The 121,896-nt window shown below is 42.6% G+C and overlaps 1 protein-coding gene across 4 annotated transcripts; it reads left to right on the forward strand.

Annotated features, from left to right (window-relative positions):
• The first annotated feature begins 34,222 nt into the window (after window positions 1-34,222).
• Window positions 34,223-104,358, forward strand: SIPA1 (signal-induced proliferation-associated 1). 4 transcript variants are annotated; one of them, XM_075281586.1, is made up of 15 exons: window positions 34,223-34,371; window positions 77,654-78,889; window positions 78,975-79,099; window positions 79,263-79,451; window positions 84,923-85,097; window positions 85,178-85,281; window positions 86,002-86,799; window positions 91,291-91,565; window positions 91,652-91,819; window positions 92,440-92,506; window positions 92,706-92,817; window positions 98,386-98,484; window positions 101,265-101,325; window positions 101,423-101,489; window positions 103,617-104,358. In XM_075281586.1, the coding sequence occupies exons 2-15, from the start codon at window positions 78,151-78,153 to the stop codon at window positions 103,764-103,766; spliced, it is 3,129 nt and encodes a 1,042-aa protein (XP_075137687.1). In that variant the 5' UTR covers window positions 34,223-34,371; window positions 77,654-78,150; the 3' UTR covers window positions 103,767-104,358. The 4 variants fall into 4 exon arrangements, with proteins under 4 accessions (XP_075137687.1, XP_075137690.1, XP_075137688.1 ...); XM_075281587.1 differs by lacking the exon at window positions 34,223-34,371 and adding an exon at window positions 48,387-48,508; XM_075281588.1 differs by lacking the exon at window positions 34,223-34,371 and adding an exon at window positions 68,741-68,764.
• Window positions 104,359-121,896: the final 17,538 nt, after the last annotated feature.

Consider the following 121,896-nt stretch of genomic DNA (forward strand, 5'->3'; position numbering starts at 1 on the left):
GAAGGCGGAAAAGCACCTGTGGACATTAGGAGAAGATAGTGAAATAATAAGCAGTCACAAGTATGTTTCAAAAGTCTATAGACAAGTTTCATTTGATCCTTTTTCATATTTGACATAGTTTACCTAGCGAAATATAAAGTAGTGGGTTGAGTATCCTTGGAGAAACGTGTATCTGACTGTGATGGAATGCAACCATTATATACACAGCCATATTCAACCTAAGATGTGATTTCTGTCACTGTCACTCTCTGCAGCCAAATGGCGGGTAAATAGCACAGATAAGCTTCACAGTAAAGCAACATCAGAAACCCTTCTCCCTGCATGTGTGGATTGCCCAGCTGGAGTCACTAAGCTGCTGGGCATCGCAGATGTGGTCTAGAAGGAGGACTAGGAGAGGTACCAGCAGTGACCGAAAAGGTGTCTGCCATAAGAACTCAGCACATCCACCCAGTCCTAAAGACAGATAGGTTAGGATCTCGGGATCAAACTGTATTTTCCCCTTGTGAATTGGGGCCTCTGTTGTCAAGCTGGTTTTGATAATAAACAAACAAGGTCTTTGGAGCAACAAGTGGGGCTGCAAGTGCAACTCTTCTCTTTGGAGCAGTGAGGGGGTTGTTTTTTCTTCGAAGAGCTCACTTACATATTGACAGCGATATGTCAGAAGCAACAGATGCACCAATGCACAAGGGCAAAATCCAGTTTTATTCAGGTGATCCTACTATCTGCAGGGGTGGGTTCTGGTTAGAGAATCTTTGCGAGAACACATTATGGTGCTTATATTCCCGCAGATTGTTGTATGATCTATGTGGCCTTTACTTGGTGGTATAATTTGGCTCACACATATTGGGGCAGATTTATTAAGACTGACGTTTTGTACACCCCTCTTACTAAGGGCCCTGACAGGCGCAGGAGATGACAGTTTAGGGAGAGGCTCAGGCCTCTTTATAAATCAGGCACGCATCCAGCATCAGGATGGAGATTTATGCCAGCTCCTAACTAGCGTGAGTTATAATAAATATGTCCCACTCCACCCGCATTCGCAAAATGTGGCAAGCGAGGCGTAGAATGGGGGCTGTGGTGTACATTAGACTAAACTGGCATAGAGGGGTTGATAAATTCCTTCCATTGTTTCTGTTACCAGTCACTTGTAACACCAAGGCTCAAAAGACTTTGTTGTTGCTTATGTGTAAATTTGTGTTGTACTGACATCTAGTGGTCAAAGTTAAAACTGCATCCTTAATGATTTCTCGGTTCATTTTACTTTATTATATGGCAGCTTATTGCTACTGAACAATTGTTACTTGTTTAAAGGGCTCTATCATTGGGAAAAATTTTAATTAAGCACATACTTGCATAGCCTTTAGAAAGGCTATTCCACATGTACCTTTTATATGTTAATCTCCCTCAGTAGTTTATGAATGAGACCATTTTTATTCATATGCTAATTAGAATGCAGCTTGCACCGGAAGTCTCAGCAAGCACTGTCTCTCTCCTTTGTATACAGTACAGGCTGCTGCTGCTGATGACTCCTCTCCTTGCTCTCACACACAGCACACAGCAGAGAGAGGAGTGCTCACTGGGAACTTCCGATGCTTGCTGGAGGCTAATTAGCATACAAATAAAAACAGTCTCATTCAAAAACTACTGAGGGGATTAGCATACAAAAGGTATGTGTGGAAAAGCCCTTCTAATGGCTATACAAGTATGTGCTTAGTTAAAAATGACTTTTCCCAATGATAGAGCCCCTTTAAATGACATGAATCTAATTTAAAAAGTGAATCCCTGAATGCAGGTAATAGACTGTCATTGTGTTTTCCTTATTACCTCATTGCATGCAGTCACGGCAGCTGCAGCGAGTGTCAGAACTTGGCTGCTTTGCACCTCCTCTTCAGGGATTTCTGCATAGGACATCATCACTACCCCGGCCATGCAACAGATTACAGCGACAATCTGTAGGGTGCATTGTGTAACTATTAACAAATTGCATGGAAAGAAAAATGCAGAGCTGCAAACTGTATAGTGCTACAGAATCCCTTGTGTCACATGTATGTATAATAGTTGGCTTGGCGTTTCGCTTGGAAGCAGTTATACAAATGTTTCCTACACCTTACTGCACTAGTGATCACTGGTGGTAGACAGCAATGTGTAAATGTAGACTAAACCTATGGTGACAAATCCAACATTTCTTGGAGAACCTTCTAGAGTAAGTGTACATACATTTATATGACAATATGGCACTGATATTTCACTAGTACCTCTCTTATTAGTCAAATATCTGCTAATACTCTCTGATAATATGAGAGGATATTGTTTGATAACAACAGTAAATATGTGCGATTACTTTGTATTACTCACTCTGGTTCCCAAAAATTGGTCCCTTAGTATGGTCCAAGAGAGAAGATAACTGAAAGCCTTGTTACAGGAATAAAGAGCAGCGACTTCTGAGGTGCATTGGCTGCGTAAAGCAAGAAAGTAAAGGGAATGGGATAGAAGAGACAAACTACAGATCGGAAGGATTCTTTTTATGACCAATGTAGGAGCAACAGCATGAGGACCAAGCTTACACCTAGAGGAATGGTGGGGAAAGGAAAGGAGAACAGACAAAAGAGAGACAACAAGTGGCACGGTTATCTTACATAGATAGGTATAATATACTGTGTATATATATATATATATATATATATATATATATATATAGGTAATGCAGTAATATAATAATAACATTAATAATAATAATAATAATAATAATAATAATAATATACTGTAAGTATAATGCAATCATGTGAAATTGTGCTATTTAGTGGTAAATACCCGAGGAGGAGCTTTTGTGCTTTGAAAGCTTGCATACAACATAAAACATTTGTGCCTTTATGGTAAAAAAAAAATAAGTACAAGAAATATTCATTAAAAAAAGCTAATTAAATTTAAATAAATACATATATCCTACTAGTTTGTGTGTTTGGATGTTTGTGTGTTTGTTCCTCAATCACGCAAAAACGGCTGAACGGATTTTAATGAAATTTGGCAGATAGATAGTTTGTAACCTCGATTAAAACATAGGCTACTTTTTATCTCAATATATAACATGGCTTCATTACTGTTATGAATTTATGTTCACATACTATATTACCCTGCTCTTGACAGCAGCTTATCTCAGGTAAAGCCAGGTCTGTTATCTCTGTGTAAACACTCAGCTAACCCTCAGTGGATTGTGTACACCCACTGGCATATTGTCTGATCTGTTCCAGGCAACATACTGATACACTGACATGGGAGTACACCAGTGGCGTAACTAGGAATGGCGGGGCCCCGTGGCGAACCTTTGACATGCCCCCCCCCCCCCCCCCTCCCGACCACCAGAATCCTAAAACAGAACTGTAGTATTCAAGATGGATATAAACTTTGAAAATATGAATTTATAGATAAGAGGTCAAACATTCTATAAGCTAAAACTAGGTGGATATCAGCTATAGCTGATATCACTATCCCACTTATACCTTAGGCCAAATGCGCACGAACATGCTATTGATTGGCAATTACAAATCAAAGTACACACACACATTTCAATAGGCCCAGACACACGGCCGTAGATTTTGCAGCTATGTGTTCTATACCTGTCCGTAATTGTGGCCCTGTCAATTCATTTGATTGTATAGGCCAATGAAAACCACAGATAACACACAGATTCCAATCCGTTTGTTGTCTGTGCCATTTTTACTGACCCGGAGGCTCCACACAGTCGTGTGCAGGAGGACTTAGATTGGGTTTACACATACCTAACTTTCAAAAGATAGAAAGAGGGACAGAATAAGTTGCACGCTGTGGCAAATTTACCCATAGTGGCCCCTGCACTCAGTATTATGCCGCATAGTGGCCCCTGCACACATTATTATGCACCATAGTGGCCCCTGCACACAGTATTATGCCGCATACTGGCCCCTACACACAATATTATGCCCCACAGTGGCCCCTGCACACAGTATTATGTCCCATAGTGGCCCCTGCACACAGTATTATGTCCCATAGTAGCCCCTACACACAGTATTATGCCGCATAGTGGCCCCTGCACACATTATTATGCCCCATAGTGGCCCCTGCACACAGTATTATGCCGCATACTGGCCCCTACACACAGTATTATGCCCCACAGTGGCCCCTGCACACAGTATTATGTCCCATAGTGGCCCCTGCACACAGTATTATGTCCCATAGTGGCCCCTGCACACAGTATTATTGCCCCATAGTTGTCCCTGAACACTCGATTATTTGCCCATAGTGGCCCCTGCGCACACTTTTATTGCCCCATTGTGGGCAAACATGTACAATTATTATACTCTGGGGTCTTTTCAGACCCCAGAATATAATAATCGGGGACCCAGGGGAGGATGCAAACAAAAAACACTGTTACTTACCTATCCATGGCTCCGATGAGATCCCTATTGATATTGGCCATCTTCAATGACGTATGGCACGTAACGTCACATCCGTCCTTCTGACAGTGGAGAGTTATCGGTTCCAGGGCACATACTAGAAAAGCTGAATTCAGCACACTGTTGGTTTTCTAGTGGCATGTAATACCGCACATCTATGAGGACATGAAAGGTCCTCTTTAAAAAGCAGTGGGGGACACTGAGGCTGAGGCCTCACGTTGCAGAAAGTCAGCTTTTTTTTGTTGCAGATTTTGCTGAGTGTTTTTGAGACAAAGCCAAGAATGGCTACAAAGGAATAAGAAATATATAGAAAGTACTTACACTTCTACCTTCCGCTCAATCCACTGCTGGCTTTGGCTAAAAAAAAAAAACGCAGCAAAATCTGCAACAAAAAAAGCAGCTTTTCCGCTATGTGGGGGCTCAGCCTTACACCTTCTAGTAGCAAGGCCCAGTGTCTATTCAGACCACACCATTTTTTTTTTTTGCTGTAGATTAAGACATTAAAAATGTTATCACCTGTTTCTCTGCTCCCCACGTCCCCACATAATGATGCAGCAGAAAATAGAGGCCAAGACTGAAGTCACACTGCAGAGCCAAGCCAGGAACACAGGACTCCAGCCATACTGTACAGCAAAAGATGCGGTGTGGGTACCACAACCCCATAATGGGGCAGAGATGATAACTGAAAGCAGGAAACGACCACAGCCTTGCCAGTGAATTGCTGGTTGTTCTGGAAAGGAAGTCAGGACCAAGCAACAAATTAAAAATAAATACCCATTGGGCTAAGACCCTACGTAATGATCCACAACAAAAACACTGAGAAAAAATGCGGCGGCAACACATCACAAGTCTGCAGGGGTCTCCTCTGCGGACTTTCTGTTTCAATTATACCTATAAGGAAACTGCTGGCATTTCCGTAAGTATAATTGGCATGCTGCGATTTCCAAAACCGCAAGGGTGTTGCAAGCGTGTTTGTGTTGCGTATTTTCCCACAGCAAATTGCAGGGATTGCAAGGACTATAAAATATTTGCTTTTTTTGCTTGTTTGCACCATGTGGGTCCATAAAGAGATTATCCTGTTACTAGTATTGATGGCCTGTCATTAGGATGGGTCATCAATATTAGATCTGTGGGAATCCGACAACAGGGACAACCCCACAGATCGCCTATTGACCCCGGCAGATCTGATATTGATGACAATCATTACTAGTAACCACATAACCCCTTTAAGACAAATCTAGGACAATAAGAGGTTGTAGCTGTACCCGGGCCGCTGCTATATAAATTTTATATATTTTTATGCTGACATTGAAAAAAGTCTTGACGCGTCCACTCAGGTAGGCCAGTCACGCTGTACTTGATATTAAGTACAATTAGAATTCCTACCATGGATTCAGTATTATTTTTGCAATGCTAAAATGTAACATAAGTAAAAGGCATAGAGGACATATTACTGCTAATCCACTTATGCCTAATTTTAGTCATTACAGCAGTGCCTTGATGCTCTGCACAGACAATGAAGCAGTATAATGGTTTGCAGAAAGATCATGTGATAGACTGCAGGGAAAAGACAACGTGACATTGCTGAAAATAAAGCAATCTGCAGAGAGAGAAGTATTCATTCTCTGATAATTCAGTGGAAACTGGAAAGTCACGCACACACAAACACTGACATACAGTATGCTGTATATGGCAGACTGCAGAACTGAAAAGGAGATCATCACAGGGATGATCCAAGGTCTAGTTAATAATATCCCTATACAAAGAAGACAATAGCAAAAGAAATGGGAAAAAAAAGGCTGCGCCCGGTTTCCGTTCGGGGATTCCGTTCCCCGTTCCATTTGAAAAATGCTGAGAGACATATCCATAGTAGATGAGGTTGGATAAAGACATGAGTCCATCAAGTCCAACCTATAACCCTACAATCCCTACAGTGTTGATCTAGGGGAAGGCAAACAACCCCGTGAGGCTCATGCCAATTGCCCTATTTCAGGGGAAAAAATTCCTTCCCGACTCCAAATCTGGCAGTCAGTATAAAACCCTGGATCAACGTGTCCTTAAAATCTAGAGATCCTTCAATAAGAACTTGACAGATCCCATTATAGTCTTTAATAATAGTCATTAAGCGGATTGGGTTTTCATTTTTCGGGTCCCCAAGAAGACCTGAAGAACGGAAACCAAAATAGAGGTGTGAACCTAGTGTTAGATTGACATAGGTGGGATCTGCATCATAAAGAATAAAACTGCACCTTTCAAATAAGACTGCTGAGTTCCTAAGTCTGATCATGGCCACAATAATGGCTCCCACAAAAAAGATGACTTAATTCTTATTGTGGAGACCTAGTTGTTAGATGCCCTTATATGCATTTTATGACTTGTCTGACATGTGAAAGAAAAGTCACCATAGAAGACAGCTGGAAAGTTACAGACTAACTGTAGAAAAAGACCCAACGTGTCTATGAAGACATCCATTGTACAATGAAGCATTGCTATTGGATGGCGTGATGTCTGTTAGTGCTGCGACCACTCACCTGTATTGTCTTCTTCATTGATAGAAGATGGAGGACTTCCTGGTGAGACTTTTGCTGACAATATCTTCACACTTTCTCTTTCCATACTTTACATTACAGGTTTCCCGTCATCCTTTAGAGTCCACAGCTTCACTACCTTGTCTTTCTGCTGCCTCCACCAGCGAAGGATCAGTTACAGATTAGTGGATTAATTCTTAGATCTTCTCAACAAACAGATTGCAGATTGTGGGAATAAAGCTTGAAAGGTATTTTATGTCTCAACAACATGAGACATGGATGCAGTGGCGTAACTAGGAATGGCGGGGCCCCGTGGCGAACTTTTGACATGGGGCCCCCCCGACACCGAAGATCTCGACCGAGTCCCTCCTACGCATTCCTGCGCGCTCTATTATGTCCCATAGTGGCCCCTGCACACAGTATTATGTCCCTTAGTGGCCCCTGCACTCAGTATTATGTCCCATAGTGACCCCTGCACACAGTATTATGTCCCTTAGTGGCCCCTGCACTCAGTATTATGTCCCTTAGTGGCCCCTGCACTCAGTATTATACCCAATAGTGGCCCCTGCACACAGTATTATGTCCCTTAGTGGCCCCTGCACTCAGTATTATGTCCCTTAGTGGCCCCTGCACACAGTATTATGTCCCTTAGTGGCCCCTGCACACAGTATTATGTCCCTTAGTGGCCCCTGCACTCAGTATTATGTCCCTTAGTGGCCCCTGCACTCAGTATTATACCCAATAGTGGCCCCTGCACACAGTATTATGTCCCTTAGTGGCCCCTGCACTCAGTATTATGTCCCTTAGTGGCCCCTGCACACAGTATTATGTCCCTTAGTGGCCCCTGCACACAGTATTATGTCCCTTAGTGGCCCCTGCACACAGTATTATGTCCCTTAGTGGCCCCTGCACTCAGTATTATGTCCCTTAGTTGCCCCTGCACACAGTATTATACCCAATAGTGGCCCCCTGCACACAGTATTATGTCCCTTAGTGGCCCCTACAGGACTAAATACTGTCACCGCTGACCGCTATACCAGGACAAATTGTGGATAAAAAAAAATCTGGTCCTGTGCATTACAATTTAGTAACTCCATGTGCCTCATATTAATAGAAGTTAACCCCATCATCTCCCTCACATTAAGCCCTGTCTGCCTCACCATAAGAGTTACTGATATGTGAGAGACATGGAGGTAATAATAAAGTATCTTCATTACTATTACCCCCAAATGTCTCACATATCAGTAACTCTTATGGTGAGGCAAACAGGGGTTAATGTGAGGGAGATGATGGGGTTAACTGCTATTACTATGAGGCACATGGAGTTACTAAAACACAAGTAATCCCCCCAAATGCCTGATAGTAATAAGTATAGTAACCCCAGTACGTACCTGTGTAGCTTCAGTTTTATTTTCCTGGAGCAGCTTCTTCCTCTTCTCTTCTGTGCTGGACGGCAGGGATAAGCCCCGCCTCCTCCTCTCATTGGTGGGCAGAGGACAGCAGAGAAAGGGAGGGGGGAGAGAGGGGGAACGTCCTGCAGCGCTGACAGGAGCCAGACCTGCAGCTCCTGTGTCTCAGCCGTTGCTGCAGCTTCGGGGCCCCCTGTTGGTGGAAAGTATTCCACCAACAGGGGGCCCCGATCATTATACTCGGGGGTCCGAAAAGACCTCCGAGCATAATGACAGCAGCAGTAGCAGCTGTCACCGGGCCCCTAATGCCCCGGGCCCTGTGGCAGCTGCTACCGCTGCTATGGTGGTAGTTACGCCACTGCATGGATGACATCATTCATGAGTCTCCAAAAAATCTCTGAACACTATACCAACTCTCAGGTAGCACTTTACATGTAATCTAATAGACAGTATTAGATAGAGGATAGAAGTGGCCTGTAGGGTAGCAGCCCCTGTGCAGGAAGAATAGATGTCAAGTCCATCCCTGAAGATACAAGTTATTGTCGCAATATACAGAGCCACAGGTCTGATTTAGAATAACAGTAATAATAGTGTAGTTTTTAGGCAAGTAATTGGTGTGGGACCTTGCCTTACATACTCACATATGCGTGCACATCTAGGGGAAATCATGTCGATTTTGAGCACTAAGCCCTTCACAAGTACATTTGGTCCTGCGACTGCATTAACCAGAACACCAGGAGTACAGCCACTTGGTTAATCTAGACAAATTGCATTATAACATGGTTATTTTGGACACTAAAACACGGATCCATAAAAAACTGGCCACGGGTTTAGTTACTAAATCATATTGTCATAAAATATAACATACATACCTCAATACTGCACATATACATAACATAGCTATTCCACGGACATTCATAGTACTGCTGTACCACACATATAGTACCAATCTAACACAGGCACATAAAAAACACTGCTGTATGTTAATCACGTTACAAACACATATTTACACAATATTCATGTATACATTGTGGGGGAGGTAGTTCAGTAGCAGCAATGGTGTGGACCCAAACAGTCAAAGACAGGGATACAAAATATGCAGCAAACAGGTTTATTTAGAAAAAACAGGAAAATAAATAAACCTTGACTTCAGGCACAAAATGAGCAAAATAAAATACAGCCTTAATGTCAGACAAAAACAAAACAGAATCCTGCTCGTCTGAGCAACTAACTAAACAGAAATCTAACTATACGTGTGGCTTACTACCAGCCACACAAACAAAGCAAGCACAATATTGTATCACCGGACTCAGGGTTACAGGACAGACCCAGCCGCCTCCGCTCACTCCCTGGATCTGCACTGAACTGCAGGAGCTGCAGCCTTTTTCTGGCCCAGTAATGAAACAAGGACCTACAGTTGGAGCTGAGGACTACTCATAAGTTAAAAATCTGGGGGAGATATAGCGCGATTCCAGCACCCTGCCTGTCATCACCTTTTCACAACATACACATACAACACAACATACATTCATACACTATATATACATCTTTACACATACTACACATACAGTACTTCTGTGTTCTATATATATTTGCTATAGCCAAACAGTAGAGAAGGAAATGTGATGAGCAGAAGACAAAGCATTTCTGTGGTCTCCCCACTCTATGTAAGGGGAAGATAGGATATACAGGGACCCTCACCCTGTTCCCTCTCCACCTCTGTAGCTCAGTGGAACTTAGACAAGTGGCTCACGTGACTCTGAATTAGACTGTGGGAACATAGCTAACCTCCTGGCTTGGGCTAATATCAAAGCAATAACAAACTCCAGAATACATCTCTTCTGTGCTAACCAGGGGTTGGCCACAGCTTTATTCAGATAGAAAAAAAAGAAGGGATAAATAAACAGGGAATAAGTATAGGATAGAGCCAACTTGCATGCTGACCTACAGTAGTCAAAAGGACATGTGCTCTGCTTGTCTTTAAGTTGGAAAATAATAGGAACATCCTGCAATCCCCTGCAGACCTGCTACATTGTACTGGCCATTTTACTACTGTACAATGGTTGGCCTAGTGCAAAATTTTAATAAGTGGGTCCTCCCATCACCACCGCTTAGGAGCTGTTCACACTTTGGAAATTTTTATTGCTGACAAAATTCAGCTTCAGGAGTTTGAACAAGAATTTTTCACTTGTTCAAATTTCGTGTCAAATTCTGCACCTGTCAGGCAGTATTTTCCACCTCCCATTCACTTCAGTTGGAGTTATGAGATAGAATCTGCCGGAAGATTGGGACAACACGGTGGTTCAGTGGTTAGCACTACAGCCTTGGAGCGCTCGGGTCCTGGGTTCAAATCTCACCAGGAGCAACAGCTGCAAGGAGTTTGTGGGGTCTCCCCATGTTTGAGTGGTTTTCCTACCCTTCTACAAAAGACGTACTGATAGAAAAAAAGTACATTATGATCCCTATATGGTGCTCACAATCTACAAAAAAAGAATCTGCCTGAAGTTCGGGTATGGCGCTTATTTTTCCACTAGCTGAAAAAATTAACTAGAGGAAAAAATTCAGCAACTGACCCCATTGAAATCAATGGAGGCTGTTTCAGGTGGAATTTGGAGCTGATTTTGTGGCAGAATGCATCTCAAATTCAGTACCCAGTTCCTCCATGTGAACATACCCTTATACATACCTGATTTCCACAAATAATAATGCCTCTTCAGTGGCCCACACAAAGTATAATGGCCTTAGTGGCCTTAACACATTAATCCGTCCCCCAATCATTAACCTGTCCCCTACAGTGGCCCTCAGACATTTTATAATAGTGTCGCCCTCACAGTATAATGTCTCTCTCCTGGTGTGCCGATTGTATAATGTCCTCCTCCTAGTTGTCCCCCACAGTTTCATGTCCTTCCAGGTTGCCCCCATACAGTATAAAGTCCCATAGTGACCGTCTGTTCCATAGTGGCCCCTCCTCACAATATAATGTCTAACAGTAGCCCCTCCATAGAGTATAGTATCCCATAGTGAACCTTTCACACAGTGTAACGTCCCATTAATGTCCTTACAAATCTTACAAAAGTTTCAGGTTTCTTTGAACCTGACATTTTTGAGGTTCACCACTCACGAGCTATCATTATACTTTGGAGTCCATTCAGACCCCAGAGTATAATGAGTGAAGGTCTCAGTGGTCACTTGGGTTACTTCAGTGTCATTCTGCGTCATGAAGCCGATGTCATCCGCATGACCGGTGAAACAGATGTGGCCCTGGGTCTGTCCCAAGGAGCCCCCTGCTACTAAAGAGCCCAGTGCAAGTGCACCATTTGCCCTATGGTTAAAGCGGTCCTGGTAGTCCAAAAAGCTTATCAATGTAGGGAGACAAGAGGAACAAGAAGCTCACCAATCTAACACTACTGGTCTATTCTAAGGATAGCTAATCCAAATAGGGAGAGCTGGAGTCTAACAAAACTAGGATAAGAACAGATTAAAATTTTGTAAAACAGACCCCATTGAATTCAATGGAGGCTGTTTCAGGTGGAGCTGATTTTGTGACAGAATGCACTTCAAATTCACTAGATACATAAATGTTTGAAAAAGTCACAATAAAATATATATGTGTTACTACCAAGAGTAGGATGGAGTAGGGTATATGCTGTGTAATGAAGAGAAAATTAAGCAGTTATATCTTGGGCATTATAAAATATAGAAACTTACCGTATTTTTCGGACTATAAGACGCACTTTTTTTCCCCAAAATTTTTGGGGAAAAGAAGGGTGCGTCTTATAGTCTGAAGGTGGCGCCTGGCATCCGCTGTAATAGAGAGGCGGAAGCCGGCAAGTGATGGACGCCATTACAGGTGCCGGGGCCTGAGACATCGCTGCGCTCCTCTGCCCTGCATGAAGCCAGCAGCGGCAGGGGCTCCTCCGTCCCCCCGCCGCTGGCTTCATGAAGGGCAGAGGATCGTAGCGATGTCTCAGGCCCCGGCGTCTATCCCTCCCCGGCATCCGCCTCTCTAGTACAGCGGATGCCGGGTCAGTATCGGTGGCCCCTTCTCCCCCGGGGCCGGTCCCCACCGGCCCCGTACCTGTAAAGTTGCAGGCCGGCCCCTGCGCGGCGATATCGCAGGAGCCGACCTGTCCGGGTGACAGCCGGGAGCCTAATGAGGCTCCCCGGCCTGTCACTGCTGTATTAGTATTGCGGCTGGTCTCTATGACCAGCCGCCGTAATACTAATATACAGAATGTCCCATAGACGGCAATACAGTTGTATTGCCGTCTATGGGACTTGCGATCAAGTGACCGCAGGATCAAGCCCCCGGGGGGGAATAAAATAGTAAAAAAAAAAAAAAAAACTTTAAAAATATGAAATAAATAAAAGTTCTAAATCACCTCCTGTTTTTTTTTTCAATACAAGGTGATCTAAGCAATAGATATCCCCCAAAATGGTATAACTAAAAAGTACAGCTGGCCCCACAAAAAAAAACGCTCTATGCATCCCCGTACAGCTGCAGGGTCACCTGTCAATGTGGCCTTGCAGCTGTTGCAAAACTACAACTCCCATATATTAAATATTTTACCAGTTTTTGCTTCAAAATTTTTTTTCCCTATTTTCCTCCTCTAAAACCTCTTCGTCTTATAGTCCAGTGCGTCTTATAGTCCGAAAAATACGGTACTTCTTGTGCCGTATGAAAGAAAAAAATTTCATCTTTCATGCAACATCTTTCAACTCCCAATTCCATTTTCAACCTGTGACTTCTCTGGAAATAATCTAGGTAGAAGAGCAAGCTTGGTGTCATATGCAGGTTGAAATCCTCCTCTTTATTTCAACACTAGAAGCAGTGGCGTAACTACCGGGTAGTAGGCAGGGCCACCGATAGGCCAGTACTACTGCTACTGGCGTCAGGGGCCCGGCCAAATTTTAAAATGGGGGGGGCCCAGGCCCCCTGGCGCCGGCAGCAGTCATTGTATGTCCTGTTTCAACTCAGATCTGCGTCCAGAGGACGCAGATCTGAGTTGAGCACATACACGGCTGAAGCGAGGAGCTGACCTGTGTCAGCTCCTCGCTTCGCTGCTGCCGCCTGTCTCGCTGACACATATGCGGCTGAAGCGAGGAGCTGACCTGTGTCAGCCGCATATGTGTCAGCGAGAGAGCCGGCAGCGGCGAAGTGAGGAGCTGACACAGGTCAGCTCCTCGCTTCAGCCGCATACATGTCAGCGTCAGCAAGAGAGGCGGCAGCGGCGAAGCGAGGAGCTGACACAGGTCAGCTCCTCGCTTCAGCCGCATATGTGTCAGCGAGAGAGACACCCAGCGGCGAAGCGTGGAGCTGACCTGTGTCAGCTCCTTCCTTCAGCCGCATGTGTCAGCGAGAGAGACGCGCAGAGAGCGGCGAGGGAGCGGAGGAGAAGGTAAGTTTAATGTGGAGGTGGAACGTGAATCTGGGGGCAGATGAAAGAGAGGACGGAATGACACTGGGGCAGATGAAGGAGGGGACGGCATGACACTGTGGGGACATGAATCTGGGGGCAGAGATGGGGGACATGAATCTGGGGGCAGAGATGGAGGGGGGACATGAATCTGGGGGCAGAGATGGAGGGACATGAATCTGGGGGCAGAGATGGGGGACATGAATCTGGGGGCAGAGATGGAGGGACATGAATCTGGGGGCAGAGATGGAGGGGGGACATGAATCTGGGGGGACATGAATCTGGGGGCAGAGATGGAGGGGACATGAAACGGGGCAGAGATGTGGGGACATGAATCTGGGGGCAGAGATGGAAGGGGGACATGAAACTGGAGGCAGATGAAGGGTGTATATGAAACTGGGGGAGAGATAGAGGGGGGACATATAATTTACGGGTGACTGTAGGAGGATTATACTGTGTGCGGGCACATGAAAAATTAACAAGTGGGCGGAGTCAACACAAAAGTGGGTGGGGCTAAATTTGCTGCGGCGCGCTAAGCGCGCCACACATTTTGTCCCTCTTTTAGTTCTTCAAAAGTTGGGAGGTATGGAGATGGGGGGACATGAATCTGTGGGCAGAAATGTGGGGACATGAATCTGGGGGCAGAGATGGAGGGGACATGAATCTGGGGGCAGATGAAGGGTGTATATGAAGCTAGGGGAGAGACGGAGGGGGACATATAATTTACGGGTGACTGTAGGAGGATTATACAGTGTGCGGGCAAATGGAAAATTAATGAGTGGGCGGAGTCAACATAACAGTGGGTGGGGCTAAATTTCCCGCGGCGCGCAAAGCAAAAATGGCAGGGGGGGGGGGCCCAGACACTTAGGCTGTATGGGGCCCCAAAATTCCTGATGGCGGCCCTGGTAGTAGGGGTAATGGCTGCCACAGGGTTCGGGACGCAGCCCGGCAACAGCCGCTGCGTTTTTTTTCTTTTCTTAATAGGCCATTAGCGGGCGGAGTTATTCGAGCTGGTAAAGGCCCTATTTACTTACCGATCCTGGTAGTGGCCGGGATGGGTAAGTGATGCCACGGGCCCCACAAACATCATTATTACATTCAGGGGTCTTTTCAGACCCTCGAGTATAATGATCGGAGGTCCAGGGCAGGTAAGATAACATAAAAAACCGTGTTACTTACCTCTCTGGGCAGGTTCGGGCCTACTTCTGTGACTCTCCCTGACATCACATGACCAGGGCCTGCATCCTGGAGATAGGTAAGTAACATTGTTTGTTATGTTGGTACCCCCCTTCGGTCTCTGATTATTATACTCTGGGGTCTGAAAAGACCCCAGAGTATAATAATTGTTCATGGGTGTCCACAGTGGGGCATAATACTGTGTGTAGGGGTCACTATGGGGAATAATACTGTGTGTAGGGGTCACTATGGGGAATAATACTGTGTGTAGGGGCCACTATAAGGGACATAATACTGTGTGCAGGGGCCATTATGGGGAATAATACTGTGTGTAGGGGTCACTATGGGGCATAATACTGTGTGTAGGGGACACTATGGGGCATAATACTGTGTGTAGGGGTTACTATGTGACATAATACTGTGTGCAGGTGCCACCATGGGGCATAATAGTGTGCACAGGGGCCACTATGGGGCATAATAGTGTGTGCAGGGGCCACTATGGGGGATAATACTTTGTGCAGGGGTCACTATGGGGGATAATACTGTGTGTAGGGGCCACTATAAGGGACATAATACTGTGTGCAGGGGCCACTATGGGGAATAATACTGTGTGTAGGGGTCACTATGGGGCATAATACTGTGTGTAGGGGTCACTATGGGGCATAATACTGTGTGTAGGTGCCACCATGGGGCATAATAGTGTGCACAGGGGCCACTATGGGGCATAATAGTGTGTGCACGGGCCACTATGGGGCATAATAGAGAGCGCAAGAATGCAGGGGAGGGAATCGGTTGGGGTCTTCGGTGGGCGTCGGTCGGGGGGGACCATGTCAAAAGTTCGCCATGGGGACCCGCCGTTCCTAGTTATGCCATTGACTAGAAGCAAGTTCCATAATACCTGAGATATAACAGATTGAAGTGACCCTCCACATCCTCTTTTTCTCTGCATTAAATACATAAACTGATACACTGTACATATTGAGAAGCAGGGTACAGCTCACAATAGAAACACAAGGGTAAGCATACAGAAATCCAGGATTTCATAGAAAGTAGACAATATTCTTTAATAAAGTATATTACAAAGTTTAAAAATGAGACATAGGCAGCCATAAAATAAAAAGTAACTTGATAGTTTAGTCAAACTTTAGTTAAACCTGAGGGAGGCTGTAGTCAGGATTTGTGAGAGATCAAAGAGAATCGGTCAGACAGATGAGACATGGCCTTTTGGTGCAATTATGAAAAAAAGCTTTTTTATTTTTCCATTCACAGAGTCATATGAGGACTTAATATTCGCGGGAAAAATGTATTTATTATTCTCTACAATGTACTGGGAATCTGGGAAAAATTCAGACTGGGACAGAACTGGATAACAAGTACATGCGTGCGACTTTCTTACCGTCTTCGTTTTTACAGCGTTCACTCTGAATCCAAAATGACAAGTCACTTGTGTTCTGTAGTCTATGTGCAGAATCAGCTTTTGATGCCCGTCACCTGTCATAAGAAAATCAGTTACGGTAGTATCATGCCCACACCAGAACCGAGCTGATAACAAAAAATACAGTGCCAGAATAAAAGTTATGCACCCTAAGGGTGCATGCACACTACGTAACGCCGGGCGTGTATGAGAGCCGTACACGCCGGCATTACGGCAGACTGCCGAACACTTCCCATTCACTTCAATGGGAGCGCTCGTAACAGCGGCGTTTACGAGCGCTCCCATTGAAGTGAATGGGAAGTGTTCGGCAGCCCTGCTGTAACGCCGGCGTGTACGGCTCTCATACACGCCCGGCGTTACTCAGTGTGCATGCACCCTAAGGGTGCATTCACACTACTGATACGCTGCCTGATTCTGAACGTTAAAACACGGTCAGAATCAGCACGTATAAAGCAGTTCCCATTCATTTCAATGGGAGCCGGCATACGAGCGCTCCCCATTGAAATGAATGGGCTGCTTTTTTCACTACGAGCGCTCCCATTGAAGTGAATGGGAAGTGCCCGTGTGTACGGCTAGCTCTGCTCATTCCGAGCCGTACACGCGAGCACTTCCCATTCATTTCAATGAGGAGCGCTCGTATGCCGGCTCCCATTGAAATGAATGGGAACTGCTTTATACGCGCTGATTCTGAACATGTTTTAATGTTCAGAATCAGGCAGCGTATCAGTAGTGTGAATGCACCCTAAATATGAAAAAAATGCCCCCACTGTGTCTGCTGATTAATCTGCTCACATTATGCCCACACAATTATGCCTAATTATAAGGCCCACACTGTGCCCACTAATTATAAGGCCCACACTGTGCCCACTAATTATAAGGCCCACACTATGCCCACTAATTATAAGGCCCACACTGTTTCCACTAATTACAAGGCCCACACTGTGCCCACTAATTATAAGACCTACACTGTGCCCACTAATTGTAATGCCCACACTGTGCCCACTAATTGTAAGGCCCACACTGTGCCCACTAATTGTATGTAAGGATTGGAGTCAGGGTCAGGCAGTGCAAAGTGACACAGCTGGAAAGCAACACTGTGCAACTAATGACAAAAGGGGTCGCAGGCCCTGCAGCTATAACTATGCTGTAATATCTGAGATGAGGCAGACCAATGCACTTCCTAATTGAAGTGCGCCTACCACGACTCCTTACGCTTCTATCCGGCGGCTAGGATAAGGGGAGAGGAGGCCCTGAAAGTGCTAGGGACTGGAGTCACGGGGTCACACCTAAACAGAAAGCACAGTGTAACTGCAATGCAAAACAAAAGACTAAACAGCATGGAACCAGGGAGGACACAGAAGAGAAGGCGAGGTCAGACGAGCAAGAGGTCAAGCCAGGAGATATAATAAAGGTACCAAATCAAAAGACAAGGGATAGTCAAAAATACAAGCCGGGTAAATAAACCAAGAGAACAGACCGAATACAAACAGACAGGGAATCAGACTGAGCAGAGGAACCAGGAACCACAAAGTGAATGGCTGGCAAGGATCCATGCCTGGGTGGGGTTTAAATAGCAGCAGAGAACACACCTGATGGCTAACGGCATGGAGACTGAAGGCAAGGAAAAGATTAACCCTTAATGACCTAAGCACACCCAATAGAACTCCTAACACGCAGCAAGGAGACCACGGCGACTCCGTATCCTAACATTGTAATGCCCACACTGTGCCCACTAATTGTAAGGCCCACACTGTGCCCACTAATTGTAATGCCCACACTGTGCCCACTAATTGTTAAGCTCACACTGTGCCCACTAATTGTAAAGACTAGAAAAAAACACAAACAACACTGTGCTGTACCTAGCGCATTATCCCTTTTATCGATAATTCAACCAATACTAGGGTAATAGAAAATCACCTTGTGATAGATATTATTATGCCAAACATATATCACCTCCAAAAAGGGGGGGCCTTTAAAGCAGCAAGGATCACCATAATAGTTCAATCCAAATAAGACCAATCATCCAGATTATGCATACAAGATGAAAAAAAGCAATGGATCCGCGCTTACCCTCCAATCGATTTTATTCAGCTTTCAAGAGACAACACACAACGCGTTTCGGGACAGTAACAATCCCTTTTTCAAGTGTCCATTTAGTCCTTCAGAGTCATAAACACAATGAGCCGTTTATATAGAAACTGACAGGAAAGCGGTATAGCCTTCCCACTTCCGGTAGTGGTTATATCTGAAGTATAAAATACTATCTGTCTTAAAGGGGTCTGTCAGAAGTTCGCTACGAGGTCCTGCCACAGAGCATTTTTAGGGGCCGTTCACACAGAGTAACGTGCCGCGCATTCAGACACGTATACACGTGTCAGAGCGCGGCGCTTCAAAACAGATCCCATTCCTTTCAATGTGTGCCAGCATAAGCGCGATACACATTGAAATCAATGGGTTACAAAGCCTCCCATTCTGAGTTAAAAAAAAAAAGAGATTAGATTTTAATTTGTGAGGTCCCCAAGTGGACCCCACGAACGGAAATCCGAGCACAAGTGTGATCCTAGCAATAGCTTTAGGATATAATACCAGTGTGATAAATTCCACAGTAATATACTTCACTCTTCTGCAATGGATAAAGAACTGGCGCCATCTTGTGGTCTGTTGCATAAAGTGGAGAAAAATATTCCTGTGCAAAATACTAAGGTCACTTTCACACAGCAACATTTTGACAAATAAGCCCAAAACATAGAAATGGCAGAAATATTTTCATCATACTTAGTCTGTCTAGGTTCAGTGGAAGTATACTGACCAAAATATTACTGGGTAAACATTATTATAATCATTATTATTAATCATTTTCTGTGGTGCTGTACATTGTGATATAAAACAGGGACAAATGCAAATAATCTAAATATATTGGACCCCACCAATGACAAAGGATAGGGGGTAATTTGCTTTGACAAGAATACCCCTTTAACCCCTTCCCGCCGATGGCATTTTTTGATTTTTGTTTTTCGTTTTTGACTCCCCTCCTTCTAAACCCCATAACTTTTTTATTTCTCCGCTCCCAGAGCCAAATGAGGTCTTAATTTTTGCGGGACAAATTTTTCTTCATGATGCCACCATTAATTATTCTATATAATGTACTGGGAAGCAGGAAAAAAAATCAGAATGGGATGGATTTGAAGAAAAAATGCATTTCTGCGACTTTCTTACGGACTTTGGTTTTACGGCGTTCACTGTGCAGCGAAAATGACATGTCCCCTGTATTCTGTGTTTCGGTACGGTTCCAGGGATACCAAATTTATATGATTTTATTTACATTTTGACCCCTTAAAAAAAATTCAAAACTGAGTTAAATTTTTTTTTTCTAAAAGTCGCCATATTCCGACGGCCATAACTTTTTTATACGTAAGTGTACGGGGATGCATAGGGCGTCTTTTTTTGTGGGGCCGGGTGTACTTTTTAGTTCTACCATTTTCGGGAAATGTTATTGCTTTGATCACTTTTTATTCAAATTTTTATCAGAATCAAAACAGTGAAAAAACGGCGGTTTGGCACTTTTGACTATTTTTCCCGCTACGGTGTTTACCGAACAGGAAAAATATTTTTATAGATTTGTAGAGCGGGCGATTTCGGACGCGGGGATACCTAACATGTATATGTTTCACAGTTTTTAACTACTTTTATATGTGTTCTAGGGAAAGGGGGGTGATTTGAACTTTTAATACTTTTTATATTTTTATTTTATTTTATTTATTTTTTTTGCATTTATTAGACCCCCTAGGGGTGTTGAACCCCAGGGAGTCTGATCACTAATGCAATGCATTACAATGCTAATGCATTGCAATGCATTGCAAAAAATCATCCTTTCTTTTGCAGACTGCATAGACCAGCCTGCAAAAGAGAGAATTTGCAGACAAGCCTGGGAGCCTGTACAAGGCTCCCGGCTGTCATGGCAACATGACGTCGGCCCTGGAGCATTGCTCCATTTGGCAGTTTTTTTAAAGGGGTTGTGTAGGATTAGAAAACATGTCAGTTTTCTTCTTCTCAGTAAGAGACCTCACAAACAGCAGGTAACTCCAGTCTCCTACACCTGGTGATGCAGCTTGTCTGTGACCACAACCATTACTACAGCTGCTGTCCTCGGAGGCTGAACATTCCTGCTTAGTAGAAGGCAGCAGTCACACTATCTGTCAACAGCAGACCTGGCTGACACATACGACAAGTTCTGATGCCTCTAACAAAGCAGGGACCGCAGTGGACCACAGCTGTAACTGTCAGAAATAAGATCCTGGTCATACAGGCATGACCGGAAGGAGTAGGCCAGCTACAGACACAGGCCCCCATACTATCCTCACAAACCATTTTGTGGCAACGTGGCCAGTGGCCAGCTGCTGCAGCTTTTATGTACTCTCAATGAAGCATTTAAGATTACAGACAGTTTGGGTTGTCTTGGGCCCCAGAGGCCCATCTATCTGCCTATATTATGATTTACCATTGTTACCTAGCTATGCTATCAAACTGCTTGTGTAAGGGCAGGGCAAACACACCTTTACACCGGGCCTTATGGTTTGGGGCCCTGGCCCTGGATCTGAGCAACAGACCTTATGCCCAGGAGACCTCCACTTATAACTGTATCAGCGTGCTATACTTGCCAATACAGTTAAAGCCTATGACAGAGCAGGGAGCCGTAAAGTCCTTGCTCTGCCATAGAAGGAGGGCCAGGGTTACCAAGGTCAGACCGGGTAATTGCGCAAAGGAGCCCCCAGGGGATTCGGGGCACCAGACTTTTCATCTACTGTCTCCGATCGGGGCAGTGCCACTTTCTACACTATCAGAGTTCTCAGGACTCATACAGTAGAAACCAACCTGTATAACAGAGAAGAGAGGTATAGTCTCCATCCTCTGCTTTTTTTTTTATGTAGATTGTGATAGGGATCACAATGAACATTTTTTTCCTATCAGTATGTCTTTGTAGAATGGGAGGAAATCCACACAAACACAGGAGAACACACAAACTCTTTGCTGATGTTGTTCCTGGAGGGATTCAAACCCAGGACTCCAGCACTACAAGGCTGCAGTGCTGACCACTGAGCCACCACGTTGCCCCCATCCTCTGCCATTCTGTAGGCTACAGGATCATTACATTTACCATCTGGCAACATGATGACGTCATCGTGCTGTCTGTGCCAGACGTCTGACTTCAGAAGTAGGGTTTGCAGCTCCACTTGGCAATGGATCCGGGTAAGGTGAGTAGAAGATTTGTTGTTTTCTACAGAACTAGAATGGAGGGAACACTATATGTAACAAGGGGCACTACATGTAATAAGGAGAATTATAAGTAATAGAGAGGCACTATAAATAATAAGTAATATGGGATATTAACTAATAAAAAGGCACTATAAGTAATAAGTAGGTACTGTATGTAATGGGAGGTTATAAGCGATGAGGAGGCATTATATGCAATAAGGGGGAACTAAGTAATAAAGAAGAACTATATGTAATAAGGGTGTCTATAAGTAATAAGGCAGCTCTATATGTAATATGGGGGGCTATAGCTATTAAAGAGGCACTATAAGAAATAAGGGGGGCTCTATGTCTATAAGGGGTACTATAATTTATAAGTTGCCACTGTAACCTGTGAGGTGCCATTATTACATATTAGGTGGAACAAAGATTATTTTTACTGTATAGAGGAAGAAATGGGGTTGTTACTGTTCAGGAGGTAAAAATGGAGTAATAATAATAATAATAATAATAATAATAATAATGTCCCTTTTATGGCCATAAATAGTAATAACAACCTTCTTTTTGCCTCCACACAATGAAAACCCTTATTATTGTGTAACAAGCATAAAGATGGGCATGTTTGCTGTGTAGTGAGAATAGAGGGGGAATTTTTACCTTGTAGTGGCATAATGGTGAGCATTATTACTATGTGGAGGTATAGAGGTGGGCAGTACCATGTGACACGTTTTGGTCACTTGGGATGTGGGATGTAAAAGGTGTCACTATTATTGCAGGACAAGTAATGTTTTGCGCACGATATATGGCACTATAGGGACAATAAAGAAGAAGTATCTTTCACTGTATGGTGGTAATTAATATTGGTCTTTGCAGTAACAGTATGGTGGTATTATTAAACGAATTGTCCATGCTTAAAGCTATTTACAATCTTTTCTCAGGTTAGACCATAAATCATCTGATTGGTGAGGACCGACAGCTGACCTCCCCCCTTTCCGCAAACCGTTTCCAGTGCCTGTACTATATACAGGGCCAGAAACAGAGAGCTATATCCCCTATATAGCACATGGAAGTCAGTGGGCACTGAAGTGAAGGTGCCTATTAGTTATAATGGAAGGCTATTAGTCATAAATAAATTATTTATAAGCAGAAACTATTGATTAGAAGGGGGCATTATTATTTATAAAGAAGGAATGTTACTGATAGGGACTGTAGATTGTGAGCCCTATGTGGGACAGTGACTGTCAATATCTGTAAAGCGCTGTGGAATATGATGGCGCTATATAAGTAAGCATAATAAATAAATAAATAATCTTACCCCCCCCCCTTATAATTAATAGTCCCAGCTTATAAATAATGACTGCCTTAAAACTATTATTAATAAGGGTGCAGTTATCTGTGAGCTCGTATTTATAAGGAGGGACTGCTATTTATAAGTGCAGGGGAATGGCCACTAAGGGGCCACTAAGAAGGAATTATACTATGTGGGGGGCCATTATAATTTGGGTGGGTCAGGTATGTCTAAGTAGTGATGATGCAGGAGGGGGCCCATTATGAAATCTTTGCACTGGGCCCATCAATGTGTTAATGGCCTTGTGTGTAACCATAATTATGAAACTTTTTTTATTTGCTACTTATATCCTTTACTCATTTCCTGTTTTGTTATAGTGGCATCTGTGAAATGACATCATTGTTCTTTCTGTTGAGGCTGCAATTTAGAGAGCTTGGAAGTTAGACACTAATAGATAGCAATAATGATTTATTTACCGAGTTGGGTGTGCAACTCTAAAAAAAACTGGCAGGGAAGTGTTTACATGGATTGTAGATGGCGTAGATGAGGAGTGTCCAATATAATGGGACAAAAAGGTAAATTAAAAAATAAAAATGAACAAAAACAAACCAAACACATATAATTATTATACATCCAAAATAATGTATTTGTACTAGTGACAACAATAATCATTTAATGGGCTCAATTAACTTTTCACCTAATTTACTTTACCAACATAATCAATGACTTCATTGCTTTCTTATTACTTGCTGCAGGGGGTGATGCCAAACAGTGTTCTGGACAGAGTCATGACTGCATTGAGTACTGGGGCTACATGTGCTTTCACTGTTAAAGGTGCTGACATGCGGGTACCAGGATAAAGCTATGGCCATTGGTTTTGCAGTTTTATTGTTTGGGGACATAGGTAATTGTAATGGTGACTATGCTTGTGTAAGATTGTAAATATTTTTGTAGCTTATATGCTTTAATGAAGATGATACATGATTTTGTTACTTTGTTCTGTGGTTTTATTTTTGGCGGTTTGCATTACATTGATATACAGGAGATAAGTAATAATTATAAGCCCTAAGGGTCCATTCACATGGAGTAAAATGGCGCTGAATTTGATGCTCCCATTGACTTTCAGCACCAAACTCAGCGCCATTTTCCTCCATGTGAATAGACCCTAAGGCCCCATGTGGCAGGCCGCAGCGAAAAAAAGAAAGCCTCCAGAGTTTTCCTCTGCGGACTTTCTGATTCAGAGCCAGGAGTGGATTGAGCAAAACGGCGAAGAAGTACTTCCAATATATTTCACATTTCTTTTATAGCCCCTGTTGGTTTTGATGCAAAAGAAAAACGTAACGAAAACTGCAACACAAAAAAGCTGCGTTATCACAACATGGAGTCTCAGCCTTCAAAAAAAAACAAAAAAAAAAACTGCAGCAATCCATTGTGTTATCAAACAGGCTGTTGGTTACCACCAATGACCATCCATTAACCTACAGCTAAATCTGTCATTCTCACTTTGATATAACTGATGATCATTTAAATGGGTTTTCCAGGTAAAAATGGACAACCCATTTAAAGTTTAAATAAGCTGGGGCATTGAACATTTTTTTTTTTTTTTTTAAAAGGCGTACTCACCTGTCCCTCCGGTGACTTCCTGGCTCATTTGCTCTGGCAGTTCTCCTCCAGCTTTGTGCTGAAACTGCTGATTGGCCACGTGACTGCTGAAGCCAGGCAGCAAATGGTGTGAATGTCACCACCTGTGACATCAAAGATCCTTTTCCTGAGGCCACTGATTGGTTTCAGTGGTCACTATATACAGTCCTATGAAAAAGTTTGGGCACCCCTATTAATCTTAATCATTTTTAGTTCTAAATATTTTGGTGTTTGCAACAGCCATTTCAGTTTGATATATCTAATAACTGATGGACACAGTAATATTTCAGGATTGAAATGAGGTTTATTGTACTAACAGAAAATGCGCAATATGCATTAAACCAAAATTTGACCGGTGCAAAAATATGGGCACCTCAACAGAAAAGTGACATTAATATTTAGTACATCCTCCTTTTGCAAAGATAACAGCCTCTAGTTTCTTCCTGTAGCTTTTAATCAGTTCCTGGATCCTGGATGAAGGTATTTTGGACCATTTCTTTCTACAAAACAATTCAAGTTCAGTTAAGTTTGATGGTCGCCGAACATGGACAGCCCGCTCTCAAATGATCTGAAAACAAAGATTGTTCAACATAGTTGTTCAGGGGAAGGATACAAAACGTTGTCTCAGAGATTTAACCTGTCAGTTTCCACTGTGAGGAACATAGTAAGGAAATGGAAGACCACAGGGACAGTTCTTGTTAAGCCCAGAAGTGGCAGGCCTAGAAAAATATCAGAAAGGCAGAGAAGAAGAATGGTGAGAACAGTCAAGGACAATCCACAGACCACCTCCAAACAGCTGCAGCATCATCTTGCTGCAGATGGTGTCACTGTGCATCGGTCAACTATACAGCGCACTTTGCACAAATAGAAGCTGTATGGGAGAGTGATGAGAAAGAAGCCGTTTCTGCACGTACGCCACAAATAGAGTTGCCTGAGGTATGAAAAAGCACATTTGGACAAGGCAGCTTCATTTTGGAAACAAAAATTGAGTTGTTTGGTTATAAAAAAAGGCGTTATGCATGGCGTCCAAAAAGAAACAGCATTCCAAGAAAAACACATGCTACCCACTGTAAAATTTGGTGGAGGTTCCATCATGCTTTGGGGCTGTGTGGCCAATGCCGGCACCGGGAATCTTGTTAAAGTTGAGAGTCGCATGGATTCCACTCAGTATCAGCAGATTCTTGAGAATAATGTTCAAGAATCAGTGACGAAGTTGAAGTTACGCCGGGGATGGATATTTCAGCAAGACAATGATCCAAAACACCGCTCCAAATCCTCAGGCATTCATGCAGAGGAACAATTACAATGTTCTGGAATAGCCATCCCAGTCCCCAGACCTGAATATCATTGAACATCTGTGGGATGATTTGAAGCGGGCTGTCCATGCTCGGCGACCATCTAACTTAACTGAACTTGAATTGTTTGTCCAAAATACCTTTATCCAGGATCCAGGAACTGATTAAAAGCTACAGGAAGCGACTAGAGGCTGTTATCTTTGCAAAAGGAGGATCTACTAAATATTAATGTCACTTTTCTGTTGAGGTGCCCATACTTTTGCACCGGTCAAATTTTGGTTTAATGCATATTGCACATTTTCTGTTAGTACAATAAACCTCATTTCAATCCTGAAATATTACTGTGTCCATCAGTTATTAGATATATCAAACTGAAATGGCTGTTGCAAATACCAAAATATTTAGAACTAAAAATGATTAAGATTAATAGGGGTGCCCAAACTTTTTCATAGGACTGTATGTCTTTGGAGAATGGGAGGAAATCCAAACAACCACAGGAAGAACATACAAACTTGTTGCAGATGTTGACCTTGGCCGGATTCAAACCCAGGACTCTAGTGCTGCAAGGCTGTAGTGCTAACCACTGAGCCACCATGTTGCCCTGGAAATACAGATTTTTTTTTTCTGGTGGCCAGGGAAGGTGAAAAATATATTTAAATATAAATAAATAAAAAAATTCTGCCACTCTGGCGTCCCATGCTTCTTGTTCCAGCAGAAGTCCTCATTGCACGTGACCACTGAGGTCAATCATATCCAGTCATATACTTCCCTTGTTATGTCCTGGTTCAGTTCCTTAGGCCGCTGATTACCCTTAGCGGTCACAAGCGGCAAGGATCTCCGCCAGAACAAACCCCAGGGTGGTGCTTGGACCAGACAACGGCCTGGGACTTTCCTCAGCCTCCTGGTAAGCCCTTTTAGTACTTAGAAAAACTGACATAAAGGGAGTCTTCTACCACCACCAATGTGGCTTCTAAACTTTATATGCTGTTGAAGCGCTGTTAGCAGTGAACAAACGTTTTTTTGTCTCAAAGCGCAGCCTTGATGTCTTGCTGTGAAATTTTAATCCACATGCAAATGTTCTGTTTGGTGCATCTGGGGCATTGCTGAGTCTCCCTGAGCAGACTGTGATCGAAGTGTATGCCCCTACAATAAAACTATTTTGTGTTGGTATATTCTCTTTAACCCTTTATGGATGCAGGATACATTGAGCATTAGTGTTCATAGTTTCAATCTCGACCTTCCAAAATTCATAACTTTTTATTTTTCTGTCAACATAGCTATGTGAGGGTTTATTCTTTCCATGAGGAGTTGTACTTTCATTTGGCATTACTTTAACAATAACAATACTGTGCAAGCGGCCATTTTACAGTGGCCTGTGCGCCTGCGCAGTCTGCTCTGCTCTGCTAGAAGTTATGAGCCTGCGCCGGAAGACATTTAAGATGACGCGGCGGACGAAGAAGGAGGCGGCGCTTGGAGACACTTCTCTAGCAGCGCTGTTTGAGTGCTGGGGCCCGCCCCCATCGCTGCGAGAGAACTCATTTGCATAGCGGTAAAAACCGGTATTTCTGAGGAACGGCGCAGTGGAGACCACGTCTAAAGGTAAGAGACGAATAGCCTTTCTAAAGGCTATTCCGACATCTTATCCACACAAAAAAAAGTTTTAATGGTAGAATCCCTTTAACCAAATGAGCATACGTTATCAGCAGACACCCAACACTAATGCCCATGATCAGTGTTGACATTGTGAGCATTATCCCCCAACCCGAACCCTCGGTCGCCATTTTGCCTGCGGCGCATGTTCAACACCATTTTGCTGGGGATCGTCCGCACCCAAAGCAAGCTTCAGGGCTGGTGTCCCATTGCTTTGACAGGCCTTTCTTTTATTAGTTTCTATTGCAGGCTGCTATATGCAATTGTACCAAAACATAGAATACAGGTGACCTGTCATTGTGGCTCCAGAATAAAGGTTGCAAAAACAAAGCCCACAAGAAAGTGGCACAAATGCACTTTATCTCCAATTCCGCCAAACTGAATTTTTTTACAATTTCCCAGTACATTGCACAGAATACTAAATGGTACTATTATGAAGAACAATTTGTCCCACAAACATTAAGCTCTCATATGACTCTGTGAAAGGTAAAATTATAAAGTTATGGGGTTTGGGAAGCAGGAAGTCAAAAACGAAAATAGAAAAATGTCACCGGCAGCAAGGAGGTTAAGGTACATATTATTAATGTTTTTGAAGGGGGTCTATCATTATTTTTTGTATTTTGTCTCTACGTGTTCACTCTGCATTAGAAGTGACAAGGCAACTTTTAGCGGGGGGGGGGGGGGTCATTATGATTATAGCAATACCATATTTATATTTGTTCTATTATGTTTATGTACCACTTTTACTATATAAAACCACATTTTCAAAAATGAACAATTTGGCCTGTAGGGAAAAAATGCAAATAATTGTGTCTCCCAGACTGATGGTCAATTCTAGTTGTATAGCAAATAATTACTTGCTATTGACTACTACTATATCTGATACTCTGTTGTACTTTGTGCCATTAAAGGGGATCTTTCATTTGGCATTATCTTAACCAAAAGAGCGTCCGTCTTTATCCACCTCCACCAACTCCAGTTCTTAGAATATTTTAATAAGCATTGCTCCACTTATTCTGGCTCAATTGAAATTTTTTCTCTAGTCCCCATCAGACCCAAATAATAGGTGCTGTTACTTATGGTGCCTAATATGCTAGTTAGGCTCTGTACTGTTAGGATGACAGTGTCAGACAGGAGCAAACAAGGGGGCGTGATCAGTGCTCCATAGACTATATATAGGGAACATGTGGATAGGAAAGTAGTTCACAATCTGCTTTCGTGTCTACATAATTTGTGCGGGCAGTGCACGGCAAGCACACGGACCCCATTATAGTCTATGCAGTCTGTGTGCTTTCACTGCACACTGCTTGCAAATGCGTTCGGTAGTCCGTTCCTGGGACTACCCCCCATGCAGACTCTCCCGAACGGATTACCAAACCAGATGTGAACGAGGGGTTACAGCCAGGGGTGAACCTGCCCTTTTCGCCGCCCGAGGCGAACGACAGAAAGCCGCCCCCCCCCCCGGGAGGAGGGGGCGGAGCAGAGGGGGCGTGGCGGTGTGAAGTGGGCGGTGTGAAGCAAAAGTGGGTGGGGCTTAGCGGCATTCGCAGGGAGAGAGCAGGCAGGGAGAGGACCTGCTCTCTGCCTGAGCATGAGGGGAGGCCGCTGGAGCAGCGCTGCTCCAGCGGCCTCCCCAATCCACCGCTCGGTGCTAAGCCAGTCCAGGACAGCTTGTCCTGGACTGGCTTAGGTAAGCAAAAATGCCGCCCTCCCTGGGGCCCTGGCATAGCGCCGTCTGAAGTGGTCGCTTCAGGTCGCCTCATGGGAGGTGCAGCGCTGGACTTAGAGCTCAGAATCACACCCCTTGCCTGCTCCTGCCTGACAGCATATGAAGCTCAACAGCACAATATCATAGATTGTAAGCTCTTGCGAGCAGGGCCCTCAGTCCCATTGTGTGAAACGACTTTTTTTTTTTATGCATATTTCTGTCTGTATTTGAACCCTACAAATTGTACAGCGCTGCGGAATATGTTGGCGCTATATAAATAAAAAAATTTATTATTATTATTATTATTATTATTATTATTATTATATGAGGCACCAAAAGTGCCATTGGGAGCTAGAAAAAAAAAAACTTTGAACTGTGCTAGAATCAATGGAGCAGCTCCTATTGAATGATGCAAAATGGAGGGGCCCCCAATTATCATGTGCTATCTATAATACTGATGTCTTTTTATGTTGCTCAGAAGACTTTGGGCCACCTAAGGCTCCAGGTCTAAGTAACAATGGCTACCTCTACACCACCAATAGATATGCCCCTGATTGAAAAAGCTGTATTTCATGTAAGAGGTGAAAAGGCCTCTTTAACATTGATTGCAATGTATCGTATAGTTTCTGCATTTATATCAATGATACATGAGATGCTTTTGCACTTATGCTTAATAACTGTGACTTTAAGACTTGGCCAGTTACACAGAAATATAATCCTCTTGCACTTGCACTTGCATATATGTGCATATATGATTTTTTTGCATGCAACTTTTTTTCATACCTTTTTACTCTTAAAGCCTGAGAAAGAATGTAGCATTGTCGTTTCCTAGATTGAACAATATGTGAACATTGTTTTAGAATAAAGGACTTTTCTTCGCTATTTACAGCTAACATCACATGAATAGATTTCATTTGTTACAGTGGTCGGTGGTCAAATTGTGAAACTCTAAAAAATAATTTCTGCTGTGTTCCTTCCTATACCGAGTTCCCTTCCTGCATAAAAAGCTCTTTGAAAAAGTCCCCAGTGATCTGGGTTCCTCTAGACGTGTTGTTTACCCCCTCCCCATTGACAGGGTATTGTTCAGGGGTTACTGTTCCTGAGCACTGTTCAGAAAGGTTTCTTTGTTTTCTAACTATTCTGAGTATTAGCCTAAAATTATGCTAGGCCGTGACTTGTAGCTGACCCGACTGCATACACGCATCAATGTCATCATTTAGTCTCATGTTAGGTCACCTAACTGATTAATATGTAGAAGTGTAATAGACAATGATGTAATGAGATAATAAGATACCAAGAGCAGACACAATGCCAGAAATATGTTACAGTGCTGTCAGAGGGTGGACATTGCACACAGCAAGGCACAGAACTAAAGGGGAGCTATTTGGTTTTTAGAATGCAGATTTAGATGATGGATGTCATGTCATGTTTGCCGAGCTTTAAAGTACCAGTAAGGCTGGGGCCCCACATAGCGGACTGCAGCAAAAAAGCGCTGTGGAAAAACTGCAGCGGCAATGCATTGCAGTTTTCTCCACAATATGTAACACTCAGGCGGGCCAGGGCTGGTATCACAGGTAATATATCAGATGTGGCCGGCTTTTAGGGTATCCCTGGGTCCCAAATGTGCACAAAATCTCCTTTTTGATGTCCCCGACTACCCACCCCCACATGATATCTGACAATGACAACAGACAACCAGGTCTCGGGGGTAGTCGCTTTGGATAGTTTAATTAGTAGTTGCTCGGGTAGTTAAACTTGTATATACTTGTAAAGATGGCCTGTATCCAGGGGGTTAGTCCTCAACAAACTGGGTACACGTATGTAGAAGAGCAACTAGAATTGTCAGCAGCGGGAGACCCTCAAATTCTGCCAGACTAGCTATGGGCTTCTTAAATATAGATTTGTCCCAAAGACTTACTTGAATAGAGAGATACATGTGAAGTCCCAGATGAGATGGATAAAACAGGTCCGTAAACTTTAGTGCTTGTAGGCTTGGAGCTTCAGAGGAAAGTGTTCTCTAAGGAGAATCTTGAGTACAGAGGAAAAGACATCTCTGGAGTGCTCTGAGACTTGGCTGCCATTTTCAGCTCCACATGTCTGTGTCTAGATGTCTTCACACAAAAGGACCCAGACAAAAGGTCCCCAACCCCCCTCGAGGGGGCTGTAATTCCTCCTCCTCCAGGCCAGTCAAGGGAGCTTGATTGGTCCTGAAGGTCACCTGACCATACTGGACATTCCTGTACACTGGCAACTCAAATTACAATGGCAAGTATAGGCAGGTGTAGTTCACAAAAACATCCACAAGATGGCGCATTAATAGACCCCCCTGTGTGCTGGCTCTGGTAAAATAGAAACACTGGTAAATATATAGAAGGAATGAAGGGGGAGGAATCTCTTTACCTTATATGCAAATGTCCATACCATCTCGGTCTGCAAGGACTATTAAAGGGAATGGGACGAGCAGTACCAGGACATTACAAATACGAATCACAGAGTGTCCACAACGCATATTTACCAACAATGTGTGGATTCACTTAGCAGGGACTGTAAAAAGTCATAGTGTTTTCTAGTGTTTATACCACATGGTGCCCTGGCTTAAGGTGTAATTTCCTGGGAAGTACCACCTTATGAAAACTATACCCCTCAAGAAATGTGTCAAGTGGTGTAGTACTAGTAATCATTTTTACACCATAGGCAATCTATTAATTTGTTACGGATCAGCAAAAAGACCTGTATGATCCTTTACACTTGTCTGTGCTGCAAATACACCACCTCCTAGGTCACCCACAGTTTAATGTTACCCTCCAGCTGCCCCATAGTTTAATGTCGACCTTCACTTGCCCCCAATTTAATGTCCCCCTCTAGTTACCCCCAATTTAATATCCCCCTCCAGCTACCTTCACAGTTTATTAACCCCTCCAATTGCCCCAGTTTAATGTTCCCCTCCAGCTGCCACCAGTTTAATGTCCCCTCTAGCTACCCCCACAGTTAAATGTCCTATTCCAGTTGCCACCAGTTTAATGCCCCTGTCCAGCGACCCTCACATTTTAACATAAAAAACACTGATACTCACCTCTCCTCGCTCCCCTGCTGCTCTGTCTGAAGGTTTCAGGAAGCTGCAGCCACGATGTGAAGTATACAGGGGCAGAATGGTGAAGCAGGGAACCAACACAGATGAGTTGAAGCAAGGACATACCTCCCGCCGACCGGGACAGGACCCAAAATCTGGGACTGTCCTGCTGAATCCTCGATTGATGAGAGGTATTCATGTGTCCATACTTTGATCTCCAATTGTGGATCCGCAATTGTGGATTAAAAGTACTGTCGTGTGCAGGCCTTAATATATTTGCATACCAAAAATATGTTTAGAAAGATCTGTATTTATTCTTGTGTTTTCATATTCTGAGAGCTATAACTTATTATTTATACATTGTCAGACCTATGTGAGGACTTCACAATAAGCTGAAGTTTTTATTGTTACCATTTTGTACATACAACTTTTTGATCATTTTTCATTCTTTTATTGGAAGGTAGAATGAACAAAAAACTATTTTCCTTTTTTTATACTCAACATCAGTTAAAGAATGTGATATTATAGTTTGAGACATCATAGATGCAAAGATACCAATTATGTGTCCCTTTATTCATTTTATTTCTCTATATAATCAAGCATAAGTAATCGATTAAAATTAGATGTACTGTGTTTTTTCTACAATTAACATTTTTAATGACTTATTAACTAATAGAAAACACAGTAATACTTCTGTACTGTAGTGTCTTACGCCTGCCAGTGTAGTGATGAAAGGCGTCATATAAGGCTCAGGCTGGAGGCAGGACCTATTAGGAGTTTAATTGTTCAGGTGAATGTAGGAAATTTTGGATTATATATTATCAAATAAATTACCTTTATTTCTTTTCTCAGACTCCTATCCACTAAACTGCTCATTTCACTGCTCATACCTGTGTTCATGTAGACAGGCTTCGTTTCGTAGAAGTCTATGGAACTCGTAGTTTTATCTGAAGCAGCATGTATCTGTGTCTGTTTCTCAATTACTCGGTTTCTCCCCCTCCCATCTCCATAGCTCTAAACTATCTTCACTCAATATGGGTCTGAGCAGTAAACTGAAAAGTTTAGTAGTCAGGAGAGAACTGATAAAAAAAAACATTGTTGTCTGATAAGATATGCTGCAAAGTTTCTTACATTCACCCAAACTATTGTTATTGTTTAATGGAAATTTATCATCAGAAATTGAAACGTTGTTACAGTTATTATATTTTTTTTCCATTTATGATGTGTTCCTTTCAAATGACATAAAAAAAAATGTTAGAGAGTCGGAGGCAGTTGGCTCCATCCCTGTATAGTGGCCGGGCCCCTGTACTGCAACTCCCATTAACGTCAATTAGCCAGTTCCCTATTAGCCAGAGCAGAGAACCTCTACCATAGCCAGCTCTCTATCTAGGGGACAGCCATGTATCATATGGTCGCTCACTGATTTATAGGATGCCTGTATGGGTACATTTTGCTGTAGCGCATTAATTATATCTGATTACCGGGGAAGAATAGTGTAACATGGATTCATATCATTAAGATTAATGGCTATATAAAATACAATGATCCAAAGTGATCAATAATTCTCAAAAATATCAATAAAAATATCAACTTACTAAAACGTAACCATAACATGTGCACAGCAAATGCTTATTAATAGGGCTGTCACTGAAGAAATGCTTTTAGTTTGAGATAATGCTTATTTGGCTGGATGAAGCGGTTATTATTAAACTACTCCAGTCACTACAGCAGCTGCTGAGCAATGTCCCCCCAGAGAGCATCTACTGGGAATTGCACTGCTGGGAAGACATCGCCATGTGATGAATTAGAATTAGTATTAATGGTGGGGGCTGGATCATATTGGGGTAAATGCAGGATGTTTGTCCCACTGACACACTGTGCGGCTGCTCCCCTCCTTTCTCTGTTTCTCATTGTTTCAAGCTTCCTGGCACTCTCAGGATGTCATTGTTGCAGACACAGGGGGTGGGTTACCGGTACGAAATAGAGGAAGCTGTGGTCACTAACAGAGAGCAAGGCCATGCAAGAGAGACATGCAAGTGGTGATGAGAACAGACAGAATCAGGGTTTTTGCAAGGTAAATTGGTCACCGAGGTTTTATCGCTAAAATGAAAAATTCAGCTTAGGTCACAGTTGATATGTTTTGCGTCACCCATGTAACCAGTGAATGCGCTTGTGGCTTCCTGCTGTTCAGTTTATTACGCAGGTGCAATATTAGCTTCCATTTCTGCCTTGACTTTGTTTAGCTTTTGATGTAATAGGGCCGAGCACAGATGGTCAAGCATCTCCTTCGATGTGTGTGACTGTGTCATTAAGCAGAGAAAAATGCTCAATTATCTTGGTGTCACCTTGTGAAGAGAGTGCGGTCTCCTTGTGACTTAATCTTCTATTTGTCACTGTCTCAAACTCTGGGACAGGACGAATCCACAGCTTGTGTAATTCTCAAAGGGGAAGCACAAGCTCACAATGTAGGTTCTTTGTTTCATCTTGTCACACTAATGGGTAAGTGAAAGACTGATGGCTTCATCTTTAATTATTGCTATCAGTACATGCTGGAAGACTACAAATGACCCAGAAAGTTTTGGTATGTTACATTCCTCATAGTTATTGACCACGTGTCATCTCTTCAGTATATGTAGCTATCATTAGGCCCCGCTTTTATATATTATGTAAAATAATAATTCATATAGGGACAGATAGAAGGACAACATGCTCAGCACTCGGAGGCAAACTTTCCCGGCTTTGCTTCTGCTATAGTAATGCCGCTGAATAGGTAACAGTTCACAACCACTATAGCTAATAGACATAGTTCTCATAAAACAGCACAAGTTATTGTGTGAATTTAATATTATCAGATTTCCCACGCTACTACAATATAGCTGACTAAGTGACTTTTCACATCACATTTTTGCTATCTGTCTATGTGAGGTTAAACTTATCCAGGGTGTTACAAATCAAAGCTGTTTAAGGAGAGTCTGTCACCTGGGGGAAGCATATATTATATAGGTCAGGCCCACCTAAGTATAATATTTTTTTCCCATTGAAAATTTGTGCCTCCATTGCTGACATATTCATTTATTACAATATGTAAATGAGCAGTCTGGAGCATTGTGGGCAGCTCTGTTGCTCCAAACTGCTAAGCTCTGCTCTGCTCTAATACATCCTTCTACTTTCCTCCATTCTTTGAAAGGCAGGGTCAAGCAGCTATGCCGAAAACTTCTCTGGCCCTGTGCTAACGCGTTTGTGTCAGCTTGCTAGAGCAGTGTGGGGCATAGGAGTTTGGAGCAGGGAAACCGTCCTCAGTGCTCCAGACTGTTCATCTACATATTGTCATAATAATGTAATATCTCCACAACCGAGGCACAAATTGTCTATAACATCTCTGCCTGTTGGATCTCTGCGCCACCCTCTGCTCGCGTGCTGCGGCGCAGGAGGCGTGTGCAGGTTGGTTCTTGGCTTAAAGTTTTTGGTCGCACTGTGTGAACTCGGCTCTAGTTCTGTGATTGTATTTGCACCACACCCGTCTTCTGCCGTCTTGTTGCCTCTGTCCATTAAGTGGTTAATTTGTCTTGCCTGTGATTGACAGCCTGCCTCCAGGGGCGGGTTCTTCCTCCCCTATTTTATCTTAGCTATCATTCACACCAGTGCTTGCTATTGCCATGTGCATACTTGCTCCTTACTGTCCCTATTTTTGCTTGCATTCTTATCCTTGACCTTTGGCTTTCCTTACGGACTATTCTTTGGACTCCGATTTGGCACTGCATCGCTCGACTGTTACTGACCCTTGGCTAGCTGACCTCTCTTTGTTGTTGTCCGTTTTGTGTCTCACCTATACAGGAAGGGACTGTCTTCATGGTTGCCACCTATTACGTAGGATAGGGCCTGGCAATAGGAAGGGAAAGTTGGGGGCTTCAGCTTAGGGCTCACTGTCTCTTGTGTCCCGTCCCAGGGTTCAAACAGTTACTGGGGAATTGCTGTCCTAGCAATTCCCTAACATTGCCATGGAGAAAAAGCCTGACCTGCAGATCAGCCTGACCTACTGGTTTTGATTTTCATTGCACACTGTGATGCAGATGTGAATGTAACCTAAGAAAGAAGTTAAAAGAGTATTCCGATTTCAAGGATACTATATAAACTGCTATCTTATGTAACACTGCTTTAGAAATGATGCTTTGTTTACTTGTTATGTGAAATTATTCCTCCGATTGTTTACACCAATGTTACCAAGGAGACCGGCCCTCAAAATTTACAGACTGGGTTGTCCTTGAAGACTTTCCCAGCTCATCCAACAAGACATCTTGATTTTTGACTGTGACTTCAGGATGGAGGGGAAGTAGAAGAGGGAGGTGTAATATTCCTGAAAAATATTTGAAACTTTCATAATGGCTTGTAATGTCTGCTTTATCTTTAATGTCATCAGGTGTAGCTATAGAGGTGCGGTGGTAGCAATTGCTAAGGCCACCTTATGAGACCATAGTACTGACTCTGATGGTTTTATTTTTCTGTGCAATTCATCATATGTAGGAAGGTTAGAAACATTAGCTATCCTTAGGATAGGCCATCAATATGTCATCAGTGGAGACCCCTGGGACCCCTGCCGATAAACTGTGTGAAGAGGTCACAACATGGTGATTGGTATTCAATCGTATGGGGGTAGATGGGTGATTAGAGGGGGCAATTAGTGGCAGGTGGACACATATTGGGCAGCGATCTCCACAGTGGACTCCTCTTCTCCCAGTAGGATGTAGAGTCTTTTCTTCTCGTCTGCAAATGTGAAGTCTGGGATGTGGACAGAGAGTTTTTGGAAGTAGACGGCCCTCACAGCTGAGTATTTGGTGCAGTGTAGTAGGAAATGGGCCTCTTCTTCTAGGGCCCCCTGGTCACAGTGCTGGCACAGTCTGTTCTCCCGTGGCTTGTACGTCTGCCTGTGCCACCCCTTCTATATCTGCAGGCTGTGGGCGCTCAGTCTGTACAGGCTCAGGGTCTGTCTGTGTTTGGGGTTGGGTATTTTCTCCAGGTAGGTGGAGTTATTTATTGCGCTTCTCCATTCCTCGATGTAGCGCTCTTTGTTGCTCTCAACAACCCCTTTTATTTGAGCCGTGTTCAGAGCATGTTGGAGGTTTTGTCTTGGCAGGCGGCTGTTGCTTGGTTGGGGAGCACCAGGTTTGCTCTGGGCTCTGTGGCTTAGATAGGCTTGGTGGTGGTAGGAGCCGGGGCTGCTGCCCTGTATGTGTGGTCCAGGTGTGATAGCACCCTCTTCTGCATGGTAAGCCTCTTCAACCAGTTTATCTATGGGGACCCCATTGTCAGACTCCCATCTATAACGTAATGATGACCTATCCTACCTTCTTGACAGGTGGCATACCTATAGGAGGTGCAGAGGTAGTTGGACCTGAGGCCTGGTGCCTAGGGGCACAGGTCCTTCTGTCACATAGGATGACACCAGTGTTATAAAGTTGTTACAGGCTGAGCACTTTTCTAATTGCTAACAGAGAAACCTCTTAGTATTTAATGAAACAACTCTTTTTACATAGAAAAGTGAAGTGTTGGACTCCTGCTGTGGCAGTAGAGAGGCTTTAGGTTTGATGGAGCCCAGGTGTCTCCCTAAGGGTTCACGCTTGATGTAGACTGATTAATATTCACTGATAGTAGTATTACAGCCATGACGATCCCTTCTGCAGCTCATTGAATTTTGTAGCTATTTTGAGGAGCAGAAATATTTCTGTACATATTCCTGCTAAGCTCTGAACCTTTCTACTTGTAATACTGACAAATAACAATATGACCTATCTCTTGTGTGAAAGAAGATGGTGGGGGTATCATTCTGTATTAAAAGTCAATTAAAAAGCAAAGTTTTAAATACACAAAACCCAATGGTCTTGCTTTTTAATAAGATTTCCAGGGCATAACTAGAACTGGAGCATGTATGTATAATTAGTTTTTGTCAATTTAATGAATGTGGATATATAGCAAATTGAGGAAAGTACGTGTTCTCTTGACTGAACCATATGGCACAATGCTGGTGTATAATCCTTAACATCTATAAGCAAATCTGAAAATAAATTAATCACTTATTCACTATCAACTAGGTAGAGGATATGTTGTATATAGGTGTTACAATGGGGTACAACTGCCTACTGATCATGCAAACAGGAAAGCATTGTACCCGTCTTAATGGACTATTGGTCATGCAAGTACACAGATGCTCTCGCGACCATCACTCCATTCAGACGGGGGTACAAAGGACCCTGTCCTTGTGACTGGTTAGCGAACCAACAGTCACATCTCACAAATCTCAAATATATCCCCTAAATTACGTTTGATGGGCAAGCGCCCTTAAGAGAAACGCAGAAAAAAAAACAGAGGAAACACATTGTGTTTTTTTCTGTAGCGTTTTTCATTGTGCTTTTCCTGAGTTTTTCTCTGCACATTTTCTTCCCTTATTAAAGCTATAAGAAAAATTCCGGCATTTCTACTGTTATAATTGACATGTCGGGATTTTCAAAAATGTGGCTTTTCTGCAGCGTTTTTTTTTTCCTGCAATATGTAGAGGGGATTAGCCAGAAACTCATTCACTCTGCATATACTGTAAAACGCTACCTTTTTTTCCCACTGTGTTTCTGTCATGGCCAAAATACTGCCTTTCCGGAGCGTGGTGCTTTAGCCTAAGACTAAGGCCCTACATTACAATAGCGCAGCGGTTTTTGTTGTAGATATTGCTGCCGTCTTTCGAGCCAAAGCCAAGAATGGCTACAAAAGGAATGGAAAATATATAAAAAGTTCTTATACTTCTCCCTTCTGCTCAATCTACTTCTAGCTTTGGCTCAAGAAAACGCTGCAAAATCTGCAACAAAAAAAGCTGCATTTCTGCAATGTGAGACCCCACGGGACAACACGCAGCTATAAAGCTCTGCGGGAAAAATTGCGGCAGGGACACATGGCAGTTCTTCCCGCAGCGCTTTAAACAGAAACTTTGCGTTTTTTAGCGCATAGTGGGTGTGGGATTCACAAGAATCCTATCCACTTTGCAGTTACTGTAAAACACTGCAATTTTTCATGCGTCGTTTCGCCTCAGGCAAATCATGCCGTTTCCGGCCTGTGTGGCCCTGGCCTAAAGGAGTTGTCCTGATAAATAGCTGCTCACAGGGTGTCACACTGTTGTAACCCACAAAAGTCAGCTGTAATCTGCAAAGAAATCTGATAACAAGCTTTAATCCCCCTGCAGCTCCATTACAAGGAACTTCCTTTGAAATGTATAGACTGGTTGGGTCCTCCAGAGCATGAGACACCCAGAGTTAGGAATGGAGTTCATAGTGTACAATATAAGGTATATCTTACAGTATGTGCCTATATTAGATCTGATCTGCTCTTAATGTGGTCACCAGAGGCCGCTAGTATTGGACAGAAGCAAATCTTTATAATACAAGGGCTAGCTAAAAGCAAGGAAAAAAGGTAAAAGTGAGTATGAGAAGGGTGTGACAATGGGACATATATTTTGTGCATTGTTTGTCTACCTGCTAATTCGTAGCTTCTCATATATCTAATGTATTTATATGTAATCTATATACTGATACAGAGTGTCCCGAAAGTAAGTACACAAAATGAAAGGGTGGACTTTACCCGGTATATGAAGCCTTTTTTATTAGTGAACATGTGACCAGAAATTCACTGTAGCGGAGCTGCAGGTAGACAGACACAGTGAATGTAAGCGTATTCGCTTTCAGGCATTTTGTTGACATAAGCCATGCATCGATTCACATGGGTGGAGTGAGCAGACATGCATCTGGCCTACAATGCCGTAGAAGGAAACACTAAAGCGGCAAGGAGGATTTACGCAGTGAGTTTCCCTAACCGTAGTCTTTTTCGGAATCAACGTACATTCGTTGCCACTGACCGCCAGCTTCGCAAGCGTGTAATGTTTGAAGCACCTAATGACATGGGCTGTCCTCGTTCTGTGCGGACCCTGGAGTTTGTCCTCCAGAGGTCTCTTCTTCGCTTCTCCTTTTACATGGCACAGCGAGGGATAGAAAACCGATATCTCGGTCTACCTGCAGCGCCACAATGGTGCGTTTCCGGTCACATGTTCATTAATAAAAAACACTTCATATACCGGCTAAAGTTCACCCTTTCATTTTGTATAATACTGTTTATCAAGGCGACTACCACAGCATCCGTGGTGGCAGAATTGTTTTCTTAGATATTCACTATAACATTTTCTAGTATTCTCTTTAGAATTCTTGCACGTTTTATCTGTTCTGATTCTACTTTGTAAAATAGGTATGGGGGGAGGGGTCAGGGACCGCAATTCTTGAGACAGATACAGGTTCCAGAGGTGGGATTGGTATTTATTGCATACTGTATTCATACTGTATTCATGGCATAATCTGTAGATCTTCCATAATTGTATAAGATTAGCCATACTCATTAGATAGAAGTAGGTTGATGGCCATTGAATGAATAAACATTCACCAGACTCATTCATAAGTCATTCCACCATCAACCTACTTTGATCACAGATACAGCCTTACACATTTTAGTAAGTATGGGTCATTACAATTGTTGAAATTTTCAATGTCACTTTAAAGAGTCTACCAGCCCAAAAATCACATCTAAACCACTTACTTTCTGTTGCCAAAGTTTTTAGTGGCATAATGAACAAAAATTATTTGTGTCAAAGTGTAATGTTTCTGCCGAAAAAATCAACTCTTAATTATTACAGTAATGTTGTTCGTTACACCAATGGCCACATCTGTTGCAGCACAGGCTTTTGCCCATGAAAGCCTCACATTGGGACCTTTATATTAGGGAGCTACACCCATGCCTCTTCTTTCTGCCCCAAACACCTCATCTGCATACAAATTTAGTTTGGGGCCCCACATGGCGTAAACGTTGCAAATCCCATCTAGCAAATCCCATTCACACGTTACAGAAAGATACCTGCAGCATTGCGTTTTTGGAAATCGTAGCATGTCAATTACACCTACGACTGGCGGTTTCCGTATGGTTATAATTTGAAGCAGAAAGTCCGCAGAGTTAACCTCTGCACCTTGATACTAAAAATGTATATTCACTTTGCCACTAACTGCCCCTACAACACTACAGTCCTATGAAAAAGTTTGGGCACCCCTATTAATCTTAATCATTTTTAGTTCTAAATATTTTGGTGTTTGCAACAGCCATTTCAGTTTGATATATCTAATAACTGATGGACACAGTAATATTTCAGGATTGAAATGAGGTTTATTGTACTAACAGAAAATGCGCAATATGCATTAAACCAAAATTTGACCGGTGCAAAAATATGGGCACCTCAACAGAAAAGTGACATTAATATTTAGTACATCCTCCTTTTGCAAAGATAACAGCCTCTAGTCGCTTCCTGTAGCTTTTAATCAGTTCCTGGATCCTGGATGAAGGTATTTTGGACCATTTCTTTCTACAAAACAATTCAAGTTCAGTTAAGTTTGATGGTCGCCGAACATGGACAGCCCGCTCTCAAATGATCTGAAAACAAAGATTGTTCAACATAGTTGTTCAGGGGAAGGATACAAAACGTTGTCTCAGAGATTTAACCTGTCAGTTTCCACTGTGAGGAACATAGTAAGGAAATGGAAGACCACAGGGACAGTTCTTGTTAAGCCCAGAAGTGGCAGGCCAAGAAAAATATCAGAAAGGCAGAGAAGAAGAATGGTGAGAACAGTCAAGGACAATCCACAGACCACCTCCAAAGAGCTGCAGCATCATCTTGCTGCAGATGGTGTCACTGTGCATCGGTCAACTATACAGCGCACTTTGCACAAATAGAAGCTGTATGGGAGAGTGATGAGAAAGAAGCCGTTTCTGCACGTACGCCACAAATAGAGTTGCCTGAGGTATGAAAAAGCACATTTGGACAAGGCAGCTTCATTTTGGAAACAAAAATTGAGTTGTTTGGTTATAAAAAAAGGCGTTATGCATGGCGTCCAAAAAGAAACAGCATTCCAAGAAAAACACTTGCTACCCACTGTAAAATTTGGTGGAGGTTCCATCATGCTTTGGGGCTGTGTGGCCAATGCCGGCATCGGGAATCTTGTTAAAGTTGAGGGTCGCATGGATTCCACTCAGTATCAGCAGATTCTTGAGAATAATGTTCAAGAATCAGTGACGAAGTTGAAGTTACGCCGGGGATGGATATTTCAGCAAGACAATGATCCAAAACACCGCTCCAAATCCTCAGGCATTCATGCAGAGGAACAATTACAATGTTCTGGAATGGCCATCCCAGTCCCCAGACCTGAATATCATTGAACATCTGTGGGATGATTTGAAGCGGGCTGTCCATGCTCGGCCACCATCTAACTTAACTGAACTTGAATTGTTTGTCCAAAATACCTTTATCCAGGATCCAGGAACTGATTAAAAGCTACAGGAAGCGACTAGAGGCTGTTATCTTTGCAAAAGGAGGATGTACTAAATATTAATGTCACTTTTCTGTTGAGGTGCCCACACTTTTGCACCGGTCAAATTTTGGTTTAATGCATATTGCACATTTTCTGTTAGTACAATAAACCTCATTTCAATCCTGAAATATTACTGTGTCCATCAGTTATTAGATATATCAAACTGAAATGGCTGTTGCAAATACCAAAATATTTAGAACTAAAAATGATTAAGATTAATAGGGGTGCCCAAACTTTTTCATAGGACTGTATATGTAGTATGGAAGCTATTTTGATGTTGGTATGTTCCCTTTAAATTTGCTTTTATACCACTTGTATGATGTTGTAGTGGGCATACCATTCATATATTATTCCATATACAAATGAGCTCCTCACTCAAGGAAAGACCAAACCTGCTGGAGCACCAATGGAAATAGATCGTACATTACTGAATCTGCAGAACATCTCAGCTGAATATTGAATAAAAGTTGAATTTCTCAGCAGTAAGATTGTACTTTGACACAAGAAAGATATGTTCACTATGTAACAGCTTCTGAGTGGTTTGGAAGTTATTATGGTGGTGATAGACTTCCTTTAAGGGATGATCATTCATTGAGAAGATATTTGAAGATCTTTTATCTGACCATTGGACAAAACTTCTTTCCAGACAATCTATGTCATTGGTCATCGAAAATGGTCATTTCATACCTCCAACATTTGTTAGGGCTGAGATCATCCACTTTTATAAGTTTTAGTCCAATCTACCTTCTCACAAGGGTTTTTGGAACAATAATTGCCTGATGTACTAAGACTCTACATGTGATTCACTGATGTCTTTATCGATCAGTGGTGTATGTGAAGTCTTCAGACGCCCCTGTGTATGTGCAGAGCATCACAGCCCCACTAATAAGGTGGAAGGAGAAGTCCTCATGAATAGAACAATTTATCTCTAGTCAACAATTACTTAGCATTCCTTCTTTTTAAATTGGACTTTAGTCCTAAAAAAACTGAGGTCATTGTTCTCAACCAAGGCAGCATATTCATTGATTTAGTGTGTACTCCCTCTGGGCACTAAACTCCAAAAACATACTCAAAGGTCAATTGACTTTTGACCATACCAGCCTTAAAGGAAATCTCCAGTGAAAGCTAGAGTTTCCCATGCTAATTATTGGTTAAGGAAGCCATCAGAGGTTTCAAATGGATAACCCGGCATATAAGGAAGCACCTAAAGAAAGTATAATATTACTGAAGTGCTGGTATGGTGTATTGCTCATAGGCTTATAACCCCTCTGCCCCTTGCATTTACAGTCCATAGCGATTAGGCGTATAGGCGATTAGGCGAATAGGTCATTAATATCAGATCAGTGAGTGGTCACCCCCACAGTCACCCGGTATCAGCAGAACTGCACAGTGTGTAGTGCAGGAAGCAGACAGTCCCATACACCGTGCAGTGGCCACAATGGGCTCATACATGAGAGTTGAACTGTAAGGCTGGGTTCACCCGGGGATTTTTGGACCGGATTTTGACGCGGAGGCCGCCTCAGAATCCGGTCCAAATAATGGCTAGCTGGATGCCGGTGCAGTGCATGGGCACTCCATTCCGGATTAGGCCCAAATGAATGGGCCTAGTCGGGAGGGAGGTGTCGACCTGAAGAAATGGTATGTCACTTCTTCTTTCCCCGAGCGAAAAACATTGTGGAAAAAGGAAACCATTGAATTCAATGGGAGGCAGTTTATTTAGCTGCATTTTGACGCGGTTTCCACATCAAAATCCGGACCAAAAACCCAGTGTGATCCTGGCATAAGTGCCCAGCATAGCCATTACACAGTGTCTGGAGCTGTCTGCTTACAGCTTTTTACACTGTGCAGTCCATTTGGCTGTTGTAATCATTTGGGGTGCCAGTTATCAGACTCTCACCAAAATAATACTGATGACCTATTCTATCAATTTTTTTCTTCTGAAGGCTGCTGCATTGGTAGAGGAACGCATGCAGTCTGCTTCTATTCAAGTAAGAGAAGTGGTGATGTAATTCCCTGGAACCACCTCTATATAGCGGATGGAGCTGATGCTGCACTCCTCATCCTCAGCAGCCTCTTCTAGCACCTGGAAACTACTGGAACAGCAGATAATCCAGCCTCCGTGTTGGACTTCCCCAGATAAGATAATGTTGACTCATCCTTTGGATAGTAGTTAAAATCTACACAAACAATATGCTATTTAAAGGGGACCTTTTACATCTACTCCTCTGATATTCCAGCACAGTTGGATTTTCTCTGTAGCCTTCACCATTCCTGGGCAAGTTAATTTCGATGCCTCATGAATATCTAGACTCTCCAATGTCAAGTGGATGGTCAGGCAGAAAGTTGCAAGGGGGCATGACCAATCAAAGGAAGATGTGTCAGAATCTTGCCCCCCCTCCCACCCATTGCCTGCTCCTACCTGACAGCACCCCTAGTCTAGTTAGCATATCAGGCACCAAAGCTAAGTGCATTGATTACATGAGAACACTGGGGGCTAGAGAAAAATTTACAACTGCACTATCTGCATCAGTGGAGCAGCAGCTATGAAAGGTTGAAAAGAGCTCATCTGGGTCGAGGTGGTGAAAGGCTCTCTTTACCCCTTTAAAATAGAGATATCAAATATCATAGCTAAAATTTTTGAGGGTGTGGATTCAATAGATACTGGCACTGAGCAAAGTGGAATGGATCACAGGACTTTGAAGAGAAAGGAAGTTTATGGAGAAATATAGATTCATTCAGTGACTGTTTTTGTTTTTTCTTTGGGTTATGTGTCTTGGCTTATCTTCTGTTACTTCTAGAATGGCATCTTGTATTTCCTAGGCATGCTTAAACTCATTCACTAATGTTGACTTTCCACTGTCTCGGCAGGATGCTTCTTCCAAGCTGCTGCCATTCTGTGCCCTCATTTGCAAAGTGCCTGACTGTATATTACAGTATACAGTCATTCAACATATTTAACACTTCAATAAGCAAATAGCAAACTCCGAAAACTTGTTTTTAGTATGTTTTGGTACATAAAAATAAAGTTCTGCAGTTTTCTAACACACTGTGGTGCAGATTTATTAAAGGGGTTCATGATTTATAGGGATGGTCATAGGTGTAAAACGTCCCAAAAAGTTATACTCATCTATTTCCCAGCACTCCATTGTACAGTCTGGGTTCCCTTTCCCTCCCATGCAGGGACTCCTGGGTCAGAAGCAGAGAGGCTCACACGACCTCCATGACCAATCAGTAGTCTTAGCAGTCACTGTGAGGGACCAGTGACATTGCTCAGATATGTCACTGGTTCCCTACCGTTCACCACTGAGGCCACACATTGGTGAGTCTCTGCTTCCAATGGGCACAGGGGTGGAATAGGAAATACTGGGGTATGACTTATTTTTGTTTTACAAGTTTCCTATAATTCATGGAAAGAAACCTTAGGTTTGCAACTTTTTGAATCCACTTAGCTTCGAAGCTGCATGAGAAAAAATGTATACAGAATGCATACAGAAACTGATCATGTAAGGGCAGCCTAAGGGGACTATTTCACATCTGTGTTTTTACTTGTGTTAACACGTTGGCTTCTTGAAACCACATGAGTTTTACATTTTTAATCAGTGTTGGTCATTTTCATTGTTGTAGAAAATACCGAACATGCGTTTCCACATTATAAATGGCAATGTATACAAGCACCCTGCTGCTAAAATCCTCTGCTGGTCCCTCACCAATAACTGATCACACGGCTGCTGTGAATGCTTGTCATCCTGATACATAACTGTGGCAGCTTATCACTGGACATAGCAGGAATGTCCGCAAGGTTGACACATCCCCATTGTGGCCAGCGATTACCACTACGCCATTGCTGTCAGATTGTAAACAAATACCAGCAGGAGACTAGGAACCTACATTGTGGGATTTATCAAGACTAAATCAGTCTTAGTCTTCCTTGAGCCATAGTAAGATGTACCTAATACCTCTTACTAATTATTAATTAATAACCTTAATGTTAGTTTATCACACATGCAATCTGTTACAATTTTTTCCCGGTAAATGTGACGTAAAACTCGTTCAGAATGAGCGCGTAAAAACCAGCTCCATTGATTACTATGGGTGCCGGCATACGTGTGCTCCCCATTGAAATCAATGGGAGGCTTTTTTCCCTATTGCTTTTTCCCTACGCGCGTATCACATTGAAAGCAATAGGGAAAAAAGCCTCCCATTGATTTCAATGGGGAGCACACGTATGCCGGCACCCATAGTAATCAATGGGAGCTGTTTTTTACGCGCTCATTCTGAACGAGTTTTACGTTCAGAATGAGCGGAGCGTATACTCCGTGTGAAGGCTCCCTGAATTAGTTTTTTTGCCGTTAGTATTTTTTGGTTGTGGTTCGCTATGTGAGGCCTTATGGACGTCCTGCAGCAATAAAGCGCTGCGGGAAAAACCGCGGCAACAATACATTGCGGTTCTTCCTGCAGCGTTCAAACGGAAAGTTCGCAGAGTTTTCCTCTGTGGACTTTCTGTTACAATTATGCTTATGGTTAAATCGCCAGCGTTTCCATAGGTATAATTGACATACTGCGATTTCCAAAACCGTGCCGGTTTTGAAAACTGCAGTGTGTCTGTACAGTGGTTTTTCCCACAAAGTGGACATAGGATTTGCTAGAATCCCATCCACTTTGCTTGTACTGTAAAAGGCCGTGACTTTTTCCGTGGTGTTGCAAATCATGGCGTTTCCGTCCCATGGGGCCTTGGCCTTAGGCTGGTTTTATACAAGTGTGGGTCTTTTGGTGTTTATAGTGGCATTTTACATATAAAAAAAATTACAGACAGATGTTGCAGGTTATTCAATAAGAAATTGTGAATCCCCGCACATATTTGCTGATTTTATTTGGCAAGTGTTTTTGAAATCACATCATTTCTGCTGCAGATTTTTTTCTGCAATGTGTGGATGGGAATAGGCAGAATCATATCCACTTTGCAGGTTCTGGTTTTGCAACGTACTTTAATGACAAGAAAAATCGCCATGTAAAAACTATCTGTAAAGGTATTAATTTGCAAACACGAGAGCTACAAGAGGCGATGTATAGCATGTGGCCACTGAACGCAGTCCTGATCACCGGGGCTTATTCACATCACAAGATTTTACGTAAAGTAAATAAACGTAACTACGTCCTAAAAAGCAGTCATCGCACCCTGGAGAATCATTTTGTTACCTGCGAGGACTATTTGTCTTGTCACAATTTGTTGTCAGATTTAATGCTAACAAAGACAAGGCGGTTAGTCTGTCACATTTGTGCGAAGCAGATGACTTTGTTTTCCTTGCACACCGCTGTATTCATTCATGGCCTTTGTCATGCAGCTGGCATTGTGCGGATAGAAATGGGTATTTGCCTAAAGCAGGATTATGGGTGTTTCAGTTACTCCAGGATGTTGCAGGATACCCATGTGTAGTACAGACTGCCCAGACCCAGCGGCTGATCCGGATTCTCATTCTCACCCTCTTACAGTGTCTGACTTTTGTACAAGGGTGATGTGTCAGCCGGTGTGAGGAAGGAGAGGTTCATGGCTCCCTGTTCACTGTGACACCCTTCAGGGGGAGGATGGGAGGAAGGGAGTGAGGAAGTGGAAGGGGGGTGGAGGAAGAGAGAGGTCAGAGGAGGAGATGCTGATGGGAGGAAACTGACAGAGTGAAGCAGCAGCAGCCTGCAGCTGTTTGAGAGAAAGAGGGGATTGGGGGAGTGGAGAGAGAAAGCAGAGCCACAGATCACAGAGAAAAGCAGATGATTATAGAGGTAGGTGACAGTGAGCGGACACATCCACACGCCTGATATATGTATGTGTGTCTGTGTGTCCAGTGCTGCACATGGATTGCTGCATGTGCTATGCTACATACTAACACTGCCTACAACCTGACATGTACATGATGCTTGTCCACACTACTGAACCCGGCTACAATGGGGAGTGGGCACTGACAGTACTTAGTTTATTACATCTGTCATATCTTGTTTGGAGAGACATCATTGTGTTTCCTATAGAACATGCCTGCTGAATAATCCTCCACATGGGATGGAGGGAATGGGCAGAGTATGACAGCGGATCCTGCCTGTGACCTGCACATGTTACATTGTACTACTAGGGACATTATAACTAATAATCTCTATGGGCTGGACATAGATTTATTAAGCCGTCCAGGGCTGTCGCTTTATTTCTGCCATCTATGAAAGTGATTTTTCTTCTTTTCTGTCTCTCTAATTTCCGCTCGGATGACAGAGGAAAAAGGGCATGTGGAGCAGAAACAGACAGAGGAAGTGACAGACCTAGACAGGGGGGGAAAGGATGTGTGGGGAGAGAGAGAGAGAGAGAGAGAGAGAGAGAAAGAAAGAGAGGAGGGGGAAGAAGTGCATGTGAGTAACAGAAGGGAGGGAGAGATGTGTGTGATACATGAATGGGAGGGAGTGTGAGCTGTCATTTATAGGGGCATTATTACACTCTAATCTGTGTATTGCATCATGGCCATTCACACACTTTTGGAGTTTGCAATGCATTATGGTCTTTGTAGTCTTGGCTGTATCTGAAACCCAATCTGGTCCCTGGAGTCCTAAATCTTCCTTGGCAGTCAGTGTATTTTCATGGTGAATTCTCCCAGTCTCTTGTTACTTGCAGTTCATTCGTGGTCATTTCTGCTAATAACTTCACATTTTCCATTGTATTATGACGCCAAACGTACAGCTGCCGTATGCAGGCAGGCATGTATGTAATGCAGGGTTGTATATTGCATCGTTCCAGTAATGTAAACATGTCTTACGTGAGTTCCCAGTCATGCGTTTATTGGTTTTCTGTGTTATTTATATGTGGCTATTTCAATATACAGTACAGGCCGGTTTGCAGGGCCGGATAATATAGAGCAGTATGTCATACTAGGAGGCGCTTTCATTCTACAGTGGGGCCTCTGTTCACTGCTCAATACTAATCATTGTTAACACTTATCTCCCCCCCGTGTATTCCTCAGCTCTCTATTCCATTCCTCTTTCTTCCATCCTGTAGTATAATCATTTATTCATAAGGTGTACATATGTTCTTCCTCACAATGAACTGGAGACAATGGAATAGCTCAGTGCGCCACTTGCCCGACTGGAGATTTGTGAAGACACAACTGTGAAGGAGACCATGTTCCTTACATTATTCATTTTCCACTTTGACTCAAGGCTATATATTATACGTCCAGGGAGCCTTGTTATGAACCTTGTTTAATTTTTGTCCTTTGCAGAATTTCTGCAGGAAAAAAAAAATGGAAGTCACATCTAACAAATAGCATCATGCTGGAGTATGCTTTTCATCTTTATCTATGGGGATGACATGTTATTGTGACCACTACTGTCAACCAGAGCGATGACGTGCTGTGTGTACATATGTGTAACCTAACATAATATGCGGGAAACCGATTGTACGTTTTATCGTATAGAATGTAAATGTGGTAGAATGAGAATGGTTCAGAGGAGTGCATTACACGATGGTGCTATATATAGTAGAATCAAATAAGAGTTTCATTCCTGGGTTTGGTTTATTCCACCATATCATGAGATTTTGTGCTTATTCCTTGTGGGAGAGAAGAATGTCATTTACACCTTCGATTCTTTCCATGGTTGTGCTACAGGCTACGGTTACAATAATGATGGACAATTCTACACACATAGCGATGTTATATCATACACATACAATCATAAAATATAAAATAGTCACACTATATAGATATATAGTACTACTATAATGTATATATATATATATATATATATATATATATATATATACTTTACGTAGAATCATGTAGTCTAAAAACAAATGTGAATAAGCCCCGGTGATCAGGACTGCGTTCAGTGGCCGCATCTTGTACAACGCCTCTTGTAGCTCTGTTGTTTGCAAATTAATACCTTTACAAATATATATATATATATATATATATATATATATATATATATATATATATTACACACATATATACACATTACATATATATATATTTATATATACAGGCACAGCATACATTACACGCAAGCATATATAGATATATACATACCATACATCTACATAAAACATACATTACACATTTACATGTATACACTGTACATATTCCATCTTTACTTCTGGATATGACACCAGCGGCCATAGTAAAACTTTTATTTATCTTGATTTCCTTTATACATACCGTAGGTCTAGTGATAATAGTGATTTTATAGAATAGATAACACACACACAGTGTGACAGTACGAGGATGATGCACACAATCGGGGGCGTATCTTGAGGGGGTGCAGAGGGTGCAGTCACACCAGGGCCCAAGAGCCTTAGGGGGCCCTTAAGCACTGGCATCGGTATTGAGATTGCAGCTTCCATATGGCCCATAAGCCAAGGAAACTCATAGATTACCATAACCACACTAATTAAACTCCTTAGCATCTGTAATCATCACTATCAAGAATTCGCTGTAGGGATGAGGTAGGGAGCCCCGGACAAAAGATTGCACCCAGGCCACATGACCTTATTATTATTATTATTATTGTTTATTTATATAGCACCATTAATTCCATGGTGCTTTACATTTGGGGGTTACATACAATACACAAAATATACAGGTAGATATAATACTAACAATGACCGACTGGCACAGTGGGGTAGGGGGCCCTGCCCGCGAGGGCTTACAATCTATAGGGGAAGGGGGGTAGAGACAGAAGGAGAGGAGGAGACTGTACAGATGGTGGTGCGGTGATAGTGTTATTGGAGGTTGTAGGCCTTCCTGAATAGGTGAGTCTTCAGGGCCTTTTTGAAGCCTGTGATTGTGGGGGTCACAGGCTTCAAAAAGGCCCTGAAGACTCACCTATTCAGGAAGGCCTACAACCTCCAATAACACTATCACCGCACCACCATCTGTACAGTCTCCTTCTCTTAGTGACGCCACTGCACACAATGATGTCACAGTATAGGAATAATGCACACAGTGATGTCACAGTACCAGGATAATGCACACAATGATGTCATAATATCGAGATAATGCACACAGTGATGTCATAGTACAGCAATAAGGTTCAAACAAAAAGATCACTGGGTACACTATGACATCATCATGTATGAAGAAAGCAAATAGAATCATGTCACACGCAAGCATTGTGATGTCTCAGTAAAGTAATAGGTACATTCAGATTTCCACATCTCTTTTCATCTTCCATAGTTATTACAAATTGCACCCTTGGTCTCAGAGTAAATGCTGCTCCTTATACATCTGCTGTTATATCTACTATACTGGCAGCTATGCCTATGGGAGTCACATATGTGTCAGTACCGGTATTTGTTTAACTTACCTAGGATGCTAAAAGAACTTGGTATTGTGTAGCTGTAAGACAGTCTGAATCAGAGTGTCAATCCTTATAATAGCGTATCCAAGGTTATAAAGCAGGAGGTCTGGTGCTTATTTATGGGAGAGAAAGCTCTTAGGGTAAGTTCATACGGAGTTTTTTGGTCAGGATTTTGAGGCCATATCCACCTCAAAATCCTGACCAAAAATATGGCTCCCATTGAAATCTATGGGAGCTGCTCAGGTCTTTTTTCCGGGAGCCGTTTCTTCCGGCTCCCGGGAAAAAAGAAGCGAGATTTTCATTCTTCAGGCTGTTTCGCCTTGCGATTCGGCTTGAAGAAACTCCCTCCTCTAGACTAAACCCATTCAATGGGCCTAATCCGGAGCAGAGTGCGCAGCTGGATACGGGTGCAATGCTCCGGCTTTCAGTCGCGGCTACCCGGCCTCTGCCTCAGGTTCCGGACCAAAAAACCCTGTCTGATCTTACCCTCAGGGCTAGTTGACATGTAGTGATTTGGTCTGGATTTTGACGTGGAATCCGAGACAAAATCTGGGTAAAAAACGCCTTTTACCGCTGTATTTTACCGCTCGTGGAAATAAGAAGTGACTGGCCCTGTCTTGACGTGGATTCCGCGGCGGAAACCACCGCGGCGTGCGCATCAAGACAATCCCTCCAGACTAGGCCCATTCATTTGGGCCTAGTCCGTAGCGGAAAGCCGCGACTGTCGGAAGCCACAACAGTCGCGGCTAGCCGCGGCAGGCGCAGTTTGGTCAGGATTCTGATGCGGCCTCCCGCGTCAAAATTCGGACCAAATAACTAGTGTGAAGTAGCCCTTAGAGCTCTGTTAAGGTTGTATAAAGGAGGAACATCAATAGGACTGAGATAAATTGGACCCATTCTTATACAAGCAGTAGTTAAACTGCTTTTCATCATAATTAATAGTGCCAATATAATACACACATATATAGTAGGGATATACACTCACCGGCCACTTTATTAGGTACACCATGCTAGTAACGGGTTGGACCCCCTTTTGCCTTCAGAACTGCCTCAATTCTTCGTGGCATAGATTCAACAAGGTGCTGGAAGCATTCCTCAGAGATTTTGGTCCATATTGACATGATGGCATCACACAGTTGCCGCAGATTTGTCGGCTGCACATCCATGATGCGAATCTCCCGTTCCACCACATCCCAAAGATGCTCTATTGGATTGAGATCTGGTGACTGTGGAGGCCATTGGAGTACAGTGAACTCATTGTCATGTTCAAGAAACCAGTCTGAGATGATTCCAGCTTTATGACATGGCGCATTATCCTGCTGAAAGTAGCCATCAGATGTTGGGTACATTGTGGTCATAAAGGGATGGACATGGTCAGCAACAATACTCAGGTAGGCTTTGGCGTTGCAACGATGCTCAATTGGTACCAAGGGGCCCAAAGAGTGCCAAGAAAATATTCCCCACACCATGACACCACCACCACCAGCCTGAACCGTTGATACAAGGCAGGATGGATCCATGCTTTCATGTTGTTGACGCCAAATTCTGACCCTACCATCCGAATGACGCAGCAGAAATCGAGACTCATCAGACCAGGCAACGTTTTTCCAATCTTCAATTGTCCAATTTCGATGAGCTTGTGCAAATTGTAGCCTCAGTTTCCTGTTCTTAGCTGAAAGGAGTGGCACCCGGTGTGGTCTTCTGCTGCTGTAGCCCATCTGCCTCAAAGTTCGACGTACTGTGCGTTCAGAGATGCTCTTCTGGCTACCTTGGTTGCAACGGGTGGCTATTTGAGTCACTGTTGCCTTTCTATCAGCTCAAACCAGTCTGGCCATTCTCCTCTGACCTCTGGCATCAACAACGCATTTCCGCCCACAGAACTGCCGCTCACTGGATGTTTTTTCTTTTTCGGACCATTCTCTGTAAACCCTAGAGATGGTTGTGCGTGAAAATCCCAGTAGATCAGCAGTTTCTGAAATACTCAGACCAGCCCTTCTGGCACCAACAACCATGCCACGTTCAAAGGCACTCAAATCACCTTTCTTCCCCATACTGATGCTCGGTTTGAACTGCAGGAGATTGTCTTGACCATGTCTACATGCCTAAATGCACTGAGTTGCCGCCATGTGATTGGCTGATTAGAAATTAAGTGTTAACGAGCAGTTGGACAGGTGTACCTAATAAAGTGGCCGGTGAGTGTAGTACCATTATAATACATACATATGAGTTATAGACATATAAACACATTACATACACAAATATATACATGTGTAGATACACATTATACATATATATAATACACATGCATGATGTACATACATTATACATACACATTTATTACAACAACCAGATACACATTATACCTAGGCATAAAGCACTAATGTACGTGAACTGGTAAGAATCCCTGGCTTTTGTAACTTAAAGATGTTGTTTGAGCTCACAGACAATTTTCATACGGATGACCTATCCTCAGAATAGTCACTGTCTGATCAGTGGTGATTCAACATGCGGACCCCACACCCTTTATCTGCTCAGCACTGAAGGTATACAGGGGACTGGAAGCAGAAGGCTCAACCCGCTGTATAGGGATTGTGCTGGGGTACTGCTGCTCTGCTCCTAGTCACTTCAATAGGAGCACCTGTACAGGCCTGACCAACCCCTCTTTATTTATTATTGTTTATTTATATAGCACCATTAATTCCATGGTGCTGTACATTATGATATTAATTTCATGGTGCTGTACATTATTATATTAATTCCATGATGCTTTACATTTGAGGGTTTACATACAGTACACAAAATATAAAAACAAATATAATACTAACAAGAACCGACTGGCACAGTGGGATACAGGGCCCTGCCCGCAAGGGCTTACAATCTATGAGGGAAGGGGGGGTAGAGACAGAAGGTGAGGGGGAGACAGTTCGGATGGTGGTGTGGTGACAGTAGTGTTATTGGAGGTTGTAGGCCTTCCTGAATAGGGGAGTCTTCAGGGCTTTCTTGAAGCCTGTGATTGTGGGGGTCAGTCTTACGTGTCAGTCTTACGGGTGTCAGTCTTACCTTTAACCCTTAAGTACTATCATGGCTTCTATCATAATGATATGTGTATGATAGTGGTGTATGATAGACTCCACGATAGTACTTAAGGGTTATATAGCAGAGGCTGGAGTTGCAGAGACCCCCACTCTACGCCCCCTGCCAGACTGTACATAAGGGTTCTTCTTCTCTGTCCAGGCTCTTATTCCTCCCAATGGCTTTTGAGCATTAGTGGATGCTGAGGGAAAAGGAAGATATCTGTCTATTTGTGGACTGCTCATATAGGTGTAATATTTATAATGTGTGACAACAGGTTGTTATTGTGTAGGTGTGTGAGTAAAGCCAATTTAGATATATTTCACAGCCCTGTGGAATTCCTCTCCAGAGCTTTGGCTTCACACCACAACTTTGCCCACTAATTTCCCCCCCAGACACAATGGGGTTAATCAGCGGGATCAGCCACAAAATCCGCGGTGGGATCAAACAGCATTCCTCTGAGGAGCATGGGAGGCAGATTCTGGACGATTTTGGAGCTGATTTTGAGGCTGAATCTGTTCCCACTTATAGCAGGATGTTTAATTGACACCAACGTCCAGAAGTTCTAACATATTAGTCTATCTTAAAAGAAACCCAGAGAATTTTGAAGTGGCAAAGACTATGATGCAAAATATATTTACATAGGCAATAAAATGTTTAAGGCATTTCACAACTGCTCAGCTTTCTGCACCGTAGTGTGAACAAGGCCTACTACCTCCCTATACGTAGCACTGTGCAAATCTCTGTGCTGGATTGTCAGGCTGCTGTGGGGAAAGAAATAAGAAAAAAAATTTAAACAAAATCTTTCCTGTAATTTACTTTCCATGCATCATTCAGTTTTTCTGGTATACGGTCTATAAATGTCCCATTGTTTCATTATTTCTGGGCCTCAGTAAGAATAGTGACATGAAATGTAAAAAACTTCCCTCACAAAACCGTATTCAGTTGAATAGAAATAACTAAGAACATCAGGAAATATATTAAACAACAAATTAACATTTCTGTTTTATACCAGGTTCACACTACGAGACTCCGTCCCCCATTCTGCTTAAAATCTGAGCATTTATGGGGTCCGTGAACAGAAATGCGAACACTGGTATGAAACTAGTGTAACCTGTATAAGGCTAAGGTCCCAGGTGGCGTCCCGCAACAAAAAAGCACTGCGGGAAAAAATATACGCCAGTTATGAACTAAAATGTAGGAACACAACCCCACCATAAAATGTACATGATATATGACTTGTCCTCATCATAAATCAGGGGCATCTGCCAGTCTATAAATGCCAGTCTTGATACCCCCCCCCCATGTGTTTGAATCAGCACAAAGGATCATTTACATGGAGCAATTTTAAAAATAGTCAGCTGGTTAAAAATATTATTCTGAGTATCAGGTCCAGCCATGACCAGTCTGGGTCTGCAGCTGACAGCACCAGTGTTGGCTACCAAGAGTTTTACCTTGTTAGAGACAAGTATTTATTGTAAATGCCAGTGACATTTACCTTTACTATTGATGATGATTTTTATATAAGCACAATTGGTATAGAGAGGTAAGAATATATATTTATCCTAAGGGAGCCTTCACACGATGTAACGCTGCGCTCATTCTGATCGTAAAAAGACGTTCAGAATGAGCGCGTAAAAAGCAGCTCCCATTAACTTGAATGGGAGCCGGCATACGTGCGCTCCCCATTGAAATCAATGGGAGGCTTTTTTCCCTATTGCTTTCAATGTCGGTCAGGAGGGGGAGGGGGGGCTCCATGTGAAAAGTTCGCCACAGGGCCCCGCCATTCCTAGTTACGCCACTGGTAGTTATGTATGATGCTAGGAGTCATTGTCTCCTTACGACACACTGTGGTACAGTGATGGAATTACAGGGCAGTATGACGATGGGTGACATGGAATCCAACCATCATACATAACTATAATACTAAGAGTCCTTCTCCCAGCAAAATACACATACCAGGAAATCTGACACAAACAGAGACTCACATCGGAGACTCGGTAGTATGAAAGTGAAGCTTCCAGTTGGGGAGCAGCAGCCTGGTGGGGCACTAACTAGAGGAGTAAGACCCCCGCCAGTGCGCTCCTCATTGACTGCATTCACTGGGAGATACTCAGAACTGTAAAAGCATCCTCCGGCCCAGTACCAGGTGATCCATGGCCTGGTGGTTGGGGACCATTGTATTACATGTAATAATAATGATTTCACACCAAATGCTTCCCATACACATGCACATCTGTAAAATACTTAGCAAACCTCACCCAGATGATATAAAGAAATATAGTAGCTATAGAATGAATGAAAATAAACTCAATAACTGATTCATTTGATATCCAGGGATCCTGTAAGAAGCTGACTATCATGGAAGATGACTTTAAGGAACACTGAGACCTACAGGCTGTGAACTGGAGCTTATAGTAAATCTCTTATTACAAGGACCTTCTGTCACACACATTCCTGGCACAGTTTAAGATTGGGAAACAAAGCTTCCCGGCGCCAAGCGTCAACTATTTCACTTGAAATAAAACAAATATAATTCTTTTATCTGGGATTTTTTTTTTTTACAAACCAGGAATCATCTTATGCTGTAAGATGTAGGTTCACTAGGTAGATAACCGCGTAAGTAAAAGTTTCCAAAAAAGGTACATTAATATGGCAGATTTGTTGCAGAAATTTCTGCGACTGAAAAACCATTCCATACATCTGTATGAGGTTGTTTCTGCAGCAAGCACATGGTTTTCTGCAAGCTTCACTCAGATGAATGGGACATCAAATCTGAACATAACTTTAGAGGGGGTAGGCCACAGATATGTGATTGGTGTGGAAGTTACAGGCGCCCCCACACGGATCAGCTGTACGGACTGCTTTGCCTGTACTAAACACAGAACAGAGTCACAAGCAGCCGGCTCTGTGCCCTGTACAGTGCAGCTGATCCATATAGAGGGGGCGTCTGACAAGGCTCCCCATGGCTCATCCTGCAATGACATTACAGCCTTTTATTCTCAAAGTTACTATTTTTTTTATGTTGCCTGCTGTCATTTTGACGTATTCTGTGGTTGAAATGAACAAAGCTTTCATGCGTATCAGTTAATGCACCAGTGGAGAGGACAAGCTCATTTCCACATCAAAAGTGCAGACCTACCACCAACTAGGTCAGAAACACTTAACCCCCCCAGTATGTTTTTTTTAGGTTTGTTTTTCTAAGAGAAGCCTAGCACATGGAGGAAACATACAAAAATAAGGATTGCTTTAAGGACAGTCTGTTTTAATGGACTGTCAAAGAATAGGAAATATCCTATTTTTGTCAGTTTTTAGGGATCCTCAATGTAAGAGAGATCTGTGAAAATAAATGCACAATGAATGAAAACTGGCAGAGAAAAAAACTGGATGTTGCACCCATTTTTTGTGTCAATTTTTTCAATATGGATGACATATGGATTGGTTTTTTTTACTGAACCCTACATTCAAATGAATTGAGTCGCAATTACGGACAGGAATAGGACCGGACACACTACGGCTGTGGGTATGGATCTATACTTTTATCCACAGTTGCGGACCCACAATGACATGAGGACTTACGTAAAGAAAATTATTTATGACTTTGACAGGTATATACATGAAAGTTCCTAAATCATAGCGTATTAATGCCTTGCAATGGTTTTTTAAAACACAGATTTTCTGCTGCAGATTTTTTGCTGCAATGTGAGGATGGGAATACCATCCACTTAGGGAATCTCATCCACTTTTCTGGTACGGTAAAAAACTGCGTTTTTTGTTTTCTGCTGCGGCCAATATGCTGCATTTTTGTAATGTGGGGCTCCAGCCTTAAATGGCCTTTTACTGATGAAGACTTTATGAGGATGAACAAGCACTTGATTGCCATTTATTGTGTATATCCTCTATGCCAGTGATTCTCAAAGTGGTCCAGGTGGACCCCCGCCAAGAAGGAGCTGTAGATCTGCATAAAAGATGGAATCGCTGCTGAGTGTTTGTTGCTTTTTAGCTTCATCTAAACAGTAAAAGTGCTTGTTTTTCTGCTATCCCAGTGTCTTCAGTTGTTAGGCACAGGTTCTCCTGGGGGTCAGTATGGCAGCTCTTCACAGCAATACTTAACACCTCACCAAGGAAGAAGCAGCCTTGAATTCCAGGATTGCTTTAAATTTATGTGGAGAGCTCAGTGTGGAAGTCTGCACTTCAAAGTAGTTACATTAAGTCCCATGACATCACAGCAGTAACATCATCAGAAATTTCCATCTGTTTAACCCCTTAACAAACACCTTTTACAGTGGGCAGAGAAAGACTATGTGGCACCTTCACTCCTAGGATTCAAAGCAGCACTAACAATATGGTTATTTTACAGTTAGCGCAATAGCACAATATATACAGTTACAATAGCACAATATACAGTTACAATATCACAATATATACAGTTACAATAGCATAATATATACAGTTACGATAGCATAATATATGCAGTTAAAATGTCTATTATGACTTTAAAAAAACACTATAATAAAAAGTACAAAACACGTTATTAAAATCAAACAAAATATATAAATAAAAAGCCCACAAAAAATATTACACGCTACAACCTTTTGTGTAGTCAAGAACAAGGGGCCAAAACCAAAAGCAGTTTTAGGCTGCCATTTGCCCCTGGTGGAACCGCTGTGGGAAAAATCGCGGTGTTTTATAGTACAGGCAAAGTGGATGGAAGTCAAGCGAATCCCATGCCCACTTTACAGGAAAAAAATGGCACAGTTTTGGGAATCGCTGCATGTCAATTATACCTACGGAAATGCTGGCGGTTTCTCCATAGGTATAATTATTTCTTCTTCTGTTCCTTAGCTGCTATGGACTCCTAGTATATCTTCTCTTCTCAGCATATGTGTATCTACATCTGTATTATATTACTGTGTATTATCCTGTATCTGTATTACTATGCTGCTGTAACATACTGAAATTTTCCCACTGTGGGACTATTAAAGGATTATCTTATCTTATAGCAGAAAGTCCGCAGAGAAAAACTCTGCAAGCTTTATGTTTAAGGCTGAAGCCTCACGTTGCGGAAATGCAGTTTTTTTGGGGGGGCTTCAGCCTAAAGCACTGCGTGAAGAACTATGATGCGTTGCCGCTGCATTTTTTCCCACAGCGCTTTTTTGTTTTGGGACGTCCCGTGGGGCCCTGGCCTTAAGGACATGTGTTGCAGTTTATGGCTTCAGGCACACTGTTCAGAGGCAATGGTAAAAGAGGTCCCATATGGCAAAGTACTACAGAATGGATTCTGTGCTGGCAGTAAATGCTTTGTCAGTTGCCATAATATACAGAGGAGAGAATACATAAGTACAAAAGGCATTCAATGAAGCTTGCAACAATGTATTTTTTGTCATACATTATATGTACAAATATCAGTACAAAAACTCGGTATGAAATTGGAAGCATACAGAGTTAAAAAAAAAAAAAATCCTATGCCCTATTATGGCTTCCTAAGTGCATCTGATTGTGGTTCGTTTCATACATCTGTATTTTTATTCCTTGAAGCCAGCAGGGAAAAAGGGAAGAATACAGGACAAATATAGCATGCTATGGTTTCAAATACAACATTAAACCATCAGAACCTTGCATTTATGAAGAAAGTTGATTCATGTGCATTGATATAGTGTTTGTCTCCTGCGGTCTCTGTTCTGTGGAATCTGCACTCACATATTGTCTTATCAAATCCTATCAAATACTGGAGAATTGTACAAGTTCTGAAAAGTTTATTGTATATGCGGTATATGTGTTTTTTTTTCTCTGTTGAGTTGCGTATAGTGTAAAAGGAAATTCATTGCATGTTTTCCTCTTTTGAGCAACTGCTAAGAAACTTCCTGATTGGAGACAACTGTATCCGGTTTATATTTTTGTAGAAAAGTACAATGTTTTTATTCACATAGATAAAAGGATGCGGTATTATTGTATGTTATGCGTTTGCGTCTATTGATCTGTAGTGAAATTAAAGGTTTGATACCTGGCGCCCCCATAGATCAGCTGTTCTCAGCAACAGATACACAGAGAATGGAGCAGTGCAGCTCCATTCTCTGTGTAGTGGCCAGACCAGGCTACTACAGATCATCTCCTATTCACTTGAACTCACTTCACTTCAGCCATTACACCGAGAACGGAGCTGTATTCTTCTTGTGCCTTTCTCTGTGTATCATCTGCTGAGAACAGGTGTAGCGCCCCCCACCAGTCTGAAATTGATCATCTTTCTTTCGGATAAGTTATCAATATGTTTAGTCTAAAAAACCCATTTAAGGTTGGGGCCCCATGGGACGGAAATGCAACGATTTGTCACGGGAAAAATAGCTGCGTTTCATAGCACAGGCAAAATGGATGGGATTCTAGAGAATCCCACGCCCACTTTGCAGTAAAATCTGCCGTGCAGACACGCTGCAACTTCCAAAACCGGCGCGGTTTTGGAAATCACAACATGTCAATTATACCTATGGAAACAACGGCGGTTTCTCCATAGGTATAATTGTAACAGAAATTACGTGGCGGAAAACTCAGTGAACTTTCTGTTTAAAGCACTGTGGGAAGAACCGCGATGTGTTGCCGCCGCGGTTTTTAGCTGCGGAACGTTCCGTGGGGCCTTAGCCTAAGTCTGAAGTCCCTTTTTGCGAAAAAGCAGTGTTTTACAGTACCTGCAAATTGGATGGGATTCTGGTTAATCCCATCCACACATCACAGAAAAAAATCTGCCAAAATACTGGCAGTTTTTGTATAGGTATAATAGGGGCAGAAAACTCTGTGAAATTGCAATGAAAATGCTGCGGAAATAAATGTGATGAGTTTCTGCTGTGTTTTTGTCTGCAGCCTTTTTTTTACTGCACTGCTACATGGGGCCTTACCCTAAATAAGAAAAACATGTTTTTAGAGGGAGTCTGTCACCAGGGTGAATCTTATTAAACCAGCAACACAGTTAGAGATGTAGAATATCACTACGTTTGCTGTGAAATAATAGAAAACTATCACTAAATAAATTGACGGTTAAAAGGAATATTCCAGCGTTTACGCTAGAATTCATCTTGGTTGGTTTTGCTGTTTGATGGAGTAAAAACAGGAATCACAGTAGTGGTTTAATGCTTGTTCCATGTAGTCTTGGCAGACAGCAAATGAAAGTCTTCAGGAGTTAATCACATAAAGACCCGGAAGAACTGTATTGTAAATCTCTTACCATGTATAATAGTTCGACTGTGCTTGAACGCTATTGTTTGCAGATTATCTTTTACTATGTATCACATAGCTACTATACAACCTCTTCTAACCTCATCTCGTTGAATATCCTCATAGTCTAACTAGATTATAATAATGTCATTGTTTGTCACCTGCCTACAATTATATAGTACATAGTGTTCATAGTATTCCACTACCACACTTTGTACGAGGGTCTAAAATGGTATAAAATGTTACCAGCTTCATGTTTGGGTTAGAAGGATTGGGTCAGGAAAGATAGGATTGGATAGTTTTGTAATAGTCGACCTGGTTAGCCATGTTGGTTTGTTGGCTGTCCGAGGTCAGGATGGGTAGAACTGCAGATGTCACAATATGGGGGCAGATGGTGGGTCATGGGAGTGGATGTTCTAACTGTCTGGGCATCTGCTGTTGAATCAAAAAGAGCGGCCAGACACATATACCAACAGATCTGAGTGTCCTGTGTTTACTGCTTTGGAGATTATATACTACAGAATGAGTACCCACGTATCTACACTATGGGGGTCACACTTGCTGTTGTTCCCAGAGGTTGTGTGAGAATACTTGTCACACTGAGTGAGAATCTTATTGTGAAGGGGATAACTTACGTCATAAGATCTAGTAACGTTCTATAGCAAAGCTGGATCCAACCTCCTAATCCCCAAGGTGTGCTTATTTGGGGTATTGAATAAAGAACAAAAGCAACATTATGATCAGATTCTCTTGGGAGAAATTCATTTCTTGGGAAGGAAGACGATTGTTATGATTGGATGAAGACAACCACTTCTTCCATGAGCAGATGGAACAAACTGTGTCTTATTAAACCATTGAATACAGAGCCAGACGGAGACGTGGTACATTTTATAACGTCTGTGTGAACCAGTATACGTCTCATAACATGGTGGATACTACCAGATTTGGTACGGAGCAGTTAGAATATTGGATCAGTTGATTCCATGTTCGCTGTGTATGACTTATATACACTCACCGGCCACTTTATTAGGTACACCTGTCTACCTGTATACTATAGTTTATGTGTGGGTTAAATGTTTTTAGCTGAGATGGAGCAAACCAGATTGAATGTTGTCTATAGAATAAATTGATCTATAGATAACAGTTCATAAGAACATTACGGTTGCATATATTATTATTATTATTATTATTATTATTATTATTGTTTATTATATAGCACCATTCTTTCCATGGTGCTTTACATTTGGGATATATATATATGACATCGCTGTAATGGCAATTTATTAAAATGAACATAAAGATTAAACAGTAGACACATGGCATGTAGCCCGAACACGCTAAAGGCAGGCATTTTATGGAATGAAATATTCATGAATGTGCATTATCTTTTACCAACTGAATTGATGGGCCTTGTTATTGCTAATACTGGCTTAACCCACAAATACCTGCTATCAATAAAATCTAATGAAACAGGTAAAAACAGCCCATATAAGACAGAGCAGCTCATGAGTGTGTGATGACATGGTGAATGTTCTGCATAATGGAATATGTGTAGCATATGTGGTGCTGTGGTATATGTAAGTCACTGAAGTTAGCTGCTTGTGGTTAAAAATTTGCCAAGTACATAAAGCAAATTGTTTACATGCTAAACTATAAATTCTGCAGAGTTAAAACCTGTTTTTTTTTCAAACTATTAAGCCAAAAGCATTTGTATGAATACAGAATCCAATAAACAGCAAGATTAAAAGCAGAAATGGAGCAATGTTTTACTCTGTGATGGACATTTTGTGAAGCTAACTCTAGCAGTTGTCCATTGCAACTGGAAAAAGACGCAGTATAATTTACTGCTTTATAAGATGGTTGCATGTGTTATACGTTAGGCTCTGCGTGCCTTCCAGATGGATCTTGCTCATATTCTTATACTGTGGCACCCAGGTTGCCATCAGACACAACAGCTCTGAACACATGTAAAGAGGAGGACCAGGCTCTTCTAGACCCTGCCGCTGTACTATGGCTCCGGCAGCTATAGTGAGGGGTGGTATTGTATCCTGTATTGTTATTGAGCTGATAATTTTCCATGGCTATCCATTCCGGGATAATATGGCTGGTCATATTTTGATCTATATATTATTACCTGATCTCCACTGTGGTATTCTGTTGCAATTCAGGAAGCGAAGCATAGGTGTCAACATGAGGTCTTCAAAATAGTGCCCAAATTCAAGCCTCAGAAGAGGATACATGACTCAGATTCAGATCAAGATACATAGCTCAAGCTATGGAATACAGGTCCAAGAACACCTTTATACAAGGCTTAGGCTTTCAGACATTCAAGCAGAAGGACATATATTAACTATTATAGCAGCAATGAATGTACAGTGGAAGGCCCAGAGGCCTCGGGTAGCAACAGTGGAACAGGGGCATAACCTGAGGGGGTGCAGAGGGTGCAGTCGCCCTGGGCCCAGGAGCCTTAGAGGGCCCATAAGCACTGGCATCAGTATTGAGATTGCAGCTTCCATATGGCCCATAAGTCAAGGAGACCCACAGATTACCCTAACCACACTAAGGTGGATTAAACTCCTTTCTACCCATAACTGTCACTATCAAGAATTTGCTATAGGGATGAGGTAGGGGGCCCCGGACAGAAGATTGCACCAGGGGCCCACAAGACCTTAGTTACACCACTGCAGTGAAAGCTAAAAGGGCATAGAAGAAATACATGGTGGAAGGACATACGTATCCACTTAGAAATAGCACAGTTCACACAATAGATCAACAAAGCTTTCGGCAACAGGGATACACAGCAAATTCTAAGACACTGCTTCAGGATACAAACAGAAGGACATGTGTCCAAACATGTGTCTATACTGCTTAAAGAGTATCTCCCGTTTTATTTTATTTTTTTCATTTTGTTTTCTGTTGTGTTAGGGAAGGGAGTGGAGGGGTTGGTGATCATTTTTGTAATGTATTTTATTAACCTATCTAATTTCTTTTTAATAGAAAACAGCCGGTAAAGTTCTCCTTAGCAATAATCTAACTAAGCATTGCCAGGGAGAGTCTTACACCTGTACCCAATGCAACTTGTAGACCTGAAGCATTTACCAAAGGGGATAAGGTCACTTCATAGAGGTGTATCTCTGGTTTTATACTACCCTAGAAAAAAAGCTGGAATTGAAGTGCTAGATAAAGAAGAATTAGAGATATCACTAGTTAAAAACTAAGTTGGGAATGTGTATTTTGTATGCATCATCACATTCCCAACTGTGTGTTGTTAGTGATATCTCAGGTTCTGTTATAGCTAGTACTTCCGCTTTCTTGTGATACCAGAACCATTTTTCTAGGTGGTATAAAACCAAAGATACAGCCATTTGAACTGACCATTTCCCTTTGGTAAATGCTTCAGCTCTGTGTATTTACTACACAAATATGTATGGACTTACCTAGTAACAGCTCAGTTCGGCCTCCTTCATACAACCGTACCTTTCATCAGATCAAAATACAGACGTATGTATTTCTATGGGCCCGTACACACGGCCGTAGTTTTTGCAGCTGTGTTTCCAGGCTGTGAAGAGCTGCAAAATATGGAGCTGGTCCTATACCTGTATTTGTGGCTCGTTCCATTCATTTCAATGAATTAATTAGTGAAAAACACAGATGACGCATGGATACCAGTGATCCATACACTGATCACAGTCATGTGAAGGAGGCCCTAGGTAAGGAGAATGATACAGCCTGTTTTCTATGAAAAGGAAAGTTAGATAGGCTAATAAAGTATCTTACAAAAATGTTCACCAAACTCCTCTGACACAAATAACTTAAATAAAACACTTCAATCATAAAAAGCGACATTTTGCAAACAGGATACCTATTGTACAGCTGGAAAGAGTGGAAAAAAGCTCAGTTGTTGTAAAATTTTATGTATTTCAATAATTTCAGTAGTTCATAGAACATAAAGACACGCTCTCTTTATTCTGCTTTTCTGCTAATCGAAATTTCTTTGATGTTATCTTCACTATTGGTCACACTTTATCCCACAGAAACTTTTTGTTCATTCTATAGCTATGGTTTAGTCTAGCTTTCTGTTAGGTGAACATAAATGTATAGCTGCAACAGGATATACTGTATGTATCTGGGAATGAACATGTGAAGGGAAGACTCGGATTCCATATCATAAGGTTTAATCTGTCTTAGTAATAGGTACACCACTGCTAATTGTATCTGTATTGCTGTATGTTCCGACTTTGAACAGTAGTCCACATATATAATATGTTATAATACAATATAATATATCATTTATATTCATTACACTTGTCATTTATGAAAACATGCTTGCCACTAACATAGGGAAAATGTACCTTATGTACAGGGCTGGTGTCAGAGCTCGGCAAGGTCAGACGGTAAAAGAGAATACATGTAATGCACGTAAACCACGTCATAATCGGCCCCTCAGAATGGTGGTCTATGGAGACCGCTAGCGTTCTTTTTTCCGCTAGCGGCATGTTGCAAAAAAATTATGCACTGTTTGATCTTTTTAAGACTATTCTCCTTTCACTTACCTTAGTGAAGGAGTCACAGGGCAACATGGTGATCTTTGTTCCATGAGATGAGTTGCTGTCAAAGTCGTTGTGTAGCTCTAGCCTAGTCGTTGTGTAGCTCTAGCCTAGTCATTGTGTAGCTCTAGCCTAGTCGTTGTGTAGCTCTAGCCTAGTCATTGTGTAGCTCTAGCCTAGTCGTTGTGTAGCTCTAGCCTAGTCATTGTGTAGCTCTAGCCTAGTCGTTGTGTAGCTCTAGCCTAGTCATTGTGTAGCTCTAGCCTAGTCGTTGTGTAGCTCTAGCCTAGTCGTTGTGTAGCTCTAGCCTAGTCGTTGTGTAGCTCTAGCCTAGTCATTGTGTAGCTCTAGCCTAGTGGTTGTGTAGCTCTAGCCTAGTCGTTGTGTAGCTCTAGCCTAGTGGTTGTGTAGCTCTAGCCTAGTCATTGTGTAGCTCTAGCCTAGTCATTGTGTAGCTCTAGCCTAGTCGTTGTGTAGCTCTAGCCTAGTCGTTGTGTAGCTCTAGCCTAGTCATTGTGTAGCTCTAGCCTAGTCGTTGTGTAGCTCTAGCCTAGTCGTTGTGTAGCTCTAGCCTAGTCGTTGTGTAGCTCTAGCCTAGTCGTTGTGTAGCTCTAGCCTAGTCGTTGTGTAGCTCTAGCCTAGTCACTGTGTAGCTCTAGCCTAGTCACTGTGTAGCTCTAGCCTAGTCATTGTGTATCTCTAGCTCTATGAGTTGCTGCTAAAGTCATTGTGTAGCATCAGTGGGTCTCTTGCGACCCATTGAGGTAGCAAACTAATAGTGCTCAATTTGTGCCCCCACATAGGTAACGGTGCTCTAATAGTCGTCCCCCCACATAGGTAATAGTCTCAAATAGTGCCCAGCCCCCACAGGTAATAGTTCCCCTTCCCACATAGGTAATAATATCCTAATTATCTTCCCCACAATTAATAGCCCTCTATAGATAATAGTTCCCCCCACATAGGTAATAATGCCCTAAGTATGAGAAGCAACCCCAAACATGAATGGTCTCAGGATACTTCACTGTTAGGCCGGGTTCACACGGAGTTACGTGCCGCGAGATTTGGCACATAGACGCCGCGTGACCCTTTGCGTGCCGTACACGCTACCATTCATTTCAATGGGAGCGGGGAGCGTATGCGCCGCGCTAGTTTGCGGCCGTGAATAAATGCACGGCCGCAAACTAGCGCGGCGCATACGCTCCCCGCTCCCATTGAAATGAATGGGAGCGTGTACGGCACGCAAAGGGTCACGCGGCGTCTACGTGCCAAATCTCGCGGCACGTAACTCCGTGTGAACCCGGCCTTAGTATAACACAGGACTCAGGTCCCTGAAATCTGCAGGAGATACCAGGATTGGAGTGTAGAGGACTGGGGTAAATGTATTTTCTCCGAAGCCCCATTCAGACTTTTTGGGACAACTGTAATACTGACTGGAAATAAAAAGGTGAACGCCACCATTAATCCTGTGTCGTGCCAATAGTAAAGCATTTACTATTGTGGGGTTGCCATAAAGCAGGATTAGGCCCAGAATGTGATATCCAACATGCCACAGAGAATTGCAGAAATCTTGAAAAATAAGAATCAACACTGCAAATATTGAGTGTTTGATTAAAAGATCTAAAAACTATGAAGCAGCAAACATTGCGAAAACTATAAAACTTTTAGCCACGACTGTAGCACATTGCCACAAGCCACATTATTCTTCTGCTTAGTTTTATAACTCTATTTATGCAGGCTTCATTATTTTGGTTCCTCCTTTACTTGTCTGTAAAATTTCAGTTCCCCTCTACTGCTGGTGAACCACAAAGTTCTGGTGTTTTCCTCTGTCGCACGCACTCGACCTTTATGTGTCTCACGTACAAGACAGGAGATCTGTTTTAAGGTACTTTAATATTTTTGTTACTTGCCTTTTTTGTCTGACATAGCAGCTGTTTTATCTGAAGTTTTATGCAGTCAGTGCTATCTCTGCAAACAGATTTATTACACATTGAGAGGAAATACAAATTTTGTATTATTAGTTTTATTTTTTATTATTTCCATGCATGTTACTTACTACCTCTTTTCTCTAAGGTGATATCTTAGATCTTTCTATGCAGCAGTTTTTCTCATAGAATTTAAAGGGTGAGGTTTTATGATCCACCATTACAATAGGATAGGCTATAAACGCAAACACACACACACACACACACACACACACACACATATATATATATATATATAGTTGCTTTCTTTCTTATTTTCTGGTTGCAGATTTTCCTATCATTTGCCATAATTAAAGAAGGTCAAATAAAACAATTGCATCGATTGTATCTAAAAATTACAGAATTTGTCCATGTTTAGTTTTATCTGAAGAAATGTAATTTAACTAAGGTATCAATTTGCTCATCTCTCCAATGGTTGATAACCTGAATATAGGTCATCAGTATGTGATTGGGGGAGGGGGAGTCCGACTCTTGAACCCCACACCAGTCAGTTGTTTGGCTGTCTCCAGGCATCAGAAGCTCTGCAGTATTAGCTGTATGCCTATTGAAGTGAATAGGAGCACAACAATAGCACCCCAGCATGGACATTATACAGTGGACGATCCCTATTGTTTCCAGCATTGTCCCCTGTACAGAATCTGACACCCAGAGGCAGCCAGAACAGCTGATCATTGCAGGGTCTGATACTGATGACTTATCCTGAAAGCTCCTTTAATATAAGATTTGTTTCATCTTTTTGTTCCTTTAAATGTTACAATATCCAAATCTTACTACATACTTTATTTTCACATTGCATATGCAAATAGAACAGAACACAATGTATACTGTAACAGAAAACGGAAGGAAATATGTCATCACAAAGTCTATGAACAATCGGCCATAGATGGAACTTTTTATTCATCTTGTTAAAGATGCCAGCCTAGACTATACTGATCTATACCGTTCTTCTTTGGTATACTGCTCTCAGTTGCAATATCTGCTTATATGACCATCAGTTCATTTAGATTTTAATCTTTTCTATTACACATTTAGCCCACACATCACAACACCAGAAATGATAACAGATATATATATATATATATATATATATATATATATATATATATATATATAAAATCGCTAACACAGATTTTCACAGTACATGCCTGCTATATCTAGATGAATTCAGTGCAATGTTAATACTATTTGCTATGCACTTAGAATCAGAATATAGAATATTCTAAATAGTCCCAGACTGACCTCAATAATAATAATAATGCAGAATTTTAAACCACAAATAATTTACAGTTGCTGACATTTACAGTAATAAGTTTTTAGTAATTTTTTGATAGTTTTTTTTTTTTTTTTTTTTTTTAAGCTGAATCCAATAAGATAATCCTTTAATAATCCCACCATGGGGAAATTCAGTGTATTACAGCAGCATAATATATTACAAGAAAGAATATATACAAGCTCATGGCAGATAGAAAAGATACTAGGTGTCATAGCAATGAAAAGAAAAAGAAAGACTCAGGATGATTCAGTTCTCTGTGCGGAGTGATCTTTGCTTAGCCTGATGTTGATTATATAGCCTGACCGCGGTTGGGAGGAAGGATCTCCGATAGCTCCTTCTCATACTTGGGGTGAAGCAGTCGGTCACTGACAGTACTGCCCAATGCTGTCACAGTCTCATACATGGGATGGAAATTGTTCTCCAGCATGGAACTCACCACAGACAGTATCCTTCTGTTACCCAACACCTGTACTGGGTCCAGGGGGCTCCGCAAGACAGATCTGGCCCTTCTAATAAGCCTGTCAAATATAGTGGATTCAAATGGAAGGAGAAGTTGTCCAGGGAGATTTATTATAAAGACATTGGGGTATTTTAATGGTGTACCTGGGGGTTCATGCTTAGTTCTGTCCCTGGGTCACATGATCGGAACCACCACCAGTCCCTAGGGTCACTCTGCCACTCCCCTCCTTTCTCGCTTTCACAGCTAGTTAGTGCTACAGGGACTGGGAGACTATAGTAAAGCCAACTCCCATATCACAAGTAACTACCTGGGAAAACAGGAGAGGAAGGAGGAGGCAAAGTGACCTGGAGCCAGGTGGTGGTTCCTATCATATATCCTGATATCCCGGGGTCAGAACAACCTGGTCTGGCATCGAAAAAACCCAGAGCATGTAAGAAATCTCTCTAGTGGATGTGGTACTGCATTGCTCCTACTATTACGTGAATAGGAGTGTACCTGGAGGCTGCTAGAACAGGTGATTTGTGAGGGGGTCCAGGTTTCGGCGCCCCACAGATTTCATTCTGATCACCTGTCCTATGAATAGGTCATCGGTATGAAAAATCAATTTGGAGCTGGAATACCCCTTTAGGCTAAAGACTCACGTTGCGGAAACACAGCTTTTTTAGTTGCAGATTTTGTTGCATTTTTTTGAGTCAAAGCCAGGAGTGGATTGAGGGAAAGGTATGAGAAAGGTATAAGAACTTCGTGTATAGTTCCAATTACTTTTGTAGCCATGCTTGGCTTTGGCTCAAAAATCCGCAACAAAATCTGCAACAAAAAAAGCTGTTTTTCCGCAACGTGGGGCCTCAGCTTTAAGGACTTATACTTCTCCTTCCTGCTGCATACAATTCTGGCTGGGGCTTAAAAAATGCCTTAAAGCTGCAGTGTAGATTTAGTCTCCTTATGTGGGAGTGGTGTATTTTGTGGCCCCTCAATGCACCGCTATTCATGACTCATACATGGTTCATCAACAAATCTTATTAATCTTATTAATTTCTATGGCACTGATCAAATTTAAAGGAATGGCTGACAGACTGAAAATCTGAGTTAATATACAAATTTTTGGTAGTTCAGACTTAGACTAGGCATTCTAAAAGTGTGCTAGATTTATCACAGTGACTGATGCTGGATACATTTGGTATATACCTGCTATTAGCTGGCTTACTCCTTGACAGAAATATATTTGATGTAATGCCGGCCTGCAGCGGCAACTTCCTTCTTCAATGCCGCACTAAGCTCTCCCTGTTTCAGTCAATTTTACAAAAAAGTGTCTAAGGGTGAATTCACACTGAGTAAACGCTAGCTTATTCTGAACGTAAAACACGTTCAGAATAAGCGGCGTCTAAAGCAGCTCCATTCATTTCTATGGGAGCGGGGATACGAGCGCTCCCCATAGAAATGAATGGGCTGCTTCTTTCACTCCGTGCAGTCCCATTGAAGTGAATGGGGAGTGCCGACGTATACGGCAAGCTCTGCTCATGCCGGAGCGTACACGCCGGCACTCCCCATTCACTTCAATGGGACTGCACGGAGTGAAAGAAGCAGCCCATTCATTTCTATGGGGAGTGCTCGTATCCCCGCTCCCATAGAAATGAATGGAGCTGCTTTAGACGCCGCTTATTCTGAACGTGTTTTACGTTCAGAATAAGCTAGCGTTTACTCAGTGTGAATGCACCCTAAGGCTAAGGCCCCACATTGCAGGAAAGCTGCTTTTTGTGTTGCAGATTTTGCTGCATTTTTTAAGCCAAAGCCAGGAGTGGCTACTAATAGAATGAAAAATTAAAGAAGCAATTACACTTCTCCCAGACAATGGTAGGGGACACTGGATCACTGGGTACAATACAAGTTATTGAATATAATGTATAGGTTTAATTCCCTAGTATAAAGTTACATCAAATTGTCTGATAATCTACATGATGGACTTTAGGAACTGTGATATTCTCTGACATTGTCTTGTATTTTCACACTTTCCATTATGCCTAAAATGAGATATTCCTTGAAGAACAGCTCATAAAAAATTGCAGTCTAAAGGGGTTTCCGAGGGTTAATATTGATGGCTTATCCTTCCTATCCTAGGCATAGGTATAGGGAGTGCAGTAGTAACATTTGCTACCAGGTCCTGGATCCTGAGGGGCCACAGACAATATGCTATTTTTCTAATGGCACAAGGTTGGAAGGGTTTCCATCACAGATTTTGCATTGGAGCCCAGGAGCTTCAACTTATATTTCTGCCACCGATCTGATATCATTGACTTGTTCTGCAGATACACCATCAATATCAACTCTTGTAGAACTTAATTAAAGATGGCCTTTCATGTCCTCAGAAATGTGCGGCTCCAAATCCGACAGTGCACTGAATTCAGCCTTTTCTCGTATTCCTAGTATGCGCCCCAGTGCTGGAGATATTGATGCCGAAAATAATGTCAGAAAAGTGAGCCTTACAGCATCATCACTGGGCTGCGAGTAACACCCTTCCCCCTGACAGTACAAACCTATGGAAGAATACTGTTTGGGGGGGTGTTTATCACACCCCAGCAGTGACACTAGGCTATAAGGTCCACCGTTCTGATGCCAAAACTAATGGCACCATATCGGGCCACATACTGGGAAAGCCGACAGTGCGCTGAACTTTCTATGTAATACCGCACATCTCTGAGGACATGAAATGTCTTCTTTAAGCAATGATCTGATATATTTTGTTAGGCTCACTCAAAGTGACCCCACATCTTTCCAACACTATTTGTTCTCCTTTTTCAAACCACAGTTGCATAACATTTAGACTAAGGAACATAGTTTAGAAATTCATTACAAGTTTATGTATCTTTCTCAGGCTATTTTCTCTGTTCCTGCTTTTAGACCAATAAATGGGATTTACAGAATTAAATGTTATATTTACCTGAGCAAGAAGCAGGTGGCAGCAAGTCTATTATGCTTGGGGACACACTAGTCCTGCAAACAGCAAGATGGCAACCATGTGTTTGCTGTTGGATACCCACATGTGTTCCTGCAGGTGTGTACAGCAAAAACTCCCAATATCATTTGTTTTTGGGACTTATTTGGCACAGCACGTTTCATTAAAACAGGTTGCGGAGTTTCCCTGATAGAAGTCAAGCAGTGTGTCTTTCCTGTGTTTCCCCAGCTCTAGGCACCATGCACACAACTGTGTGTAACTTGTGGTACGGCTCAGTGTTCAGTTTTCGCAGGCCGTGTATCATCAGTGTGTCCTCAGCATCAGTGTCCTATATCCCACCATAGACAAAATCTGCCTGAAGTCTAACTTTTCACCCCTTGGTTCTGTGGGTTTTGTCTCGATTCTCCAGTTTCCTTCAAAGCTATAAATTTATACTACACTGTCTACCAATAAGTATTTGGACACCAATGGTAGAATAGAAAAACATTTATTCATATTGAATAGTTGGTATAACCCAGCAGATGCTTCCTTACAGATGGTATTGATCAACACACTACTCTCGGATGCCTGGTGAAACTCCCGGTGTATATGAACCATCGGTTGGGTGCGGTTTCTCTGGCCAGTACTTGTTGGTCTCTAGTATCTCCCAGTTTTGGAGGTCTACGGACTCGGAACACATTCCGACAATCACCCTTCTCCTTCCACTTCGTAATCACATAGGTCACTGTCGATTTTGGGTAATTCAGTTCGCTTGCTATATCCCTTAAGTATCGACCATTACAGTATTAAGTATTGACAATTACCCCTTTCTCAAAATCTGACAACTCTGCACTTCGTAGCATCTTGCACGCAACTAATGCCAATGCTGTTTCCTATTTAATGGCGGAAGGCGTGACGTACATCATGAACGCAGATATCTTCATTTGCATTGGTCTCCAAATATTTAAGATAATTGACGGTCTATGAAGTTGGCCCAGGTGTATGTGCTAGTGTGTTTCAGATAGAGAATAGAGTCCTATGTAACAAGGATTGATGTGTTGATAACCTCTTAACAGAACGGTGGAACACATTGCTCCTGTATAAGAAATGGGAAGTAAATAAAATATCTTATCTGCATATATCTGCATATATGACTGCTAACATTTACCAGCTGTCTTTTTTTATGGACATACAGTTTAGCAGGGTCAATAAGAGTAAGATATTCTAAAACATATTCGGAAGTGCAATTTTCTTTATCTTTCCTATAGTTGAAGATTTTATAGTTAGTCATGAATAAAGTGTGAAAGAAACCCCCCTCAAAAATAAAATATAATTGGCATAGCTATGGTCGAAAATGTATTTACCTTTTACAAATCAACCCAGAACACAATAATGGGAAAAAAATCACTGTTTTCTTGATCAACTCTGCCCCAAAAATACTTTAAAGGGAGTCTATAATTTCCAAAAATCACACGTCCGAGCGGCCATTTTGGTGTGCTCAGTTCTTTTGCAGGTGCAGTACGGTCATGTAGTCGGCCACACCAAAGTGGCCGCTTGGACATGCGCAGTACGCTCTGCCTGGAGCAGTATTGCACATGCCTGAGATTTCGGCTTGAACAGCACAGCGTCAGTGGCCATTGCCTAGCCCAATTTCCAGGAAGGAGGAGGAGAGATGGAGCACAAGCAGTGGAGGGCCGGTGTAAAAGGCATGATGTGAGGGGCGCCTGGAGGCCTTGGGGAATGCCTAAGGTGCTCCGTGAGAACTATTTGCGTAAGAAAGAAAAGAAAGCATTTTTAGAATAAATGTCGGGGAGAAGAAAAAGAAGGAAAGGCAATAGTAGAATAGCCTTTGTAATGCTAACATGTGTTTAGGTAAAAACTACTTTTTGGCAGTGATAGACTCCCTTTAAACTATTTTTGGGGATCAAAACACAGTGATTTTTTTTTTTCCATTACTGTGTACTGGGTTTATTTGTAAGGGATAAATACATGTTCAACCATAGCTATGCCAATTATGTTTTTCGTTTATTACATAGTGAGGGGGTTCTATTATTGAGGGTTTTCAAATCCTTAATACTTTCAGTTGTTTTCTTACATATTAAAATCTTTTTGTCTTGGCAAGATGGGATGTGATGGCAAGCTATGGGCGCATATGTCATGGTCGAAATTGACCATAACACCCCGTTAGCTAAATTGCCATAAATGTTACGTATAATGGCTAGTAGTGGAATTTAAATGACATATAAAATAGATACTGAAATTTGGAAGCCTCTACAACATCCACAAACAACAAGTTGACTCTTCCTGTTTTGTACAGCTCAGTTTTCATCTGTGATATGTCTACTGGATTTCCTATACAAAAGAACCTTTATCACTGTATACAGCTACATATAGCTTGCCAGGCCGCTCCCTGCTGTCTGAGGGGAAGAGTATTCTTTTCCATGGATTCTTTCAAGTCTCATTAGCTCCATTCATAGCTGCAGAACTTATACAGACAATGTAGAAATGTTGTTTGTTCCTCTAATATGGGACGCTCTCAACTAAGAAAAAAAGTATTGTCTAAGAGAATGTGAAATGTGACCATGCTAAATTTGCAAGGATTATTGAATATTCAGTCTGATCTCCTTCATGGTGCAAATACAGTTTGTGCATTACTACCTTTGCTCCTGTTCGTTTTCTGTAATGTAAAATAGATGTAACTAAATACTAAAATGTCAAAAAGTTCAGAAAAGTAAAATATCTTAAACTACCAGAACTGTGGAGTTCATAGGCCAAACCACCCACTCAACCGCCCTTTATTTTTACCAAGCCCAAACCTGACCCCTGCTCTGAAACATTCATAAGCTTACAGTCATTGTCAGACAAGAGTAGTAAAACTCCTGTAATTCAGTAAAAACTAGAATGTTTAATATGGCAAATATACAATAAAAATGTACCTAATTCACAATGCAATATCAATAATTGCATAATATAATGTAAAATAATTTGTAATTCCCTCTTGATACTAAAGAGTCAGTATATATTTTTATGACTCTGAATCCATCCAAAGGTAGTCCTGACTTTATGAATCTGACTCCACAGCACTGGAAACTCAATCTACCCAAATAGATGTTTACCTGACAGCAACTTTACCCCTATACCCCTGTCATAACCAAAATGCATCCCAAACCAAAAATACCATATATGCTCGAGTATAAGTCGACCTGAATATAAGCCGACCCCCTAATTTTACCACAAAAAAACTGGGAAAACTTATTGACTGGAGTGTAAGCCGAGGAAGGGGGGGGGGGGGAATGCAGCAGCTACTGGAAAATCTCAAAAATTAAAATGGTCGGAGTTTTTGGGTGCAGTAGGTGCTGGGAAAGGGGAGGGGGTGTTTTGGTTGTCTGTCTGCCCCTTCCCTGAGCTTGAGGACTGCTTTTTTTTCCCCCCACTTGGAATTCAGCGTGGCTGAATATAGCGTATCTGCAGTGCTCCTATTAATCCCTTTCTGAAGGAAGAGGAGCACTGCAGATCCCCTATATTCAGTAGACCGGGCATTTTCAGACACAGGGATACCTAATGTGTTTGTGTCTCACAGTGTTTATTCTAGGGAAAGGAGTGATTTAGAACTTTTTTTTTTAATTTTTTTTAAGCTCCTTTTTTTTCCCCACTATTTTATTGGAGATTCTATACATTGATATTGGTCATAGACCACCCCCCTAAAAAAATAAATAAATAAATAAAAAAAAATTTTTTTTTTGCTGACTCGAGTATAAGCCAAGGGGGGCTTTTTCAGCACAAAAACTGCTGAAAAATTTGGCTTATACTCGAGTATATACTCGAGTCCTGTGTAGAAACCTTTAATAGGCTTCATGGTCACATACCAAGGAAAAATTGCAGAGAAAATCATCTTTTTATAGATATGCAAATCAGACAGAAAGTGCATTGTGGGCCTGCCTGACTTGCCAGATTCACCTACAGTCCGCAAGTGTTTTTGTTGTCCTCTGTATGTGGGCCATATTATATATGACTTGTTTAAGATTCCTTCTATAACATTTCAATAGGAAATAATTATCATTGTTATACATTTAAAGATCTCATCCACTAATACGTTCATTGTTTTCTGTTTTGTTTTTTTTCTTTAGTTCTGAACTGTTTTTTGGACATTTAGAATAGCTTGATCTGGATGTGGAAACAATACACTGTTCGCTGCCATCTATATTCTGGTTAGGATTTACACGATAAAGCACAAGGGACTGGATCCATTTAATAAAGGTGCAAAAAAAGAGGATGAAAGAAAAAAGTGGCCAAAATAAAAAAGCGGTAAGAGGAACCAAGTACAATAGGAAAACAAAGTAAAGTCAATGCAGCTAGTACAGCATGTGAAAATAAGAGAAAGAACCAAGACAAAAAAATCAAGTACATAATGAAAAACAACAAACAAGCTGTTATATGAAGAAACGGAAATTCATAGTAAATACCTGCTAAAAACATAAGAAAACACAGCACATGCCAAGAAACCTATATAAGAAGCACAAAGAAAAGAGGACAGGTGGAAATAGCAAAATCACCAGAGAAATTCTTCCAAACATTTGAAGACCTGGAACCTTTCAACTATCATCAATGAGTTCCTCCTCATGAGATGCAGTCCGATGACCTCTTTGTGCGTAAGCTCCGCCAACCTGCATCTCGCTCCTCCCCTCACAAGAGCCCTCGTGAATCAAAGTCATTAATATCCTCTGGAAACAACAGGCACAACGGGGGAGCACGTTCCCTTTCAGAGTCAGAGTTTGATCCTCGTGATAAAGGATCTGGAAGCCCATCTGCCCCACGTTTTAAAGATCCATTCATACTGCTTGGGCTGGCTGGAAACAGCCAAGGGCCATTGGCCCATGACGTAAAAGAGAGACCTCCTGAAGGGGATCCTGTAGCTCCCCGACCAAGAAGTTTTGCTCATCATGACATCCAGAGTATACTGTTTGATCCTTTTCGAAGGAGAGAATCAGAAGTTCGAAAAAATGTAAGAAGCGGGGCATCAGCTGCCTCTCAGATCAGGACTAATTCCTCACCCAGAAGATCTTTGTCATCCCCGGAAGATCCAGGTGACCCTGGAGATGGAAAAGACAATGAGCTATTGCTTAGCTGTCCATATTTTCGCAATGAGGTAGGAGGAGAGGAAGCAGAAGGCCAAAAAGATCAAGGATGGGATTTTTGTACTGTTTCATCTATCCATGCACCACTTATCAGTTTTCCAGTTCGTGGACCCAATGCCTCTGTATCAGTGTTAGAAGAAGCTAGAGAGAGGATAAGAGATAGCAGCTACTTTGTGGAATATCAAGACCTGGGTGCATTGTATTACCGAAAGTATTTTTATGGAAAAGGTCAGTATCTTTTAATGGTTAAGCACTTTACATAATCACTTAGTTATAAAAAATATTTACAAGAATTTGGGTTTTATTTTACCAGAACATCAGAATTTTTTTGGAAATGATGAAAGATTGGGGCCTGTGGCTATCAGCTTACGGAGAGATGAGAGAGAAGGTGCCAATGGTGTCCAGTATAACTACAGAATCATATTCCGAACCACTGAGGTAGGAATAAAGCTCTTGTTATCTATTTTCTTAACAGGATGACATTCTAGTTTTCATGAAATGGAATTTTTGTTTTGTATCTCTTTAAATAAAATAACCAGATCTGAGAAAGGTTGACAAACTAAGGAACTATTTAACCATATGCTAACATTTCTACTTATAGTTGAAGACGCTTCGAGGGTCCATCCTGGAAGAAGCTTTTCCTTCCTCCATACGACCAAATTCTTCTCGGGCAATTTCACCTAAAAAGCTTCTTGAATATATTGTACCAGAAGTTAACCTGCAATGTCTGCGTCTGGCTTCTAACTCTCCTAAAGTACCAGAGACTCTCCTAAAGTTGGATGAGCAGGGGGTAAGCGTTTATTGTCCTTTTCATTATAAGACTTACATCCAATGAACTTTTTTCTGACTGTAAAGATTTTATATGTAATGGTGTTAACTTTTGAATTTTTTTTATCCACCCTTAAAAAAATTTAGAATATTGGTGGTCCAATTGTTAGGACTAGAGATGAGCGAGTAGTACTTGATCGAGTAGGTATTTGATCGAATGCTACGGTATTCGAAATACTCGTACTCGATCGAGTACCACTCGCTATTCAAATGTAAAAGTTCGATACAGAACCAGCATTGATTGGCCGAATGCTATACAGTCGGCCAATCAAAGCTGGTTCTACTCCTACCTTTAGAAGTCTTCTCCGTGCAGCTTCCCCGCGGCGTCTTCCGGCTCTTCATTCACTCTGCCAGGCATCGGGCCTGGGCAGAGCCGACTGCGCATGTCCGCTTGTAGTGCGGACATGCGCAGTCTGCTCTGCCCAAGCCCGATGCCTGGCAGAGTGAATTCAGAGCCAGAAGATGCCACGGGGACGCTGCAAGGAGAAGATCCAGCCCAACCCTCACTTGTGGACTTGGTAAGTATAATTTGATTGAATGTTGCCTACCCCTGAAATGAGCATTTCCCCCCATAGACTATAATAGGGTTCGATATTCGATTCGAGTAGTCGAATATTGAGGGGCTACTCGAAACGAATATCGAACCTCGAACATTTTACTGTTCGCTCATCTCTAGTTAGGACCCGTGCAGATCTGATGTTTCTTGACGCTTGCATTGTGCTGTGCTGCTCACTTGTCCTACTCTTAGCAGTTGTGGTTACAGGTACTGCAATAGTGTCACATAGATTTAAATGGGTAACCACTGCAATGCCCTTAACTTCTGGGAACTGGGCAGCTTAGGGTCAGGATGAAAACAATGCAGAGAGCTGAGCCCCAAGAAATAGCCCATCTGCGAGGCTCCTTGCTGATCTAAAATTGTTGGCCTATCTTAAGCTTAGACCCTCAATTTTTTTAAAAAAAGATAACCTTTTTTAGGCTGAGGCCCGACTTGGTGAATCCCATCCCCACAATGCGGGAAAATACGCACCACAGACACGCTGCGATTTCCAAAACCATTACAATTTTGGAAATTGTAGCATGTCCATTATACCTATGGAATTGTATTATAATACTTCAGCACACCAAAATTCAATGTATGAAAAAACTTTATTCCATAATTTCATATAAAAAAAAATTAAACACACAGCCAATCAAAAAAATAGAGCATCTGGATATTCAATGTCAAAGTCCGAATGTTTCGGTCTCAAGGACTTTCATCTGCTCTACTTGATTGCTACTCTATAGGTATAATTGAAGTAAACTTTCTGTGCCAAGCGCTATGGAAAGAACCGCAGTGCGTTGCCACCGCATTTTTCCTGCAGCACCTTTTTGCTATGCTCTGCTTTGTGGAGTCTTACCCCTTAGGGCTCTTTCACACGGGGCAAGAGGGGGTGTATTTTAGCGCTGATTCCACATCAAATCCGCTCCCTCACAATAGAGGTCTATGTAGAGAGCTAGCTTACTTTTTTCCGTGAGCATTATGTTCCCACTCACGGAAAAAAGAAGCGAACTGCCCTTTCTTCAGGCGGATTCCGCGGCTGGTTCAGCCCTGGCGTCCACCATTCATTTGGGCCTACTCCGGAGCGGGAAGCTGCGATTGTCGGAAGTCGTGACAGTTGCATTTTGGTCCTGTTTAGAGATGAGCGAGTAGTATTCGATCGAGTAAGTATTTGATCGAATACTACGATATTCGAAATACTCGTTCTCGATCGAGTACCACTCGCTATTCGAATGGAAAAATTTGATGCAGAACCAGCATTGATTGGCCGACTGTATAGCATTCTGGTTCTTCTCCTACCTTTAGAAGTCTTCTCCGTGCAGTTTCCCCGCGGCATCTTCCGGCTCTGAATTCACTCTGCCAGGCATCGGGCCTGGGCAGAGGCGACTGCGCATGCTTGACTGTAAGCGGCCATTTTCTTGTAGTGCGGGCATGCGCAGTCGTCTCTGCCCAGGCCCGATGCCTGGCAGAGTGAATTCAGAGCTGGAAGATGCTGCGGGGACGCTGCACGGAGAAGACTTCTCGGAGGTTCCAGCCCGACCCTCACTCGTGGACTTGGTAAGTATAATTTGATCGAATGTTGCCTACCCCTGAAACGAGCATTTTCCCCCCATAGACTATAATAGGATTCAATATTCGATTCGAGTAGTCGAATATTGAGGGGCTACTCGAAACGAATATCAAACATTTTACTGTTCGCTCATCTCTAGTCCTGTTCTGACGCAGCTTCTCGCGTCACGATCAGGACCAAAATCCGCCATACTGCGCCCCATGTGAACTAGCCCTTATTTTGTGGGGGCTAGCTTTTTACTACAGTTATACAGTACTTTTTTTTTGATCCATCAGAGAATCAGAACAATGGACTGTAAAACTGTCAAAATAACTGATACAAGCAGAACACTCTCCATTTACATCATACATGATGACAGTTTTCGCTCAGCTTTCAGGTTTTTAGTCGTATAAATAAACATAAAATGTTACTTTTATTAATTCCAACTAAACAACTGACAGCCGCCAGAGCCTGCAGTGTAAATCTCCCTTAGATAAAAGCATGGGGTATTTTCTTATTTGCTGGCGAGGAAATAAAGGGCAGATTGATTATCCTTGCACTTTCTGTTCCTCCATGTATACAGTGCCAAAATAGTCTGCAGAATTATTCGGCCTGATCTTTATTCAAGCACATCTGTTCCTAACACAGCAAAGCTTTCAGGAAGCTCATTAACCTGCCAGAGAGGAAACCAGATCATTCAGCGGAAATTCACATAGACAGAAGGGGAAATGCAGAATACACAGAACTTGCATTTTAGTGAGAACCACGCCAAGTACATTTATATTTATAATACAGTTAGCAATTCCAATAAAACCTTATGCATACTACTTTATTACACCTTCTTAGTTGTATGGAGCTGTAGTGTGGCATCAATACTGTACCTATTTCATACAGAGACATGCATTATATGAAGTCAATAGAAAATAAATTGTGCTGTCCTGTATGTGCTCTGTACAACTCCCTAGTCATGAGTTACAGTAAGATGAGCATCAGAACTGGACCATGAGCAATAGAAGAAATATCCTGCTCTAATGAATCACATTTTTTCTTATTATGCATACATGTAGTAAGTGTGTGTCTCTCACTTGGGGAAGAATAGTCACCAGAAAGATGGCATGCTAGGATTGGCATTATCATACTCTGTACAGTGTTCTGCTGGGCATCCTTGGGTCCTGACATTCATGTGGACCTTACTCTAAAACATACAGTACCAGCCATACCAGGCATTGTTTTTTTCATCATAGGAAGCAAAAGAGGGGACAGGAGGGAACAGAGGAGGCAGTAGCTTCCTGCCAATTCATATGAATTGCCAAGCAGGCCGTGCAATGCAAATACACACATGGACAACCCTGCAATTCAAATGAATTCCCAGGCAGCACAATACAATATCACAAATATCTCTGAGTGCAATCCCCCTGCGATCATTAACTGCTACATCTGTATCAGCCATGCTGAACATTTATGCTAAATAAGGGCATGCTTTTTTTTTTCCAGTAAGGTAGATTGTGAGCCCCATATATGGATCACAATGTACATTTTTCCCTATCAGTAGGTCTTTTTTTTTTTTTGGAATATGGGATGGAAATCCAAGCAAATACGGGGAGAACATACAAACTCATTGCAGATGATTTTTTGCCCTTGGCGGGATATGAACACAAGGACTCCAGCGCTGCAAGGCTGCAGTGCTAACCACTGAGCCACCATGTGGCCCTGAATAAGTGCATTCTATCATGGCAATATAATTTCCTTTCACTGCAAACCCTGACAGTACCACATAGAGGTGAATCTATAGTTTCCAAACATGCTTCTGTTATACAGCCTTGAGGCTCTATTTTCATGTAAATCAATATTTTATTAATATACAAATTGGGGGAGAAGTGCTTTACCTGGAATCTTCAGCTGATACCAATGACCAAGCAAGCTAAAGCACACCAAACTTCCATGATTTGCATATGAAAAGAAGCTTTACATGAAAATGGGGCTCCAAACCTGAATAACAGAGGCATATTTGGAAACTGTAAAATCACCTCTGCAAGGTATTGTCATTAGGTTTATGACCATGGACTGATTTTAAACCAGTGGAAGTAAGCAGAATGAATGAAAGAAAGCAGAGATCTACAAAACTAGGAGGAATTGATACATGAAGTATATTGGAAGATTGTATACTTGTATAATTTCATTATACTAGCAATATATTTTGTCTATCAATATTTAAGTGTTGGGGCGTCTATAATCTTGGACTCACTTTCTCCATGTACTGGTTCAATTGTCATGATCTTTTACAATACTAATATAGGGACCACTAAGGTTGAGCGAATTCCGATCCCGATCTTTTTAGGCGGGATTGAGGTCGGAGATTATTTCCCACAATGCTTTGCTGCTGGCCAAGCATTGTGGGAAAAGCTAACAATGTTAGCTAGGTCACATAGGAATGAATGGATGTAGCCAGCACACAGCTTGTGCTGGCGCCCAGCCGCGTAACCCCCTGCGCGCCGGCTGCATCCATTCATTTTAATGGGAGACTAGCTAACATGTCTAGTAGCTAAGGCTTGGTTCACATAAGCTGATGTGTTCCATCGGTAAGGGTCCGCATGAGGACCCCTACGGACGGAACACAAGCGCAACTGCAAGCAGACTATAATGGGTTCCGTTTGCTTGAATTGCACAGCGCTTGCAGTTGCACTTGTGTTCTGTCTGTAGTGGTCCTCATGCGGACCCTTACCGATGGAACACATCAGCATGTATGAACCGGGCATTATTACTTACCTGCACAAAAGCACTGCCGCTGGTCCGGTCCCTCTGTTCTCGCTCCTCTTCTTGCCTCGCTGCCCCCACCTCCCAGGCTAGTGTTACAGACCTAGGAAGAAGGCGGGGCTTGTGACTTAGGAGAGTGTGCGCGGGTACTGGGAGAGGAGCACTCATGTCTGGGAGGCCTGGGAGGCGGGGGCAGCGAGGCAAGAAGACGAGTGGGAACAGCAGGGACCAGTGGCAGCGCTTCTGTGCAGGTAAGCAGACAGCAGGGGGAACTTAAGTAGCCAGGAGATTTTTTAATCACTACACAGCGTGGAGTCTAACAATTAAAGCGTTCAGTTTTTAGACTCCATGCTGTGTAGTGAATAGGATCGTTTTTAAAATCCAATCTTCGATTATTAAAAAAATCCCATTGACTTGCATTGGGGTCGGGATCGGGTTCGAATGGAAAATGATTAGAAATCAGATTTTAAAAACGTTCCTGAAATATCAAGATCGACTCAACCCTAGGGACCACCAGTTTAGATATAAACAGTCCAATATTCTCATATCAATTAATCACATTAATGCGTGATTTATGATATATTTATTCCAGCTCAGTTTTCAGCGAAAGATTGGTATTCTGTATTGCCGCAGTGGACAGTCCTCAGAGGAGGAGATGTATAACAATGAGACCGCAGGACCAGCTTTCCAGGAGTTCCTCAACTTACTTGGAGACGAAGTCAGGTTAAAGGGGTTTGACAAGTACAGAGCACAGCTGGACAACAAAAGTAAGTGTTTTTTAGATGTGGTATATGTGCTCAAGCACAAATTTTCCATTTCTCTGACTAATGTAATTTCTCATTGACAGCTGACAGTACAGGCACCCACTCTCTCTATACCCGCTACCAGGACTACGAGATCATGTTCCACGTTTCAACAATGCTTCCATTTACAGCGAGCAACAGTCAGCAGGTAGACAGAAATATGTAACAGCCTTTTTGGATATTATTTTGAAACATAATAAATCTTCAATTTATTCAGTTGGTCAGTGAGTAATATTTCATACGTGGGTTCTCTTAGGACCTCAGAGAAACCAATATTAATTTTTAATAAGCAATACATTTAGTTAGTGGAATCAAAACTATTGTAAGCCAAATGTTTCAGATGGCAGATTAAGTAAATTGAAAGATGATCTCTTACCACTTCTGATATGTTTTATGTAGAAAAGAATTTTAGATCAATCATGAAGCAATTTTCTTATAGTTCTGAAGTGTACCGTTCCTCTGTTATTAGAGAATGATAAATACATTGCTAAGTGAATGTAACAAGTTGGTGGCATGTCGCACATAGAGCCACAATGTATAGGTACACAACTTTTTGAACAGGTAAACATATAACATCTGGTTGTCAGCATATATTGTCAGTTGTATGTTCATTCATAAATTTCTACGATGACCACACAATGTAGAGTTAGAAAAAAATATGGTATAGCATTGTTATTTAATGGGGAATACTAGACTGAGGCCAGGTTCAGTATTCCATTCGGGGAGTCCGCTTGAGGACCCCCCTGAACGCAGGTGCGAACCAGGCCTAAGTACTAAAGTTTACGCATTTATACGTATCAGAAGAGCCTATAGGTCTTCTGTAACCGAATTCCCTTTTTGAAATTATTCCTATTTTCTATATTTGCAGTTACTTCGGAAGAGACATATTGGCAATGACATTGTGACAATAGTCTTCCAAGAGCCTGGTGCCCTCCCTTTTACGCCACAGACTATTCGTTCTCATTTCCAACATGTATTCATTGTTGTGCGTGTTCACAATCCATGCACTGATCATACCAGCTATAGTGTTGCTGTTACCCGCACTGCCGACACACCACCCTTTGGGCCTCCTCCACCTACTACTTTATTCCGGCGTTCTCCTGCACTTAGAGACTTTTTGCTTTCCAAGGCTGTAAATGGTGAGAATGCAGCCGAACGTGGAGGGAAATTTCTAGCCATGGCTACAAGAACCAGGGAAGAATATTTAAGGGACTTGGCGCGAGATCATGTTACTACCACCACTCTGGATTCATGCTCCTCTAAACTAGCCATATTGGGTCTTTCTAAGAAAAGAGATCGAGCAGGTAGCACTGGCACTGGGGACAAAGGGGGGAAAGGAACTCGCTGGGCATACAGTGTACCGCCAGAATTCCATAGCTCTGGTTCCTTAGTATGGACTGTTAAAGCTGTAAGTGTCTGCATTCCAGAAAGTATTTACATGTTGGGCATATCTTCTGAGATGCTGGTGTTAGTTGACCCAAAAAAGGAGCACGAGGGGGCAGTCAGCTTTCACTGCTCATGCAGGGATGTACTTGGCTGGACTTACTCTACTAAAGGGGGATTGGATCTTTACTATGGTCGAGCAGGAAGATTAACGCTTTGTCCAATTGCAATCAATGAGACCGAAGTGGAGAATGAAATCAACCACATTGTCAAGAGGCTGCAGGTAAGTGACCGCATTTATAGAAGCCAGAACACTGACATGAAGGATATACTTCTCAAAGAGCTGGCATGTATTTGAGGGTAAAGCAAATTCTGTTTGGTATAATATGGGATTTATAGTTAGACTCAGAATAACAAATATAAATGTACCCCTCAAAACAGTCGTATTATGGTTCTGTATTGTAAGTATACTGTACATATATTGGCACCCATAACTTGCTATGGACTAGAGATGAGCGAACAGTAAAATATTCGATATTCGTTTCGAGTAGCCCCTTAATATTCAACTATTCGAACGAATATCGAACCCCATTATAGTCTATGGGGAAAAAATGCTCGTTTCAGGGGATCCCACTCTTCGACCTAGGAGTCACGAAGTCCACTATGACACCTCAGCAAATGATGACAACACCTCTGGAATGCAACTGGCACAGCAGGGGAAGCATGCCTGGGGGCATCTAACATGCCCAAGTCACTGTATTACGTCAGGACCCATGTCAGCTTGCGATATGCGGGAGCTGACTTTTTCCCATAGGAATGCATTGATCGGCGTTTATTGGCCGAATGCCATACAGCGTATAGCATTCGGCCAATCAACGCTGGTTCTGCTGGAGGCTCATCTGTGAGGAAGCGGAGTCTAAGATCGGACCAGAATGGAGACTGCTGTGGACCGATCTTAGACTCCGCCTCCTCCGGCAGAACCAGCGTTGATTGGCCGAATACTGTACTCTGTATGGCATTTGGCCAATCAACGCTGGTCAATGCATTCCTATGCCGAGATGTAGCAGTGCTGGCTGTGTGCTCAGCTTGTCTACACGAGCTGAGTGCACGGCCAGCGGAGATGTGAACCCTGCTGCACACTCAGCTCTGATGCATCAAAGATGCGCTGAACCCTGCTGTACACTCAGCTCTGCTGCATCAGAGATGCGCTGAGCCCCAAAAAGCTGGGTGAGTAACATTCCCACCTAAATAAAGGTAATCCCTAGCTAACCCTGCCAGTACATCTATCCCTGTCTAGTTCACAGTCTCAAATTAACCGAATGTTAAATCCACCATTCGTATAAATTGGAGGTCACCTGAATTAGCCAGCCAATTAATTTGTCATATTTTTTTTTCAATGCCTCCATTGTCGTAGTTCCTGTCCCACCTCCCCTGCACAGTTATTGGTGCAAAAAAAGCGCCAGGGAAGGTGGGAGGGGATACAAATTTTTAATGTGTTTGCCTTGTGGTATTCGATTGGAATCAAATACCTCGAACGGCCTGATATTCGATCGAATATCTATTCGATCGAACAGTGTTTGCTCATCTCTACTATGGACCAATACTGTACTTGTGGCCGAAGGCTGAAGCCTAATATGAATAGGGCCAAAACATTAAATGGATAGTTCTATAAAAGTGAAAAGAAAACTTCAAAATGCAAAATTAGTAATAACAGCTGCAATTTCATGATGAAACGGTGTATCAATCTGTTCATACTATTTGCAGTAATTTGAGAAGATATCCCACCATACACATACTTCTGACAGATCCTGCTGGTGTTGCATATGTTGCCCGTAGTTTCCGATATAAAAACACACAACGATTGCTGAAAACCTAGTGTATATTAAGCCTAACGTCATAGGATAAGGATCATCAGCTAACTAACTGCTTTTTCCCACTCCTCTGCATGGTCATTATAGGAAAGTAGCAGCTTATTTTTTTCTAGGAAACGACTCCTCTACAAATGTAGAAATCAGGAAATTTGTACAATAAAAACAGGAAATACATTTCAGGAAGTGAGCCTGTTATAATGCAGGACAGTCATTGTTAAGGGGATGTATTGTGGTATCAGATCAATTCTAAAGTGCAGCAGTAATCAATTCTGACATTGTACTGTATTGTAAGCAGATATACCAGATCAGACGCGGGTCAGATTGGAAAACATGCCATTTATCTCATTAATACAAAAAAGGGGAACTTTTGTGGGTCATGACGCAGTTGTACGTGCAAGACATAATGGTACCAAGAACAGAAAAAATGGCACACCATCCAAAAATGTTTGTTATTTCAGTCAGTACATCACTACAATGTCCAGGCCTTCTCTGCATTATGCCTTTCTCAAGCAGGATCAAAGTACACTCACCGGCCACTTTATTAGGTACACCTGTCCAACTGCTCGTTAACACTTAATTTCTAATCAGCCAATCACATGGCGGCAACTCAGTGCATTTAGGCATGTAGACATGGTCAAGACAATCTCCTGCAGTTCAAACCGAGCATCAGTATGGGGAAGAAAGGTGATTTGAGTGCCTTTGAACGTGGCATGGTTGTTGGTGCCAGAAGGGCTGGTCTGAGTATTTCAGAAACTGCTGATCTACTGGGATTTTCATGCACAACCATCTCTAGGGTTTACAGAGAATGGTCCGAAAAAGAAAAAACATCCAGTGAGCGGCAGTTCTGTGGGCGGAAATGCGTTGTTGATGCCAGAGGTCAGAGGAGAATGGCCAGACTGGTTCGAGCTGATAGAAAGGCAACAGTGACTCAAATAGCCACCCGTTACAACCAAGGTAGCCAGAAGAGCATCTCTGAACGCCGCACAGTACGTCGAACTTTGAGGCAGATGGGCTACAGCAGCAGAAGACCACACCGGGTGCCACTCCTTTCAGCTAAGAACAGGAAACTGAGGCTACAATTTGCACAAGCGCATCGAAATTGGACAATTGAAGATTGGAAAAACGTTGCCTGGTCTGATGAGTCTCGATTTCTGCTGCGACATTCAGATGGTAGGGTCAGAATTTGGCGTCAACAACATGAAAGCATGGATCCATCCTGCCTTGTATCAACGGTTCAGGCTGGTGGTGGTGGTGTCATGGTGTGGGGAATATTTTCTTGGCACTCTTTGGGCCCCTTGGTACCAATTGAGCATCGTTGCAACGCCAAAGCCTACCTGAGTATTGTTGCTGACCATGTCCATCCCTTTATGACCACAATGTACCCAACATCTGATGGCTAATTTGAGCAGGATAATGCGCCATGTCATAAAGCTGGAATCATCTCAGACTGGTTTCTTGAACATGACAATGAGTTCACTGTACTCCAATGGCCTCCACAGTCACCAGATCTCAATCCAATAGAGCATCTTTGGGATGTGGTGGAACAGGAGATTCGCATCATGGATGTGCAGCCGACAAATCTGCGGCAACTGTGTGATGCCATCATGTCAATATGGACCTCTGAGGAATGCTTCCAGCACCTTGTTGAATCTATGCCACGAAGAATTGAGGCAGTTGTGAAGGCAAAAGGGGGTCCAACCCGTTACTAGCATGGTGTACCTAATAAAGTGGCCGGTGAGTGTATGCAAACATAGTAGCCTTAAGCCGGGTTCACACTGGGTTTTTTGGTCAGGATTTTGACGAGGAATATGCATCAAAATCCAGCTGAAAAAAACAGCTCCCATTGAATTCAATGGGTTCCTTTTTCGGCAAGCGGTTTGTTCCCGCTCATGGAAAAAGGAATCAAAAGGCCCTTTCTTGAGGCCAATTCCGCAGCAGAGTCCGCAGCGTGACACCTCCCTCCCGACTAGGCCCATTCATTTGGGCCTAATCAGGACCTGAATGCTGTGACTGGACGGCAGTGCACTGTATGTTTTTTGGACTGAATTCTGAGGCGGCCTCCACGTCAAAATCCGGTCCAAAAAGCCCCCATGTGAACCCAACTTTAAAGAGGTTTCCTGAATTTAGGTTTGTAAGGCTTATCCTTAGCATAGGCCATAAATATCTGACTGATGGGGTGCCAACAGACAACTGTACAGGACCACTTATGGTGCCAGTACTATACAGTGCATGGAGCCGGAAGTAGTTAACTGTGTATAGTGACCAGCTGCAGTACCAGTGTCCGGCCACTATACAGAGACTAGCGCTATACGCTTCTGGCCCTGTTTTGTGTATTGTACAACGCTGGAAGTCGCCCCATACGGTTGATTGGAGATGGGGCCACCTCTCAGCTTATCTGAGGCCATAGGCCATAAAAACCTAAATCCTGGACAACATTTGTAATGACCTCACCATATATCCTAACCAGTGAAAGATTAAATGTAATTGTAGAACCAATCACAATATCCAAATACAGTTTTTAACACAATTTTGTAGGTCCAAACTTCTGCTTTGTTCACTAATACAGTTACAAGTCCCTTGCACAGACTTAGGTTAACCTGGGGTCTATTCAGAACCAGACATAGTTGGGTGTTTCTAGTATGCGTTATATCAACACTGTTATCAAAGTGATCATGTACAGTCGCCTGGATCCCATATCTTTGTAACAGCATTCTTTATGCCTGTTAAAAATAGTGCTTAAAAGTCCTATGGAAGAAAGGTCCATATATGATATGTACTTTTTTGTGCACTTGGGGTCCAGCTGACTCACGTTGATATCGGGGAGCTGTGGACTATGTTTTTTTCTCTATTTGATGTACTGTTTGTATCTTCATAAAATACTCAGACATATTTGTTTTCCGCAGGTTGTCTCTGGGGGCTGTGAGACTCGTGAGATCCCTCTACTAAGGAATGGTCTTGGACAGCTTGGATTTAATGCCGATTCAGGTGGTTTTGTGATAGAAGTGGAAAGATTCAGCATGGCAGAGACTGTAGGACTGTGTCCTGGAGCAAGACTCGTTGCAATTTGTGGTCAACCATTCTGTTCCTTGACCCCTGAGGATGTCCGCAACCTTTTTCTTCGCGCAAAAAAAGTGACAGTAACCATTTTGACTCCTGATGAAGCAGGGAAGCCGCGCAGGTAGGAACAGTACTAATGATAGGCCAAGTCATGTTTCTAAGTGTCATAGTCAAGGATCTGAGCTTTTTTCTGTACTTGGTCCTTAGGAGCTTCTCTGAGCTATATGTAAAGTCATTGCAAGAACAGAGAATTATGAGGCGCTCAGAAGGGGACATAGAGAAGGAAGATGTGATGGCAAGAAAGGCAGAAACTGCTCCAGAGACTAAGAACATACTGCGCACCTTATCTGTTCAGGAAGAAAGGACAGAGTTCAGGTAACACAATGGGACAGATTCACCCTTGGTTCACATCTGCGTTTGGTAGTCCGTTCAGGGAGTCCGCATGGGACCGCCTAAGCGGACTACCGAATGCATTTGCAAACGGTGTGCAGTGAAAGCACATGGACCCCATAGACTACAATGGGGTCCGTGTGCTTTAAGCACAGTCTCCACACGAGTCATGCGGACAGGAACGTGGATTGAAAGTACTTTCTTGTCCACATGTTCCCTGCGGAGATCTCGTGGCAAGCACATGGACCCTATTATAGTCTATGGGGTCCGTGTGCTTTCACTGCACACCACTTGCAAGTGCATTCGATAGTCCATTCGGGGGGTCCCCATGCAGACCTCTCCGAACGGATTACCAACTCACTTCCCATTCACTTCCGTGGGAGTGCTCGTAACGCGTTACAATCGCTCCCATCGAAGTGAATGGGAAGTGTTCGGGAGCCGTCCGCAGCGCTCGCGTGTACGGCTCTGAATGAGTATTTTTACAAGCCCGGCGTAACTCCGTGTGCTCACTCACTGGTTCAGGGTTTGTATAGAGCACAAACTATCACAACACTGAGGTATATTGTGAATAATGTAGATTTTTTAAATTCTTTTTTTTTTCTAAGGTTCAACAAAGCTGATTTGGCTCCGCCTGATATTATTCCTCAACCTGATCCATCAAGAGATGAAGTGGTAAGATCCATTTCCTTCAAGAATTCTCTGCTCTATTTCCATACACATTCTGTGATTCATACAGATATAGCCAGAGAACTGGAAATATTTCATTATGTAATGTTCTACAGTCAGGATAATGTAGAATAGTCAGTCACTACATAAACCCCCAATGTCCTTGTACTGCAGTATGTACAGTGTGGTGATTTTTCTGCCGTAGATGATGGATGACACTTTTGAGGAGCCTCAGGCTGAGATGACTGATTCCGATATTCTTGTACATGAAGAAACCTTCTCTCCTGCTCCTCCTACTCAGGAACACCCCAAAAACAGTAAGGTCTATTTATATTACTGACATCATTGTTTTATGTGTATTTATATACATTATATACATTTTTTATATTGATTTAATAATTTACTATTTCATTTATGGAATGGGGATCTTTACAAGTTTCTAATATACATTTATAAAACATATTGCATACATGTCATATGACGCCTGGCATTCAATCAGTATCAGTTATGATCTTTTTGGTGGATGTGGTATTTTTAATATTGACTCATACTAAGTCAGTCATACTAAGACGCTTTTCTGATTATCAAAAATGGAAAAGAAGGGGGCCACACGGTGGCTCAGTGGTTAGCACTGCAGCCTTGCAGCGTTGGAGTCCTGGTGTTCAAATCCCACCAAGGGCAAAAAAACATCTGCAAGGAGTTTGTATGTTCTCCCTGTGTTTGCATGGATTTCCATCTCAGATTCCAAAGACATACTGATAGGGGGAAAAAAAATTACATTGTGAGCTCTATGTGGGGCTCACAATCTACATTAGAAAGAAAAATCAAAAAGAATTAATGCAATTGTGAACAGAACCTTAACAATACAGTTACACAATATATGACATGTTCCACAGGATACATTCTTACAATAAGGCTACACGTTTTGGGTGCATGTGCCGGCTGTGGTAAAAAAAAGCATGCAGTTGATATATTTGCACCAAAACAAACAAGTATATGGCCAGTCCTGAGTTTTGCCCTAGGTTTACAACCCCATACATAGGTGTGTGAACCTGGGTTAGTGTGCTACCTGTGAAAAACATGGCTAGCACACTGACAATGTACATGTTTGTGTTCATGAAGCTTAAACATATAGGACTGAAACATACGTTTGTACCTTTGCATGTATAACATATAGATATAGGTAAATACATATTATATATACTCTATATTTGTTCCTAATTGAATGCTGAATCATGTGAAGTGTGGCTAGCCCCATATGTAGTCTTACTCAGCACTACAAAGCAACGATACCATAAGACTGAACTCCATACACATTGGGTGGTCAATGGAAGTCATCAACACCAACAGTTTTGGCTAACAAATATCTAATTTTGCTTACATGGAATTTTCAGAATTTAGCGATTTGTACATCATGTGAAGGGTTTTCATTGGCTTTTGTTGTCTTATGTGGAAAGATAGCACACTGTAGCAATGTATCCCACTGCAATAAGTCGGGATAACTCTATGTAGAAGTAGAGAGGATCCAAGCCTTCGAGGGAAGAAGATAGTAGGGGAGGGCAGATGCTGCTAATATGGAAGTGTAATGGCTACAAGGTTATGGTAGACTATAGGCTTTACTGGAGAATTAAGTTTTCAGGTGTCTAGGAGATAGCGAATATATTATTGCTTGAGGTACAAGGATATCCAGAGGAGTGCCATGTCAGTGATGCCAAGGGGAAAGAGATTGTGTAATGGGATGGAGTGGACAACTGTGGCAGACAGAGATCAGACCTAGAAGGAAGCATACGAAGTAATGTTGTGCGACTGTTACCTGTCCATTTGTGGCTATTGTTCGGGTTGTTTCAGTAAAGTATTAAGAAAGGAAGCCAGATTATAGATGGTGGGAAAAAGACGGAGTCCAAGACGGACTGTAGTGAAATGGGCATTGGATGGACAGATAGGAGACGTCAGAAAGGACAATGCCAGATGATAGTATGGGGAGGTGGGTTAGGGTGAGATAAACACGGTAGCATAGTTATAGATGGGATTGGGGCAATTGCACTAGTGTGTTTTGTAGAGCATGGTGGTTATGGTGGTCATATATCTATGAATCTATGAAAAAAAAAAAAAGATTTCCTATTTTAGAAATATTTTAGTCAGAAATAAACAGAATATCCTTTATAACATTTTTAATACATTCAGCTCTAAAATTTCCAACAAAAATGTAAAAAATTTCCGATACTGCAATACAAGATAAAAGTGTGTTTACATCTGTGTGAGATCTGCTGCGAGTTTACTTTGTAGATTGTGCAAAAAATATGCTGCTCTGGTTTTTTTACCGTAAAATACTGGGTGGATTTTGAAAATCCAGCTGCCCGATTCTTATCTTAAATGTTGATGTCAGGAGAGAGTCTGGTGAACCCCATATATATTAGATGGTGAAATGAAGCCATAGCAATCGACAGACACATAATGAGTTTTGGTTGCATTGCATTTTCAGAACTTAGCAATTCGCACAGTATGTATATAATAATATTCAGCATATACATACACAGCAAATAATAATATACCAAAATAATTATGTCCAGATTTTAATTCGTATGTATCAAAAAAAATCCTTCTCCATAGAAACCTCATCTTAATTGGTTACAACCACATGCAACCTATCAGTATAATAGTATTAGGCAAAATACGTAAAACTTGATGTGATAGCATCATTCTTATATAAGAAGTTACAGACTTCAATGCTGTTTTTGTCTTCTCTAAAGATCTTATGTGCCTTCATGTGAATGGATAAAAAACATGTTAGAATATGCGGCATAGCAAACAAATTACAATTTATGACACAGCTTCTCTACCATGAATAGAAGGACATGCATTTTTTCTTTCATGTGTCGGATAATATCATTATTATTATTATTATTATTATTATTATTATTATTATTATGCTAGCCTTTTCTATGCCATACAGTAACTGTAGTTCAGTGTCAATAACATAATCTAAACCGTATTATAATCCTTGGAAGAAGGTCAGATTTATAGAGTGACCTCTGTCTACGAAAGACTGATCTCACTGGTATGGGATATAGTATACTGCTGGAGCTATTGTAGTTTTAAAGGGGCTCTATCAGCAAAATCATGCTGATAGAGCCCCACATATGCGTGAATAGCCTTTAAAAAGGCTATTCAGGCACCGCTAAAGTTATATTAAACTACCCCCCCCCCCCCAGTTTTAAAATATACCCTAAAAAAGAATGTGATCTACTTACCCATCGTGCACGCTGGGTGGGCATTCAGGGTCCGCCGTCTTCTTCATCCACGCCTCCTCTTCCTGCGATGTCCTCAGGTCCCGTCTTCCCCCGGCGCTCGCGAACTGACATTGCTAAAAAAAATGGCCTGGGCACATGCGCATTAGCATGCTGCTTCTACTACGGCTACTGCACATGCGCCCAGGCCATTTTTTTTTTTAGTAATGTCAGTTCGCGAGTGCCGGAGGAAGACGGGACCCGAGGACATTGCAGGAAGAGGAGGCGTAGATGAAGAAGACCGCGGACCTTGAATGCCCGCCCACCGTGCACGATGGGTAAGTAGATCACATTCTGTTTTAGGGTTTTATTTTAAAAAGGGGGGGGGGGGTAGTTTAACATAGATTTAGCGGTGCCTGAATAGCCTTTTTAAAGGCTATTCACGCATATGTGGGGCTCTATCAGCATGATTTTGCTGATAGGGCCCCTTTAAAGCCCCATTCTGGGGATATATTTCATTCCTTAGCCCTGTACAGTACAAGTTATACTGATATCTAGTGAATGGTGCTTGTATTCATCTGCAAGTTCCATAGATAACCATGTGATCAGCTAACTAATGCCTGCTTCACATCTGCGTTTGGTAATCCGTTCAGGGAGTCTGCATGGGTACCCCCAGAATGGAATACCGAACGCATTGACAAGCAGTGAGCAGTGAAAGCAAACGGACCCCATAGACTATAATTGGATCCATGTGCTTTCCGTGCACTGCCCGCATAAGTCATGCGGACATGAAAGTAGATCACAAAGTACTTTTCTGTCCACATGTTCTATGCGGACACCGCGTGGAAAGCACACAGACCCCATTATAGTCTATGGGGTCCGTGTGCTCTCATAAGCTCTCTGCTTGCTAATGCGTTCGGTATTCTGTTCAGGGGGAAGTCCCCATTCCGATGCACATGTGAACCAGGCCTAAGATGTTACATGCTGATAGATTTGCATAGAAACCACGGACTTCCAGCTGGTGTGTTGATCAGCAGGTGAGTCCGACAATCGCATGACCAGCTGAGGAACCCGTTCTGGGGCTCAGTAAGGTGAATATCAGCACCATTCACTACATATTAGTATGCCCGGTACTACAAGGCTAAGGAATAACATGTATACATGGAGTGTGGTCTAATGAAGGCAAAGCAGACAGGTTCCTATACCAATAATACTTCCCATTAGATTATCAGAAACAACTTACATAATGAGTAACGAATGACTGTGGCTTTGTTAATTGAGGAAGGAAGTCGATAATGACACCTTGTAAATTCTTATCAATTTATTACAGTCATGATACTTTATATTGAAACACTACATTGTTGTAAAAGCCAAACCTGCAAAATATAAAACACAAAAAATGCTGAAGAAAACTAATGTGAACAACAATCCAGCCTATATATTTATATAAACGCACAAAATACCAAAATACTTTAGTTTGATACTCAAAAACTAAAGCTATTAGTGATTTTTGATATTAGGCATTCAAATGTGAAAATGATAGATCTGTATATAACACAATGAATATGCGGCCTGAATGAATATGACGTGTTATCCCTGAATGTTGGTCGGTATATTACAGTATGACAGATATATCAGATAGGAAAACTAAGCTGAAGACGGAGCCTCATATTCTGTGTTATAAAGCCACAGAGGGGCATTGCATTACAAAGTCTCCTTAGGCCTGCTCCTATTGTTGTGGAGACGGCAGCACAACGTGGCTGGTAAATTATTCATAAATTATTTTCCAGCGCCAGTAATGTGCTGTACATACATACAACAGGCTTTACGTACATACAACTATATAAACTACAAGTAATATAAATAGAGGCGTACTAAGTGTCAGACTGGCGCTGAGGTTACACAGTTATCCTGACTTCCTGCAATGTAATATCGTATCACAGAAAACAGCAAAGAAAATTTAAAAAAAAAGAATAAGAATTTTAAGGCTAAGACCCCACGTAACGAGCCGCAGAAAAGACTGTGGTAGAAATGCGTTTTTTGCAGAACGTCCCTAGAGTTTTCCTCTGAGTGGTTATGTAGAGGGGATGCGAGCGCTGTAGGTTGAAGCATTCTCTAAGGGCCGTGCACACGGAATTTACGTGTGCGCATTTTAGCATAATACACGTGTAAAAATAGCAGTCCCTTTGACTTTAATTGAATTGAACGCGACACGTTTTTTACATGTGTAAAAAATTCCATTGAAGTCAATGGGACTGCTATATTTACAAGTGTATTCTATACACGTGTATTATGCTAAAATGCGCGCACGTAAACTCCGTGTGTATGGGCCCTAATATTGGCCCTAATATTATCTTGTGTCTGACATATGTAGCAAGTCTTCTGCTGAGATAAGAAATGTGGGAGAGGGCATCAACCTACTGTGTAATAAAAAACGCTTCTTAATTGACCCGATACAAGTCCATGTTCCTAAAGCCTCAAAGTATCTGTTTGTGGCGCATATATATATATAAACTGGGATTGACTGTGCTCTGATGGGATCTTCTTTTCTTTGTTCTTAGCTTTTTCTAATAGTGTAATGCTGTACATTTGTAATACAGATGTAAACAGCATTGACCGTGTAGATCACTTCAGCAGTTTGCTTATTTTTTCCCACAGCGCTCTCACCAGCCCCGCAGTCGCTGGAAGATGAATGGCAGAGTATCTCTGACCTCACTCTGGCCTGTAACAGCATATTGGAAGCCATGTCTAAAGAGGGTAAGTTACCATTTTAGATTAAAATAATCTGTCTTTCTGAAAAAGCTATAGTGCAAAAACTGAGCAGCTTGTATGTGTAGGTACCTTTTCTGTAGGTTTTGTAGGTTATGTATACCTGTTTGAAGGGATTTTCATAGACTGTGATATGCATGACCTATTCATTGGTCTCATGTCTTTTTTGTAGCTCTGCCCCATTCAAGTGAGGGCGGGTACACATCTGCGCCCGGTCTCCGCTTTAGGTTTCTGTCTTCTGTCCGAGAAACTGGGCAGGGGACGGAAACCAAGCGGTCAGTTTTCAAACCCATTCACTTGAATGGGTTTGCAAAGTGACTGCCCGTGTTCGTCTTCTGCCTCTCCGCGGCGAAACAGTTTTTTTTTTTTAACTGGACACAAAGTCCTGCATATCCAACTTAAAAAAATGGTTTTGCCGCAGAGAGGTAGAAGACGCACACCGGGGGGGGGGGGTGTCACTTTGCGCACCCATTAAAGTGAATGGATTTGAAAACTGACCGCTGGGATTCTGTCCCCTATCCAGTTTCACGGGGCAGAAGACAGAAACCCGCCAGGTTGGCTAAAGTGGAGACTGGGCGCAGGTGTGAACCCGCCCTAAATCAGATAGAGCAGCAATACCAGGCACAAGCGCTGTGCAATGTGCAGATTTTTACTTTGCACTTGTCTTTACCTGACGGCCTCTTCAAACAAATGATTGACGGAGAGTCACATGTTGGCCCCCACTTATCTGATACTGATGACCTATTTTAAATATAGATCATTAATATTATAGTTCCAGAAACCCCTTAAATATATACAATGAAAATGCCTTCAATAAAAGGTTTTTAAAGGGAATGTATAGCCATTTTTCTTTATTTATTGACACAGATAGTGAAATATCTTTTTTTTTTCTAATCCGTTTTTATTTTCCGATCGTGGGTTATTTTATTTTCTGTACATGAATATGCCATGTTGCCTATGCTCCTTCTCTCATGGCTATAGACAGCAATAGACTGAAGTCAATGGGAAAGCTGTTCTAGACATGCTCTGTCCAGGGAGGGGAAGTAAATAAAGCTCTAACATCATTATTGTTAGTGATATGTATAGAGTTGTTATCTTCTATTGTAATCCTGTTTATCTTGTGTGTGATATAAATGAAGTGACTGCTGTGAATAAAACACCTACAGAATTGACAAGTGTCTGTCTATTATTAGGCTTAATTGTTAGAATGAAAATTGCAGGATTTGGTACTATCTTAAAGATAAATAATGACAAGGGAAAATGATAAACAAAATTATAAATTCATTAAAACATACTACAAAAGACATGGTTTACAAAGATGTACTTTTATGGCGACGTATTCTGTTTAATAATATTAACAGATTGCAGATAGACTTAGTGTTGCTTTGGTATTTGGTAGGGGTGAAAAAATTGTGCTCCTTAGTAAAAATTCCAAGGCAGCCCTATTATTATTAACCATTAATCCTCTATTCAATAAATTGATGTAGTAAATAGAAATGTAGATCTAATCATAGTTTACTCTGTTCTTTGTTTTTTCCTCTTCCTTGATATCTAAGCTCTATGTTCCATTATTCACTAACTCTCCGCTCTTACTCTTGTACGGTTTGTTTTCTCTTTCACCTTCTACTTACCACATTTCTTTATACAAGTGACATAAACATTCTAATAAATGACTACCCCTCATCTCCTTTAACAATGAAGGTGGGTCCTCCAGCTGCTGGGTCCATACCATCTGCTATGCCTGCTACCCTATTAGTTATACTTTTAGTGTCTCAATTCCACCATTGTTTTAATAAAGTATTTGACTCTTTCACATGATCCCTATTATTGCCTATTTATTACACTAATTGTTTGCAACCCACTAATGGTGTTTTCTTAAGATATATCCTCAGTATCGGATTTCTGGAAGTCCTACCCCTAGTGCCCTCAAAGCCAGCACCGCACCTCCCATGAGGCGACCTGAAGCGATCGCTTCAGGCGGCGCTATGCCGGGGCCCCGGGGGAGGGTGGCATTTTTGCTGACCTAAGCCAGTCCAGGACAAGCTGTCCTGGACTGGCTTAGCGTCACCGTCTCGGCAGCCCGGCATGGGAAGCGAGCGGTTGATTGGTGGAGGCTCTGTGGACGCAGTGCTGCTCCAGCGGCCTCCCTTCACGCTTAGCAGAGAGCAGGTCCTTTCCCTGCCTGCTCTCTGCCTGCTAACGCCGCCCACTCTGACCCGCCCCCTCAGCTTCCTGGGGGGGGGGGCGGCTTTATGTCGTCCGCCTCAGGCGGCAAAAATGCTAGGTTCACCCCTGCTCAAAGCTCAGATGATATTACAAACTTCTGCTGGAAGAAGTACAGTATACATAGCCGAGCTTCCTAGGACACCTCTCCCTACATAGGGATGGCCATTACACTGTGGTCCACATTTTATCAACTGATAAAAACTGATGCAAAGCAACATGTATATTGCAGTTATTGCTTCTAATAGTGGGGTAACCAGTTATTCAGTTTAAGGGGGCTTCTTTTTACAAGTTACTGCCTTTTTTACTTCCCTTCATATATAAATGAAAACATATTCTCTCTATCTATTCTGCTATCATTTGCTAAATAGTATAAAATTAGACATTTTTCAGTCTGAAAATATGCAATAATAGGGGGCATCTTGAAGACAAAATGCTTCTTTACACCTTAATAATTAATCAGGCAATATCTAAATTTGACTAATTCTTGTGTTAGAATGTGACGAAGATTATTACTTGTTCTTAAACTTTGTGTGTTCTTACAGAACAGGTACAAGCTTATAAAAATGATTTGGGAGCTCAAAGCTCTCTCCCAGCAGCATCAGGGTAAGCGGCAAACACCTTAATGCTCAGGTCCATGCATTTCACACCATCGCAGATCAAAGTGACATTTACTATAATAAAATTGCAATTTTGTTCCTAGAAATCTTAATGACAAAGTTACAGAGCTGGAAATGAAACTGAAGAAACTTCAGGAAGACCTTAGAAGGGTAAGAAAAAGTAGATGTTCATTAGTAAAATCATTCCCAGACATATCAGTAATGGAGTCTATGTTCACTGTCACGTGAGGCTAAAGGACTCACCATAAAACAGAAAAAGAAATACTTCATACAAATTAAAGCTCCCTTGAATTTCAAATCAACAGGAGAGGTTAATGTGACTAAGGCTAAGGGAGCCTTCACACGGAGTTACGCTGCGCTCATTCTGAACGTAAAAACACGTTCAGAATGAGGGCGTAAAAAGCAGCTCCCATTGACTTGAATGGGAGCCGGCATACATGCGCTACCCATTGAAATCAATGGGAGGCCTTTTTGGTACTTTTCCCTTATCTGACTGGCACTGGAGCTGTGTATAAAGGAGCAGTGGATCAAAGGATGCCAGAGAGGGGCGCCCAGACCCTGCCCTCACTCGCAGTGCGGAGAGGATGGTGGAGCCCGGCCTGGTGTGAGCGGTGTGCCACCATGACAGATGCTGTGTGCGTGTCACTGCAGCTGCAGCATCAGCGGGTTAAGTCCAGCTTCACTGTGTCCTCCGGGCACTGCGACGTGCAGCCCGGCTGCTGCTCACCGACAATCACCGCAATCCCCAAGTCAACCCACATCCCCGTCAGGACATGGGTTGACTTGGTGATTGTTGGTGAGCACAAGCTTGTGAAGCCGGACATCACCCCCTCATGCTGCGGCTGCAGTGACACGCACACAGCATCTTTCACGGTGGCACACCGCTCACACCAGGCCAGGCTCCAGCATCCTCTCCGCACCATGAGTGAGGGCAGGGTCTGGGCGCCCCTCTCTGGCATCCAGTGATCCACAGCTCCAGTGCCAGCCAGCATCAGGCCAGCAGTCAGCATTTCAGCATGTCCCGATGCTGATGCTGAACTGCGATACTGGCCCGATAAGGGAAAAGTATCAACAATTGATTTCAATGGGTAACGCATGTATGCCGGCTCCCATTCAAGTAAATGGGAGCTGCTTTTTACGCGCTCATTCTGAACGTGTTTTTACGTTCAGAATGAGCGCAGCGTAACTCCGTGTGAAGGCTCCCTAAGGCTCTACGGGATGATCTGCAGCACTAAAACGCTGCGGGAAAAACAGCAACAGGAACGCATTGCAGTTCTTCCCGCAGCGCTTTGAACAGAAAGTTCACAGAGTTTTCCTCTGCAGACCTTCTATTACCGTTATATCTATGGGAAAGCCGCTGGTTTTGGAAATCGCAGCATGTTCGCGCTTTGGATTTTAACACAAAGTGGGCATGGGATTCCCATAGGGCCCCGGCCTAACGCTGGTAGTTTAGGGTAGAGAATGTGAGTGAAGAAAGACCTGCTAAACATGGCTACCTGCACAGTTCTGTCCTCCACTGAAAGCTGAACAAGATATGCCATGTTTGGCTTCCTCTCCTGCTTTGTACTGAGGCAGATCAACGGTGAGAGGGAGAGATATGCAGGCATAGACAGTAGCACAGTTCTCTCAAGAATCAGGTATAATGTTTCACAAACACTTTTTCTTACCATTCATGAACCCGTCAGGGGGCCTAGCACTGCCCAGTCTAATGGCAGCAGACTAGAAGACTAGTTAATGGGTTTGTACCTTCTGGACAATCCCTAGTATTGTAGAATCTGTCCTGGAAATATTTCCTAGAAGTCTTTCCTCAAACATATTTTTTCTCAATTTCATATATTTTTATTAGTTTTGTACGATGACCAAGTTACCTGTTCCATAGGGAGAATATAGGTTTCATTCTGCATGGCACAAGCTAAGGGTTCATGCTATCCAAGTTCTGTTCCAATGCTCTGTTCTGTACCAAGACTATTGCAGGTCCTATATGTTAATGGTTCTGAGTCGCACATTAAAAGTAATGTAAAACAAACAGTATTCAGATGACATCCATTAAAAAACAAAACAAAATAAAAAAAAAAACTGAAAACATCGAGATAGTACACTCCGTCATGTAAAACGCCACTAGCTCTAACTAGACAGCAGAAGAATTCTGACAATCGGTATATACCAGTATATAGTTTGGACATCTTTCCATCTTTCACACATGCAGCCGTTCACATAGATATTTAAAGATCACTAAAAAAACCAATATATTTTAATGACATCCTAATATTTTCATAGGAACAAGAGGGAAGAGCACAACTTCAGGCTGAGGTTCTGAGCTTGAAAAGAACCCAAGAAGAAGCTTTCACTGGAACTTTGCCCCGAGAAAGCGGTGCCAAGATACTCAGGGGTGGAGCCAGCAACTGTGAAGGAACAACTAATAACTAAATTATTAAATAATCAATAAGAACTTTGTAAAGAAAGTTTGGGATCAGGGAATCATTTCATGGAAAGTCAACGAACTGATCAAATTGAAAGACAATGCAAGGTAATAGTGGTCTGGAAACAGGACTGCTCATTTAATAGAGGCCTATGGAAGTATAGAGAGAGATGGTTTCTGGAGTGTCAAATGAGTCAAACACTGAATTCTTTAGGTGTTCGGGTATGATCATTTCAGGAAACCACTAAAAATATTTAAGGAGGTTGAACCAATGTGTTTGAAGGAAATAAAAACCTCACAGGTTAGACAAAGAAAATGAAGGGAAGCAAATCCTTTCCATAGTGGCCAGAGAATCTGGGCCCACTGTTATTTCAGGTATGGCTTACAAATACTGTGAATGGTGATGAGAAAACGGTGTGCAGGAAGGTTATCACAATGTGACAATGAAATACGATGTATGCATCTGGGACATTGTGAAGGAAGGATGACCTGTATTGAACGTCTTTGTACATAGAGTATTAATGTCTTCCAGTGATTATCTTTAAAGTTCCTGCCATAATGAATGTATATTTGGGAAAATAAAGGGTAATATTATCTGAATTATGATCGATATCTGAGTTATTGACTGTGTCTCTGAAGGGCCTACAAAAATAGATTTAATGTATATTTAGAAAGTACTAGAAAAAGCAACTGTGTCTGCATATTCAATATATATATATATATATATATATATATATGTATATATACAGTCCTATGAAAAAGTTTGGGCACCCCTATTAATCTTAATCATTTTTAGTTCTAAATATTTTGGTATTTGCAACAGCCATTTCAGTTTGATATATCTAATAACTGATGGACACAGTAATATTTCAGGATTGAAATGAGGTTTATTGTACTAACAGAAAATGTGCAATATGCATTAAACCAAAATTTGACCGGTGCAAAAGTATGGGCACCTCGACAGAAAAGTGACATTAATATTTAGTAGATCCTCCTTTTGCAAAGATAACAGCCTCTAGTCGCTTCCTGTAGCTTTTAATCAGTTCCTGGATCCTGGATAAAGGTATTTTGGACAAACAATTCAAGTTCAGTTAAGTTAGATGGTCGCCGAGCATGGACAGCCCGCTTCAAATCATCCCACAGATGTTCAATGATATTCAGGTCTGGGGACTGGGATGGCCATTCCAGAACATTGTAATTGTTCCTCTGCATGAATGCCTGAGGATTTGGAGCGGTGTTTTGGATCATTGTCTTGCTGAAATATCCATCCCCGGCGTAACTTCAACTTCGTCACTGATTCTTGAACATTATTCTCAAGAATCTGCTGATACTGAGTGGAATCCATGCGACCCTCAACTTTAACAAGATTCCCGGTGCCGGCATTGGCCACACAGGCCCAAAGCATGATGGAACCTCCACCAAATTTTACAGTGGGTAGCATGTGTTTTTCTTGGAATGCTGTTTCTTTTTGGACGCCATGCATAACGCCTTTTTTATAACCAAACAACTCAATCTTTGTTTCCAAAATGAAGCTGGCTTCTCCAAATGTGCTTTTGCATACCTCAGGCAACTCTATTTGTGGCATACGTGCAGAAACGGCTTCTTTCTCATCACTCTCCCATACAGCTTCTCCTTGTGCAAAGTGCGCTGTATTGTTGACCGATGCACAGTGACACCATCTGCAGCAAGATGATGCTGCAGCTCTTTGGAGGTGGTCTGTGGATTGTCCTTGACTGTTCTCACCATTCTTCTTCTCTGCCTTTCTGATATTTTTCTTGGCCTGCCACTTCTGGGCTTAACAAGAACTGTCCCTGTGGTCTTCCATTTCCTTACTATGTTCCTCACAGTGGAAACTGACAGGTTAAATCTCTGAGACAATGTTTTGTATCCTTCCCCTGAACAACTATGTTGAACAATCTTTGTTTTCAGATCATTTGAGAGCGGGCTGTCCATGTTCGGCGACCATCAAACTTAACTGAACTTGAATTGTTTTGTAGAAAGAAATGGTCCAAAATACCTTTATCCAGGATCCAGGAACTGATTAAAAGCTACAGGAAGCGACTAGAGGCTGTTATCTTTGCAAAAGGAGGATCTACTAAATATTAATGTCACTTTTCTGTTGAGGTGCCCATATTTTTGCATCGGTCAAATTTTGGTTTAATGCATATTGCGCATTTTCTGTTAGTACAATAAACCTCATTTCAATCCTGAAATATTACTGTGTCCATCAGTTATTAGATATATCAAACTGAAATGGCTGTTGCAAACACCAAAATATTTAGAACTAAAAATGATTAAGATTAATAGGGGTGCCCAAACTTTTTCATAGGACTGTATCAGAAATAAGCTCACAGTGAATATCTGCCATTGAATATCATTTTTATTTTTATTGTAAATAGATTCATATTTTGCACACAATAATTTCTTCATTTATCTTAACTTTTTAGTGGAGGGAAAGTTTTCTGAAATGGAACTCCAAAACCCCACATCAACATTGATTCCTGCATAAATTTGTACATTAAACGGAACCTGTCAGATGATTTTGGGAAACACACCTAACTACATGTCCTTATGGACAAGTGGATTAGTGTCACAAATATTCAGCTGTACGTCTTAGGTTTGTTTATTAAACAAAATGTCCCAGAGCAACAGTGATCAGACCGATGACATCATCAGACTTTTCTCTTGGTAATGATTAGGGGTGGGGGGCAGCAGGGTCGGACTGCCCGCCGGGGAACCGGTGAATCTTCCGGTGGGCCCGAGCCCTGACTATTAGTCATCATATTGCGAATGCAGATGCATTGGTCAGGGGCCCGATCGGGATGGTCAGGGGCTGGCATAGCAGCACCGCTCCCGACATGTTATTACTAGAGATGAGCAAACAGTAAAATGTTCGAGATTCGATATTCGTTTCGAGTAGTCCCTCAATATTCGACTACTCGAATCGAATATCGAACCCTATTATAGTCTATGGGGGGAAAATGCTCATTTCAGGGGTAGGCAACATTCGATCAAATTATACTTACCAAGTCCACAAGTGAGGGTCGGGCTGGATCCTCCGAGAAGTCTTCTCCGTGCAGCGTCCCCGCGGCATCTTCCGGCTCTGAATTCACTCTACCGGGCATCGGGCCTGGACAGAGCCGACTGCGCATGCCCGCTTGTAATGCCGTGGGAAGCTGCCTGGAGAAGACTTCTAAAGGTAGGAGAAGAACCAGGGTTGATTGGCCGACTGTATAGCATTCGGCCAATGAATGCTGGTTCTGCATCGAACTTTTCCATTCGAATAGCGAGTGGTACTCGATCGAATACAAGTATTTCGAATACTGTAGTATTCGATCGAATACCTACTCGATCGAATACTACTCGCTCATCTCATCTCTTCTATTACCTTTAGTTGCCCTGTCTTGGTACCGCTGGTCTGCAGGAGTCCTTATGGTGGTCCCCTAGAAACAATTCCACTGGCGGGCCAAGACATCCCAGTCCGACATGGGGAACGGGCTTACAATAGGCATATTTGGGACGATAAACCACCAGGAGGGCATTTCTGGTGGTTTAGTGTCCCAAATTTAGCTATCACTTTTCCTTTAATTGTAGTAATAACCCAGTAATGCAGGAAGGTCCCATGCTTCATATAAAGATGGCAACAAGAAGATGACATATTATATTTTCAATTATATTTGTGGCTCCATCTCTGTTATAAACATATAATTAGCAAATAATTAGCAAATATTAATCATTAAATTTCACTTGATGATAAAAAGTGAGGATTATACTTACTGTACCACTTGCTGTAGTATTTTATTATTTTACATTCTAAGGCTTTATTCAGCTCACATTTTTAAATCCGTTTAAGGGGTTTAAACAACACACATAAATGAATGCAATCGGATAGCCATAAAAGGATTGTTATTTGGTATTTTTAACATTAATGTCTATGTAAACAGATGGCCATTCATTTGCATCCATTTGCGTTTGTGTTTTACATCCATATTTTGCATCCATGAAACGGATGTAAAACCTGTGATCGTAATAGAGCCTAATGCTACATTCACATCCACTAAGAATCAGCAGAGGAAAAAGTCCATCATGGAGAACTTTTTCCTCCACCAGTTTCAGTTTAAAAAATGGCAGACACCTATTGGATCCCCCTTATAGTCAATGGGATCTGCCAGGCTCCATTTGTAACCAATGTTTTAGCGGTCTGTCTCTCTGCTGTTCAGGTTTCTTGAGGTTTATAGGTGAATTGAATGTAAACTGGTGGAGGGTACTGAGCGCACAGCCGTACTCCGTTTATGAGAGTCTTTGGAGTGTTGGATGATGAATGAAGAAGGAGTGGGGACAAGTTCAGTTGAGGTCCTAGACATCCACAATGGACGAAATGACAGATGAGAGACCAGTATGAAGGTACCGCGCTAACTCCCGAGTTTCGATAATACACGTAGCTTTATTGCGATGAGTACAAACACACAGTGTGTTTGTACTGATGGAAATAAAGCTACGTGTATTACCGAAACTCGGGAGTTAGCGTGGTACCTTCATATTGGTCTCATGTTTTTTCTTGGGCCAACCATTAAGGATGACTTGTTTATTGCAAGCCATTGTGTGATTTATTACTTTAGACTTACGAGGACAATGATTTTGTAGTAAGTCCAATGTATTTATATTTTACAGGACTGTCATACTTTATTTCTAGATGTACTATTACAACAAACTGCAACAAACAAAATAGTAGAATCCTTGTTAAACTGTAATGATAGGCATTATAACCTAAGCCAGACACTAACCATACAAAATTGATTGCCAATATTGATAAAAACAAATTTTCTTCAAAATATTTCCTGACATCATGGCAACCAAGGGTTAAAGTACCGTCGTTTAGTTTACAGTTACCACCTCCATTCAACTTTATGTAAACCTGAAAAAATGTGAGAAATATTATCAAAACTGGCATTTCAGCAAAACCTGATGTTCAGTGTGACGCTGAAATCCTGAATCAAGAAAGTCAGAAAAGCTGGCCCACTTGATTTTGGCATAAATTCTACAGGTTACTCTGTGCAAATATTAGTTAAGGCTAAATCCTCACTTCTCATAAAAAAGCACGTCTTCTGCATGGCCGTGCTCCTGCTTATAGCTGGGGTACATTTCACCAATAGAAAGTTCACAGGAACTCCATGTAAAAATACGTGGCTGCTAGGCCACAGGTCCTTGACCAAAAAGATCCGCCATAAACAATCAAAGAAAAAAGCAGCACTCAAAAGAAATATACCAAAAACTCACATAGTGGTATTAATTGGCGGCCTGATAAATAATCCAATAAAGTTGGAATTATACAAAAGTAGAGCAATGGCGCTATTTACTTCTTCAATGGTACCAATGAAGATAAAATTGTTCATTGGCTAATGCTGCACCTAAAACAGAAATCTTCTCAGTGCAAAAATGTGTGAATTTGTTAGACAAGTTCTTCACTAGTCTATGGCCTCATAGGGTATAAACATTTGTGTACTGTCGCACAACTATCCTGGACCACCATCAGAAATTTCTAGGCCCCATGCTGTCAAAGAAGATGGGGAGAGGACGGGTTAGTCATGAAAGGTAGGAGGAAGGGCTGAAGGTTTGAGACACAAACTGATTTTGTGGAGGGTCGGGGTGGAATCACTAGATGAGTAGGGGTTGTGTCAAGAACGGAGACTAAATGATTGACAGGCCTGAGGGAGCTATGAGTAGTGGTGCATGGCGGAGGCTAACTTACAACAACTTTATATATTTCTATTCACAGAGCTGTATAAGTGTCTAGTTTTGCAGGATAAATTGTACAGATTGTACTTGCCACCACTTAAAATTCTGTATAATGTACAAGATCCCCAATGAACAGATATGAATGGCAGGAACAATGTAAAATAATTTAGACCCAAATTGTGGTGACTATATCAATCCAGGCCCCTAATGGCAGTAACCCCAGTGTGGTCCTGGTTATCCCTGAGCTTGGTCTCTAACTAGCATTGGATATGTGCCATCACTGGATACACAGGGCAGGAATTTGGAGAAGAATCTGAGATAGAAAACCACCTCAAATGCCTCTTCATTTTCTACCATGGGAACCTAACCTTTTTGTTCTTTTTGGATCTATTCCTGGCTTTGGCTCATAAAACTGCGACAAAAAAGTGTCCAATTCCAGACTTATACAAATGCCATGACTGGTGATGCAGAGTAAGGCCTTATTCAGCCATGTGTAAATTAAAGATCCATTTATCCATGGGTGATTCCTTTTCTTTTGAAAAATGGATTACCAATTTTCTAAACAAATTGCCATCACTTTCAACATCTTGGGATCATTAAAAACAAAAAGCATCCTTAGCACATTCTGTGGTGTTGTCTGTGATTTTCCTGGACCCATGAACTTCACGATACTGGCCACGATACTGCATATCTTCATTGGTCCACAGAAAATATGGTGCCTGCATAAGAGTAGAGATGAGCGAATATACTCATCCGAATACCTCCGCCTCATAGCTCCCGTTGCATAAACACTTCCAGGGCATCAAATTTTTACTGCCCCTCCCACTTTCCCTTGCGCAAGGAGCTATGCATCGGAGGTATTCGATCGAGTATATTCGCTCATCTCTACATAGGACCATTAAAATCAATGCTGTCTGTGGAGAACATGAATAGCACACAGACATAATTTGCAGAGGTCTAAATTAGGCCTAAAAGAGTTGTTTCCCTGTCGTCCTCAACAGCGGCACAATGTGGGGTATTTCTGCCCCTGTGTGCTGGTAGGACAGGCGGATATTTAATTAGCCAATAAGATGCGTGGCAGGCCCTATAAGAGGGCACAAGAACCTCCCCTCTGCGTGTTTTTTTCTGTCCTGTGTGGACAGAGGACAGGTGTGAGGACTTGTGTCCTCTTACAGGGCTCAGCTGTTGAGCTTGATGTTTTTGTCAAAATCACCCTCTTCCTATGGAGAGGGTGCTGGTTAGCCTGCATTGGCTTTTCCCCCTGAATCCTCCTTCTCCTCCCCCGCTCCCTCCCCTCTCCTCCTTACCCTTTCAGCGTCTGTTGAGCGCTGATCCTCAGAGCCGCACCACGCCACTGCGTCCGTGGTTACGGCGGGTCCGTGCGGCAGCCGGAACTCCTCTGTATGGCTGCATTCGCGGCGGCCGCACTTTGCTTGCGCTCACTTCCGGTTTTGACCGGAAGTTCGCGGCGCGGGTTAGAGGTCAGGCCGGCGGCACGGCCAGCTAAACTATCCTTCACTTCACTTCAGGCTCCACTCCCAGTGTTTGAGTGGTGAGTGTTCCCCTGGCTTGGGGATTGCTGGGGAGGGGAGATAGTAGCCTTTATTAACCCCTGTTTTGGGGTAGTGGATGGGAGCGGTTAGCTCCTCCCATTTCCGGCCGGCCAGGTTAAAGGTCAGGCCGGCCGTGTCACTTGTACCTTCCTGCTGCATCTGGAAGGCTGTGCTATTATTGTGAGTCTGTTATTGGTCTCACTGGCATTGCGTTTGCGTTTGTTAACCTGAGTCTGGTTATTATCTGTCACCTTTACTCATCCGGTCTTCTGAACCTGGTAAGATCTACCCTTTTTAAAAAAAAAAAAAAAAAAAAAATGCAATGGTATGATGCATGGTGACAGTTTGCATGGTCTATTATCTCTTTATTGCAGGATATGTCATCCTCTACTACCCCTCCTGGGGATGGTAGGAGGAAATCCTCTGCCAAGAGGAAACACCTTTCCTGTTTTAATTGCGACACACCGCTCCCTGATGGTAGGTAGCGGCTTAAGGGGTTGGTCCCTTTCATGTGTTGTGGTCCTATAACTTGCCTATTATTTTTAGGCTATGAATGGGCCCGTTGTCGCGGGTGTAGAGGTCCTCCACCTGAGGAGCCCTCTCCCAGAGATATGATGGCCTGGGTCAAGGAGATGGTGAGTTTGGGCATCGCTTGGGTAAATAGGTTTTCCCTTGCTTGTTTTCTCCTTTTGTTTTGCAGGATGATTCCCTCAAAGGAATTCATGCCACCTTGTCTCAGCTTACCAAAAGACCATGCCCTGAGCACCGTTCCTCCTCCCTGCCACCTTTGGAATTGCTGCGGGTGGCAGAGGATGATTCTTCTGAGGACGACTCAGTAATTTCCGGCAGACCTGTGTTCCACTATGAACAAACAGGCAGGCTGCTGAAGTCCATCCGGTCTACAGTGGGCCGAGATGTTGACGGGGAAGCCTCCACGTCTGCCTCTGGGGGACATATTGCCTTCCATGCGGACGCCACGCTGTCCGACCTTATGGCGCAGCAGTGGAAACAGCCAGAGAAGGGACACACTCTCTCCAGGATTTTCAAGACTTTGTTTCCTGTTGACACTGCCCAGTGGGATTCCTGGGGGCCTCCCCCGAAGGTGGATTTGGCCGTTGCCAAGCTGTCCCGCAGAACCCTGGTGCCCCTAGAAGATGGTTCCAATCTTCAAGACCCTCTGGATCGCAGGGCGGACTCTGCTCTAAAGAAGATCTACTCCGCTTCCTCTGCACAAGCCTCTGTGGCCATAGCCTCCTCCACGGTTGGCGACTTTCTGCGCAACCGTTTAGCCGCCTTGGAGCGGGATATAGATGCGGGCGTGGATAGAGACGAAATTCTGTCCTCTATGAAGAGAGTTCATAGGGCCGCAGATTATCTGGCGGAAGCTTCCCGCCATCAATTGAAGATCTCCGCCAAATCTATGGCGTTATCCACCGCTGCCCGTAGACCCCTGTGGCTAAAGCCTTGGCATGCAGATTTTGCATCTAAGGCAGCTCTCTGCGCTCTCCCCTTTGAACCGGGAAGAGTGTTTGGCCAAAGTTTGGATGCCATTATGGAGGGTTTAGCTGAAGGTAGGGGAAGGTCCCTACCTCAAGCATCCAGGGGCAGACGTGCTCCCTCTAGAGGCAGAGGTTCTTCCTCTAATTATAGACGCCCGGCTCAGCAGCAGCGTTCTAGATACCGCCCTAGGGGTGCCGGACGTGGCGCTCCCAAGGAGGATGCCAAGAGGAAGCCTGAGTTTTGACGTGGGGCAGCTCCCTGTGGCCCCTCTTCCTGTGGGAGGACGTCTCGCCTCCTTTTTCAAAGCATGGTCCACCCACATTCAAGACCCTTGGGTGTTGAAGATTATACAGCACGGGTATCATATCGATTTTCACCTTCCTCCTCCAGATCGGTTCGTCATCACCCGAATCCTTTCACCTTCTCAGCAGTCCAGTCTGGAAGCCTCGGTCGCCGATTATGTTACCAAGGGCGCCCTGGAGAAGGTACCAACCTCAGATCACGGTCTGGGAGTTTACTCCCCCGTCTTTCTGGTCCCCAAAGTCACCGGGGGCTGGAGAATGATAATAGACCTGAGGTACCTCAACCAGTTTATCAGAAAGAGGTAATTTCGAATGGAGACCGTGGATTCCGTAGCTGTTTTTCTTCAACCAGGAGAGGTGATGGTTACCCTCGACTTGAAGGACGCTTATCTACATGTCCCTATTGCTCCTTCCCACAGGAAGTTCCTCAGGATTGCCGTTTCCATGGCAGGCCACAGGGAGCACTATCAGTTCACAGCTCTGCCTTTCGGCATCACATCCGCCCCACTGGTATTCACCAAGGTGATCGCTCCGGTCGCTGCGACCCTCAGACTTCAGGGTCTTTTCATCGTCCCTTATCTAGACGACTGGCTATTGAAAGCTCAGTCCCCTGCTGCCCTCCTCCAGCAGCTCAATCTTGCCATCAACTTCCTACAAGAATTAGGATGGATTATCAATTGGGAGAAGTCCGAAGTCGTTCCATCCACCCGAAGGAAATTCCTCGGTTTTTTAGTGGATTCAGAAGCGATGCAGATCTTCCTCTCCGGTCCGAGAAAAGAAAGGATCCAAGCCAGTGCACGATTCCTTTGCGCACTCGGCAGGTAACTATCTGCACCGCCATGAGAGTTCTGGGCCTAATGTCATCCTCGGCCAGGGCGGTCCCTTGGGCTTTATGGCATTTGCGTCCCCTACAGATGGAAGTGTTGAGAACCTGGAACAGGTCTCCACGGGGACTGCACAAGAAGATCTGCCTTTCTCCCGCTACCCGTCTTTCCCTCAGATGGTGGATACGCCTGAAAGACGGAAGGTCCACGGTCCCGACAGTGTGGACCCTGTTGACAACAGATGCATCCCAGTGGGGATGGGGAGCCCATTGTCAAGACAAAACTGTACAAGGATGATGGAGATGTCCGGAGCTGGGGTCATCCAATCTCAAGGAACTCAGAGCAGTGTACCTGGCCCTAGTACACTTTGCCCCGGAATTGAAAGGCAAGTCAGTCAAGATCCGGTCAGACAATACGACGGTGGTTGTTTATATAAACAAACAAGGGGGCACCAGGTCACCAACCTTGCTGAGAGAGACGAATCTCATTTTCACCTGGGCAGAGAAGAATCTGGTCCAGTTGTCTGCTGTTCACATAAAGGGCTCCCTGAACATAGTAGCGGATCAGCTGAGTCGGGGTATTACCGTATCAGGAGAATGGTCTCTCAATCCAGACGTATTTCAACAGATCGTCCAGAGATGGGGTCTCCCGGAGGTCGATCTTATGGCTACCCGACTCAACGCCAAGGTAGGGACCTTCTGCTCCCTGTACCAGGAGGACAATCCTTTGGCAGTGGATGCCCTGTCCATCCCTTGGAGGTTCAGGCTGTTTTACATTTTCCCTCCAATTCCAATCATACCGAAGGTATTGATAAAAATAAGACAGGACCAAGCCTCGGGAATAGCCATAATCCCGTTCTGGCCAAAAAGGGCTTGGTTTGCTCAGCTCATACAAATGAGTCAGGGCATATATTGGAGGCTTCCCCCACTCCCAGACCTGGTAACCCAAGGAGAGCTGAGATGCCAGGATCTGAGGAGACTCAACCTGACAGCCTGGAGGTTGACCAGTCCCTATTGAGAAATAGAGGACTGTCACAAGCCGTCTTGAAGACCCTATCCAGCGCCAGAGCAGATTCGACTAACAAGAACTACCGTCGAATAAGTAACATCTTTAATGCCTGGTGTCTGCAGCATCAAGTGGACTCCACCGATCCCCCTACGGAGGCGATCCTGGACTTCCTTCAAGACGGACTAGACAGAGGTCTCGCTGTGGCCACACTCAAAGTACACGTTGCGGCCCTGTCCGCCTATCTGGGGAGGCGTTTGTCTCAAGATTCCTTAGTGAGCACCTTTATTAAAGGGGCAACTAGGCTGAGACCGGTGGTAAACACCCCTGTCCACCAATGGGACCTTATTCCGGTCCTAAACGCTCTATGTGTTCATCCATTTGAACCTTTGGAGGAAAGCTCCCTCAAGTCATTAACCGGCAAGATGGCGCTACTATTGGCAGTAACAACTGCCAAACGGGTTGGTGAACTGCAAGCCTTGTCCGCTGAGGAGCCATATACCACCTTTCTCTCTGACCATGTGCAGCTTAGGTTCCTCCCGGGTTTTCGTCCCAAGGTTCCATCCGCTGTAAACAGAAACCAGATAATCTCCCTTCCGGTATTTTTTCCTTTCCATTCTTCTGCTGAAGAAGAGAGATGGCACAAACTGGACGTGGTCAGATGCCTACAGATTTACTTACAGCGCACTCGCCCTTTTAGGCGAACTGAAAACTTGTTGGTCAGCTACTCGGGGAGAAACAAGGGCGCCAAAGCCGCTAAAGCCACAATATCCCGGTGGGTGACCGAGACTATTAAGATCGCCTATACCACCCAAGGTTTGTCGGCTCCAGCATTTCTTCATGCCCACTCAACCAGGGCAGTGTCCACCTCTCAGGCTGAGAAGAGTGCCTTGCCGGTGGATCAAATCTGTGCAGCGGCCTCCTGGGCGTCGGAATCTACCTTCATCCGGCATTATCGCCTGAAGGACCAAGTGGCAGGTTCCACTGCTTTTGCCCATACCGTTTTAAGTTCGGTTATGGGTTAATCCCACCCATCCTGGGGACCTGCTTGCTATATCCCCACATTGTGCCGCTGTTGAGGACGACAGGGAACGAGTGATTATGAAGATAATCTTGTTTCCCTAAGTCCTAACAGCGGCACAAGATTTCCCACCCTGGGAATCATATCTTATGTCTAAAAGCTGTATATAAATATTATGGAGGTACTTTTGTATTTACACGCAGAGGGGAGGTTCTTGTGCCCTCTTATAGGGCCTGCCACGCATCTTATTGGCTAATTAAATATCCGCCTGTCCTACCAGCACACAGGGGCAGAAATACCCCACATTGTGCCGCTGTTAGGACTTAGGGAAACAAGATTATCTTCATAATCACTCGTTCTATGCTCAAGCCCAAGGCAATAGCATGAAAGGACAAATGTATATCTTAGAGCAGATTGCAGAACAGATCATAAACTTCTAACATATAGGTTCACAGCTGGAAAAACACTGGACCTTAATTTGCTCGAAGATGAAATCAGAAGTCTACCAAGTCATGCAAAATTATATATTTGCAATTTTTTGTGCATTTCACTATGGTGGGGGGAAACAAACACATATCTTTAAAAAAAAAAAAAACCAGCTAGGAACTCACCAATAGATCACAAGTACCATATGGTGATGATAAAGAGATGACTCCATTTTTGCTTTTGATAAAGGTGTTGTTAAACCCCAAAATGTGTATAGGTTCGGATCCCAATAAAGAGCCTCTCCACTAATATCTGGGTAAATGCGGATGTTTGTTTTGATCAACAACGTTCCACTTCTTGTCTGGTCCATCTGATGTGTATTTGACACCTGGGACCCTATCCTCACGGAAACAAATATCCAGAAGCTACCATCCAATAGATGACTTTATATGCTACTACCGGATGAGAGGCCACCCACTGTTTTCTCTGCTCTAGTGTGCCTCATCTTTTTCCTTTCCCTAATATGCATAACAATTACGCCATGTGCCGCTTGGTGTTTTTTCTTTCTTCTCTTTAAGGATAATGATGGTGACAGTCAAGTTATGAAGTAGATGGATGATGATAAAACAACTAACCCAATGGGCATGTTCACATTGTGGAAATAGCGGACAAATTCCTCTTCACTTTCCACCCCTCCAGCTTTCCGCTGTTGCTTTCACTCGCAGATTAGGTACAGATGAATGGGTCTAAGCAGTGGAGGAGTTTGCTCCATGGTTTCTGTGGCTATATCCATCGCAGTCTCTGCGGCATCCAGCAGGATGCTTATGTTTTTACAGTGATCTGCTTTGAACTCTGCCTTCCATTGAAAACAATGGGATACAGATTCAGAATTCCATACCTAAATTCTAGGAGAATGGGCTGGAGCTTTTTGGGGGGCCAAACATTGTCACCCAACCATACTCCCTGAAATCTTGCTACTGGTTCTTACCCCACAGCACTGCTACAGGTCAGTATTAGAGATGGGCTAACCTCTGAAAATTAGTTTTGTTTCGGGTGGTTCGTCCAAAGATTTGATTCAGGTCGCGTAAGTTTAGTATAAACCATAGCTTACTTTGGCTGTAAACATATTGTATGTCAATGTCATTGTTCCTTGGAACCTATCAACCTTCTAGCTCTCCGACCCCTCCTTCACATCTGCGTTTGGTAATCCGTTCAGGGAGTCTGCATGGTGACCTCCCAAAATGGAATACCAAACGCATTGGCAAGTGGTGTGCAGTGAAAGCACACGGACCCCATGGGGTCCGTATGCTCTCCATGTGCTGCCCGCACGAATCATGCGGACAGAAAAATAGTTTGTGATCTACTTTCATGTCCTCATGATTCGTGCGGGCAACATGCAGAGAGCACATGGACCCCATTATAGACTATGGGGTCCGTGTGCTTTCACTGCTCACCGCTTGCCAATGCGTTTGATATTCCATTCGGGGGGTCCCCATGCGGACTCCTCGAACGGATTACCAAACGCAGATGTGAATGAGGGGTAAGTCAAACAAGGTCAAAGTTAAGTCAAAGTGAATGTGACATGTTAGTCTATGGAAAAACTATGTCTATGGTAAGTAATGGATACAACTCCGAGTTTAACCATACCCTGCACTGACACTCACTTTTATGCATTTTAAGATTTAAAATACTCAAAAAGTTACCCTTTTTTGGGGAAAGGCCCATGTGTTTTTTTTTTTATACACACATTGCAGTTATATTGCAAAAGCAATGGTTTTCTATAAAAATATGCCCATTTTTGATGACTTATAAGTGCTACAGGCTCATTGTTATATTTACTCTTTCAATATAACTTTATTTTTTATGGCATCACTATGGCACCATCAGTGTGGTATAATAAAATGAGATGGACCAAACCACAGGACATGTCTGTCGCTGGCAATGGTGGCACCTGTGACAACATGAGTGACAGTATGGGTTTTTCAAATATTGAAAAATCATCTCATCTATTACTCTAAGAAATGGCTGGTCTCAAGATGGAAGATATGTGACTTTCGGTTGCTACATGGATGAATTCTGAGATTTAAGATCATTTTCATGGATGTTCTGAAGTGCCAGGATATTGGGAACCCCAGAGAAGGGATGCCATATTGAAAATATATCTGCCGAGGCATTCATATGCACACAGGGGTTCTTCAAATATGAACGATCAATAAGTGGCAAAGAATGAAAAGTTCACATTTTTTCACAGTTATGCCATTTAAATGACCAATTTTTCAGATAATACATTTTGTCAGCATGCTTTACTCCAAATATGGTTCTCATCTGCTTCCTGTTTCTTTCATAAATTAATAGTCCATATTGTGGGAGGATTGGCTCAGTGGTAGCAACAGTGGACCCAGTCAGACACAGACACAAAAATATAGGTTCCAACAGGGTTGTACCCTGTATGATTATTTTGCAAAAATTGGCAGAAAATAAGCCTTAACTTCAGGCAAAACAGTTACAAAATCTCCTGCTCGTCTGAGCTTCTAACTAAACAAACAATATCCTAACTATGCGTATGGCTTGCTTCAGCCACACAGTCAACACACAGGGTAAAACAATGGCAGCAGGTCACCCAGGAGTCTCACCAGTCTTCACAAGTTTTGGATAGAACCAGGAACTGCTCAGAAGTGAGAACTTGTCAACCTTTTATAGGACATTAGAGGCCTATAAATTAATAAGTGAGGAATCTTCCAGAATCTCACCTGTCACCTTCTCGCAATATGAAAACATAAAACTTTGTCAGTGCACATACTTGCTGGGGAAAATGTCATCTTTAACCCCTTCCTGACATCCACCGTACTAGTACAGCAGATGCTGGGTGTGTAAAGATGGCGGCCACATGGGAGCCAGGCGACTTCCATAGCTGCCGAGTGTCTGCTGTTTTATACAGTAGACACCCAGCGCTAATGCCGACGATTGGTGCCTGCACTGATTTCGGGCATTAAACCTCCGGGCACCTCAGTCAAAGCTGACCGAGGTGCCATTTTACCAGAGGCGCCTGGGCGCCACCATTTTCCTGTGGAATTCTGACACCTGGAGCTAGCTCTGAGGCCAGCATCCAGTTCTCATGACAGCTGGGAACATTGTGAAGACTCCCCAGCCTGTCATTCTATACTTTCTATTGCAGGCTGTGTAGCCTGCATTAGAAATACCATATTTTTGCAATGCATTGCAATGCATTAACATTGTAATGCATTGCATTAGTGATCAGACCCCCAAGGTTTCAAGACCCCTAGGGGGTCTAATAAATGCAAAAAGAAAAAAAGGAAAAAAAAAATATAAAGAATAAATAAAAAATAATTTCAAATCCTCCCCCTTTCCCTAGAACACATATAAAAGTACTTAAATACTGTGAAACACCTACACATTAGGTAACCTTGTGTCTGAAAACGCCCACTCTACAAATCTAAAAATTATTTATCCCATACGGTACGGTAAAAGCTATGGCGGGACAAAAAAAATCAATAGCGCCAAACCACCATTTTTTCACTGTTTTGCCTCTTATAAAATTTTAAATAAAAAGTGATCAAAGCAACAGCAATTCTCCAAAATGACATAATTGAAAAGTACATCCGGTCCCGTAAAAATACGCCTTATGCATCCCCGTTCATGGAAGTATAAAAAAGTTATGGGTGTCAGAATATCACGACATTTAGAAAGAAAACGTTTGGCACAGTTTGGATTTTTGTTAATGGGTTAAAATGTAAATAAAGCCATACAAATTTGGTATCCCCAGAATCGTACCAAAACATAGAAAACAGATGACATGTCATTTTGGCTGCACAGTGAACACCATTAAAGGGATCCTATCACTCAGACATGACTTTTTCTAAGTACCACGTCGGAATAGCCTTAATAAAGGCTATTCGTCTCCTACCTTTTGTCGTCTTCTCCACGCCGCCGTTCACTTACAATCCCAGTTCTTGCTGGTATGCTAATGATCTCTCTCACAGCACTGGGGGCAGTCCCAGCGCTCAGACAGCACTGGGGGCATCCCCAATGCTGCGAGAGAACTCTCTCCAGCGCCACCTCCTCTTCTTCAGCAGCGTCACCTTCAACCTTTTCTTCCGGTGGTGGCTTGTAACTTGTAAGGCCTCGAGCCTTGGGCAGAGCAGACTGCGCATGCCCACAGGCCACAAGAAAATGGCTGCTTCCAATACTGTGCAAGCCACCGCCTGAAGAAGAAGCTGAAGTTGACGCTGCTGAAGAAGAGGAGGCAGCGCTGGAGAGAGTTCTCTCGCAGCACTGGGGACGCCCCCAGTGCTGTCTGAGCACTGGGGCCTGCCCCCAGTGATGCGAGATAGCTCATTAGCATACCGACAAGAACCGGGATTGTATGCGAAAGGCGGTGTGGAAAAGATAGGTAGGAGACGAATAGTCTTTCTTAGCCTTGGTACTTAGAAAAAAATCATGTCTGAGTGATAGGATCCCTTTAAAACGAAGCCCGTGAGAAAGTTACACAAATGCACTTTTTCTTCAAATTTTTCTGAATTTTCTGAATTTTTTCCAGCTTCCCAGTACATTGTACAGAATAATTAATGGTGGCATCATGAAGAACAATTTGTCCTACAAACATTAAGACCTCATATGGCTCTGAGAGCGGAAAAATAAAAGTGTTGTGAGGTTTGGAAGGGGGGGTCAAAAATGAAAATCGAAAAATGCACGTGGGGGAAATGGTTAAATACTCCTTAGATTCCCATTCAGCAGATGGATTGATGTTCTTTTTGGCTCCCTCTAGCATTAGAATACAGTTTTTAAAGGGGTTGGCCACTTTAAAACAAGTATAGCTAGATGTTTATAAGATTTCATAAGCAGAGTTCTACATAGTTCTACCAGCCCCCATTTTCACAACTTTGAGCTCCCTCCATAACATGGCGGTAGGTAGAGGAGCACGTAACTATGATGTCACTGACGGCTCATTCACATCTGCGTTCGATCTCCGTCTGTCAGGTTTCCGTCTTCTGCAGAAAGAAGACGGAAACCCGACAGTGTCCGGCTGTGAGCGCCGATGAGCGTCTTGTGCTCTCCGTGGCAAAACCGTCTTTTTTTTAATCCGGACACAAAGTCCTGCATGTCCAACTTTGTGTCCGGTTAAAAATAAACGGTTTCGCCGCAGAGAGCACAAAACACTCACCGGCGCTTACGGTCGGACACTTTCCAAACCCATACAAATGAGTGGGCTTGGAAACTGACTGCAGGTTTCCGTCTCCTGTCCAGTTTCTCGGGCAGGAAACAGAAACCTGTATAAAGGAGTTCAGGCGCAGGTGTGAACCCGCCCTTAGCCTCCTCAATACTATAGACTTGCTGGACGCATGTATATATATATATATATATATGTAGAAATTAGAAATTAGGTGACTAGAATATTAACCCTTTTAAAGAAACACACTCAAAACCATCAAGTACGTGGTATATGTGGGAAGGCCACAGCTTTATTTATTTAGTAAACATTGTAAATCCAAATAAGCCAAAATTTGACCAACCATGCCCAATCTTCAAATCCGGATCACTTTAACCTGAATGCCCTGCTCTATCAGCAGGCATGTAGTACTTTCTGTCAGCTTCCTGGGCATGGTAACCCGCCACCCAGCAGACAGTGTACCCCCTACACCTGGCTGCTGGCCCCCCCACGCAAAAGCACTAATGCCCTCTCAACACCATCACGCAGGCCCCACAAGAATATATCGTTACCAATAGGATTCAAGTGTACCCCATCACGCTGC

This window comes from Leptodactylus fuscus, chromosome 7, assembly GCF_031893055.1.
Source record: "Leptodactylus fuscus isolate aLepFus1 chromosome 7, aLepFus1.hap2, whole genome shotgun sequence".
Taxonomy (NCBI): Eukaryota; Metazoa; Chordata; class Amphibia; order Anura; family Leptodactylidae; genus Leptodactylus; species Leptodactylus fuscus.

What these genes read in the sequence shown, in the direction of transcription:
- SIPA1 (XM_075281586.1), top strand. Translation starts at nt 78,151, where the DNA reads ATGCAGTCCGATGACCTCTTTGTGCGTAAGCTCCGCCAACCTGCATCT. An exon ending in AGCACAGCTGGACAACAAAA is followed by an intron (nt 85,098 to 85,177) that starts GTAAGTGTTTTT and finishes TCTCATTGACAG; the next exon opens with CTGACAGTACAGGCACCCAC. An exon ending in ACATTGTCAAGAGGCTGCAG is followed by an intron (nt 86,800 to 91,290) that starts GTAAGTGACCGC and finishes TGTTTTCCGCAG; the next exon opens with GTTGTCTCTGGGGGCTGTGA.